General features: G+C 43.2%; 3 protein-coding genes and 1 long non-coding RNA gene across 4 annotated transcripts; 3 read left to right on the forward strand and 1 right to left on the reverse strand.

Moving 5' to 3' along the window:
- Positions 1–12832: 12832 nt before the first annotated feature.
- ZC3H12B (zinc finger CCCH-type containing 12B) lies at positions 12833–32365 on the forward strand. The gene is given in 6 exon segments (XM_067548301.1): positions 12833–13575; positions 26337–26476; positions 27324–27355; positions 27357–27559; positions 27643–27749; positions 29057–32365. Coding segments are annotated over 6 exon segments (2517 nt in total). The 5' UTR covers positions 12833–12964; the 3' UTR covers positions 30481–32365.
- Positions 32366–38565: 6200 nt separating this feature from the next.
- Positions 38566–99247, reverse strand: LAS1L (LAS1 like ribosome biogenesis factor). The gene is made up of 13 exons (XM_067548302.1): positions 98918–99247; positions 98031–98156; positions 97754–97823; positions 95889–95970; positions 93634–93828; positions 91343–91389; positions 84755–84864; positions 71524–71609; positions 70255–70470; positions 69313–69451; positions 68270–68655; positions 64920–65064; positions 38566–38933 (listed from the first exon to the last, which is right to left on the reverse strand). The coding sequence occupies exons 1-13, from the start codon at positions 99109–99111 to the stop codon at positions 38843–38845; spliced, it is 1887 nt and encodes a 628-aa protein (XP_067404403.1). The 5' UTR covers positions 99112–99247; the 3' UTR covers positions 38566–38842.
- Positions 99248–99391: 144 nt separating this feature from the next.
- Positions 99392–105135, forward strand: LOC137153936 (uncharacterized). Its single transcript, XR_010919960.1, has 3 exons — positions 99392–99474; positions 101807–101927; positions 104341–105135. It is a non-coding gene; the product is annotated as an uncharacterized lncRNA (long non-coding RNA).
- Positions 105136–114652: 9517 nt separating this feature from the next.
- On the forward strand, positions 114653–126917 carry LOC137153937 (voltage-gated potassium channel KCNC1-like). Its single transcript, XM_067549726.1, has 4 exons — positions 114653–114743; positions 119313–119360; positions 121409–121960; positions 123996–126917. The coding sequence occupies exons 3-4, from the start codon at positions 121469–121471 to the stop codon at positions 124797–124799; spliced, it is 1296 nt and encodes a 431-aa protein (XP_067405827.1). The 5' UTR covers positions 114653–114743; positions 119313–119360; positions 121409–121468; the 3' UTR covers positions 124800–126917.
- Positions 126918–144179: the final 17262 nt, after the last annotated feature.

Raw genomic sequence — 144179 nt, forward strand, 5'->3', positions numbered from 1 at the left:
AGTATTTGTAAGTACCCCTTTAGCCCAGGTAACTCCCATCTCTGGCTGGGAGAAGCAGTCTATCCTGCTTGCAGGACACATGTTGTCTCTGTCTTCCTTTGTATCGGTGAGCGGCCCACCTCCTTCCTGAGCCCTGCATATTAAGGTTTAGGATTCCCTTTGAACATAGGTTGAGAGCTAGTCTACACTTGAAATGCTACAGTGGCACAGCTGCAGCGTTGCAGCTGTTGTGCTGTAGCACTTCAGTGCAAATAGTCGCTACAGCAACAGGAGGGTTCTCCCATTGCCAGAGTTAATCAACCTCCCCGAGAGACAGTAGCTAGCTCAAAGGAAGAATTCTTCTGTCAACCTAGTGCTGTCTACAATGGGGGGTAGGCTGGCCTAATTACATCACTCAGAGATGTGGATTTTTCCCATCACTGAGCAATGTAGCTGAGTTGACTTAACTTTTCAGTGTAGATCTGGGAAGAGTAAAACCATCCTTAACATGAATGGAGACAGGTAGGGGTTATTCCCCAATAAACAGCTTCCCTATTGTTTCTTCGGGACTCTTATTCTGTGTCATTGTTTTGCCTTCCCTACTTGGTTTCTTTAACCCGTTTAATTATTCAGGCAGGAGAATATCTTACAGGAAATCTAAAAGAGAAGATTATATTTATAAATAATACTACACATAACACTCTCATTTTGCCCATCTATGTTATTTATTCTTTTGTTCCTACTGTTAAGATTAAACAATGCATTGTTTAAAGAAAGCTGTTTTGGGTCACTGTAATCCATTGGTCATAAGTTCTCAAAGGGAAAAATTGCAGGTACCCTAACCCAGTTGGTCCTGCTGGGGTAGTATGGTGCTGTAGACCAGGACTCTCTATAAGAGTGGGAGAATCATGTGATTCCATCTTAGGGAGGAACGGCATGAGACCTGAGACCTAAGTGATTGTTCTCAAAGATGCCAGAGATGGAGCTAGCCTTGTAACCTTGACAATTTTTCTTAACATTTTCCCTTCTCTGTGTTACTATGGTGCATATTGGTGTTGGTGTAGTTTTGAATTATGGAATTAATTTTTCCTTGAAAATTCCTTAAAAACCTAAGAATATTAAAGTTACACTAACTAGTTGTGCATGTGCCCATTCCATTGATGGTGTATATGCACCTCATATGATAAAGATGGGAGTCTTTTTGGCTCTCAGTATCCATAGAGCCAGATGTCCTCTTGCTTCTCTGTGAGGGTGAGGTACACCTGCCACTATTCGGTTCCTTTCACTGCCTCATGACTTAGAGACAGAGCCCAACAGTCCAAGAGACTGCCAACCTTCTTGATCGCCTTCCTTAAATAGTTCTACACTTAGTGTATAGCAATAATTTGTAGTAGCTTTAGTAGTTAGTAGTTCAGTTGCCTGTTGCAACCTTTAGATCTTATTTGCTATAGCATTATTTGGTTCACCTAGGTTTAAACACTGCCCCTCAAGCAAGGGAGCTCTCCCAGTTTTGGAATGGACACTCAACGTGCCTCTGTTGTTTGGAAGAATTGCATATTCCCAGTAAATGTGCGATTTGCAAGTCCTTCAGTGTCTGAGCTAGGAAGAACAGAGAGGCCCCCCCTTCAGGTATTCCTATTGACCAAGTCAGTGAGACCTGCTTTTGAACCAGGCTCTCTACACCCCCTCTGTATAGGCACCTTCTGAGCCAGAGTGTAAACATGGACTCTTTACCTTCAAGAATTCCAGCTCGAATCACAACCATGATGATGGTTTCATTCTCAGCCAGAATCCAGTCAGACAGGTTGCCCACGAGGGTTTTCACTAAGAGGAAAACCTCCCCCAGGCACCGAATGTTGTCTTACACTTCATGGCCCAGAATGGTTCCCACTGAAGCTCAGTCATGAGCTGGTTCCAACCACTAAAATCTGGCATCTCAGGAAAGACTATGACCCTGGTGCCATCTACCTCCATGGCTGAATTTCTGTTTCTGTAATTATATTCTATCCTACTTTAATTTCTGATGTATGATAGTTTGAATTAGATAAATTATTCTGCACTTCTTTTCCTAAAATTTTTTTGCGTTTCTGGTGCTGGAAAGCCCATCCTGGATTCTCCCACAAAGGTAGTTGCAGTTCAGTGGAGAGGGAAGTGATGTCAATGAAGTCCCATGTGGTCTGATACCTCTGATTGAAAGACCTTACATAAATGTAGTTTAACAGTAATAGTGGTGTTCAGATACAGGCTCTCTCCAACTGCTCCATAATATTAAAAAAAAAAAAAAAAAAAAAAAAAAAAAGAATTCCTTGTTCAGTTAAATCTTTGTCAGCTTCATTTGTAAAGTGGTTTCTTACTTCTAAGACTAATAAAATTTAAAAATAGAATAAATTGATCATCTATAATTTAGCAAATACGGTGGATGCCATTTCAATCCTGTTAAAGACAACTTTCTATTATTAGCAGCATTTTCCAGAGAACTGATCCTGCCCCATTGTCTTTAATGTTAATGGGATTTAGATATTAACAACTGTCATGCTGCTTTTTGACACCCAGAGCACTTTGTAGAAAGCCCTAGCCACAGGCAGGTTTGTGGGTCTCCAGCCAGGGAAGAACAGCACTGGGAGGTGCCAAACCTGGGTCGCTGGTGCCAGAGCAGGGCACAGCCCAGAGAGCACAGGGAGATGTCTTGCAAACATTACAATCTCCAGTTCACCTAACAAATTCTCATTTCAAAATTTGCTAGCCCTTGCATTGCAGAGAGCCTTTCACATTTAATGGTGTCATTTTTTGTTTTTATATATAATGCTAAAAGTGTGCTAGGCATCTGGCAGACCTATAGAAAGACAAGGCCTGTGTCAAAAAGGGCTTTCAATCTAAGTACACAAAAAGAGCTGAAGAATGGAGATGTAGTCTATGAATTACAGGTGAAATCCTGACACACCCCTACCCAAAGTCAGTGGCAAAACTCCTATTGACTTCAGTGGAGCCAGGATTCCTCCTAACATGGTAGAGGTAGTGATTAGCATGTATTTTGTTTGGGTCACTATTTTTTTGTGTGAAATTAAAAAATATCTTTGTTTATTTCTATCCTTCTTTCTTGTTTTTTCCTACCTGCCCCAGTAACCTGACCTTACTCCACTGCTCCTATTCCATGTTAAGATGTCCTTTTTCCACCTCCCTTCCTCCTGACCATAGCATGATCTATGACTGAGTCTGACCACCCTTTCAGTTGGATTGATGCAAGTGAACTCTTGTGTCCACAGGGACTCTCAGTGAAGTCACAGCCATATATAGCCTGTATAAAATCAGAGCTTTAGGTTTCAAGTTCTTCAGTGCAAGGACTGTGTCCATTTTACATTCTAAAGTGTCTAACACACTTAGTTGCTGTGCAAATCATACACATAAGGGGCATCATCGACTTAAAAAAATGGTTTCAGATATCATATCTCTCCCTAAATCCCCTTGTCAATTTCTCTGGTTTTACAATCACATCTTTGTTGTTTAAAAACAGATTTTTGCTCTGTAAAAGATCCACATATAAAACAAAGGAAACTGATTTACTAGTGAGGGAAATGTTAAAAGAATGTGACATGAGTGGGCACAAAATGTGGGTGCTCTGCATTTACAAGAAGCAAACCCTAAAAGAGAGAGGCGTTGGGTAGCTCAGATTGAGATTAAATGAGATTTGACTAAGGAAATGAAGGAAAAAAAAAAAAGGTGTGTGCCTGCATTAGTTCTTTATGCTTGGTAAAATGTACTTGCCGACTTTCGGTGAATAAGCGGAAAACCAATTTTCCATTTAAAAAATAAGATTTTATTATTTTATACATACACACACACACACACACACACATATTATATATATTATATGTTTATTTTACATCATTATAGCTAATGCTACTCAGCACATCCATTATTGCACTTCTAATTTTAGTGGCTGTTACCTTTCATTCTGTGGAAGAATTCTTTTATCACATTTTTACGATGAAAAGCTAGTTTCTGTACTTTTTAGCTTCAAAATAAAAAGGAAGTTAACAGTGTCAAACACTATTTTGATTCTAATTATGTTGAATGTGCAATGATAATTTTTCAAAAAAGATTCTGATACTTGTTTTTAGCCAACAGACTTCGAATCAGTCACTGTATATCAGGGGAATAATCCTCATATTGCTCTCTGATGAGTTAGAACAAAGAAGCTACATAAGAGCCATTTTGGTCTCGAGGGGGGCAGGAATCTGCTTTTTAAAAAAAAGAGTTTCCGAATGCAAATGTATATGATAGATGCTCTTCTAGATAAATAATTCACTTACTTGTTGGAGTTCTTATATATTCCCTTAATAATTTTTTCTTTGTTTTTAATCTCTGCTCCCACTTTACAGGCATGGAAGATACATGATAGGGAGTGAAGAAAGGAACATGAAAGAAATGTAAATTTCCTCTGAGTGGTATTAATGTTCCTGACAAAAGCCCAACCTACTCAGGTCTCTTGTATGATTTTTCAGCTTCTCCTCTAAGGCCAAGTCTATCTATATCAGTATAGCTACATGCTCAAAGGTGTGGATACACACCCCTGAGCAACGTAGCTATACCAGCCTGATAGGGTATACACAGGATATGTTGATGGGAGAATTCTGTCCTACAACTCTTGATTGAGACTGTGAGGAGAGAGTAGATTCCAGAAACTCTTTACCTTTCTGCACCTCTCCTTAGTGGCTATGGGATTCTTTGTTCTTTGGGGACATCTCCATAAAATTATCCATGCAACAATAATCTTAACAAAAACAAGATTTATTAAAAACAGAGAAAATTAAATTAAAAAAGAAATGGCTCGTGTAACATATCTAGGTCAATACTTTTAATAAACTAAACTACATAAGGCATTTTCAGTTTAGCTGCAGAGAAAAAAAGAAAAAATATAGCGCAGATTTTTGGAAAGAAATCGTCTCTCTGAACAATGTGCTCAGCCTGTCAGATTCTCTTGTTGATCAGATAGCAGCAATCCTTTGTGGTCAGAGAACTCTCTATTGAGCCCCCTGATCCAGGCCACTTTCACCACTTTCCAAATTAGTTTTGTCCAGTTAGCTTACACATACATTAAGATTTGGACTCATTATTTTCTCTAGGACATGAATTGTTGGGGATTCAAAGTTCCTTTAAAGATTATTTTAATAGCCATCTTTCAAAGGCTTAACCTAGTTTAGATATCACTTCCCCCAAGACCACCTCGTCTGGTTGGTTCTAATTACAGTCAAACTTCTTGTTAAAACTTCCTAAGCAATTTTTTTCCCCAAGAAACATGAGCTATAGGTAAGGTCCCCAGACCATGTGTCAAAATATTGCAATGTACTTTCTTGTTTCAAGAATTTTTAATGAGTTATGAGCACGAAACAAAGAGACAAGACAGTTGTCTCGTAGGGTCCTTGTGCATTTCTGTAGTGATCTCTGCCTATCTGCTAGTTTACCATGTAGTGATTTTAACAGGTACTGGCTTGTCAGCTTGATTGGTTATTGTGGTGTATTGAAAACTTAAAATTACAAGCTATCACTTTAAGTTTTAAGGGGTTTCCTGATCCTTCTTGGAGGCTAGGGGGCCCTGTAGGGAAGCATGTGATCTAGGTCTTCAGCACTCAGTCTGCAAAAGAGCCAATCTGGAGCAAGATGGGTTGAGTTTTATCTCTCTGCCTTAGGTTGCAGCCTGCTATGCCTCTCTCTATTTGGTTGTTGTGTGTTAGATTTCTGTATTCTAAGAAATAAAGTGGTGTTACGTTGTAACCATTCAGGAAGAATATTTGTTTATTTCTAATTCTTTGAGTATACCATCAATATAACAATTTTATATGATGGTAAAGCCTTGCAGAAGGGGACTCAGGAAATATCTATGTGGTGGGGTAATTAACTCTATGGGGATATGATTTCTAAAGTGCACTAACATGTTGTGCACATGCTGTTTCATGATCGTGTACATGTGCCTCATATGGTAAAGACAGGAGTCTTTTCAGCCATCATTATCCATAGGGCATGCATGTTCTTGTGCTTCTCTGTGAAGACATACAAGGGTGAGGTGCGCCTGCCTCTATTCATTCCTCTCACTGCCTCATTGCTTAGAGACAGAGCCCAACAGTCCAAGAGACTGCCAGCTTTCTTGATAGCCGTACTAAATAGTTTTACAGTTAGAGTATAATAATAGTTTTAGTAGCTTTATTAGCAGTTCAGTTGCCTATGGTAACCTTTAGTTCTTAGATCTTATTTGCTATAGCATTATCCAGTTTACTTAGGTTTAAACACTGCCCCTTTTGCAAAGGAGTTCTCCCAGCTTTGGATGGACACTCAAGAGTGCCTCTGTTTTCTGGGAGAATTGCATATTCCCAGTAAACGTGCAATTTGCAAGTCCTTCAGTTTCTGAGCTAGGAAGGATAGGGCGGCCCGACTTCAGGTCTTCCTAATGATCAAGTCAGTGAGACCTGTTTCTGAACTGGGCTTTCTAGACCCCCCCCATACAGGTAGTTTCTGAGCCAGCATGTAAACGTGGGCTATGCTTTCAGGAGCTCCAACATGAATCACAGCCATGATGACAGTTTCATTCTCAGTCAGACTGCAGGGAGCTAGAAGCCCCAGGGACAGGTTGCCCATGAGGACTTTCCCTAAGACAAAAACCTCCCCCAGGCATCAAACATTGTCTGAAAATTCACAGCCTAGAATGGTTCCCACTGAAGCTCAGTCTTGAGCTGGTTCAACCATACGGCACTGAAATCTGGCACCTCAGGAAAGACAACAGCACTAACCCTAATATCTCAATGGCTTTGGTACCAGATACAAGCTGCTCAGGACACTGCACTGTCACTGTGGCGGAGAGCAGAATACCACTTCAAAAAAAAAAAAAACTGGTTCCAGCAGAGCCAACCACACTGCCTTGTATGGCACTGTTTAAGTATTTGGCATCTGTGGACTTGTAATCCCCCCTACTGTCAACTTCAGCATTACAGTTGGCACCAACTCCATCTGGCACTATCAACCTCTAACGCTCTGAAGGCCACAGCACCCATGAATTGGAGCTATGCGTTCTGCTCAGATTCATCTTTGGAATTGGGGAATGAAGAAATTCCATTCCAGCAACATACTTACGTACCCAGACTGTCACCTCAGCCCTTGATGTCTTACAGAAGATCCAGATACAATTCAAGGGAAAGACATTGAGACCCACAGAATCCAGCCTCTTGGTTTTCTACAGCCTGTTGACCAATGCCTTATTGGGGAACCTGTTTAGCTCACAGAAACCTCAGCCCAGGGAGCATCCCCACCACCAAAGACTACTTCCTCCACAGCATCATGTGGCCAGGTACTCCAGCAGTCCCTCTCAGTTCTGACATGACCGTAGGCACAAGAGGTGGTAACAGAAGAGTAGATATGGAAGGTGATCTGTTAGCACCAATAACCGTTTCTTCCTTGTCCCCTGATGAGGCTGTAATGCCACCCATGGCCCCACAAATGGATGACTATAAAGGCTTTCAGGATTTATTAAGAATGATGGCTCAGACTCTCCAAATCCCTGTTGAGGGAGTGGAAGAATAGATACATAAATTAGTTGACATACTTCACACCTCTGCAAGAGGGAAGATAGCCCTTCTGGTTTATGAAGCCATCATGGATCAAGACAGAACCTTGTGGACCACATCTGCCCTGGCACCACCTGCATTGTTCAGGGCAGATAAATACTATGCGCCTCCTAGGCGGGTGGAATTCTCTTAAACATAACCTATCCTGTCATCCGTGGTGAGAAGAAAACAGCAAGACAAGTGAGATTCACACCAAAGGAGAAAGAGCCGAGGAAAATAAAATTATTTGGCTGGAAAAGTGTATTCCTCTGTGAGCCTACAGTTCCATGTAACTATGCTATATTGGTCAGATATGACTTTCACATACATGAGAAAGTATTGGCCTTTGCAGACAACCTTCGCAACATTTGTGAGGACTTTATGTCACTGGTTAATGAGGGCCAACTCAGGCAGAATGAGTCTTCAAGTGGTGTTGGATGTGGCTGATACGGCTTCCAGGTCAATGGCAACAGCTTTTGTCATGCATTGGGTATTGTGGCTTCAGGAATTAGGTTTTTTCCAGAGAAGTCCAAAACATGGTGGAGGATTTGCCTTTTGAAGGAGCTGAATTGTTCAGCTCTAAAACTGATGAAGCCGTCCACTTTGAAGGACTCACAACTCACTTTACACACCAACTCCTAAAAGGAAGCAAGTGAAACAGCAGTATCCCTCACAGAAACTGATATAGCTGCTTTTCTATCACCAGAGATCTTTGAACTATCCAGGATGAACAGTGTTTCCACAAGGAGATAGCTCACTGCTTCACCACAAACCTCCCAATCTTCCCAGCCCCAAACGCTCAATTTGATGGAACAGTCAAGAAATGTGTTGTACCTCCATCGACTCTAAAAATTGTCAACTTCACTTAGGAAAATCAGCTAGTTCACTTCAGGCACACACAGTTCCTTGCCACCAACAACCAATGGGTCATGATAATCATGAGATGATAGGTGTACAATCAAATTCCACTATGTGTATTATTTCAGACACACTTAAATCTACTCCTTTACCATAGCTTACCAGTTCTCTGCAATATTGCTCCGCCCAGTGTTCGCAGAGAGGAAAGCATAGCAAAGTTCATGATGAAACTGCGTGATACGCCCCATCTACAGTTAATTAAAGACTTATTTAATCCACCATATAGTTGTCTGCCCTCACAGGGCCCATTGTGGATAAGTTTACTAGGTGAGGGATTTATGGTACAGGATACGTGGCAAGCTTCATGGTCTGAAGAAAAAGTGACAAATAATTATCTTGTCTTGGACCCTGCTCAACGTCAACCTGGGTTTGATTTACTGTGAAGGCAGTGGAGCCTTCTGAACCGGTTTTGTACTGGACATGGAATTCATGCTGCAGTGGAATTTCTGTGGTTTTCTAGAGATAGTCCACTATGCCGACATGGGCAGCCACAAACCATGACACACACCATTGAGAACTGTAAAATGACAACTTCCTGGAGGACTTTGAATCTTGAACATCATTGATAAGAATGCTGTGGCTTGTCTTGATCAGATTGCATATGCCAAATATAATATGTAAATGGGCCATAGGTACAATTGCACATTGCTATTCCATCCAGTTTTCTGTAATGCCTGCTCCCCCCCTTCCCTGTCCTTTCTCAGGTATTTTTCTTATGAGGATCTACATCAAGAGGTCCTCATGCTCCTCTCTCTCTTGGAGTGATCGAGAAGGTCCCTGAACTTTACAGGGGGAAGGGTTTCTACAGCAAATATTTCCTAATCCTGAAGAAAACAGGAGGCTGGTATCACAGCCTAAATCTGTGGAACTTCAACACCTCATCATTTGCAAATTAAAATTCCAGATGTCCTCCTGGTCATTGATAACCCTGATTCCAGAATCAGGAGACTAGTTTGCATATCTTTCCCTTCAAGATGAAAACTTCCATGTCTTTATCATTCTGCCCCACAGGAAATACCTAAGATTTACGGTGGGGCAGGACCTTTACCAATATTGGGTGCTATTCTTTGGAGCCTCTGTGGCACTGATTCACCAAATGAGAGAATCCCCTCGTCAGGCCTCCCAGGCCGTCTGCATCATGCTTGACTTTTTTTAGGACGTTAGGCCTGAAAAGCAACAAACAAATCTACTGTAACCCAGTTCAGATGATCAAATTCATTGATGTGATCCTGGACTCCTCCACACTCCAAGGCTTACCTCACTCAGATTCATGAATATGTCAGCTTTTGATACATAATCTAGAAAGAAACCTAAAACACCAACATGAGGCCATACCTCGCCATGCTAGGCCCATGGCTTCCTGAACATTTGTGATACTGCATGCCAGACTTTACCTCTGATGCTTGCAAGCTTGGTTGAAGCTGGTCTGTATACCGTCCAAACATCATCTGGACATGCTCCTCACCATCCCACTATTGGTCCTATCTGAAATGGTGGAAGGAAATGTCAAATGCCTGCAGACGGGGCCCCTTTCAGAGCCTGTATGCCTTTCCAAAATGATAGTAATGGATGCATCCCTACAGGGATAGGGAGCTCACATGGACAAACTAATGGTAAAGGGTCTATGATCCCCAAGAGAGAGGAGAACGTACATCAGTCTCCTAGAACTCAGAGCTGCACGGAAGACACACAGGTCCTTTCTACATCTGATATCAGGACAATCGATCCAAATCATGACTAACAACACGACCACAATGTTTTACATCAACAAAGGTTGGACCAGGTCTTTCCCACTCTGCCAGGAGGCAGTCAGACTCTGGAATTAGTGCATCAACCATCAAATATACCTAACAGTAATACACTTATCTGGATTGCAGAATGCACTAGTGGACAATCTCAGTAGACACTTTCTCTCAAACCATGAGAAGGAAATCAAGGATAGGATACTACAGACATCTTTGCAGCCTGTGGGAATTCCATGATAGACCTCTTTGCCACTCAACAAAACCAGTATCTGAGATTCTGCTCAAAGTCTGGGATCCTTAGTAGATGTTTTCTTATTACATCCACTTTTCTTATTACCATGGTCTGGTCTGACGTATGCCAACCTCTTGACCTCATGAATTCCCAGAGTGCTTTGCAAATTCAAACAAAACTTGGCCAGGTTAATCCTTATAGTTCCAGCATGACCCAGGCTATTCTGGTTCACAAATCTATTGAATCTCTCAGTATTTTAGTCTAGGACCTTACCTCTGCTTCCAGACATACTGTCTCAGAACCAGGGACAGATTCTACACCTGAACTTAGTATCAGTGCACCTCACTGCATGGAGGCTGGATGCATTTCATCAGCAGAGCAGGGCTGCTCCTCTCCAATTATGGAAATTTTGATAAGCAGTAGAAAGGACAAGACAAACTTACCCATCAGAATGGACAAGATTCTCTCATTAGTGCCAGTGGAAATCATTGATTCCACATCACCTTTCAATCCCACAGATTCTCGATTTACTCAAACTCAAGATGAAGAATCAGTCTCTTACCTTGGTCATGGTGCATCTAGTGGTGATCTCAGCTCACCTCCTGCCAGTTGAGGATCACCCAACAGTGGTAAGGTTCTTGTAAGTCCTAAGTAAAGTACTCGTGCCTATCAAAGAACCAGCTTCCCTATGGGACTTGAATCTAGAACTCCTGGGACTCATCTTCAAGTCCCTGGCCACCTCTTCTCTGTTACCTATCAATGAAAATGGCATTTTAATAGTGATAACTTCATCCAGAAGAGTAGGAGAGATACAAGTGCTTATGGCTGACCCTCCATATACAGTATTCTACCCAGGTAAGGTATTGATGAGGATGCATCCTAAATTCCTTCCTAAAGTAGTCACAGCCTTCCATCTGAATCAGCCAATATACTTACTAGGATTCTTTCAAAAACCTCATGCATCCAAATCTGAAGCAATTTTGCATACATTAAATGTGAGGAGAGTCTGCTACCTGAATTGAACGAAACTGTATAGACCATTACGAAATTTTTGTCTTCACTGAGGAAAGGATGAAAGGCTCTGCAGGTTCAGTCCAGAGACTGTGTAATGGGATTTCTAATTGTATTAAAACGTGATGAGGTGGCCAAGTATGACTCATCAGCTACAATCAGGACCACGCCACCAACATTAGCAGCATCATTGAGAAACTTAATATCTGACATTTGTAAGGCTGCTGCTTGTGTGTCAATCCACATGTTCACTCAATATTATACCCTAACAGAAGCCTCTAGATCCAATACTACATTTCAATCATTATTTTGTTAACTGCTCCAAGCTCCTACCTCCTAAATATGATCACTGCTTGGGAGTCACCATTAGTGGAATAGGCATATGGACAATCACTCAAAGGAGAAAGAAAAGTTACTTACCACGTACCGTAATTGGAGTTTGAGATGTATTGTCCATATGTACATTCCACAATCTGCCCTTTAATCCCCTCTACCTCAGAGGCCTCTTATAATGGATTCTGCCTTGACAACAAAACAAATGGTGGCAGAGAAGCATGAGGATTGAAGAGCACCCGCATGCACTACAAGTACTGCTGCCCAGAAAGAGTCCCATCCCTACTACAAGGCACATGTGTATCATCTGTGGAATTCGCATACGCACAACACAGCTCGAAGAACTCCACTTATTGTACATGGTAAGTAACTTTCCCTTCGCTAATGTGCTTTAATGTGGTGCTGTTTGAAAAACAGTATTATGTTAAAGTGCACAAGAGAACTTCTAGTTTGCAGTAGAATAGTGCACTTTAGAAATCAGATTCCCATAGTTGTACATTACTCCATCGTGTAGACAAGCCCTAAGTAACAATTTATGTTCTACAGAACCCTACCTTAGTTATATCTGAGCTAGCCACTGTGCAGGATGGAAAGAACTTATTAGTAGAAATAATGGATAACCATTTTCTGTGCTTAAGAATGCTCAATGATTTTGACATACCATGTTGTTCATTCCCCAAAGCCCTTGTGGCAGGCAATAAACTGACAGCATGTTTATTTCAACTGTGAATTTATTGTGTTGGAAGTGTAGTAGTATTGCCATTGTTAAGGGTTTTTTTATACATACAATTACAGGAGGTAGGGGAATTCAATTTATTGTAATTAAAGAGAAAACAAAATTACAGACTTCATTCTCGTCAATTTAAATGGAAATTTGAATGGCTGGGGATCTCTATTGCCTTGTAAACAAAAATACTGTAAGTCAAATCTTTTTGCAGAATTTGACAAAAGCTAATTGTGTGTGTTTGTGTGTTTTGTTTATTTAGGATTATATATTGACTTTGTATACACTACAACATATCAAGCAAGACAGATGAACTCCTCCAGCCTTGTGTAAACTTTCAATTAACCTACAAGATGTAATTGAGTATGAATCCCATGCAGCTTTGGAAGTGAAAGAGAAGTTTGAGATCTCTGGCTGGAAGCTGAACGTGATGACGGCCTGGTCTATGGTGGATAAGTTGAAAATGGAGAAGAGGCATTCCAAAGAAGAGAGGAATGTGGAGCAGGATGCTGGGGACTACAGTGCCGAATCTGAGGAATGGACAAGCTCAGAAAGTGAGCCCGAACAACCATGCTTCAGGAACAGCAGTAGCAATACTCAGTGGAGGGAAAAGGAGATTTCTACTAAACCACATAGGCAACTCTGTCGCTCTCCTTGCCTGGATCGTCCAAGTTTCTCACAGAGCAGTATCCTTCAGGATTTGAAGCTGGAAGAGAGTAAAATAAACTTGGACAAAGAGTACCAGGCTAAAATGGATTTTGCTTTAAAGCTTGGGTATGCTGGAGATCAGATCCAGGCAGTGCTGAACAAGCTGGGAGCAGATGCTCTCATCAATGATATTTTGGCAGAACTTGTGAGACTTGGCAACAAGGGTGAGTCAGAGGGACAAGGTAGTGTCGGCAGTAGTACTGGTACTCTGGTGCCCAGGGGTCCTTGCCCAAAGGAAATGGCCAGCCCTGAACTGTCACTTGAAGATGAAGTGGTGGATAATACTGACAACTTGAGACCAATTGTCATTGATGGAAGTAACGTGGCTATGAGGTAGGCCTCCGTGTCAGCATTTTTTAAATAATGCACCAGTATGCTTATATATAAATATTCTATTTGAATGACAAAATCATGTTATGTCATATAGTATGTTCCCACTAATACTATATGCTACTGTTTAACTTCTGTTTTCTTTAGCCCGTTTTTCCAAATCTGTTGATACTTCTCTTTTTGCAATCCCCACTCCAAAAATCAACTCCCTCAACATCATTCTTTTTTGCAGCCCTCTGCTCCCATAAATCTATTAGTCAATAAATAAGAGTTTAGTTATACTGCATCAAAGCTTCTGTTTTTAAGTTTTTGAAAGATTTTACCAGTCTTGCTCTCATAGACTTTAAGGTCAGAAGGGACCATTATGATAATCTAGTCTGACCTTCTGCACAATGCAGGCCACAGAACCTCACCCACCCACTCCTGTAATAGACCCCTAACCTATGACTGAGTTACTGAAGTCCTCAAATAATGGTTTCAAGATTTCAAGGTACAGAGAATCCACCAGCAAGTGACCCGTGCCCCATGCTGCAGAGGAAGGCGAAAAAACCCCAGGGTCTCTGCCAATCTGCCCTGGGGGGAAATTCCTTCCCGACCCCAAATATGGCGATCAGCTAAACCCTGAGCATGTGGGCAAGACTCACCAGCCAGATACCCAGAAAGAATTATCTGTAGTAACTCAGAACCCACCCCATTTAACACCATTACAGACCATTGGGCATATTTACTGCTAGTAGTCAAAGATCAGTTAATTGCCATATTGCGCTGTGCCATCATACCATCCCGTCCATAAACTTATCAAGCTCAGTCTTGAAGCCAACTAGGTTTGTTGCCCCCACTGCTCCCCTTGGAAGGCTATTCCAGAACTTCACTCCTCTGATGATTAGAAACCATCTAATTTCAAGTCTAAACTTACTGGTGGCCAGTTTATATCCATTTGTTCTTGTGTCCACATTGGTGCGGATCTTAAATAATTCCTCTCCCTCCTTGGTATTTATCTCTCTGATGTATTTATAGAGAGCAATCATATCTCCCCTCAGCCTTCTTTTGTTTAAGCTAAACAAGCCAAGCTCTTTGAGTCTCCTCTCATAAGGCAGGTTTTCCATTCCTCGGATCATCCTAGTAGCCCTTCTCTGCACCTGTTCCAGTTTGAATTCATCTTAAACATGGGAGACCAGAACTGCACACAGTATTCCAGGTGAGGCCTCACCAACGCCTTGTATAATGGTACTAACACCTCCCTATCTCTACTGGAAATACCTCGCCTGATGCATCCTAGGACCGCACTAGCTTTTTTCATGGCCACATCACACTGGCAGTTCAGTCATCCTGTGATCAGCCAGTACACCCAGGTCCTTCTCCTCCTCTCTCACTTCCAACTGATGCGTCCCCAGTTTATAGCAAAAAAATTTGTTATTAGTCCCTAAATGCATGACCTTGCACTTTCCACTATTACATTTCATCTTATTTCTATTACTCCAGTTTACAAGGTCATCCAGATCTTCTTGTATGATATCCCAATCCTTCTCTATTAGTAATACCTCCCAACTTTGTGTCATCCGCAAACTTTATTAACACACTCCCACTTTTTGTGCCAAGGTCAGTAATAAAAAGGCTAAATAAGATTGGTCCCACGATCAATCCTTGAGGAACTCCACTAGTAACCTCCCTCCAGCCTGACAGTTCACCTTTCAGAATGACCTGTTGTAGTCTCCCCTTTAACCAGTTTCTTATCCACCTTTCAATATTCATATTAATTCCCATCTTTTCCAATTTAACTAATAATTCCCCATGTGGAACCATATTAAATACCTTACTGAAATCTAGATAAATTAGATTTTCTGCATTCCTTTTGTCTAGGAAATCCATTATCTTCTCAAAGGAGATCAGGTTGGTCTGGCATGATCTACCTTTTGTAAAACCATGTATTTTGTCCCAGTTCCGTTAACCTCTATGTCCTTAACTACTTTCTCTTTCAAAACTTTTTCCAAGACCTTGCATACTACTGAGGTCAAACTAACAGGCCCGTAATTATCCGGATCACTTTTTTTCCCCTTTCTTAAAAATAGGAACTATGTTAGCATTCACCAGTCATACGGTACAACCCCTGAGTTTACAGATTCATTAAAAATCTTTGCTAATGGGCTTGCAATTTCATGTGCCAGTTCATTTAATATTGTTGGATGGAGATTATCTGGGTCCCCTGATTTAGTCCCATTAAGCTGTTCGAGTTTGACTTCTACCTTGGATGTGGTAATTTCTACCTCCATATCCTCATTCCCTTTAGTCATCCTGCCATTATCCCTAAGCTTTTCCTTAGTCTCGTTAAAAACTGAGGCAAAGTATTTGGTCAGATATTGGGCCATGCCTAGACTATCTTTAACCTCCACCCCATCCTCAATGCTTAGCAGTCCCACTTCGTTTTCCTCCTATTTATAAGGCTATAGAATCTTTAACTATTGGTTTTAATTCCCTTTGCAAGGTCCAGCTCTAGTTGGCTTTTGGCCTTTCTCACTTTATCCCTACATGTTCTGACCTCCAAGAGGTAGATTTCCCATCTTCCACTCCTTGTAGGCTTTCTGCTGTCTCTTAATCACCTGTCTGAGATGCTTGATCATCTAGATTGGTCTACAACTCTTGTCTATTAATTCTTTTCCCTTCTTGGGATGCAGGCTTCAGTTCCTGCAACTTTGACAAAGTAATTCCAACCTCCTCTGCCTTTAGACTGCCTTTAGTCCAGTTCACTTCCCTAACTTATTCCTTAATTTTTTCAAGTTTGCCTTTTTGAAATCAAAGACTCTAGTCACAATTTATTTTTGTGTATCCTTCTATTTAGTTTGAACTGAATTAACTCATGGTCACTCAAACCAAGGTTGTCCCCTACAACCAGTTCTTCTATGAGGTCCTCACTACTCACCAATACCAAATCTAAAATAGCATCTCCTCTTGTTGGTTCAGCAACTATTTGGTGAAGGAACCTGTCAGTGTCATGTCCAGGAAAAACTGGGTCCAACTATTATTAGTAGCACTTGTTCTAAAATATCTGATGGCAGTTTGGACATCTGAGTGGTGGGTCAGTTGTTTTAAAAGAAGCTTGATAGTTAAGACAGATAGTCTCAGCTAAGGGTGCACTTTCTCAATATACAGTGCTTACCACTGAGAAAGGATCAGTCTATCTTTGATCTTGTTAAACTTGAAACAGAAGGAAATTCCCTAGCCAAACTGATGTGGTTCATTGATGTCAAGATTTCTACAGGCAGTGCTTATCCAACAAGCATTCTTTATTATTGCCTTCTCAATTTTCTTTTAAGGAACTCTCAACCTGAATTTTTTGAACTAATTTAAAAAAATTCAATTGTTTTGATAAAATGCATTTAAAATCTTATGCTTTGAAATATATAAGTTCCTTTGGAAGTTTTTTTTATAAAGGCTTTTCTTCCCTGTTGCTGTTTGAGTGGGTATTTTGGATGGGCTTAATAACAACTAAACAAACAATTCTCTACTCAACTATTCCTCCCCCTCCCCCGTGTTATAGGGCCTGGGGAAGAGCATGCATATGAGCTTTCTGCTGCTCTGTTCATAACTGATATCATCATGACCATTAACAAAACAATGGAATTAACTATACATAAAGTAACCTGAAAAAAACTATATATTTTCTTTAATCACTTTCACTTAAAGTAATCCTGGGTGTCACTTTTAACAATAGTGGGTATAAGCCCTTGTCTGCGTACTGGGGTACAAACATGCTTTATACTGATATTTCTATACTGAATGGGGAATATGCTGTACTGTTATAAGGCACTTTTATATCAGTGTAACTATGTCCAGATTAGGGGTTGTACCAGTATAACTGTTTTGAATAAAAAATCACACCCCTAACTGAAATAATTATAATAATACAAAACATGTATGGACCAGTTCAGATAATATTATTTTCAAATTGATGGTATCCTTTTAATCATCATGTGGCAAGAAGTAAAATTGTAAATATATTTCTACTTCGAGTAATTGCTCATATCCATTCCAATATAGGTGAGTGCACGCCACCGTGCACTGGTTCCCGGAACTTTTTTCCCCGTAGCAGACCCCATAGGGTCAGCTTAGGCGCCCCCCTGAAGTACCTCGCCCATGCCACAGTATATGGGGCACCGCCGACCCTGCGGGCCCTCAGTTCCTTCTTTCCACCCGTGATGGTTACTGGAACGTCTTGCCTCTTGCCTTCTAGCAAGCAGCAATCCCCTTACAAACTGTTTCTTGTTGTTAATAGTTGAGTACTTAGTGTTAAGTGTTTGTTAAGTGTAGATAGTTTAGTTAGAATAGAAAACCACCCTTAGGGGCTTAGAGTTGGCCATGCCCGGCTCTCCAGGTTTTAAAGCCTGTGCCGCTTGCGGCAAACCCTTGCCTGTAAGCGACCCCCACAATTGCTGCCTTAAATGCCTGGGGGAGCAGCATCGTCAGGATAAATGTAAAATATGCAAAACCTTCAAGCCGCAGACTCAAAAAGAAAGCCCTCAGCCGAATATCTCTGTCTTGATGGAGGCGGCGCTCCGCCCGCACTCTGAACCGGTGCATTCTCCCGTGGCACTGAGCGTCTCCTCGGTGCGGAGCGTTCCACCGGCACCGGAGCCGACACGTCGCCAGTCGCTGGTGCCCAAGAAAAGGAAGGGCCAGGGTACTGAGCACCGGGACTCCCCCACACCGCCTGCGCAGCCGGGGTCGATCCAGGAGATGCCCTAGCTACGGTCCGTTGAATCTACTCCGGTGCTGGCATCTCCGTGCGGGGAGCCTCCCCCGACTCCTGGGGGTGGGGGAGTGCCCCTGCAAGGACCGTCAACGCCAGAGGCGTTCCACATGGCACGCACCTTAATGGCCGAGGGCGCAGGGACCGGTTTCCCGAGGTAAACCCGCACTGGGTACCTCAGGTGGGTGGTCGAGACCCGCGTCAGGGGCGAAGTCTCCCCCCAGACGGCCAGAGAGGGTAGAGCGTGCTGGCTCCCCTCATAGCTCTGACTACGAGTCGTCGAGCTCCTCCTCACCGTGGCACCGAGGAAGATCCATGTCACTGGAGGCATCGCGTTCGAGGCAGCGCCGATCCAGGTCTGCCTCATGCAGTGTGCGCAGCTCCTGCTCCCGCACCCCGGCACCGAGCCCCTTGCCTCCATGGCACCAGTCCTGATCCTCAGTGCGGAGTCTGGCGTGGATCCCGGTGCCGAAGGACCAGGCACCGACACTTCAGGCCACCTCGTCACATCGCCGATCGCGGTCCTCGGAGTCGGGCTCAGCATCGAGGCGGCATGAGTGGCACCGCTCCAGATCCCTGAAGGGAAAGCGGTGCCGGAAGTCCTCGGCCCAGAGATGGAGAGCTTCCTCCAGTTCGTCGAGCCGCACATCTGCCCACCGGCACTGTTTGCAACGGCATCGACACTCAACCTCGTCTTGGTCGTCGCAGGGCAGGTTCCCGGCGATGACGAGCAGGAGCCGCAGGCACCGTCGGCACCGCTCCAGTGGCTCGGGGTCCCGCAAGGGCAAGTTTCGCCTTGAAGTACCGCAGCTGACACCGATGCTGGCACCTGAGTGGCCGCAGGGGCCGTGGCAGTGGCCATACTGGGAACCATGGGGGGTGCAGATGGGACAGGACACTGTATCTGTTCCATCTTCAGTGACGCAGCCGGTACCCTTCCCCAACTAGCCAACCGGCTAAGGGCCATTCCTCGGAGGAGAAATCGGACCCTGAGGAGGGACCCTCCATGAGGCCCCCTTCCACAATATTCCTCCTCTTCACCTGATGAGGCGGCCGCCAGGGATCACAGGGCACCCCTCCGACTTCAGGGCCCATCAAGAGCTCCTTAAGAGGGTGGCCAGCAACTTGAATATCGAGCTTAAGGAGCTCTCAGAGGAGGAGGACCCCCTCTTTGGGGTAGCTGGGTCAGCAGGACCATTGAGAGTGGCCCTGCCAGTACATGAGAGAGTCCTCAAACTGGCCAAGGCTCTCTGGCAAACCCATGCCTCAGTTGCCCCCACCTCGAAAGGCGCCGAGAAGAAATACTATGTACCAACAGAGGGGTTTGAATTCTTGTACACCCACCGGGACCCTGGTGGTTGATGTGGCCAACCAAAGGGATAGGCAAGGTGTCTTGGGCACCACGCCTAAGAACAAAGATAATAAAAAACTAGACTTGTTTGGCCATAAGATATATCCCACCAGGGCTCTACAACTGCGGATAGTGAACCACCAGGTGCTCCTAGGTTGTTACAACTTAAACCTATGGAACTCGATGAGGAGGTTTGCAGAGGGGTTGTCACAGGACCAGGCGGCAGACTTTGCCACGGTCTTGGAAGAGGGCGCCGCGGTGGCAGGGGCGGCCTTGCAGACTACCAGCGATGCTGCAGTCACTGCCAGCAGAGTCATGACCTCGGTGATAGCCATGCAGCAGTGTTTGTGGCTGCAGTCTTCTGGGCTGTCCCAGAAGGTGCAGCAAGCCATCCAGGACCTGCCTTTTGATGGGGCAGGCCTTTTCTACGACAAAACAGATGAGAAGCTGCACGCCCTAAAAGACTCAAGGGCTATGCTCTGGTTGTTGGATCTCTACACCCCCCCAGGCCTTGAGGCGTCAGTCTCAGTCGCAGCCCCAACGCCAGGCCCAACCGCCCTCTAGGCCACCGCCCAGACCCTCTCAGCCCTGTAGAGGCCGAGACAGAAATAGGGGGTACGGGCACCGCGATTGCTCGGGATCATCCGTGGCCTCCCAGTAGGGGTCCTCTAAGGGGCCCAACACAAAGAGACAATTTTGATGGTGCACCCGAGGGTGGCACCAATACCCTTCTCTTGGATCCACAATTTCTGTTTGCGGAAAGGCTCAGACCCTACTACGCCGAGTGGCAGAATATTACATCAGACCGCTGGGTCCTTGGCGTAGTTCTCAGGGGATATGCCCTTCAGTTTACGGCTTCCCCCCCAACTCCCCCTTCCCACCCCGTCCCTCTTCAGGGACCCCTCTTACGAGCAACTCCTTTTGCAGGAGATGAATTCCCTCCTCCTCCTCGGGGCTGTGGAAACAGTCCCCCCACAGGAAATAGGGAGGGGATTCTACTCCAGGTATTTCCTCATCCCCAAAGCAAAAGGGGGCCTGAGATCCATATTAGATCTCCGCTGACTGAACAAGTTTATCAGGCGTCTCAGGTTTCGCATGGTTTCCCTAGCCTCCATTATCCCTGGTCTGGATCCAGGAGATTGGTATGCCACCCTCGATCTAAATTATGCATACTTCCGCATTTCCATCCTGCCCAACCACAGGCACTTCCTCAGGTTTATGGTAGCTGGCTGCCATTCCCAATTCTCAGCCCTGCCCTTTGGCGTCTCATCCGCCCCCAGGGTCTTTACGAAGTGCATGGCAGTGGTGGCGGCCCATATGCGCTGCAGAGGAGTGCAGATCTTCCCCTACCTGGATGACTGGCTGACCTGGGGCAGGTCCAGGGCGCATGTTCGGAACAGCCTAGCCCTCACCTGCGTGACATGCACCAGACTGGGGCTGCTCATAAACGAGCAGAAGTCCACTCTCACCCCGGTGCAGTGCATAGATTTCATCGGGGCCACCCTGGATGCTATCCAGGCCAGAGCCTTCTTCCCACAGCCTCGGTTCCAGGCGATGGCCGCAATAATCGCCCAACTACACAGGTGCCCCACGACGACAGCCAGGCACTGCCTGCAGGTGTTGGGGCACATGGCGGCCTGTACGTATGTGGTGAGGCTGGCTCGCCTCAAACTCAGGCCTCTCCAGGCGTGGTTAGCCTCGGTGTATGCACCAGCCAGGCACTCCTTGAACAGGGTGGTCATGGTTCCCCCACAGGTCCTGACCTCCCTGAACTGGTGGAGGACTCCCATGGAAGTGCTAAGAGGGGTTCCTTTCCGGGATCTGGCCCCATCGGTCACCTAATTACGGACGCTTCGGATCTGGGGTGGGAGGCCCACATCAGCACCGACCTGAGCACCCAGGGGCTCTGGTCGGAGGAGGAAAAGAGCCTCCACATCAACATCCGGGAGCTCAGGGCAGTCTGGCTGGCCTGCAAAGTGTTCCTCAGATTCCTGAGGGGCAAAATGGTACAGGTCCTCACAGACAATACAGTGGCCATGTTCTATATGAACAGGCAGGGGGGAGTGCACTCCTCGGCCCTTTACCAGGAGACCATTCAACTTTGGGACTTTGCGGTGAGGCACGACTTCCATATATCTGCCTCTCACCTCCCTGGGGTCAGGAACGACGAGGCAGACCGCCTCAGCAGGTCCTTTCTACCCCGACACGACTGGTCACTGCACCCGGTGGTGATAACCTTTATCTTCCGCAAGTGGGGTGTTCCCCAACTGGACCTGTTTGCGTCGTCCTGGAACAGGAAGTGCCTGAGATTCTGCTCGCTCCGGGGTCGCGAGCCGGGCTCAATCTCCAACGTATTCCTCATAGACTGGACGGGGACCCTCATGTATGCATTCCCCCGCATTCTGCTCCTGCCCAAGGTCCTCTTGAAAATCAAGAGGGACAGAGCGGACGTGATACTGATCGCCCCAGCCTGGCCGAGACAGCATTGGTTCAGCATGCTGCTGGACTTGTCGGTCGCCCTGCCTGTGACGCTCCCGAGGCATTATGACCTGCTCTCCCTGGACCAGGGTCGCCTGCTGCACCTGGACCTGGACTCCCTCCACCTGACGGCCTGGAGACTCTGTGGTTGACGGAGGGAGAGAGAGCCTGCTCGGCACAGGTCCAACAGATTCTGCTGGGCAGCAGAAAACCTTCCACTCAGGTCGTGTACCAGACCAAGTGGAAACGGTTTACCTGTTAGGTGGAGTCCCGCGGCATCCCACCGAGCTGCTCGCCTATTCAGGCGATCCTGGAGTATCTGCTCCACCTGAAGCATCAGGGTTTAGCGCTGGCCTTCCTGAAGGTGCACCTGGCAGCCATCTCGGCCTTCCACCAGCCGATGGAAGGGAGGTCATATTTTCCCACTCTCTGTCAGTCAAAGGGGTGAAGAGGCTATACCCGCAGGTCTGTGACCTGGTGCCTCCCTGGGATTTGAACCTGGTCCTCGCCAGACTAATGGGACCCCCCTTCGAGCCCATGGCTACATGCCTGTTGCTCGTCCTCTCGTGGAAGGTAGCATTCCTGGTGGCCATTACGTCAGGTAGGAGGGTCTCCGAGATAAGAGCGTTAACCTCGGAGTCCCCCTACACCGTCTTTTATAAAGACAAGGTGTGGTTGCGACCCCACCCGGCCTTCCTGCCTAAGGTGGTCTCCCAGTTCCATTATAACCAGGATATCTTCCTCCCCATGTTTTTTCCAAAACTGCACGGGTCGGAGGAGGAGTGGAGATGGCACTCGCTGGACGTGAGATGAGCCCTGGCCTACTGCAAGAGAACACGGCCATTCCGGAAGACATCGCAGCTGTTCGTGGCAGTGGCGGACTGGATGAAGGGCTCACCTGTCTCCACCTAGCGCATCTCCGCCTGGATCACCGCCTGCATCAGGTGCTGCTACGAGCAGGCGAAGAAGCCGCTTCCAGGAGCTGTTTCAGCGCACTCAACCAGAACCCAGGCCTCGTTGGCAGCCTTTCTTGAACGAGTGCTCCTGCAGGACATCTGCAAAGCAGCTACCTGGTCGTCGGTTAACACCTTTACGTCCCACTACGCCATCATGCAGCAGGCGAGAGAGGATGTGGGATTCGGCAGGGCCATACTGATGAGAGCAGCTCACTGTTGACTCCTACCAACCTCCAAGGTATGGCTATTTAATCACCTATATTGGAATGGATATGAGCAATCACTTGAAGTAGAAAACATGGTTACTTACCAGTAACTGTTGTTCTTCGAGATGTGTTGCTCATATCCATTCCACACCCACCCTCTGTCCCCGCTGTTGGAGTCGGCAGAAAGAAGGCACTGAGGGCCCGCCGAGTTGGCGGTGCCCCATATACCATGGCATGTGTGCGGTACTCCAGGGGGCGCCTAAGCCGACCCTACGGGGTCTGCTAAGGGGAAAAAAGTTCTGGGAACCAGTGCACGGTGGCGTGCACTCACCTATATTGGAATGGAGATGAGCAACACATCTCGAAGAACAACAGTTACTGGTAAGTAACCCTGTTTTTATGCTTGTTTCTTGGAAAAAATAGCTAAACTGCCAAATAAATTACATATTCAGGGCCATATTCTGTCCTGGTAAAAGTGGTAGCAACTTCCCAGTTTAAATACTACAATAAACAGAGCTGAACTTGGTCCTTAGACTCCCTGTGCTGGTCCCTATGCAGCAAGCGCTTTAAGAGTAGATTTTTATTTTGGGGTGAACACTTGGGATTAACGTTCAAATGTTTAGTTTTGGTCTGGTATTTTCTCCAAATTTTAGAACTATCAAAGGTATCCAGTCAAATATAGTGAGGCTTGCCCAGAAATAGGACCATACAATTTTCAGTCATTGACTGTTTTTGACATTCTCCACTAATGGGTTTTTATCAGAGGTATATGCATGGGCTCTAATATTTCACTTGATATTTTTTCACAGGCCTTCATATTGATTACATATGGATTATTGTTATTAAAGTGGATGTTTTTGGATTATGTTGATCAGCCATTGTTTTAATTATGATATTGGTATTAGTAAAACAGACCACATGCCAACATCTGTTTCTCTATATTACATTTGAACATGAAAGAGGGTGTCTTGATGAGCTTTTTATAATTCATGGCATTGCCTTTGTTTTTCAGTAAAGCTATAGTTTTAACGAAGGTTAAAATTCGGAAAGGCAGTTCATAAACAGTTTTTTCTTTATTCCTTCCCCCAAAACCAGTTTCATAAAACTTTAATACAGTATATTGTATAAAGTCAGTGAGATATCTGACAACATACCTATGCATAAGAGGGAAAAAAAACCCCAACAAAAAACAAGAAAATGACAAATCTGTTAGGAACATTTTGTTTTCAAGACATTCATTGGTGTGTTTCCAGCTGTAGTCTGAAATCTTCATAGGGCTGTGTACTGGGCCCCTGATGTGCAAAGGTGGGTACATGTTTATGTATATCAAGTAGAGGCTGGGCAAAGGCCCAAATGTCAATTGATCCATCCTTCAATATTTTTGTTGAACAAAACACCACAACTTTTGTAAATCAGTACACCAGGAAGTAGAAATTGGAATGTGAAAATAGAAGCTGTGCCATTAATAGCAAATTTTAGCTGTGCAGCTCTGTAATGAAATACTCATTTCCTAATATAAAAAGTGCAGTGTCCAACTGTGTAATGTTAATTGTCAGTATTGGCCAATGAGAGAACCAGATCAGTATTCCTAAGATTTAGTTGCCAGAATTTCAGGAACTGGCAAAATTAGAAGTAGTTCACAATTGCTTGATTGCTGCAAGTGCATAATAACTCAACTAAATTCTAAAAACTGCATTAATTTCAATGGATGGTTTATCTTTCGGAGTCTGTAGCTACATGTATGTGCCTTAAACAATCAGTCGGCTGTCGGTTTGGAAGGTGCAAGCTTAATGGGAAAATCTGAAATGAGGAATGTTTAGGCTTACAGCTCTGATTTGTAAAAAAGCCAGATGTGGTTTGTAAGTATATGGCAATTGGTGACTCACCCTCCAAGTTAATTTATCAAATATATTCAAAATTTTTAATTTTGCTCAGAATTTTGTAGTACCCTGTACACCAGTTCAGCACTAAAGACTGATTTTAAGCAATCAGCCAGAAAAGTACTTGCAGACTTTTAAAGTTCATTCTTTTCTCCTCAGTGAGTGTAGTAGTTGTGTGGGTGTCCAGGCATTACCACTTAGAATCTTTTTTACAAGCATATATCACATTTTCACTCTAACCACGTAATTTATAAGAAATCTTTAGTTGTACATCTGTGAAATGTACATCCACAATAGGTAAAAAAAGTTCATCTCAAAATACCTTTTTAAATGCAAATATAAAATAGACAATACATCAAAATAAGCCTTTTCCAAAATCCAGGCTCTGGTCTGGGTTCTCATATGCAAGCAAAATACCAGTGACTGAGCTGTAATAGATTTGTATAGTTCTTAATTACTTTTCTATCCCATTCTGGCCTCTCTCATCCATAAAGCACATTCAAAAAGTATGCAGTTAAGATATTATCTACAACCAACTAATCAGAATTGTTATGTATAAAATCCAAATAAATTTCTAATATCCCTAATACGATACACACACACACACACTGTAAAATTAGGTGGTCACTGGTGAGAACTGTATCTACTGATCAAGCAAAATACTAAGGCACTGATTCAGGATAGCATTAAGGATGTTTTAAAGTTAATTTTCACTGACTTCCACGGGATTTCATTTGCAGAGCTGACTAGGGATGTTTCCTGAATTGGGCCTGAAAGGACTATGACATCACTTAAAGATTTAGGACCTGTTCCTGCAGTTCACTGCCTATTGCTATAATGTAGCCGGTGCATCCATGTATGCAATGAATTGCACAATCAGGGCCTTAAATGATTTTCAGCAAACTCTTTAGAAGTCCATATTTCTCTAAAATTAACTTGCCATTTTCAAAAGTGAATCAAGTTTGTTCATTTCCAAAACCAACCATTTTTGTCAAACTCTTGCTATTGGTGAAATCTCCTATTTGTTCTTTTTTTGTATAGATATTTATAAAATGACTATACCATGGCAGTAAGCATCATTAGCTTTATTGTGATTTGCTAACTCGTTTTGATCCTATTTTAAACAAACATTTTGCCAATATTTTTAAGCCATGGGAATAAAGAAGAATTTTCCTGTCGAGGAATTCAGCTTGCTGTTGAGTGGTTTCTGGAGAAAGGACACAAAGATATCACTGTATTTGTACCTGCATGGAGAAAAGAGCAGTCTCGACCTGATGCACCAATTACAGGTAACATTTCAAAAAGATTTATTTTCATTCCATGGTAAAATTGTATTACAAGATTGTAGCATTTACTGTAGCAAAAAAAAATGGTTATTTGGTTAAAAAGTATTATCTTAAGCATGGATCAAATAATTTGAGGCAATGTTGATTCAGTAAAATGGTATTTTAATCTTTCATCCCAAAAGATACTCAGAACAGTTTCACAAACTACACCTGTCACTACTGAACTAATTGACTTTTGGCTGGAGGATGTCAATCAGAAGGCCCAGCACTTAAATTGAAACAGGAGGGAGGTTTTTACTAATTTAAATTCATAAGTACCTGCAAGTAGGAATAATACATGTTTATTTAGTACTGATGGAACACATTTCTTTACTCCCAATGGCAAGGATTTTAGGAATATACGGACAGATTCTTGGCTAGACTCTATCTGCTTTATAGTGGCCCAGTAGCCAGAATTCCTCTGACCGAGGGGGAATTATTGGATGGTGATGTAGAGCAAGCACAGACTCTGGCCCATAGTATTTGCACATATTTATGGAACCAGGAACAGTAGGTCGATTGTACAGTGCTAGTAGAATGGAAATGGATGTGAAGCCTGAATATTTGTAAAGTGTTTTGAAATTCTTGGAGGAAAAGCACCATCTAAGTCTAGGTGCTTACATACCCCCCCATCATCATAGCATCTGAGCATATTGAGTGCAAAGTATTATTATTATTATTATTCAGGAACTCCTGAACTCCCTTTTCCAATATAAAGTTAAAAAAAAGACCAAAACACACTTTTTAATGAAAACTCAGAGTGGCTTGTTTCTTAATGCCATTATTTAAACCATCTAAACTTACCTTGCAGATCAAGAAATTTTACGTAAATTGGAAAAAGAAAAAAATTCTTGTCTTCACCCCATCTCGGAGAGTTCAGGGAAGAAGGGTAGTCTGCTATGATGACCGGTTCATAGTAAAACTGGCTTTTGACTCAGATGGCATCATTGTGTCAAATGACAATTATCGGGACCTTCAGAATGAAAAGCCAGAGTGGAAGAAATTCATAGAGGAACGCCTGCTAATGTATTCTTTTGTGAATGACAAGTATGTTCTTTCTTCAAATTGTGGAATTTACAGTTAAAGTTCACAGTGGAAAGTAAAATTCACATTTCATCTTTTTTTTTCAGATTTATGCCTCCTGATGATCCTTTAGGACGCCATGGTCCAAGCCTTGAAAATTTCCTAAGAAAAAGACCTGTTATTCCTGAACATAAAAAACAACCATGCCCTTATGGTAGGTTCACAACAGTCAGATTGAGTTCTGTGTACAAGAGACTGAGTAAAGCATTAATACCTTGTAATTAGACTTTCCTTTTTAAAACCAAAACCTGGTTTGCTTTACTTGCTAGCATCCAAATTGGACACTAGCTTCTATTCAAGTATGTACTTTTTTTTATTTTTTATTTTTTTTAAAAGAAACATATAGCAGAACATTAGGGATAGGCAAATAGTTCAAAAGGTGAAGAAATTTAGTTTTTCAACTGTGAAGCCGTGGGTCCAAATTCCTGGTGGATATTTGTCCACATTAAAGAGCTATCATACCATTTTGTATAGTTTTACTCAAAGAAGAAGGTCCTGTACTGCATAAGTTCTGTGATAGAGATTTTCTTTTGTCTTGTACAGCAAGGAGCAGGTTATCAGTGCTCAACAAATAAGTAATAACACGAAGGAGACCACTGCAGTTCACAACTGAACTGTGCCTAGGAGACTTGCTCAGTAATCTCTCTCTCCCCTTCCCATCAATGTAAATACCCTACTACACTGACATAACTCCACCTTCACGAGGGGCATAGGGCTTATGTTGATGTAGTATGGAGCAGTGAAATGGACAAGAAAGCCTGGAGCCAGTGGTGAGCTCTAACTAGCGCCCAGCTGCCCCCCATCCCCACTCCAGCCGGGCTGCTTCCTGTGCTCCCTGCTGCATCCCACTCCCAGGTGCACTGCTGCTCGATCTCCCTGCAGCTGGATCCCCGCTCAGGGAGACAAGAAGCCCAGGGGACAGCTGGGCTTCCAGCAGGGAGCTGCATGGAACTGAGCCCTGGCTCTCAGCCCCCCACACTGCTCCTCTTCAGTCTGTGGAAGCGCTGCTAGTGAGGACGCACATCACTGACAGAAGGAGGGTAATGTGGACAGCTGCCACTGCAGTAATAACTGTGGTGGGTGTAATTCAACCTAACATAGGTCGACTTAAGTTTGTAGGGTAGACATGCCTTCAGAGAGACAAGGTGGGTGAAGTAATATCTTTTGTTGGACCAACTTCTATTGGTGAGAGAGAGAGAAGCTTTGGAGCCATACAGAGTTCTTTTTCAGATTTGGGAAAGTTACTCCCAGCCTCACAGCAAAGTGCAAGGTGGAACAGATTGTTTAACATAAATAGTTAGCACATATTGTAAGGGACCATTCAAAGTAGAGTGGCCTACTAATACCCCTGCAGGCGTCAGACAAAAAGAGAGGGTTATTGGGTTGTTTAGCTCATTGTAATACAGCTTTCTGTGCTATTGATTGTTTTTGACATGTTTAATTTGGAGACTTCTTTTGCAGGCAAAAAATGCACCTACGGACACAAATGTAAATATTACCACCCAGAACGGGCAAACCAGCCTCAGAGGTCAGTAGCAGATGAGCTTCGAATAAGTGCTAAATTGTCTGCTGTGAAAACTATGAGTGAGGGAGCATTGGCCAAATGTGGCACAGGATCATCCATTTCCAAAGGAGAAATCAATGCTGAAGTGAAACGCATTGCTCCCAAACGCCAGTCAGATCCAAGCATTAGATCAGTTGCTGTGGAACCTGATGAACGGCTATCAGTAGCTCGGAAGTCAGAAGCCAACTCCGTCCCTTCTCTTGTTTCTGCATTAAGTGTACCAACAATCCCTCCTTCAAAAAGCCATGCTGTTGGTGCATTAAATACTCGTTCTGCAAGCAGCCCTGTACCAGGTTCATCGCAATTTACTCATCAAAAATCTTCACTAGAACACATGGCCAGTGTGCAGTATCCTCCCATACTGGTCACCAATAGCCATGGCACTTCTGTTAGCTATACTGACCAGTATCCCAAATATGAATCTTTAGGAGATCATGGCTACTATTCCATGCTCAGTGATTTCTCCAATTTGAGCATAAGCAGTATGCGTAATACAGATTATTATGGGGCTGATACAGACCAGGGGATGTACTCTAGAAATACAAGCCCCTGTCCTGACAATCGCTTAAGCCATACCAGTAATGATTCTTACTCCTCTTACAATGATTTGTATCTGGGTGTAGCAGATGCCAGAGCAGAAGACAATGTAAAGATCCACAGACTTTCATCCCAAAATCGTCTTCAGCCTTTTTCCCATGGTTACCATGAAGCCTTAACTAGAGTTCAGAGTTATGGAACTGAAGAGCCTAAACAACTCCCTCGCAAACAGTCTGTTTCCCATTTAGCACTGCATGTCCAGCATCCAGTTATTGGAGCACGGTCCAGTTGTCCTGGAGACTACCCTGTGCCTCAGAACGTTCATCCATCAGCCACTGCCCAGCCAAGCCGTGCCTTGGTCATGACAAGAATGGACAGTATTTCTGACTCACGTCTTTATGAAAGTAACCCTATGCGGCAGAGAAGGCCACCCCTCTGTCGAGAGCAGCATGCTAGTTGGGATCCATTACCATGTGCTGCTGATACTTATGCTTACCACTCCTACCCACTGAGCAACAATCTCATGCAACCATGTTATGAACCTGTAATGGTAAGAAGCATGCCTGAAAAGATGGAGCAACTGTGGAGGAATCCTTGGATTGGGGTATGTGGAGAACCCCAGGAACAGCATATCATCCCAGAACATCAGTATCAGACATACAAGAATCTTTGCAATATTTTCCCTGCTGGTATTGTCCTCTCGGTAATGGAGAAAAATCCCCATATGACAGATGCACAACAGCTGGCAGCTATGATTGTTGCTAAATTGAGAACAGGGCGTTAAAATATTAGAGCCTCTTTCTGAACACTTGACGACAAATACTATTGAGGGAATAAATGGGCAAGATCTGAAGGAAAAATTAAAAATAAGGGAAATGGGCAAATCTGTTGTAAATATTTTCTAATTCTGTGGTATACAATTCTGTACACTATTGCAATCATTAAGTGTGAGGCACTATATAAAAGTAGAGTAATGTAAATACAATGAATATTTTACGATTTCAAAAATAGGGAATTTTAAAGGTATTTTACAGGAAGTGCATACCTTTTTGCATGGATATATTATTTAACTAAGAACTACAAGTTTACATTTTTAGAGTCTAAAGCTGTTCATTCAAAACTATTAGCAATTCTATTGCATGTATCAATGTATAGTTTCAATTTGATTATAAATATAATTGGCTTTTCAAAATATGCTCTATACATTCCCAAATTGTAAGACTTTGGCTTTGTCATTTGACACTGCATTCCTCTGTGTCGATTTAAAAAAAAAAAAAAAAAGTGATGACTTGCCAACAATTAAAATAATCCTCAATTTGTAAAATAAACCTGATCTATTCACTTTTAAATGTCAACATAATTGGTATTTCTTAGCTTTTTAAATCTATCCACCCACGGCTTGCTCCTATAAGGTGTTAAGCACTTTGGCCCCAATTCACCACATGCCTAAATGCTTTGCTGGATTGGAGCGCAAATGTTCAGCATCTTGCAGGATTAAGTCCCAATTCACTGTTAAAAGTAGGATAAACTGTAGCCTCCCTCTTCAGAAGTACTGATGAGTGCCAAATGTACAACAGTACATTACGGTCAAATGCAGACTGTCATTTTACTTATGAACTGTTCATTACTCAGCCTCAAGTATAGGGGGAAGTAGTGGATGTTAATTTGTGAACATCCAATATAGTAGAAACTGCCGCCCTTTTGTGGCTAGGCTAACATTTGAAGGGTTAGAATAATACTCCAACAGGTGAATGGAAGATGTTTGAAAGGGGAGAGGGGCTGGTTCTGGAAAGGGATGCTACAGCTTTGGCTAGCTGCAACCTGGCCTGCTTTGCACTTCAGATTGACCCAAAGGTGTGCATTTTCCTCCTGAAGGATTTTAAAGCTCTTATTTTGACAGATAAGAAAAAAAAATTGTGTGGCATTGTTTGCGCAACTAGTATTTTGCTCAGGGGTGGGAACCATTGTAGCTAAATGCCTCCAGAAGAGGCGTTTATTGTTTTTTTTAAGCTGCACTTAATGGACGCCCTTTTTGAATCAATGTATATTTCAACATTTTGAACCATTACTAACTCGATATGTCTCGAGCTAGGACTTGTTGACTTCTACTGTAGTTTTTTTCATGAAAGTTGAGAAGGCCTGGTTTATGGCCTTTTGTTTCTTCATGAGAAGGTGTGACACTGCCTAAATGTTTCTTACTGTGAAACACACAGAACGTGAGGCTGCAGTCAGGGTTGTTTCTGGTGTTTTGATAATGGCTTGCATGCTGCTTTCTGGTTCTGTTTGTCTGAGGACCAAAGATTACTACATGACTAATTCCACTGGCTAGTGTAGAACCTGCATTGATTCTAAGTATCATGTGGGCTATTTATCATGTGCAAAATGTGAAAAAGTTACAGATGCAATTAAAGTAACTGTATTAGTATGTTGGATGTTCACATCATTTCACACGATAAATATTCTAGTGTCCACACAGGTACCTCTCACACTACTTACATATTTTGTCATGGCCACATCATTATGTTTTCAAAATGAATTAACTTGAAGATTGTTTTCTTCATACCCAGAGTGTTAAAAATGAATTAGTTTTAATTAGTTGCAGATCATTGCTGTTAATAAAAATAAACTAATCTTCAAAAAGTTAGCATATATCTATAGAAAAATATTTTTACTCTTGACCAACTTTCAAAGCATATCTTAACTAGCATTTTATATTTTTTAATTTCCAACTACTTCATGTTCTCTTCTCTTTTATGGTAAAAGCAGCTGAGAGTATTGCCTCAAATAACCAGAAATGACCTTTTGTTTGTTGATACAAATTGTATCTCTTTTTCTTGATTGTATAAAAAAAATGTACAAAAACCATCTCTAGATTAACTTCAATATTGCATTTTCACCATGTTGTGACACTGTGTGTCACAGGGAAGTAGCCCATGGGTAATTATGAATCTTTTTATTTAAAATGGGCACTTGTAGTTTATAGACAAACAAGGACAACTTTTCAAATTATAGTGTGCACAGATGGTCTGTATGCTTAAAAGCATTATATTACATAAGTTATCTTTAGTCTGTTTATTAAACAAATACATTCTTGCAATGAAATTTTATGTAAAAATTGTCAGTGTTAATGAATCATCTGCACGTGTTTATGAATAGAACTGTAACAATATAACTACCGTAGACCCTGCTTTGTTCTTGTTATGATTTAGGTTTACAATTAAATTTTGTGTACTTGCATTTTCCATCTTGCATGGAATTAAATATGTGTATGTAGAAAAATGTTTTCTTTCTCCCCAACTATATAAACTCTCAAAAGAGGGTTTGGTAGAGATGTCTCTCAGCAAATTTTATCTGTAATACTGAACAGAGGTTACTGCATAAGGTTTTGAATGATAATGTATCTTGTAGGATTGTCTAGTCATTTTAACTTTCACTGACTTTAACCTGTTAGTAAATTCAATCTTCAGGGCCTTGTATTTATTAGGAAGGAGTGAGAGCAGACTCCGACTATAAATCCAGCATACCCTTGCTCTAAAGCACTTCTTTGAAGGCATTTTTTTCTAAGATGAGCCAAGAATGTTTACATTGTGTACAAATATGGAAAAAATGATGAAGTCCTGTAGAAATGGTCTGCAGAATTTTTGCTTGTAGCTTATTCCGCCTCTTAAAAGTAGTAATTTATTAACATGGTTTAGCGTCTCTTGATCAGCTAAGTTAACTTAGAGCATTCAACAATCCACGTATGTTTTAAGATATCTAAATACCAATTCAAAACACAGATGTTTGTTAACTTTCAGCACTTAAGCTTAGATTTCTTCAAACACAGAAGAGTTGCTCTCAAGAAACATATGATCATTAGTGTCTTATTGTAAATATGAGTTTGTATATATGCTCTTTTTGAGAGCACAATATTTAAACACACTTTTAAATTTGTGTAATAGAACAATTCCAGAATATAAATTTTGAAAAAGAAAAACTCCAAAGACTACCATAGTCCTAGATGAAGAACAGCAAAATACAAAATCAGGTGAAAGGCTGGTCTATTGAAGTCAGTAGGGCCAGGTTTTCACCCTAGGGTTCCCTAGCTTGTTGATCTTTGTGTTCCTCAGCTATTTTACTTTTATGTAGTTTGTCACTGAAGATTACATTCAGTTTATTAGGCAACTGAGTAATGATTCGGAATAAAAAAATCTATTTCTGGAGTGTTACCTGAAGCTACTTAATATTTTTGTAAATATCATATGGTATTTAGAATTGTATTAGCTTGTGTATATAGATTATTTGACTACAATTAGTCCTGTTGTTGTACTATTGAGCTACAGTAGTTTGCTTTATCCATTTGTAGAATTAAACTTTACTGTTTAATTGTTGTAAAATTTTATAAAATCTCTTTGGGTTTTTTGGTTGACCCAAATATAACGTAAGTCTCAATGACAAAGAGTGAAAATGGACGTTAAACCAGTACATGGTCTTCGTAAATAAGTGTGCAATGCTCTACCTGATGCTGCATGTAATGCATTCACTAGCATGGGTGTGTTTTTAGTTTTTTGTAAAGTTTGATTAATTTAACTGTTTTTAAAATGCAAAGAATGTGTATGGTTGATAAGAACAAACTATAAATCAGACTAACTAAAGAATTTACAATAAATCACCAAAGTATTTTATTTTAAAAGTTTTAAAAGCCAGTTTGCCTCTGAAAATGTGAATCTTTGCCTTTTGGAGTGATTTTTAATGATTAAAAAAAATCAGAGTGCTCAAGGTATGAATGAAGAAATTTTCCCCTATTAGCCACTTCTAACTATTTTACTATAGCAAAACATTTGGAAAATGGCATGTATATGTTTGTTTCCCTATCACCACCTAAGAAAACTCCATTGGGGCATATTGTGAGCCCACTCTTATTCCACAGCAGCATTTGAGAACAGCACTATTCAAAAGAAGCACAGCAATTTCCGTGAGATGCTGCTTTGAAGAATTCTTAAGTATTAATCTGTTTTGAACTACTAACTGATTACCTGAAGGAGAAGTACTGCAGTGTGTTTGTCTTATTGTTCAGACCATTAGATGTTTCACCATTATACATTTGGAGCTTTCAACAGTAAAACGTTGAGATGACAGCATTTCTCATGCATGGGGCTTCTTGTTACTGAAAGATCGCTGTGTGAGAGACAGTATGTATGTTTTATATGTAAAAACTCCAACACAATATTTCAAGCTAAAGTGCACTATCACATAGAAATCACAGTGTGCTTTCCCTGTTATGCTATTTGGTTAGCCTCTGAGGAAGAAGCATAATTTGTCTCTTTGGCCTGTTGTATTTAGAACACATGTGGTGGTTTTTAGGGCGCCTAGTGCACAAGGAAGCGCCATAAAACTTCTGTCTGAATGTATTTAAAGTTTGTAGTGGTACTGAGGAAAATATGGAAGACTTCGTTGGTTGATTGTAAAATATTACCTGTTCTTTCCCCCCAGTATTGTCTAACAGGTTTGCACAGCTGTTAAATATGATCAGAACACTTAATGTTATGGATTATATATGGATTTACTTATTGAATAAATTTATGAAAGTCCTGTACTACCTGTTTCTAGTTCATTATTTTGTAAGTTTCTTTCGGTAACTTGGAGTATGAAAAGCACTGTAAACTGTAATGCTAAAATTTAGGATTATGAAATTAAACCTGAGCCTTTTTATTTATTGACATTTGCCCACATCCTGCATGCACCTGAGTAACAAGTTATCCCATTTAGCTCAAAGGACTATTCATGTGCGTAAAAGTTGCTCAAGTACCTAAGGGTGTGTCTACACTGCCAGCTCCTTGGGAGTTGATGCAGTGGGATCGATTGAGTAGGCCTCTATGACCCCGGAAGTACTTTCAGGTCGACACTATTAATCCACCTCCCCAAAAGGAGTACTGCTGTGTTGACTGGAGGCCGTCTCCCATTGACGCAGTGCAGTGAAGACACCATAGCAGGGCAACGTAAGTAAGTCGATGGGAGATACGCATAATGTAGCTTGCATATCTCCCATCAACCGCCGGTGGCAGTCTAGACCAAGCCTAAGTGCATGCAGGATCAGGGCCAAAGTGAAGGATTCTCTGTTTCAAGGTAAAACACATTATAGAGGAATCTGAAATCACTATTTCTCAGTGTGTAAAAAGTCAATTGTTCAAGAGAAACTGAACTCAGTATGATGGATGGTAAACAAAAGAGGAAACTTTTTTTTTTTTAAAGTAATGCTTTCTGAGTTCTTATAGTGTAATGACCTTTTTAAAAGAAACTTCAGTTTATCTTTAAGAGAAATCCTGCCATCTATTCAAATATACAAGTGAACCAAATAGTTTTGTCTAGCTTTTTAAATAATATTCTCCCTTCAGATGTAACGTAAGCTACAGAAACAGATCTTTTAGTATTAGTTTATGTTGCCTATTCTTTTTAATTAAAAAATAAATGGTACTCACTGATAACATGAACCAGAGTTCTTGTGGGTAGAGGCTTACCTGATGATAGAATTTTTTTTTAAAAGAAACAGCAGTCAAATAAGTGGAAACACTAGACCTTACTTAAGACTTTAAAATTGGCATAGCAGAACCTAGACCAACGAGGGTGAGAAATTATGAAAGAAACCGATGCTAATTTTGAAAAGAAAATTCATGTTTTATACAATGCTGATTCTGCAAAGATTGATTTGTAGACTGACTTATTTAATGTGGGTATTTAAGTAGTACATCATCAATACCTTACACCTTCCCTTTTACAAATTCTTAGGAATTTTTTTAATTATTTTCCAGGTCAATCTGTAAATAGAAACCTAAATTAACATGCCCCAGATTTGAAATGTATTGTGCTGCCTTCCTAAAATGGTCTCATGCCCCATTAGTCTGTCTAAAATGGTATAATAAAGACATTTCAGGGTGTGTTCATAAATGCAGATACCACAGTAAGTCCGTCAGTACACAAAACATTCTGCCAGTACAGTTTGTGTCCAGCTGATCTGTACTCAAAGCCAAAGCTATCTTAGCAGCTTTACTAATTAGTTCTATTAATAATATACTAATATTAGTTGCTGGATTCAAATTCTGACATGGGGAGCCAGGGAGAATTAATTCAGATGTACTGCCTGACACACTAATCTTCGTTAGGGATTAAAGATTTAAGGCTCCCCTCCACTTATGCAGGTGGAGAAATGCAGATATCAGAAAGTGGGTTGGCCAAAGGGAGTAACAGTTCCATAGCATGCTTCCTCCTCCCCGTTTCCCTTCCCCCCCCCCCCCCCCCCAAGAATCCAGAATTCACACTGCATTCCTGGAATCAATATTTATCCCTGTGGCAATTTATCAGGTACCTCCCCTCACCTACTCATGCCTATCTATAACTTCACTTTGGTCATGGTCTTTCAGATAGTTTTCAATGCACATTAATGATCCTATCTCAGGAAATCTTATGGGGGATGGGAAACAATTCAAATGCTTTAGGAAAACAAATATCTAACTTATTCCCTTCACCCACTCCATTTGTGCTTCTAGTAAAAAAAGCAACCAGGTTTGCTTGGCAAGATTTAAATTCACAGTGCTTGGTGCACATTTCTACTAAAATAACAGAACATCTAGATGATAAAGGAATCAAAAGTTAGATGTATAGGACAGTATTTGCCAAGATCACACTTCCTTTCTAAATTGCTACATTTGCTTTGATAAAAACTCCAGAACTACCAGATACAATAATTGGTGGCCTATTTTCTTGTTATCTGTCTTCTGAGCTGGCTGGTTTGTATATGTTCAGAATTTTCAAGTACTCCTTTAATTGCTTTCAGTCACTTTCTACAAGGTCTTCCAAATTTAAGAAAGTTAAGAAGTTTGGACAAGTTATCACTAGCATATCCTTCTGTATTAATGGACTTACTTAGGCACATATTTTTAAAGGTATTTAGGTTTTTGGTTTTGCAACGATGAATGGCTCAATGCCTTTAAAAATATGGGCCTTGCTGTTTTTTATCTTACACTTTAAGCGTCTTTGTTACCTTTAACCCCAATTTGGCCAAGAATTTCAAATTGATTAATTATTTTGGGTGCTCAAATGAAGACACATACTGGGAACTGATTTCCAGAAAGTCTGAGCACTTGCCCATTGAAAGTCAGATCTGTCCAGCTGGTAGTCAAAGTCAGTTATTTTTTTAAAAATTGGCCTTTCTGTGCCTTACTTTTTCTCTGCAATCTACTCCTGACTCTTGCTTGACTTCCTTCCCTGTTTTTCCATTTGCAGTAGTTTGTTTAAAACTCAGGAAGTCATGTCAGCTGCTACTTGTGCCTTGTATTCTTTTCCAGAAAAAATTCTAGTCTTTTGCACCTTGACTATGGTGTGTGCTACAATTTCCCACCATTCTACCACAGTGATGGATTTTAATAATTCCCTTTACATACTAGGACCTCAATCCTGGAATTGAATCTGATGTCTAATAAGCAGAAACTTTAATTAAAGTAAAGTAATTGATCAAAGCCCTCAACACAGCTGTAAGTGACAGGTTCCTTTGGATTTGTTTCAGAATCTTATCCCAAAACATTAACTGAGGCCAAAGGACTGGAATTTTTATGCAAACTGACTTTCCTTTTAAACAAAGTAGTGTGTAAGTCTACCATGTAAGCAAAATCGGATCTAACAGGTACAACTGCTTCAGGATTAGCCTTTTACATTTAAGCACTTTTTAAAATTAAGACCCTATCTTTCCTGACAAGAGAAATCCAGACAGGAACATGACTAAATCATGAGAGGAACCACATTTGCTTCACTGAAAGAGCGAACTCAATAGTGATCTACTGGAAATTAAGTATCTTTTTCAAGAACTGAACACAAAAGAGAAGCCAAGATCCAGGAAGAGGGTTCACTTTTAACTGGGAGATATTTTATTAAATACAAAAAATTTAAGAAACAGTGAAGAATTCCAATGTATGTTAGCACTAAAACTATATTTCACGTAGCTCAGTTAAAAAGAGCTAAAAAATAACTTTTGCAGTTAATAGCCTAGCATTACTAGACACATGACCTCAAGCACAAATCAAGTTATAAAATAGTCATATACACATATTTCCCCCAGACATTTTAACATCACCAGCATATTCCTGTGTGCCACTTATCTTGTCTAAACTGGCTGCCTAGAAGAGCTGAAGGCCACTTTTTATTCTATGGAGGTCACTCTGGGTCCACAATAATCCTTCCATCACAGCGCCATTCAATTCAGGAGAGCTGCAGAGAAGGGGGAAAAAGAACAATTAAAAAACCTCAGTGATTTAAGAGCTCATTTGAAGAAAAATCACTTTGAAAAGCATTAATTTTGCCAGTGAGAGCAGGAAAAAAAGAGCTTGTGATGTGTGCCTCTTGGCACCACACTCTTGGCTCATTTTTAACTTGAGCTGCAGTGGCTGGAATATCCCCTGCCAATACTCAGGATCAGCTATGAAACTGCCTTTCCCTCAGTCCAAGTTAATACCACAGCTGCTAATGTGAAAGAAGGAAATAGGTGCAGAATTACCTGTGCAATACTATTTCAGCTGAACTACTCTTTGGAATCTGGAGCACTGATTTATCAGGCAATATGCTAATGCAGCAAGCAGTCAGCTTGAGACCTGCCTGTGCCAGGAGATATAGGGTGTGCACAAGAGGAGCAGGCACAAGTCTAACTAATAGCCTTGCTGTATCAGCCATTTCCTTGTTGAGGTTGTGACCACCCTGCTCTCAGCAAGAAGGGGTCGAGATCTTGAATAACGTCATGAACTTCCATCTGCTGCTGACCCACTATAATGGAAAGGGTGGTTTTGAAATAAAGGTGCAGCCCTGGGAGTCAAGACGGAGATGTAAATGACATTCCCGGCTCAGCCACTGACTCCGAATGCTTAGATCATAGGGGAACCTATTGTGCTTGCAGTCCTTGTCTGTAGGTGGAGCTCCCAGGCACTACCGCCATACAAATAGCTTACAGCAACAAGAATATACTTTTGTGTAAGGAATTTATTGTTCTGGGCAATGTCCAGTGTGCTGCTAGGCCACTTCCAAGCATACAAGGTGGCTCACTCCCTCGCAACAGGTATACAGAACTCTTTCTAATGCACAAATTATCTTCTATAAGTCCATTTTAACAGTTTCCTAATTCCAGGGAGAACGATTGGGGAACACAGGTAAGACACACTATTCCCATAAATACTGCAGGACAGAAGTGTGGTTGAAATGTGTCAAGACACTACCATGTTGTTAGATCTTCTAACAGTAAGTTTTACAGCTTTTCCTCATTTTCTTGGAGTTGAGAAGATGTGAACCACAGTTAAATTTAATAGTAAAGTGTCTAAGGGATTCACCTGAAACCTGGAGTCTGGGGCTATGGAAGGCAGAGGGAAAATACATGCTGTCATTTTCAAGTTTTTCTTCTCTTCATGCTCAAAGAGGGATCAAATTTCAGCTACAACCCAGTGTCCTCCAGAGTAAGTGTATATTCTCTGCTTACACACTATTTGATGTAACCCGTGCTAGATACACACTGCAGTGTCTCTTACCTACTGACATATCACTCAACAGCACTGAAATCCAATGCTCAAGACTATTAAAAATGAATCCTATTTCTGAAATGTCAAAACTACCATTTGACACGATCTCCAAGGCTGTGACACACCAGCAGCAATGCCCCACCACCCACAAAGAGAGCCCTTCTGGCTACCTTATTGCCAGCACAGCTATTTCCACGGCTCTCAGGCAAGTCTGGAGAAAGGAGTGGTGAGTCACAGAGTGGTGGGAGAACCAAAGGCTCTGCCTGCCTATATGCAAATAGCAGTTTCTGCCTGAGGAAATGGGAAGTGATTCAAGACTCAGCAGCGCCATTCCCAATCCACCAGTAGCCAGTGACATCCACTGAGTTGGAAGGCAGGTACAATTGCTCTTTTAGGGCCCCCAGTATTTCCTAACTTATCCCTTCTCCACCAAGCTTTTACCAGATGGTGTGTCCAAGTTCAATCTGTCCTCCACTGCCTGAGATTTTGGAGTTAATGGCCAGTAGCGAACCTATTTTTGCAAGTAAAAAAAAAAGGTGGCTACACATCACAGTATAGACCAATGATTCATCATACACCTTTTACAAGACTATGGAGATGGGTGCAGAAAGAGGACTCTCATGAAAGACTGAGGGTTACTTTCAATAGAAAACAATTCCCAACACGCCCATCTGCATGGCTACTTTTGCCCTGGTTTATCTATTTTTTTAAGAAGAGAGGAAAGGCTTAAACAAGACATTGTTTCCTAAGAGCACAAAGGAGTTTACCTGCAGAGGGAGATTTTCCTATTCAAATCCTGGTAATAGAAAATGAAGTTAAAAAAATAAAATACCTGTGTGTATGGAGGGCAAAGGTTTGCTACCCACAGTAGGCTTACATCCTGAACATGGCACTGTTGCCTGAGAAGTCACAACAACAGGCAAAAGTGTTTGAGTGTGTCAGTCATGCTAGTCTTGAATGGTTTAATGAAGGCATTTTAGGCTGTGCTAATACATACATAGAGGTGCATGCAGAGTGGTACAGAATGTTGTAACAATGCTACCAATGCAGTTATCTGGGATTGTAGCCATCCAAATGAAAGATTTTCAACGTAACAATCTAGACAATGAGTGCTATTGCAAAGGATTCATATAAAACTGATTACACGTGCTACTCAGCAGAGTATCTGAGTATGTTTCACATGGCCTGCGTTAATAAGAAATTAGTTCCCATGTACAGAAAGTTCATATTCCAAGGCCATCAGCACCATAACTAAGCTACCCTTTTTTTTTTTTTTTTTTTTTTTAATAAAATAAAAGGAAACTGGGACTTCAGAGAGCAGCCCAGCAAGCATTTGAACACAAATGTTTAAAACCCAGCTAGCCATAAACTGGAAGACCCACTAAAGAGCACAATCCTGCATTGGAAATGAGAGGAACTCATGGTAAGATTTTCAAAAGTGCCTAAGTGTCTTAGGAACCTACGTCAGTTTTGTAAATAGTACTTTGGGGTAAAACTTTAAAGCACTTCAGTCCCACACCAAAGTCAAAGTGATTTTTGAAAATGGGACTTGGGTGCTTTTAAAAGTTTTACTATTAGTGACTCAATACCGATAGCTCTTTCCACTTGATCATCAGCAAACAGGTGTTTGGCTAGAATAGGAATACTTCTGTTTATTTCAGGAAGCTCTGAGCAGCAACGAATCTAGAAACACTCTCATTCAGCCTTTAAATGCCCTTCAACTTGTCCCTTTCAGACCACAATGCAAAAAGTCTTAGCAAAAAAAGCCACTCGGATGGATCCCAGCTGTATCACACATAAGGAGAGTTCAGTGACCAAGGCAGATTAATTAATTTGCTTTCCTGGTAATGGAAAACTCCCATTATGCAGCATGGTGACAGACTTGGCTCACCTCTCCTCCCCCATGACACATACGCCTCCTGACTAAGAACTTAATTGACATTCTGTCATCCCCAGTACAATGAGAAATTCTGGGACCCGACACAGATACTCAACTCAAATATGTATGGCAGGATGTTTGCCCAGAGCAATTTTGTAACAGCGGATTAACTGCCATTCATAAAGTATGAAACCGGGCCAAGCGCTGAGCAGCTCATTGCTACTTGGCATTCAAGGAGAAAACTCCATCTAACATGATAAATACTGTTCTACAGCTAGTTGATTCTCACAGGCCTTTTCCTGATATTATATTTGCACAGACAACCACATATATGCTACTGGGGTAAAACCTCAAGATTTATTTAACTGTTTATCAGGATTCAACTCTTCCGGAGCAATCTCACTTCTCTAACATGCAGGTGTTTTGTTTCTGAAACAACAAGTCTGTCTACTATGTCTGATGGAAGACTCTATGGATGACTGGAGAACTATTGCAAATGGCTCCACAAGAGACTAATCTGAGCAACTAAGAGGGCAAGTGTGTTTGTTAGTCAGACTGAATTAAAATAGGTGATGATTTACACACACACACACAAAAAAAAGCCAAGAGTTTTAACCAACACCAGAAACCTCATGGAAGAAAAAGCTCTGTGGAACATTCAATACTTCCATCCCTTGAACTGTGGGCAAAATCACTGAATTTTTTACTTTGCCTGGCATAGTAAGGCACTTGTTTCTATCGTGTCTTTGTGGAATATATACTGTCCTGAGCCAGCCTTGCAGGCATCACATGTGTAGTCTGGCAAACAAACATTGCTGACATATAGCCTGGCAGCTGGAGGCAGGTCCTGGCCAACCTCTGTGGGCTGGTTTATGTTATAGCGATCAGGTTGACTAGATTGGCAAATCTGAGTGGGCAGAGAGGCTGTTGCTTCCAGTGAATTGAGGTAGGACCTGATGAACTCCAGTCTTTGAACAGGTGTGAACATTGATTTTTGTTAGTTTATCTGTAGACCCAGCTGAGTGAAGACAGCTATTGGTTTTTGGGTAGCTTCTAGGGCCTCTTCTCAAGTCGAGGCTTTGAGCAAGCAATCATCCAGAGAGGGGAACATTATGACCCCTTGTCTGAAGAGCTGAGCCGACTTTCAAGAATATCCATGGAGCCGTCGACAAGCTGAAATGGAGTACTTGATATTGGTGATGACCTGTCCCCATAGACCGCAGCCCTGCCCAGCTTCTCGGTGCTGCATGCTTGAGCAAGTACCAAGGCAGAGATGGTAAGTTTCCCTTTTGTGCCCCTGTCTGAGCCTGCCCACATAGGGTCTTTGGATTGCACAGTACTCGGGGTACCAGATGGTCCCACTGCCTCAGAGGTAGTCAGTCTCGGTGTGGTCAGTACCAATGGGGCTGACAGGTTGGGGAGCATCTCTTTTTTGGCAGGCTCCCAAGAAGGGAGGTCAGAGCCCATTTTTTTTTTGCCACCTTTTTGCCTCTCCTTCCTCTGAGAGGGTGATAGGGAATTTCTGTCAGACGCGACTGCTGCCCAGGCGGGATCTGTGATCCCAGATCAGAAGCTGGACGCAGAGACTTCTCCATCATGAGGAGTTTTAACTGGACATCCCTCACTTTCCTGGCACGGGCATTAAGATTATAGCCGTGGGAGCCCTTTTGCAGGATGTGTGTCTCAGAGACAGCGGATACACTGCAAGTGTCCATCCGAAACCGGGATTGATGACTGGCAAGTGAGGCAATGTTTAAAATCCAGAGACCTTAGAATAGGGTTTCTCCCGTAAGGGAAGCTAGCTACACTATATTAAAGAGTATAATAATAAGTGATACTTCATCTCCTAAGAAAGGGAAGGACTTTTTTTTTTTTTTTTTTTTAAATAAATGGGGAAGTGAAAGGGTAGTTAAACTATTAACTAATTAAACTGGGTTCTAAATCTACTACTCTAAAACTAATACTTACCTTTAGTCTAAGCTTGGAGGTGCTGCCAAATGCTCCATCTCAAGCCCAGGGCACTAGAGAAGGAACTGAGGGGGGTTTGGTCGCACAGTACTGTGTAACCGCCAGCGATAGTGTGAGAGGGCTACCGCGTATCTGTGACCCAACCAGGCACTGCTACTGAAATTCTCTGATCGCAGGCGCAGGGACGCAGATTCACCTGAAGCAGAGCACCCAAAGGGACAATCACCTTGAAGAACCTCAGTTACTACACAGGGTGAGTAATCTCTTTTTTGTTCCCCCAAGTGGCACAGATCCAGTGCCGCCCATTTGCAGCTTTAGGAAGTGAGCAGAATTTCTGGGGACAAAAAAGTGCAGCTCTGAGCTCCTAAGTTTCGTCAGAGACTGACTGGGAACTATTTGCCAAGGAGCATGGAGGCCATCCAAGCCAGCCAGAACTCAGGTATGCATGAAATGATTGACAGATGGGCATAACTATGCACTCTCCAATAACTGAAACACAAATGCAAGAGGGTTCAAAAACCTTCAAACAGCCCACGGTTGCCTTCCCAGCAGGTGTTAGTACTGCTCTTCCTATTGCAGGAGTGACCCCCTCCCAAGAGCAGTATGCGCTGTATTGTGCCACCAAATGCATACCTGACCTTACAGCTGTGGTTCAGGATGTGTTTGTTACACGATTTCCCCCTTTACCTTTCTCCAATTAAACTTTTAAATCCCAGCTTCACAGCTCAACAGCAGTTTGAGATGATGAATAGCAAACACAGGCCAAACAGGATTTCCTGAAGTGCAAAAGGAAAGGTACCGCTGGCCTTGGTTCTCAGGAAGGAATGCAGCACAGTATCTCTGTAGCAGACAGACACTTCCTGTAAGTGTCTTAGGGCTTTTCCACTGTCACAACAATACGATGGTTTACCTTTAACTGTGTGACAGGTGTTACCCCTGGGTCAAAGCCTGGCAGAGCAGGTCTCAGCACAGGGAATGTATTGGAGATAAAGGGATAAACAACAGACACTACAGCAAAGTACGTAGTTAGAAACACCACTATGCAGCAGTTGCTCCAGGATGGGGAGTGGGGGATGAGAGGTTTCCTAATACACAGAACACGGGACCGGAGGTAAGGAATTCCTAAATTCTAATCTCAATTCTGAACCAGACTACGCTCTGATGCTCCCTTTTCCCCCTTTGTAAAATGGGGAGAATGCCTACTCCATCAGGGGAACTGTGAAAATTAGTTCACAGGTGTTTAGACAATGCTAGCAAAGTGCAGATTGCTACAATTAATAGACAAGGATACCCCGTTCCTGCTCCCTGCTCTTGCCTCTATGAGCTATCATTTGTCATGAGTGCCTTTCTCTAAATTCCCTTCCAAACATTTCCTTGTGTTATGGGAGGAAGTGATCTGAACAGTATTAAGACTCTGCACTTCACCTACACAAGGAATGGACCAACACAGTGGAGGGGAGAAGCATTTGTTGTCATCAGCCTGGAGGCCGCTTTTTCATTCTCTACATATGTATTTTCTAGTAACATGAGCATCCTAAACTAGCCTAGTAGTTCAGACTAGAGCCAGTCAGAAGTGAAGCAGAAAAACAAGGTTACTTACCAGTAACTGATGTTCTTCGAGATGTGTTGCTCATATCCATTCCACTATAGGTGTGTGCACGCCTCCGTGCACGGCCACTGGAACTTTTTCCCCCTTAGCAGATCCTGTAGGGCTGGCTCTGGTGCCCCCTGGAATCCCGTGGACATGTCGCGGTATGTGAGGCACTGCCAGCCCTACGCCCCCTCAGTCCCTTCTTTCCTCCAACTCCAGCGGCAGGGATAGGGGGTGGGTTGTGGAATGGACATGAGCAACACATCTTGAAGAACATCAGTTACTGGTAAGTAACCTTGTTTTCTTCTTCGAGTGATTGCTCATGTCCATTCCACTATAGGTGATTAACAAGCAACATCTTTGGAGATGGGCTGGAGTTAGGGGTGAACTGCCTGCAGCACCGCTCTGCTGAAGCCTGCGTCTTCCTGCGCCCGTTGGACAGAGGCGTGGTGGGACGTGAAGGTACGTACCGCCGGCCTGGCAGCTGCTCTGCAGATGCCCTGCCCTGGCACTTCTGCTAGGAAGGCTGTAGACAGAGCTTGAGCTCTGTTGAGTGAGCTGTGGTGGCACCCGGAAGTGGTGTCTTCACCTGCTCGTAGCCGACTCAATACGGGAAGTTATTCACAAGGAAAATGCGCCGGGCGGAGACCGGTGAACCTTTCATTCGGTCGGCTGCTGCGACGAAGAGCTGCATCGCTCTCCGGAACGGCCTCATACACCTGATGTAGAAGCCAGGACCTCTCTCACATTTAACGAGTGCCGCCTTCTCTTCTCCTCCGAACCCTGTGGTTTGGGGAAAACATAGGGAGAATATATGTTGGTCACAATGAAACTGGAAAACCATCGTAGACCGGAAGGTCCGGTGCGGCCTCAGCTGCAGGCAGAGCTTCAGCAAAGCAGCTCACTGAGTCCCCCAAGGGCTCTCCTTCTACTTGCTGGTAGTGCTATCAAATAAAAAATTTTCTCCAAACAAGTCTGGCTTACAATCACGCTTGTTCTCTGGAGTAGAGACCAGCTGCCCTGCCTCTCCCTGTGGTTGGCGGAAACCATCACCAGGGACCCGGGGCAGGGTGGTGAACAAGTATTCAAACCCCTTGGCTGGGGTGTAATACCTTTCTTGGCTCATTTAGGTATCGGCTAAGAAGGAGGGGGTTTGCCACAAGGCCCTCACTATCTTGAGTACCCCTTTGTAGACCGGGAGGGCTACCCACACTATGGGGCCCACCGCTAGCACATTGAAGAGACTGTCTGACGCCCCTTTAGCTCCTTCGCCTCCAGTCCCAAGGCGGAGGCCACCTCATGAGCAGTTCCCAGTGTGCCCTAGAATCAACCAGGGCCCAGGAGCGTGCTTCATCCGGCAGGGAGAAGTGAGGGGGAGATTGGAGGGCTCTCTGCAGGCCACAGCACCTCTTCCCATCGACAGGCAGTCCCCACAGGAGTCCCTGCCTGTGGGGCCGAGTCATCGTCCAAGGGCGAATGGTGGCCCTTTCCCTGTACCCGAGGCACTGACTGCATCCCCGAGGGCATGACAGACTGTGGTCCTGTCCCCCCACCCCGGGAAAACCCAATAGGCCTCCATACTGCCATTGGGGGTGACCATTGCCTCTGAGGCCATCTGGGGCTACCTGCACCTGGGGTTCTGGCACCTTTCGTTGATGGTGGCTCCTCCAGTGACTACTTGTCCAAACGGCCACCGAGGCGCCATCAAAAGGCCATGGTGGGGCTGCCCCAAAGGTTTGCACTGTGCAGTATCGAGCCCGGGGGGACGGGAGGGGGAAGGCGGTGCCCCAATCCGCAGGTGCTCTGTCGCTTCGGAGAGCATCCCCTTGACGTTGATGACCTTGACTACCAGTTCAACGTGGGTGCCGCAGCCGGAGCAGGTGCCCAGACAACGCTCTGGCGAGCTGGGCTGATCAGAGCACCATCTCAGTACTGAGGACTTTGCGCTCTGCATGCATCTGGGCGCCGAGCCAAACTCCGGTGACCAGGTTCTGTGCGGCCTTGGTGCAGGGTGAATCCTCGGTGCTGAGTCTGTCTCCGGCAACCAGGTTTGGCACCGCCCGGCGAACTCCTCGGTACCGAGACTGTCTCCAGTGACCGGGATCAGCGCCACGTCATCGCAGGCGAACTCTTCACTGACGGAGATCGGGAATGGTGGGATGGACCTCACGCGGTGCTGGAGGGTTGAGACCAGTGTCGGGTGGGCGACTTTGCTCTCCGCCTTGATGCAGGTCGGTCCAGCGACCATGACCTGGGATAACTTCTAGGGGAGCATCTGCTCTACCCTAGGAAACCGGTCTGCAGATCTTCCTCCCCGTACTGGGGATCTCCTGAGCCATTCAGGGGGTCCCAATGCAGGCTTCCCCCATAACACCAGCCCCTTTCTCTCGTGGAGGCATGGGCGGTGGTGGCGTATGCAAGACCAACAAGGCTCTTGCCGCACGACGGCCTCTGAAGTTGACAGTGCCGGTAGGTGCCGAGGGGCTCCCCCACTCCCAAGAGTCGGGGAAGGCTCTCTGGCCGGAGACACTGGCTCAGGCAACGGGTCTCCATGATCCGACCTTGGTACGGATCGGTGCTCCACCCCGCCTGCTTCGATGGTGTGGGGGAGTATCCGCGCTCCGAGCACTGATCCCGTCTCTTCATGGTGCCAAGTCGGATCAGTGCCGACGGTGCCCTCTGCACTGACAGCACGGTGGGTACCGCAGCGGAGCGGGTTGGTTCGGAGCCGGTCGGAGGCTCCATGAGCCAGGCTTTCAGATGGATTTTCTGGAGGTCTGAAAGCCTTGCAGATCCATTCTTCTCCTTACGAAGGGCTTTCCCACCGCGCTTCAGGCAGTGGGGGTCACTCAGCGGGAAAGCCTTCCCGCTGGAAGCACATGGCTTGAAGCCATGAGACCGGAGCATACCCACTCCCGATAAAGTCTTAGCTAGACTATCTCAAAGTCTCTAACTACCAGTAACAACACTTATTAATCTAACTAATTAACACAAAAGATCATGCTTAAAGTTGAGAACACAGGGAATTAAGCTCTTGCACAGGCAGTTCCAGTAACCGTCACAGGCGGAAGGAAGGAACTGAGGGGGCATAGGGCCGGCAGTGCCTCATATACTGCGGCATGTGCGCGGGGCTCCAAGGGGCGCCGGAGCTGGCCTTCGGCATTTGCTAAGGGGAAAAAGGTTCCGGTAGCACACACCTATAGTGGAATGGACACGAGCACACACTCAAAGAAAGAAGAAGAAGAAGAAGAAATGTACTAGGAGAAAAACAAAACCACCTCCTTGGCTGAATACAGAGGATGCTTTCTGTAACTACTCTGAGAACCTAAGGCTCCCTGAAAGCCGTTACCAGGGAGAAAAGAAAGCAGAAGAGATTCCTCAGTATATAAACAGACTTGGCAGCATACAGTCAGGCCTGCCAATTTGTTTTAGAGGTTGCAAAATGAGCATTGAGATTGGAACATTGCACTCCAAAAGAAAGCTTCTTATCCTGGATTTTGACAAGCATGGCTGCCATTGACCTGAGGTTCTCATTATGACTAACTCATATCAAAGCACCATGTTCTGTCCTCCAACTTGGGAACTGGAACTTATTGATTGGTGCTATTCTAGGTGAAGTATTAGAAGATCAAACTGATGGACCAAAGGAGTCAATTGGATCTGATCTGCCAACAGAAACAACAAATCCCTGGTGTTTACATGCAGTTTTAGACATCAATATGAGTGCCCCATATTTCAAAATGAGAGCGTTCACCAACATAAGAGGGGAACAATCCCAAAATTTGCTGTTTTGAAGGGCATCTTTCACATGAGTTCTATCAGTCAAACTAGAGGAAATTTAAAGGCTGTTCTCTCGAGAACCAGAATTTGAGCTTTAGAGTGGGCATCTGGTTATCTTCACATTTCAAACTACAGAAACCATCAATTTTTTTTTTTTTTTTAAAGAAGCTCATTATTTCTGTAACTTAAAAAATCCAAATTAATTTAAGAACATTTAAATTGTCATGTTGAATCAGACCAACAGCCCATCTAGTCCAGTATCTTGTTGCTGATAGGAGCCAAGGTACTTCAGAAGAAGATGTAAAATCCACCACAATGGACAATTTGCAATAAAATACCTTTGGATGAAATTTCTTCCTAACCCCAGGCACTGCGTGATTGGTTTATGCCCTGAAGCATACGAGCTTTCTAAGTAGCATCATTTTGCAGGATATCTTTACTGTTGCACGAAAACATCTAATTTTTTGCGAATCCTACTAGATTCTTAGGTTCAGCATCATCTTGTGGCAACAAGTTCTACAAGCTGCACACTGGTTAAACACAGACGTTTCCTTTAACCAATTTTACATTTATTACACTTCAATTTCCTTTGGTGTTCTTTTTATATAAGAAACAGGAGGCTCCCAACTGACATTCTCTACGCCATTTGCTAATGTATCTACCTCTATCTCATGGCCCCTTTCATAAAATAAGCAATTGCTTCTAACCTTTGCACTCTCTCTTCATAGGGAAGGCCTTCCATGATTTCTAATCATTTCCAGTTCCCTTTTCTGGGCTTTTTCTGTAATATCTATTGTGAGATAGTTTCCAGAACTAACCCCAGTATTTCAGGCAACAATGTACCTTTGATTTCATAAAGGCATCTATCCTATTTTTAGTATTATTCTTCATCCCTTACAAAATACAGACTCAAATCTTTTTTACTTTTTAAAAATAGTGGCTTCCACAGAGCTGTCCACAATAAATCCATCTTTTTCCTGCATAGTTAGTTAGTTGAGAGCCCGTCAATGTCTACGAGTAGTTTGACTTCTTTCCTCAGTTGCATCTCTCTGCATTTGTGTATAGTGAATTTACCATCTTGTTGCCCAATTACCTGGCTTTCCTCACAATCCTCTAAACTTTTCTAACATTGAATTTGCAGGTGAAACAATTTTGCCACCTCTCTGTTCACCTGAGATTATAAACGTATACCAGGCCTAGTACGGATACTTGAGCAACCCCAATATTAACCTACCTCTATTTTGAAAATTTAGCATAAATCCCTAATTTGTGTTCTGTCTCCCAACCAGTTTGTAATCCATACAGTAGATCCTTCTTATAGTGAAGCGATTTTTCCTCCAACAGAGAAGACTTGTTCTATGTGTATTATTCTTTACTGGGATGCACAGAAGCAATCTGAGACCTCCAACCTACAGCAGGTATCGCAGCTAATCCTAGCATTTAACCACAAGTGAACATCGCTAATAGAAAGGGTTCCTGCCCTGAGGGCCTCACTCTAACAGCACGTCTGACTCAGGGCACAAAGAAAACAAAATGAAGATTACAAGGGAAAAGGACGGTCCCAATCTTCTAGGGCAACTAAATGTGTTTATCAGACTAAGATCTTGGTCACAGCCAGCACTGTGTCTCCCACTGGGCTGCGTCCACCCTACCCCACCAAGGAGTCAACATTATCTCACAATCTGGAGACTTATGGTCGGAGTAGCCCACAGTGGACAAGGCAGAACACACGTGAATGAGAGGTGGAAGTTGCCATGCACCAGAAAATGGTTCGTCACTCAAGGAGGCACAGTTAAAAGCACTGGTTCCAGCACCTACTCCAGTGGCTCTGTATGTGTACTTATGGCACTCAACTGAGCTGTGAGCCACTGCCCATGTTCTTGTCATGAGCAGGTGAAGTCCTCTCCAACAGGAGAGCCACACTTAGACATACCTCAAGATCGGGTTTAAGAGCCCAGTTCCTGGAAGTGTATTGTTTTAGCTTTTCCCCCTTGGCAAAGTGCCATGCTGCATACAAAAAGTCCCTTATTCAATCTGTAATAATAGTACATAAAGTGTATGTCATGTGTTACTTCAGGCTCAGTGGAGTGGGTGTAAAGGACCACATTCTGGTCCTAACTCAACCTTTCCAGGGCTTGGGGCTGATGAGCTGAAGCCAGCCTCAGTCAGCCTGCTATTCCTAATCTGACCTCACCCAGGGGACAAACCCTAGAAGCCAGATACAAGCAGCAACGTGGGTAGCTCTGCAGTGTGACCTTTCTGGCAGCCATGGTCACCCATACTCTGCGCTAATTCAGAAGGAGAAGAAGTAGATGTCAAAAACTCACTTTCTGTCTCTTTACATCACAGCTGTGCTGGAGCTCAGGATAGAAAGAGCTGAACTAGGATGCACACCTGTGTAAATGGTGTAGGGGAATTAGTATTTTCATCAGGTTGCTTAAACATTAAAGTATCTTTTGTGTCCAAAGATGGCCCACAGTCTGCCATGCTGACTTCATAGGGCCTATGGAATTAACTATCCAGATAGCAACAGACTGCCTAATATGGTACAATACATGAAAACAAGCTAAACTCTCCTGTCCTGTTGATCTGACCTCATCATCCTCCCCTTAGGATTCACGGGTTCCTCCTTGCATGGCATGTCAAGTTTAAAGTTCTTGTCCTCGCTCTTCAAGGCCCTATCACAACTTTGCCCTGATCTACATCTCACTCCTCATCTCATCTTTCCCCATCCCTTCACCTTCATCAACAATGCCATCCCGACACCCAGTTTGTCATCTTTTCCCACTCCTGTCTGTGTCCTACATACAATATGAAGAAATACCCTCCCATCATTCAAATTCACATCTTCTCATTTAAATCCTTTCTAAAGACTCACTTCTTTTGCAATGCCTACCAGGAGCTCATATAAAAATTCCAACCTCATCCATCCTCTGGGTTTACCAGGGGGTCCAGACTTCTGTGTCTATCTTATTAACTATAAGTTTCAGGGTGGGACTGTCTTATGTATCTTGTACAGGGTAAAGCACATAGACAATGCCTACTCACAAAACTATTTAACTCTTTGAATCTTTTACACTGTCCTAAAATTGCCTACAAATATAGAGAATGTAAAAGCCAAAAAGATATCATTATGAATAATGATATGACACTAAGAAAAAACTAAGGCTTTTTGGAAGCATCTCCCGATAGCAACATCTATCTATTAGATTGTGGCTGTCTCACAAGGGCAATCGGAAACCTCTTCCCTACTGCCATTTTAAAATGTGACAAAGAATTCTTATTCAAGAATGTCTCCCAGCAACTCACAATTTTTACAAGCAATACCTCAGATACTCGTGGTAATTTCAACATCAAGTATTGTTCCACTGCTAATTGTTTTCATTATATTTTAAATAAAACATCCTATAAACTAAATTGCAGAAGACTTTGGAGAAAAATATTGAAGAGAACAAGCTGCACTGAGTGCAGGATGGACTTCATGTGGTCTAGTAGGCCTTTTCAATCTTGGATTTCTAGGATACAGATATACTAGTGTAGCATTGCTGTGCACTGTTACACTGCTGCCAAGTTCCACCCCAGAGGTGGCTGCACTTCAGCAGTGGGCAAAGTCATCTCCGTGGATAAAACAGTTTGCTAATTGCGTAGGTACCACTGTGATAAGAGGCACTCAAGAATTGTAAGGAACAGATTCATAGATTATAAAACTGGAAAGGACTACAGTGATCATCTAGATTACACAAAGCAGGCAGCAACAGCTGCATGTCTTCTGCAGTGCAGTGTTATGTGAGGGCTAGTTTCTACTGTGTTGTAATTGCAAGGAGCTGCAGCTGAAGTCAGCTGTTAGGTGATTTCTTCAGGAAGGCAGCTGCATCCTATACGTCACTTGCCCTCTTCCTCTTTCGCTTACAAGAGATGCTGGGGAATGCAGACCTGAAGATAAAAGTGGTAAATAACCCTCACTCCCAACCACAAGACATTAAAGAAAAAAGCCTGAGTCACAGAGAAACAGCATTTTCAAAGGTATCATTAGTTGTATGTAATTGGTTTTACTTATGGTTGCTTCTATGAACACCACCAGTAAAAGCAACCCGCAAGTATTACCACAAAAGTTTCCCCAGCCCACTGGGATCTTATCTCAAGAAGCAGTTACGCTCTCCTCTGGGTTGGCTGTAGTCTTTCATACCATAAGAAAGACTGACCGGCATCCCTCTTCCCCACTCCACTCTTAACAAAATACTCACCCACACCAACAACTCTGCCACAAATTCACACTTAGTACCGAACTGAGACCTCTATTCTGCTATCACCTATTACATTCACTTCTTCCACACCCTTGCAACAACAAATTACTGAGCACTGACAATAATTATACATCAAGAAACCAAAAAAACTCAAACATCCCTCCCAGAAACTTACAAAACGAGTACCTCCCCCACAGCTCTCTAGATAGATGTAGATAAACAAGAAGCCATTTGTCATTGGTTATTCTATGATTGGGAGGAGAATCATTATGGGGATTTCAGTGGGAATGATGCATGCTCCTAGGGAACATTTTGCTGCAGGCAGGAAGTTAGCAGGGAGTTTGAAAGTACAGAGAAAAAAGCTAAAATTGGTCAGATCCCCATGCTATTGTTTGTGACACCCTGGAGAATTCCGTGGGCTTTCACTCAGGCATTTTTAAAAGTCTGTATAACTTTGTGGTGGAAGTGAGGGCACCACATGCATATATATGTGCACGTTATGGCTCACTGCAGTGATAGACAATGGAACGACACAATCTAAAGGTCACTATATAAAGAATCTGCCAGCACAGTAAGCATCCCTGTAAAGCTAGTTTAGGTTTCATCCTCCAGGCTCAAGCAAATGTACATATCCACTTTTCAGCAAGTTTTCCTACCAACAATAAAACCTTATTCCAATCTGGTTATCGGTCACTTATTCTCCAGTGAAGGTAAGGGCTGTGGATGAGTGTGCAGTGAAGATATTGGGGGGGGGGGCGGGGCGGCGGCGGCGGGAGGAGTTACAATACTAGCTTAAGAACTCAGCTGAAATTTTAAGGCTTCTACCAAGTTAGTCAATGTTCTATTGTTACAAAACTATGCTAAACAGTAAATATTCTAGTTATCTTAAAGTAGAAAGTTAATGTGTCCTTAGTTTTAGCAAAACTTTCTTATGAGTAATTCTCCAACAAACTAATTTCTGTTCTGTTCTCTGTTGTGGCGACAGCATGTGATTGCTGTTTGGCATGCTGATGAATCAACCTACCATTTGACTATGGACATTCCTATCCTACAGGAATGATTTTTTTAAATCTCTGCCTTGTTTTATGTGTTTAGCAAAGTTCACCCCTCATTTCAGTCTATGGAAAACACAGCAGACTGTCAGAGATCATCTGTGGACAGACAGAATAGAGCATTTCTTCTAATTTTGTTGTATGGGGTGAAGTCACATAACTCCTAAAGTAGGGAAGCATAGCAAATGACTTATGAAGGCCTTTCTGTTCAAAGATACAGACAAATATATCCTGTTATGGCTCATGTCCATTCCACATTAGATGTGCACACACTGCGTGTACTGTCACCAGAAATTTTCCCTCAGCAGGACCTGTTGGGTCAGCTCTAGCGCCTCTTGGTGCCACCTGCTCATGCGCTGGTATAAGGGTCCTGGCCATCCCTGCACCCTCTCAGTTCCTTCTTGCCAGCTAACTCCGACAGAGGGGCAGGAGGGTGGGTCATGGAATGGACATGAGCAACACATCTCGAAGAACAACAGTTATGAAAAGGTTAGTAACTGTTTGTATCCCTTTGAATGCTTGCTCATGTCCAGTCCACGTTAGGTGACTTACAAGCAGTGTCTGCAGAGATGACTCAGAGTTCATGAACATGCGGATTGCAACACTGCTCTTCCGAACTTGGCATCATCTCTGGCCTGCTGGCTGATGGTGGGAGGAGAAGGTACATACCAATGAACGCGGTCTGTTGCTCTGCAGATGTCTTGGATCGGGACCTGGGTCAGAAATGCATCTGAAGAAGCCTGAGTTCTTGTTGAATGGGTGGTCAAGATGGCAGGAGGTTGGATGCCTGACTGCTCACAGCACATACGAATACAGGAGGTGATCCAGGATGAAATCCTCTGGGGTGAAATAGGTAGGCCTTTCATCCTATCTGCTACTGCCTCAAAGAGCTCTGTGGATTTACAAAACGGCTTGGTCTTCTCAGTGTAGAAGTGCATCTAACATCCAGCGAGTGGAGACACTGTTCCTTTGCATTCCTGTACAGTTTTGGAAAGAAAACTACCAGGAAAATAGCCTGTTTACTATCAATTTGCAAGACCAACTTTGGAAGGAACGCTGGGAGGGGGTGCAATTGAACCCTTTTCCTTAAAGAACACTGTATACAGGGGTTCTGATGTAAGGAGCCTAATTTCTGAGACCCTCCTGGCCGAGGTAATCGCTACCAAGAAGGCAACCTTCCAGGAGAGATACAACACAGGGCATGATGCCAGTGGCTCAAAGGGAGGGCCCGTGAGTCTTGACAGGACCAGGTTTAGGTCCCACTGTAGAATCGGTTTGTGAATTTGAGGGTGAAGTCTCTCTAATCCCTTGAGGAAGCAGATGGACATTTCATGAGAGAAGACCGGTTTACCATCCGCCAGAAGGTGGAAGACTGAGATTGCTGCTAGATGCACCTTGATTGATGAAAAAGCCAGACCATGATGTTTCAGATGGAGCAGATATTCCAGGACAGACTGGAGGGATTACCAAGTCTGAAAGAGACCCCACTGGGAAGACCACATAGAGAAACGTTTCCACTTAGCTAGGTAAGTCGTGTTAGTAGAAGGTTTCCTACTACCTAGCAAGAGCTGAACGACTTGCTCTCAACAGGCTAGTTCCGCTGTGTTCAGCCATGGAGCTTCCACGCTGTCAGATGGAGGGTCCTGAGGTTCGGGTAGAGTAAACGGCCGTGATCTTATGAGCTCAGATCTGGGTGGGGCGGAAGCAGCAGCTGGGAGCTATTGACAGGTCCAGCAGTGCGCTGAACCAGTGATGTTGCAGCCATGCAGGGGCTAGAAGGATAACCCTTGCTTTGTCTTGCTTGACTTTCAGAAAGACCTTGTGTATCAGAGGAATGGGAGGAAATGCATAGAACAGGCACTCTGTCCATGGAAGTAGGAAGGCATCTGAGAGAGCGCCTAGGCTGCAACCGTGTAGCCAGCAAAACTGCTGACATTTCCTGTTCCGCCGGCTCATGAATAGGTGATGGATCTGATCACCTCTGGGTGAAGGGACCACTCACGACGAGAAGAGAAAGACCTGCTGAGATGATCTGCCAGAGCGTTCTGGGCTCTTGCAAGGTAAGAAGCTTCACGGTGGATGGAATGTTTTACACCGAAGTCCCACAGGCAAATGGCCTCCTGGCACAACTTAGATGAGCACGCTCCTCTCAGTCTGTTGATGTAAAACATGGCTGCCGCGTTGTCCATGAGAACTCGCACAACTTTGGCCGTGATCTGGGGAAGGAACACTTGGCAGGCTAGGTGGCCTGCTCTGAGTTCTCTGATATTTATGTGCAGGGAGAGCTCTTCCTGGGACCACAGGCTCTGGTCCTGAGGCGCTCGAGCTGAGCTCCCCAACCTAGATCAGATGCATCCGAAATTAGGGATACTGCTGGTTGGGGCATGACAAAGGGTGCCCACACCCACTGATCAGGGATCCCTCCACCAATTGAGGGAGGCGAGGACCGGGGCAGGGACCGTAAACATTGAGTCCAAGTGGTGACAGTTCAGTGAGTTCACTGAGGCCAGCCAAGGCCGAAAGGGCCTGAGGCAAGCCTTACATGCCATACCACGTAAGTGCATGCAGCCATGTGGCCCAAAAGTTTCAGGCAAAATCGGGCTGTCGTGAATGGGTGCACCTTGACCTTGGATATCAGAGCCGACAGTCTGGAACCGAGACTCTGGGAGGAAGGCTCTGGCCTAGGTTGAGTTGAGCATCATCCTGACAAACTCTATTCTCTGGACAGGAACAAGAGTCGACTTTTGCTTGTTTGTCAACTAGCCTAGGGCACGGAAGGTGGCTTGTACCCAGGTTGATGTTGTCTTTCACTTAAGCCTCTGAACAGCCCTCTAATCTATGAGAGCAGGGCCCCTTATACAGGCACATAAGCACGCAGCTAAAGCCAGCCCAACAGGTACCACTGAGGGTGGAATGGATATGAGCTAGCACTCAAAGATGACCATCACATTCCAAAGGTCACTTTATAAAGAAAAATAGTTTGCCTATGAGGTTGGAAATCCATTTCAGTACCAAATTACCAACATAAAACTTTTCTCTTTACTGTTTTTAAAAGTACAATGGCTCTAAAGAGGCAAGTGGCTTTTTACCCATTTACCTGGAAGGGTCATTAGGGACCAACTGCAAGGCTGATTTTTTAAAATATTCCCTTAACAGCCCATGAAACAACTGCAAAGTCAGTTAAAAGGAAGAGACTTTTAAAACATGAGATGTCACATTCTATAAAATTTATGCAGTATGGGGGAAACTCTCCCAAAGGATTTGCCTGGGATTTCTTCATGTTGCTACTGCTTTTTACAGTCACAGCTTTGACTTGCTTGTCAGTTTCATTTAAGAAATATTTTTGAAGGTCCTTAGTTTTGGCTTAAAAATAAAGTTCTTTGCAATTATTTGGTGCCTGTCAACCAAGACTCTCAAAGCACTTTACACATATTAAGCCTCGCTGCACGAGCTGCAATTTCCATATAAGAATATAAGAGTGTGTTGCATTAAAAAGTTGCATCAACAAGTAAAGCAGAAGAGGAAAAAAAAATCACTTTAGAAATTCTCCAGTTTTTGCCAGGAAACTCCGGCAGGTTTTACCCTGAAAATTTTTATAGCTCCTGTTAAGTTATTACATGCGCAAAAATCCATTTGATGAACATGGCCTAGTCCAACTCTCTGATTTTTACAACAGATGACTTTCCATCAACTTCCGTGAGAGAGTTGCTAGCAGTAGTGTACTCTTCACCTGCTATTTCCTTTCATTGTACAATTACAATAGTATGAACTACCTCACAGTATTTATTACAGCAAATGAATTTCACATAAGCAGCTAAAGAAATGCAGAAGAGTGACCAGGTGCAGCAATGCTAAGAGAATACAATACTCAAAATAGCAGGTGAGTAAGAACCATGTGCTTCCAGGTGTCATACACTGTGTCTAAAGTCATTTCTGCTTTCTACTTGTAAGGAACAGTTCACAACTCTAAATGCAAAAGGTGGTTTTTTTCCTTTTCAATCTATGTGGTGGTGTATGTACCCCACACTGGTGATGGAAGAGTTAATGTGGGCTTTAAAGACCAATTAATTCATCTGGCTGCATCTAGAAGTGGGTCAGCCCTAATTAAAGATGAAGCCCAGCTGGGTAATGGCTATAAAGAGGAAGTCTGGCACAGAAAGGTGCAGCAGGGAGAGAGGCAAGAACTTTGTGGCCATGCTCTTGATAGCAGAGAGACCCATGGTGAACAGGAAGGCTCCTGCAAGGCAATGGGGAAGGAAAATAGCTAAACACAGGACTGAAGAAAGCCCCTGTAGCTGACCCTGACACCAGAGTGGGAAACCAGCCCTCTGGGGAGAAGTTCTGGGTGGTGTTTCTTATTACAAAGCACCCAGGAAGGAGCTGGAAGAAAGGCTATGGTAGGAAGGAGTCCAGGAATATAGCAGCAATGTGTTTAGCAGAGCTTAGCTGCTCATGCTGGGATCCCTGGACTGGAGGGTGGAACTGTGTTTCCCTACCAGCCACTAAGAAGGTGGTGTCAAGTCCCTGAGATGAGCATAAGGACAATTCAGAGCCTTGAGAGGAGGAGTGATGACCGCTGGGCCCAGAGTCAGAGGCTGGAGACCTGATGCAAAGTTTTGGAAATTCTTGTTGGACTTTGTTACACTGGAAGGAAGGGAACTAAGTGTGACCTGGCAGAAGGACTGAATCTTGAGAAGAAATGGACCACTGCAAGGCTGGAGTGACAATCAGCAGGGCCGCTAGAGATGAGCTGTGACGTCACACCCAGCCATGAGAGGGTGCACCAATGGTGAGTCCCACCCTTCCACAATCACACAAATTGTAAACTGCCTGTAGGATGCCTACAGTTCAGATGTCGCAGGCAATGTTGGATAACTTGGTAAAATTCCAGTACAATGATTTATTTATAAGCAAGGCTTGAAAAATGCAGCTGATATTGGCAAGTAGGAAACATGCTGTGGGGAGTAGGTGAGAGCTGGCAGGAGCAGAGTGAAAGTGACAGAATGTGGTTAACTCCACTGCTGCGCAGAAAGCAGCTGGGACAACAACCCAGTGGTTCTCAACCTATTTACCACTGTGAGCTGCAGATGCAGCTCTCCATGTGTTCTGCGGGCCGCAGCCACACACTATATGTACTACCTGTGTGGCCCTGAGGATATCACATGGGCCGCAGTTGTGTGTCAACTGGGCCAGGGGGTGAGAACCACTGCAGTCATCAGGTGCCTCTCAGCTGCACGGAGTGGCTCCCCCAGCAGGACTAAAAGCATGGTCTTGGTGCATGGAGGCACTTGTGGTGCTGAATATTTGTTCTTCTCTTCCTCCCCAAAAAATGGCAGAGAGAATCACTGCCTCTTGTGCTTCCTTTCAGCAAAATGAGCAAATCTCTGATTGTGTTCTCTGTCCCTTAATGATGTGTGTTGTAGAGGGGTGGGAGTGAATAGGGAAGGGAAAGGAGGGCTAAAGCAACTGGGGGAGGGGAAAGAGTAAGAGCATGAAGGGTGGGGAGAGATCCCCTTTCTTGTTTCCAGCAACTTTGAAGGGAAGGGTGGGAAGCTGTAGCAACCTTCTTCGGGGGAGAGGGCATAGGAGGAAAGCAGAGATGCCCCCTGCCCTTTTACAGTAGCTGGGAGTGGACAGGAATGGTGAAAACTAGACTGAAACTTCCTGTTCATCTAGCAGACAAGAGGAACTCTAAATGTATCAGACAACCAGAAGCAAAGGACAACAAGACAGACGGAGAGCCCCATAGCAATGTCTCATGCCTGTTCTCCCTCATATATTTGCCAGGTGTCAGGGAAATATACTGGGTTATTCCCTTCTTCTGCAAGTCTTTTATATCAGCCTACACCTCGTAGATTTTAGTCCACTGGCTGTCAGGTGTTTGCTAAGTGTTTCAAACCCCATTTATAAATGTATACTAAATTATCGGCTCCTGGATAAGAAATTCTTGTCAAGTTATTAAATAAGATGCACCAGATCAAAGTTCTAAGTAATCAGCTTTCAATATGAAGGCCTATTAAGGACGATTCCCATTGACTTTGCAGGAAAGGCCCTCTTTGATCTCAAATGCATCATGATCAAGCCCCTAAGATCACCAACACTAGTGAATTTTGCTAACAAAGGAAATCAGTGTGTGCAACTGTGGCAGAGAGATTGTACATTTACATCAAGCTACAGGCAAACTTTAATACAATTCAAATATTTTAACTTCTTAATTAATCTAGTCTAAGGAGTTTCTATCCATGGGAATCCCTTCACATACAGAGCAGCAAATGGCAGCATCCCAGAAAGTGAGATTCTACGGTACCTTTTATTCCCTACACTTTGGAAAAACTGTATCATCACCAATTCTGGAAAATAGGCTGGAACTACAGTATGTCCATTATGCCTATCAGGGTTGAGTCAAAGGGCATATTTTGCAGCTGGCATCTAGAGTAATAAGTCCCAATCAAGCCTGACTAATAAATCACACCATTCTTTCATGCATTTTATTGCAGCCTCCATGAGCAGGACTCAATGACTCCATATATACTGTAAAGCAAAACCAAGCACTTGTCTACATCAGGGATTCTCAGCCTTTTTCTTTCTGAAGCTCCCTGCAACATGCTATAAAAACTCCACAGCCCACCGGTGCCACAACAACTGTTTTTCTGCATATAAAACCCAAGGATGGCATTAGGGGTTAGCAAGCAGGGCAACTGCCTGAGGTCCCACGAAACTAAAATGCTCCAGCAGCAGGCTCCAGCTTTAGCTTTCTGCCCTGGACCCCCGTGACTCTAATGCCTGCTCCGCTCATGGTCCCCTAGGGGGCTGCAGACCCCCAGTTGACAACTGCTGTTCTACATGGCCCTACAGTTTGGAATGGAGTGGGGGGGGGGGGAGGGGAGGTGAACTTCAGCATGCACCAAAGTGCTATGCTGAAACTCCCCCCTGTGGATGCTGCAGGCAAGAACTAAAAAGTACTTCGTTCATGTTAACATAGTCCTCTTCAAACACAACTATGTTAATGTGAACCAGGTACCTTTTAGTTCATGCCTGCAGCATCTATCCAGGGGAGTTACAAAGCAGTGCTTTGGCACACACTGAAATTCACACCCCTCTAGTCCAAACCGTGGGGCTGTGTAGAAAAGTCTTATTAAGAACAAGCAACCAATCTCCTATCAGAGCATTTGTTCTCAAAGCGACCAAACAAAAGTTCTACCACAGCTCCTAATTCTGATCTCTAATCTCACTGATCTAAATATTAGTTTTATAGCTGGATGTTGTATTCTTCAGGGTAAAGGCTCTATAACCAGCACTATCAATTTGGGGATCTAAAGATTTAATTTAAAAAGATCTCTAAATTCCAAGATTTGCCCTGTGATTGCATTCCCTACATGAAACATGTTGGGATGGTTAGAGTTCATGGCTTGGGTGACTTGGGAAACAAGAAGCATGGTACAGGCGGGAGTGGTTAGATGGTATGGAAGACTTCACTTTAAATTACCAAAGACATCAATGTCAAATTTCACCCTGACCAATCAAGTAGCAACACAGTCCATGGGGCTGACTAAGAAAAATGTACTGTTGTGGCTCCACTCAGCTGACCATCTGTGCTTACTGTAACTGAGACAAGGTGGGCGAAATAATATCTTGTATCAGACCAACTTCTGTTGGTGAGAGAGACAAACTTTTGAATTTACGCAGAATTATTCTTCAGGTTTCCGCGACTGAGGCAGACTGATTTGATAATGGGATAGACTGAGGAGTTTCAGTGGGAGAATCAGGCTCTCACTCTCAAAGGGCTAACCTGATGCAACTCTCAGCATCATCCAGAGTCAGCTCAGAAAGGTCACCTAACTCTACAGGAACATCTAATGAACATGTATCATTCCATGTTGTACTAGCAAGCTCATCCATAGCAACTATAATTGCCACAGCTGCTTCTGTTACAGTAACTAGGCAAAATTCCTTGAATTGCACACAGGAAACCAGTCCCCCACAATCCACTTGGTCTCTTTACGGAAGGCTTCTTTCTGTCTGAGGTAAGAAGAAATTGTTTGTATGTTTTATAACCTGAAAGACACCCAGCAATGGTACTAGATCTTGTTCATTCTGTGGACCGATGATGTGCAAGAGACTCTGACCCACTGGCTCTCCCAACACCCCAACTGGGAAATACATGGATCTCATGTTTCCTTCTCCAGCGAAGTAGGATGGGCTTTACAGACCAGTTTGAGAACCATGGGTCTAGAGGTTTTTAGTATGGTAGCTATAGCAAATGCATGGGGCAGGAATGCAGAGACTGCCATTTACTTATACTTTACTTATCTGCTTTCTAAGAAGTAACAGTTTCTATGCCCCCACACTGCCATGTAAGACTAACTTGGCTGTGGTACTTGCCCTTTTAATCCAGTCGCTCTGCCTTGGAAAGGCTGTTTCACTGTCATATCAATTTAAACAATCTTAAAATGGAAGTGCTAACTCCACATTAACCAGAGCACCTTCGCTCCCTAGAAGAGAAGATTCAGATAAAACTTCCTCCAACACGACTATCATCTCCAGCACACCCCGTAATTCTTCACTGAGGCTGGACACAACCCATAGGTAGCTTCTTTAAAGTCAGTGGTGCTATTTCAGTTTATACCAGATGAGACTCTAATCCTTGATCTCTAACACAGCTGCAACAGGTTTGAAAATTCAACTCTTAACATTCATTTCAGTCTGTATATTCAGACAATAGCTTCCCCAATAGGATACAGCAAAAACCTATCACTGATTTGTTTTAAGAAGGGCAGAGGAGGGGGGTCAGATATGGGATTGCCGGGAGTTGGTTGCCTTAGTAGGATAATTATTGAAACTGTGACTATCTGTCATGTGCATCTCTCCACAGACATAACTGCATTTAACTGTCTGACAAAACACACACTCTGACAGGAAAAAAGCAGCTGCTTTTATAATGGTAGCAATTACCAAAAAAAACCCAAACCTCTCTTGAAATTATCCTTGGTGGGAGAAGACAGAGGACAAAGATTAGTATAGGATAAGATTCCTCCATTCAGAGATGACTGCCACTGCTTTCTACAAAGGCTTAGTGAGACGCTGGATGAGGTTCAGGGGGTCTGCACATTACTGCCATCCAAAGATAACTTTCGTCCCATTGTACATTCCTGATTTTCTGAAAGTTTACAGAACCATACACAAGGTCTCAAAGGGGAACAAAGCGTGGTGAGAACAGTCATCAGGGATGCTTGACTCACCTCTGGTTAACCAGAGACTGAAAAACAGGGATTGTACTAAATTGATGATTAACTCATTTAGTAAATGTTTTGTTAACAGTAAATCAAGTACTGTTTGCTCAGTCCAATTTCCAGGCATATTCATCTCTATGGTTATGTTAAAGAAGCACCGTTTTATATTACAACATATATTCTTGCTATTATCCATTTCTTGTAGCCCCAATAAAACTAATTTCCCTTTCAGTCCCTTCCACCAGAGTACCTCAAAGTACTTTACAATCACTTGTGCATTAAACCTCAACATCTATTTCGTACAAGGTAGGCTAATATGGGAAAAACTGATGTACAAAGAGGTTAAATGACCTCCCTAAGGTCATACAAGGAGTCCATGTGAGAGCCAGGAACACAACCCAGATCTCCTGGCTTCCAATCAGTGCTTTAGCTACAAGACCATGCTTCTTCCCACATCATCCTGACCACACCACATCATAGAGTTGCTGTTCAGACTACTTGGATTTTTAAATTAACTTGAGGGTATCTGAGTAGGAGGGAGTGACAGTGGGTGCTGCGAGAGCATATTTTACTCATCAGCACCACTGAATGAATTTGACAATGGTTAAAATGAATACCATTTGGACTACATTATATCTTGTTGTTTTATCTTGTCAAGGTAAAGGTGTCTCTGTCCCCTGCCTCTTTCCTGTGAGATTCAGACAAACACTTTGCTCAAAAATCTGACCTTTTTTTTTTTTTTTAAAGTAACCTCTCCAGCTTCTTCCTTTCTTCATTACAGTAGAACGTAATGAAATACAAATGGGGGGGAATTACACATTCCTCAAACTGCTATAGTCATTAAGAGGAACTGCTGTCTCAGACTCCTCTTGTGGTGGCGCAGGGCTGGGCATAAATAACACATACTTAATAGCACAGTAGCAGAAATCCCCATCCACATCACTACTCACTTTATATTGGGGGAGTTCCTTCCATCTCTCATCACTGGCTGATCGAGCATGGACATCATGGAATAACTATCCACCAAGAGGCTATCAGGGTCATCTGTTTGACCTGGAAGTTTCCCAAGAGGGAAGTTTTTCCACTGCACTCCATCTGGGTGGGGAAACAACAGTAATGATACAAACAAGAAGTCTGTGCTTCCTAAATCAACTTCAGAAAAAAAAGTGGGCCGTTAGTGCATTTCAAATCTCATGCAAGAATTATGTGCATACATTTGGGGATAACATCTCCAAATTTTGATTCTGACTTCTTCAAAGGAAGGTCAGGGTCTCATGTGAAACAATGAGGAGCAATCTAGCACCAAAATGCCAAAGATTCCCCACAGTCAGCTTATCCAAACATTTTGGGTTATTCTGAGTTATTAAATATCACCAATTCCAAGGCCAGAAGGGACCACTCTTGTCATCCTGTATAAGACAGGCCGTAGAACTTCCCCAAAATAATTCCTAGTGCAGATCTTTTAGAAAAATATCTACTCTGCCAGTTGCTAGTGGTTGAGAATTCACCACAACCCTTGGAAAATTGTTCTAATAGTTAATTACCCCACCGTTAATTTATACCTAATTTCCAGCCTGAGTTTGTCTTGCTTCATTTTCTAGCCATTGGATCATGTTATACATTTCTCTGCTAGACTAAAGATCCCATTGTCATAAATATTTGTTCCCCATGTAGTAGGTATCTATAGACTCTGATCAAGTCATCCTTTAGCATTTTCTTTATTAAAAGTTTGAGTGCCTTGAGTTTATCACAAAAAGTTACATTTTCTAATCTTTTAATCATTCTCCCATGAACTCTCCAATTTATCCTCATCTTTCTTAACGGTGGACACCACAACTGGACACCCCATATTAAAAGTGGTTGCAGCAGTGCCAAATGCACAAATAAAATAACCTCTCTACTCCTACTTGAGATTTCCATTTAAGGACCTGAGGACCACATTAGCCTTTTCAGCCTCAGCATGACACTGGGAGCTCACGTTCAGCTGATCTACTTCTGTGTCATGTTCTAGAGCAATTTCTTCGATTTAAATTTAACTTTTTTTTAAATTGACTTGAATGGCTTCGTTAGTTTCCAAGTGCCATGTGTGTTAGTTAAATATTACACATTGGGAAAGCACTTGTTTTGGTTCCTAAAAAAATCCAAGAACTAGTATATGGAAAGAGCCAACTTGTACACATGTAAGACATTCCCCCAATTTAAGAAGCAGAAAACTGCATGTTTGCCACCAGCAGCTTGGTCCTTTGGTTTCCATCCACAGTAACCTCTTTGCCAGTATTCCCAGAAGCAAAGACAGGAGCAGAAGACAGGAACAAAGTAGGAGTTGGAACAAAATCATTTGAGACAAGGGAGATTCGAAATGGGATTTTTCAAAAAAAAGGATGGGAGTTTGACACCTCTCTCTCATTGAACTTAGGCCTCTTTAAAAATCCCAGCCTAAAAGTGTTAAGAAAATACAGCAGTGATTGAAAACAGGAACTTCCTCTACAGAATAGAAAGGCAGCAAGATAAATGCTAGGGGAATCCTGAATAACCTGTAAAGAACCTCGTGTGCATGACTGTTGGGAGGAGGAGATGTATAAAAGAGGGAACACAGCAATATCTTGGAAAGTACACAGTCTCTTATCAACTGGTAGGTTCTTACAACAATGATGGGCACAGTTGCATCTTCCCCACCACCTCCTGATCCTTTATTCAGTTTCTGACAGCCTACAGGCTGCACACTCTCAAGGGGACTGTCTACCACCTTGGACAGCAGTAGTGAGGCTGTTTGTACATCATATTCAAAGTTCTGCAGATAATGCCAAATCCAAAAGTGATCTCCTAAGTTTCAAGAGCCAAGTTAAAGATATGTGCGTTACGTATCGTTTGGAAACCAAGGCTTCTCAAACTTGCTTGCTTTCCTGATAAAGGGATGGCTGCCACTCTGGAGAGGGGAGAATAGGAACGTGATCAATCTAAAAAAAATATAAATGGTATTTCATGTTCCAAGTAACAATGTTTGCTCAAAGGACAATGGGGGTGGGGAGGAGAGGCAGGAAGAAAGGTAAAATAGAGCAACCCTCACTGTCTCAAGCCACTGGAAGCAGAACCAATGTAACAGAACCAGGCTGGCAGAGCCATGTATACAAACCAACCACAGCAAAGAAAAGATTCTCTATTCCAGCCAGCCATAAAATAGGAACAGAATGTTTGCAACCCCTGCTTACCATGGAAAAGTTGCTCATTTCACTTTTACCTTATTCTCCCACTCATCTGAACATTCAGCTCTAGTGAAGTAACAGCCATTTGATTAAGGGTAGTTGCTTAGACCAACCAAAAATAATGTACTTAGGAAAAGTATCTGAGTGAGGGCACAAAGGTGAATTGCCTTTTGCATTGTTGCCCATATCTTTTTCCATGAAGCAACATGCCTGGAATGCCTTCCCTGACCTGACTCACTAGTTCTCCCCACTCCCCCCCCTCCCTTGTTTCTCCCCCACACCACCTAAATCTTCAACAAATCACACTTCTTCCTGTAAAGCTTTAAATCCTCCCAGCTCCTCAAAAATAAAAAAACCTTGTTCAATAGTAGTGGGAAGTGGTCTTGGAACTAACAATGTGCTTGCTAAACTGCCCTAAACATATTAATTTAATCTCCTGAGTGTTATAAAACGTTGGTCTAATTCTAGTTATTGGGTTTAGGGTGCGGGTCCCGGATAGTGTTGATGGCCAGTGATATACAGGTCAGACTAGATGAGATTGCAGTTCCCCTTCTGGCCTTAAAACTCTGACCCTATTCACTCCCTGAACTCCTGGTCTCATTCCATCCCTTTGCATGCTGGCTGAGTATATTGCAAGCTTCCTGCAGCATAGCTCTTTTCTGGAAGGCACTTTGCACATCACTGGAAATACATAAAGAACATTTTTAATGAGCTCTTGGTCTGATAAGGGGAGACTTTCAGCATGTATTACCAAAGTCCATGAAATGTTCATATTTTCTTTGCTGCTCACCACTAGCCCACAACCTTCTTCACCAACCGGATACATTGGAATTTTAACCATGGAGGGTGAAACTGGATAGGTGAAAGTTAATGAAGCATTAACTGTGTACCTGTAAAAAGTAACCAGTGTGATGGAGGCTAACGGAGGGGAGAGGATACCAGTGGCAGGCTGAGAAAAGCAGTTTACAGGGATTTGAAGTAAGCTTCTGTCTTAATCAGGTTGTATAGTTGGAAGAGTCTCTGTGCATTTCAGTTTAGATTTGTTGGTGCCGAAGAGAGACCAAAGCCCCAGAGTAAGTCTTAAAGATCACTTTTACCTGCACTGATCTGCCAGATGGATCCATGCAGCGCTGCCCTTTTCTCAGCAATAACCATGTTATCGGCATGAAGAAGTTCCTCCAAAGGCATTGGCTCAGCTTCCATCTCTTCCTTCTCAGCTTCCTCCTCCCCCTTGTCTTCATCATCATCAACACCACCCAGTAAAGTTTCTCGCCCTTCCACCCTCGGGCCTTGCCCTTTGGCCTGACTATCCTGTCTGGCCTTCCACTGTAAGCTCTCGATGGTGTAAATTGGCTGACCACTACTGTCTGAAGAAGAGCCTGGACTGGAGAGAGAGCCTCCTTCTTGGGTGTAGAGGGAGGAGAGGTAGAGAAGGTTCTCCTGAGCATCTGGAAGCAAGGGAGGCTCCATATCTGACAGGATCCTAGAAAGAGAAGGAGGGAACCAAAGCATCACAAGCAAAAAGAGACTTCAGAATAGAGGTTTATGGAATTCAGCAGTCTCTTAAACATGGGCTCTTCTAAACCAGCCCTCCCTCGCCATCAGGATGGTGCACTGGACAGAGCAACAAAGGTGGTAATACTCCCAAGCTGAGTGAGGTCCTATGTACTCTCAACCTCTTTGTTTTCTTAAATATTCTGATGTTTTTTCTTAATTTCCCCTCTAACCATGTTCATGAAAAAACACAGGTTACAACCCTTATTCATTCTCACCACATGGTCTGCATCAACTAGCCGCTTTAATCTGTCGTCATGATTCTTTGCCCATATTGCTCTTCTGATACCTCAAATATGGATTTTTTTAGTCAACAATTTCTAGTTTCTCTCCTCCACTTAATTTGTTTTTCAAAGAGAGACTTGAAAAGTTCTGCTGCTTTCTCCTTTGTAGCATCAGTTGCAAGAAAAGTAGGAACAATATGGGTTTAATATACACCAAAGGGTTTCCACCAGCGTGATGATTGCTCAGTTGGGGCTAGGATTCCTTCACTGACCTTACTTCATATGCAACCTCATCAGAGCCATTGCAAAGATCTGCCTTCTGTGCCCTCTTTTCTTTTTCAAAGGGATGGGGCCACACTTACAGCTGCAAGAGGTGTGGGGTGGCCCAGCAGGGAGCTTCCAAGCATTCATCAATGAGCTTTATCCACTGCAAGGAAACTCTATGGAGAAACAGCTTCCTTTTATTCATCCGACTCTGAGAAGGGTGTCCCACCTTCCTCCCTTTAAAAAGATGAAAAAAGAGTGGACTTGCAACAAGTAGAAAACATTCTTATAATCAATCCTTTACATTTCTATAGCATCTTTAACCCTTAAGAGCCAGAGTTAATGTGCTTCACAGGCCATCAGTCCAACAAGCTGTGGAATGTAGCTGCCTCTGGAGTGAACCACAACATATAATGATTTGGCAGTTTCAGCAACTCTAAAACATTCAGGACAGAAAGTGGAAGATAACTCACTCAAGAGCAACACATGTATAAGTGGGAAGAACAAAATGAGAACATCCATGGTGGGGTTCAAACTGGTCAGGACACCAAAAGTAACCCCAGCGGATTGCAAATGTAGCACTGTATGACCTAGTGGACTGAGCACAACACAGGAAGCCAGGGATTTCTAAGAACCGCTCATTATGAGAAGTCCAACTAGCATCTGTAATAAAACCTAAACCAGAGGTTTGTGTTAAGTGGAAAACTACGCTTTAGCAGTGCAGTGCTGCTCAATACCATGCTGGGGCATTGGTTCTTTACAGGGAAGATTACCACTTGTCAAATCTCGATAAAACCCATAAGATTTGGAAATCATTTTTCCATATATTACAATAAACTGAAGGGCACTCAGAAACTGCAAGTTAAAAAGCATGAAAACTAAGATCTTCAAAGTTACAGTAAATTAGTGTGACCAGTACAGTTTGGATCCTGCACTTCTGACTTGAAAGAAGTATCTGCTTCCCCTTCCTTGCATTTGAACAGGAAAGGATTTTAAAGCCACATTTATATAGAACCTAAAGGAATTAGAGACTCACTCACTGGCTTTAGCTTTGGTGTTGGCAGTCAGAATCTCAGCGATCCAGTTGATCAGGTAGTGAGACCTGAGTTCTGAAGATTCAGAACAGTGCTTCAGGTCAGAAAACATTTTCTCTAGCAGGGTCTGTGTAAAGTTTCGGGAATGGAGACCCTTTAGCAGAGGCTGCCAGAAGTAGTAAAACGTCCGAGGGATTTTGAAATCCAGCAACTCTATATTTTCTGTGTTTAAAAAAAAAACCACTACAATTAAATGATAAAGTAGTTTGAACATAACATCTGATGGAGTGCTAGCTCCAAAGTGAGTAGTATATACTGTATTCAGTGGCCCTACATTACTCCTGGCATCCCACTCTGAATCAGAGTTATAGTCAGCAAAGAAATAGGACAAATAATGAATGGCTAATTAGGTAATTAATACAATCTTTCAATGAAAGCAGAAAATATGAAGCTTGATCTAATGCTGTAAGCCACAGGAAAACCAACCTCTGTTTTACTAATGCTTTGCCATTGTAAGCTCAACTCCCACATAATTAAAAGCTATTCTGCCTAAAAGGATACTATAAAAAGGAGGAGGATAGGGTAAGGCTTCATAGTATAGAGCAGCTCTAAAGAGCTCTACATCTGTAATATAATTATGAAGATAGCCCCCTGGGAACCTGTTAGGTAGGGAATTTTTAGGTGGCCCAAAGGAGTTAGTCACCCAATTTCCAGTGAAAATAATAGGGTTTGGGTGCTCAACACCCTTTTGATTGGCATTTTAAAGGGGCCAATGTTCATGTCTATCAATGGTGTGTCTCAACCTGTGAGCAGCAATACGGAAGCAAGTCACAGCTAGAAGTGGTTACACATTTTTTGACCAGTTCTAACTTTGTAGAAATGGAAATTCCTGTGGTTTCCCTGAAACCCATAGGTTTGGAGGATACAGCAAGAGAGAGGCATACAGTCACAGAATCAGACTTAGAAGGAAGCCTCTGCTTGCAGCCACTTAACTGCAGCATTGACATGGAAGGTCTACCTTCATGCCTGTAGTGGTGGGTACAGAAGCAGCAAGTAGATGTGAAAATAAAAAGGCAGCCAAAAAAAATGGGGTAGGATTTACAAAACCGTGTAGTAGACAGAGAGGGCGGGAGAGTAGGCCCTGGTGTAAGTGACAGTATGTTTCAAGACAAAACTAAACTAATGCAAACTTAGGCTCAGTATGATGAAAATCTAACTCACTGTTTTACCCCGCAATGTTCATTTAAGGGATTTCACAAAGTCTGAGACACTAACCTTCAGACTTGATATTTAAAGTCTCCAGGTGTTGCACGGTTGGGATGAGTGTGCCATCATATAGCAGAGCTTCAACCACCTCCTCCCTAAAACAATCAGAAATCCCCATTAGTGCCACTCGTGCCTTGCATTTCCAAAGCATCTCTTGTCCTGACCCCAAAATACTTCACACACTATATACATGGAATTTATTTCCTCTGCTGCTGAAATGTGGTGGAATGTGGCAGCTGCTTAATAAGTAGGCTTGGCAGGATTTGACTTTAATTGATAAAGGTCGTTACATATCGATTTCACAAAAATTGATGAAAAAAAAGTCAATCAATACACAGCACAAATGTAGCCTCCCTCCTCCCCCCCGGAACCAGCAGGGATTGGGTGTCACCAGCCCTGCTGCTGTGCAGGGAGCCCTGTACAACCCTCCCATCACAGACTTGCTTTCTTGCTCACCAGTTGGGAATGTTGGGGAGAGGGTTTCTGCTCTGCCCTGTCAGGACCCGCTCACTCATTCTCATGACAGTGGAGCTGCAGAGGGCTCCCAGAATGGCTGCAGAGCCACTGACGTACGATCCCTGCAGACACAAGGTGCGAAGGGGAGGCTGCAGTCTTGGCGGAACAGAGCAGAGATCCCCAGCCAGGACTGAGGAGTATGAGCCCTCAGCAGGAGCCATTCAGTAGCGGGGTGGCTGGGGGCTCAGCCAGGCCGCTGACGCCCTGCAGAAACTTAAAGTACATATTTTAAAAATTGACTAAAAATAAAAATTGATTTTTTTTTCCCCATCACAATTAAAAAATAAATAAAAATTGAGTTCTGCCAAGACTATTAATAGGGCCCCAAAACACTATACCACCTTCACTGTGGGAGTGAGACACCAACTGGAACTGAAGGTGAAATACAATTCTCCAAACCAGAATGTGGCCAGGACGCTAAGGTTAACACTTGTACTCTGTTAGGGGGGAAAAATCCCTAGGCATTGAAATTTCAAAAGTAGTGCAGGGGATTTAGCACTATGTCTTTCATTAAAACAATTCTTTTCTATAATCAGGGTGGATTGATTTAAATCAAGGTGATTTAAATCCCCAAGAGAAAATCACTGATTTAAATCAAGTTTTCCACTGATTCTTCTTAACATATTTCTTAAACAATGGTGCAAATCTGATTACTAAAACATGTTAATTTACAACTCAATACAGTACTTTACAACATCTAGGAGGGTATACTTTGTGTAATTTTTTAGATAACCTGATTTTTATTAATTTAGGAAATAGTACATAATATTCATTACCTGTGTCAAGCTGCAGTTGCTGCAGCAGTACATTAGGAATGGTAAGAACTAAATCATACACACACAACACATTTTATTAAACTAAATCTTAAATATTACATAAATGTTTCACATTCGCAATTGCAGCAGTCTCTTGAGTTGCCAGCTGGCGGCTGTTCTTAAATTTTTAATTTTCAAATTTTATTAATTTTAACAGACAAGTCATCACAACACTGAACGTACGCAGTCCTTAAAACTTCTACAACTAGTTCTCATCTTCCCCACTCCCACTGTCATTTTTATTCATAGACAAACAGAAATACGAGTTTTCCTGCTTTTTCAACTCCCAGTCGATTTCTTAGCTTTGAGTGAATAATACCAAATGACTAAAATGTTCTCTCTCTGCCTGCAGAGGAAGCTACTGCTGTGAAAAGTTGGCTTAGCAACTGAAGGAACTCTGTTTCAAGGTGCCTGGCTAATGATTTCCACCAATTCAGGGGAGGGACTTTATTCAAAACATCAGTAAACATGTACTATTTAAATGGTTCCGTCCAGGCCTGAATTTTATTATGACTGGCATAACTGAGGAGTGATTTTGAGATGTTTGTCCATGCCATGGCAGCATCATCTTTTGAAGTTAGGCATCTACCTTTATATCTGGGGTTGAGAATGTTCGCAAGAAAATGAGGTGGAGTTAGTGCTTGATCCATTCGCTTCTTTATTGCCTGCAGTTTAATTTTCTGGTGAGGTACTACTTTCTTCAAGGTCTCTTGAAGTGCCTTCCAAATTTCAACAGCATCAGCAATGCAGCAACAATTTTTCTGAAGTTTGTTTAAGGCTATGGATATAGGCTTCAGTATACGAAGCATATCCTCTACTTTCCTCTTTAATGCATATTAGATACTTTGGATGAGATACTTCCATCTATTTTATCACAGTTTTCTTCAAAGTTTTATGAGGTAGGCCAGTTCTTAATAAATTGTTCATATCAATCAACCACAGAATTCCATCAAACATCTTGAGGGAGAATTACTTTGGATCCTCCTGCTGCCAGAAGCAAAATAGTTGTTACAGAAGTATTTTGCGACTTCAACAACATTTTCTTTTATTCCTGGAGAAGACGTACTTAAGTCTTTGGCTAAAAGATGCACTAAATGGGCACTGCAACCATGTTACTAAGGAGCATCCTTCCATTTTTTCTTCTAAATATCTTCTCATCTTTGCAATGTTTGCAGCATTGTCTGTGACTAAACTGCGCACGTGACAGTTGAATTTTTGTTCACAGTTTATTACAGCTTGCACTGCCACTTTTTAAATATTCTGTTGTGTGAGCATTTCCTGATGTATCTATTGTTTCTGAAAGATATACAACCCCCTCGTCTGCTGTCACACAGGCACATACTACTGGATCATTGTGTATATTGCTCCACCCATCAAGGCTTAAACTGGCAAATTTCCCCTCAGCATTTCTTGCTCACTGTTCAAGTTCCTTCTCATACACTATATCAAGCAACCTTCCACCAATGTCTGCTCTACCAGGTGGAGTGTAGCCTGGTCATAAGGACTCAACCATGTCAATGAAGTGTTTGGTAACCATGCGGAAAGGAGAATTTGTGGCATAAATGAACCAAGGAATCTCCTCATCTATAGTGTCTTTTTGATATTTGCTGGTCCTTACTACAAAACCATCCATGGTGGTGGTTTTACTGGATGATTGAAATCTTTTGCTTGTTACTGATACTTTGTTGTCTGAAATACATTTAGATGCAGCATTGCTGCTAAAAGTACTAATGGATGACTCTGAAGTTGTTGCAGATAGACAGTCACAAAGTACCTTATGCTTAAATGGAATCCTGAAACAAAATTCAAAAATGATTTTGAATAGTCGTTCTTCTCACTCTATTATTCAGTTAATCATCTACATTTTTTTTCAGCAAAGATGCAGATCCAATTCCAGATTACCAAAAAAGCTAAGAATGCACTTAGAGTGCACTTAATTTTGGAGTAAGCCCCATAGAACTCACTGGCACGTCTGTTTTTCTGAGAAGACAAGTATAGGATGGGCTTCCCTTGGGAAAGCTGAGTTATGCTGAAATAAAATAGGGAATAGACTTATGGCATCACCATTATGGTCTGTGGCCATGATATTCCAAAATAAGGGGCATGTATTATGCAATATAAAATAAGAAAGTGACACCCAGTGGCAACTGCAATTCTAGATTTCTCTTACTGCAGATTTCTGTGCCATATACTTGGGTGATAGCTAATCCTTATGGCTTGTTTAATTAGTTAACTAAGTTTAGAATCTAAGTTAAACTTTTTTTTCTAGCAACATCTAACATAGCGAACAGCTTTGGAATTTACTTGTTAAATCACACTTATACCAAAAGGCATAGAGTCTTTAAGAACGATGCATTACAAAGTGAATTATTTAAGTTACTAACCAGTTGATCCACATTGTTCTTCAGACATATCCACATCTTCATCCACATCATTTTCTCCTAATCAGCTGTTTTCATTATGATGTTTCATTCTTGCAACTAAGCCCTGCATCTCCTTATTGCACTGCTTACACTTGACACATTTTCCTTTTTTACCCAGGGAAGGAATTTCTTCAAAATATTCCCAGATAGGGTCTCTCTTATGCCCAGAAGCCATGACATTTTTTCTGTGGCAAAAGTGTGGGGGAATATAGGCAGTTGTGTGTGAATAACGTCTTCCCTTTTTCTTTCCAGTCCACTCTGCTGTTCCTTTCTACTCTGCCTCCATCCTTTGTCTCTCTGTCTTTGACAGTGTCTTAACTAACTCCTCTGCCTTACTTGGCCCAGTTCCACCACCACATAAGCCCAGAACAACAATCCTATCCAGCCTGTGTCTTTCTTTGCACATGTGACTTTAGTCTACTGAGAAACAGAAAATGAAAGCCCAGAATTTTCAAGAGGCAAGAGCTGCTAGTTAGGCTGGACAGACTAGAGCCATTCATTCATTTTTATGAGACCGTAAGTGTAGGTGTAGCATGTTTGTGATGAGATTTAATTGTAACTGTTTTTTAAACGAGAGAGAAATTTAGTATTTTGATTTTTTTAATCAAAATCTGATTTAAATTTTAAATTCCAATTTTTTTTTTAAAAACATTGATGTTTATCCACCCTGTCTATAATGCATGGTAGAGGTCTAACAACCAGGATCCAGAAGGACCACAAGCAGTTGGGCCTGTGGTATTGAGTCTCATCTGAAAGATGACATCTTTGAACCTCTGGCAGAACAGCATCTCCTATCACAATATTAAAGACACTAGGTCAAATGTCAAAAGAAGGGCACCCCCTAGTTAATTACCAATGCCATTTTCTTCAGTAGCTGGGATGTACTTTGGAGGCCTCCCATCCAACCAGCAGCCATGGTTAGCATAGGAGATCAAGATGGTGTGCAATTGTTAGTACAAAGCTTGGTGTAATTGAAGAGGGAGGCAGAGGAAACTCATTTAGCCTCTGGTTCAGAGAGGCTGAGCTGCAGCTTGGCAGTGAGAAGCAGCAGTGGGTCCAGCTATAAATTCCTATGGCTATCCACTATTTGAATAAGGGCTTCTGCCAAGTCCGGCATTTGGTAACACACAAAGGACAGCATTAAAAATACAGCACTGATATCAAACCAGCCATTTTCAAATGCATAATACGCTAGTGAGAGGAACCTCACCCAAATACTCTGATTCTCGCTCTCATCCATGGCCCATAGTATCTAAACTCCAGCAAATGCATTTGGCTGCACTCTTCAGAACAGATGAGATAGCAATTTAAGCTTGGGCATCACCAGCATGCTGAAAATACTTCAGTGTATGCCTCCTCACTGCCTCTCCTCATACATGCACTGAATAAGAGGGGTGATAGAGTAGATTCTTGCAGTATCCAACACAAGCATCCTTGAAACAGAATACAGCAATTGCCAGTTTCCATATTCTAGCCTCCAGGAAATTAGCACATTTTCTAAGAATTAACTATGAAAACGTAGGTTTCGAAATGAAGGCAAAAATTCTTCCCCAGTTCTTTAATTTAAACATCTTCAAAAATTCACCGGAAACTGTTGAGATGCCCCTCTTCCTGGGAGCAAGGCATGGCCGTTCTTTAAGAACTAGTCTCTCTCCAGAGGCTACCTGGAGGTGCAATCTCTGTAGTACCTGTGGCACTAGTTAGACTTCCCTGGACTAACAGAGTATTTCTAGCACTGCCAGAAACCTGCACAACATAGAGCAGTTCCAGTTGGCTCCTTGAAGCCTGGGTTAAGCAAGAGTGTACTTTATTATGGTAACGGTATGTGTGTCATAAAGCACTCCTCCTGTTCTCATTGCTGCTTTGGCATCCAAATATCACTCTCTTCTCTCTCTCATTGGTGTCAAAAGGCAATTGGCAGATCCATGGCAGAACTACAAACTGGGTGACAGACGCTGTAAGGGACAGGGTGTTTTATTTCTATCCTGAATGCTTCGGTGGCTTATTTGGCCATTCACTTGCAGTTTACAGACAACTCCAATTAAGGGAGGTAGGTTTGCACTCAGAAGAGGAGAGATCCATTGGCATTACCCAATAGGAACCTATGCTACGCTACAGCATTGATGTTGCTATATAAAGATCAATGGAAACAAGAGTGTGACAGGGTCTTATTTTCATTTTTAATATCGTAATGTACTACTGCTAATAAGAAAGGCAAAAGACACAGGAAGGATTCTTTTATGAGAGATGCTTTTAATCACTCCAGACTCTCAAAGATAGCCTGTAGGAGGAAGAGAAATGTCACTCCAGTCAGAGCATCATTTCCAGCAGCTGGAAATAGGTACAGCCTCCCCTTAACTATAAATATAACAGCCCATACTGTTCTTTATAAATTGGTAGCTCTGGACTTTGTAATAAAGATAGAATGAGAAGAAATGTGGTCTAATGGACCAAGCGTGGGACTGGAAATCAGATGATCCAGAATCCCAATTCCGGCTCTGCCCCTCTGGCATATCACATGGCCTCCATCAAGCAACTTCACATCTCTGTCCTCAGTTTCCTATCCCTAAAAGGGGTAGTTCTTGATCATGTCTGCTACAAGTCACAGCAAAGAGATTCCAGCAGCATTTGTTCCTCCAGTGGTTCATTTCCCAGCTAGCTCACCTACTTAAAGCAAGCCAGTGCAATGCATTCGCACAGAGCATTTCTGAGAACATGACTGTATCTGTACTCATAGTGGCCCGTCCCATTACTCCACTCAGTTCCACAGGAAAGATGGGTGAAAAGCAGTACGCTTCTGTTTTACAGGCCAACATGCATACAACTTATGATTTTCAATGGTTACTAGTGACGTTTTGATGCCTCAGTTTGTAGATGTGCTGCTTGAGACACATTCAAGGGGTCTGATTTTTCAGTTGATAGGTGCTCAGCAGATTACTTTTACAGCACATGTATAGTTGTGCCTCATGGCTCCACATACATAAATGAACACAATATCTATCTTTACAGCCATTTACATTCTGCTCTATTTGGTTTGTTCCAAATATTGTTTCCAGAAGTTCTGTCTTGCCCATACAGTGTAAGGGACAAAGCCTACATTCACACACAAACATCTGTAGATACCAGGGCAGGAAATAATAAATTGCCCCAGAATCTATTGCCTAGAGGGCCAGAGTCCATTATGATGGGCATCAAGCATTTTTGGCTGGCACTTGCTGACAGAAGTAAAAAGCCAATTTCATGTTGTAGGATTGTGTTGTTGCGCACTAGCAGTTCCCTTTTCTTGAGCCTCTCCCTGTAGGTTCCAGGCATGGGAGTGGACCTGGACAGGGTCCCAGAGGGCATGGCTGCATGAAATAGCCCAGACTTCAGTCAATTGCTGGTCACCCTTTCTACAGTGGACTCCAAGATGGAAAGCAGGAGGTTGTTTAAAGGCTCTCAAGAAGGAGTGGAGGGGGCGCATCAGGGAGAAGAGCTAGACAGACACCAATGGCTTTTGGTGTGAGCATGAGGCTTGCCATACTGTGCATGCTTTAACATACATCCCTTTTTCAAAGAATTTAGATGAGAAAGATGCCTCCATGCAGTGGCAGCTCTATCTCTCAGTAAAGTGAGTACAGTCCTCTATCCCAGGGAATTTAGTGTGTCAGCACGCTTGCTTACTAACCACACTCCACTGGGTGAGGTTTTTCAGACGATAAAGATCCACTGCCCACCCCAACATTTTTATGATAAAATTAAAAAAACAAAACAAAACAAAAAAAAAAGACATCCTAAATTTTTGTTTGCAATTAGTTGTTTTGTGCCCAGCATGGGTTCTCTGTGAGAGCAGAGTACCATCCAGAGATGAGACAAGATGAGCGCCACTGCAGCTGCTCTGGGGCCTGCACAGGACTGGGCAGTAGAGGATTGAGAAGGGGTAGGGTTGGCGCTCTGAATCTGACACTGAAAGATAGGCACAAGCACCGTGGTGGGAGGATTAACCAAGCCCAGTACAGGTGAAGTGCCTGTAATTCCCATTGACCCTGGCACTAAACAGCGAGTGGTGAGTAGAATTATGGGGAAATGTTACCAGCACACCCATTGTTTCAGGTAGTTTGTTACAAAAAACATTACAAAAATGTAACAAAACCCCCGTAACGAGCCACATGGTGCACTAGTACAGCCCTATGTAAATCACCATTTCAAAGAGGGCCAGGGAAGCATGAAAGTGCCCCCAAATCCTGATCTTAATTTCAAGTTTTTGGGGTTTTTTGGGGGCGGGGGGGTGTTGACTAAATTTACTTGTAAAATTCATTGTGTGCAAACTCTGAAATTCAATGCTTTGTCATTTACACTGGTGATTTAAAAATAAAACAGTTACAATTTACAGAGAACCCCCTGCAAGATATGATCAGGTTTCAGGGCCCAGCATGCCCTTCTTCAGCTATAGCATGGACTGGTTCAGGAAGGAAGCTCTGCTCTACACTTTGTCTTCTCTGCTTTCTATCTGTACTGACCAAAGCAAACGAGCAGCAATGCACAGACCAAGACTCACTCTCTCTCACAACTCAACTCCTCCTTCCCCTATAGCAGTGTTTCTCAATTAAATTTGGCCACGGAACCCTTTTGAACTCCATAAATAATTGCGGAACCCCCCAAACTCTTAGCAGTCTTCAAATGTCGAAATAAGCAAAGGTCAGCATTTCTCACTTAAGTTACACTTACACTGGATACCCTCCGCCGGAAAATCTGAGACATCTTCCCTTTTTCGGCGGCGCAGAGAACAGCTGCTCGCGGAACCCTAACAGAGTTACCAATTGAGAACACCAATTGAGAAACACTGCCCTATAGGGAAGAATAAAGTCAATTCATCTGGCTAATTTCTTGCTTATTCTGGCCTCTGAGGTGGAGTGAGGAAGAGAAAGGAATGGCTCTGCTCATCTTGTGCTTCATGGGAAGAGAATCGAGTGGCAGACTCACCCACATTCTCCCATGCCTGGGCTGTGCTCTCTTCCTCTATAAGGAAGAAGAACCTGCCACCTCTCCCCCAGACTGGGAACAAGGATATAACACCGGGAGTCCTCCCAGTGCCCTAGGCAATAGGCTCCACTCTAGCCGTTAGCCTGCTCTTCATGGATGCTGACCCCAGAGTATGCAAGTACATAGGTGCCAATGTAGGAATGTGGGGAATGGAGGCTGGGTCTCCCCTGATGCCTCTCTCTAGGTAGCTGGAGCAGGTATAGCGCGCACAGTTAATACTGTGTCAGCTGAAAGGCAACATGACTATGGGGAACTTAGGGAAAAAGTTGTAGGACGGCAGGGCCAATGTTTGCTAGGAGGTCCATCCAGGAGTTGTCCTGTCCCTGTGCCCAAGCATGAACAAAAGGGATTTGGACAGAAGTCTAGAATTGTGCAACCAGCATTTACAGGAAATAAATTTCCTTATTTTCAAAGGGTTGGAGGAAAATATCAGAAAATGAAAACAAGTCTAAGGCAGTTTATTACAATTCCAAAATCTCTCTCCAGCATCACCACAGCTACACGCCCCAGTTCTGCTAGTTTTACACGTGGAGCATTGTTATTTTGCAATCTCATCTTCCAGAGGCGGCTGCCATGAGCTGGAGTTTCCCTGCCTAACAGCTCAGACAAAGCAGGGCAGCCAGTTTCATGGCATCACAAGTGACCCCAGTGGTCACATTATCCCATGAAAGTACCTCAGAGAACTGGAACACAAGCCACAAGCTGTAATCCTTGTTACAATCGCAGACTCTCACTTCCCCCTTCTTTCTTCCTGCTCTCACTGTTTGAAGACTTAGTAAACATTACATAATGCAACAATAAAGACAGCCAAGTAATGGCATCTGATTACATTTGATTAATAAAGCTATGAGGGACACATTATGCAAGCATGTATTTTTAAGGGAGTGAAGGGGCATGACAGTTTAAACTGAAGGTACTTCCCCCACCTTATTAAAACTTCTTTAGGTCATAGGCTATGCTCAAGCCACATTGTCAGTCATCTAGTCACTGCACCACATCACTGCTCTGAAACTCCAAGGGAAACTTTCAGAAGTGAAATTTCAACAGTGAAAGGAGGAAGTGAAACCTAGGCTGGATGGCTTTTATAGCTAATTACCTGGCCACAAGGTTTTCTCTCACCATAATCTTATCCTGTATAGGTGACTGACAAGAAACTCCTAGATCCATGATTTCCATATGTGGATCTATTATTAGTGTTTGATTTATCACACATACACTCACACTAATTCTTCACTGCTTTTGCAGCCTACCATGTCACATACACCCATGTAAAGAGGGTTTAACACAAACATTCTGATCTGGTAGCATTTGTGCAGAGGTAAATAATGCCCTGACCTGCAAGGCAGGGGAGAGCCAGAGACAAGCACTTAAAAACACACTTAGAAAAATCTAGTTCTTCTGAAACTAGTTAGTGTCCAAATGAATCCTTTAGCGCTTGTCTCAGGTGTTGGGTTAACAATGACTAAGGACCTCAGTTTTCCGTTGTGAACTGCACTGACTAGGGACTTCATGAGCAGAACAATGCACTCCTGTCATTGTTCTTCCCTCCAACTACCCCTCCCACACACACACAGGTCTCTGCTAACATGCTTCTGTTCTCTAGATGGTCACCCTCTCGGAATGAAACAGGAGTTCAGACTCCATAGTCCATTCAATCCTCAACCAGAGACTGTCAGGAGGGCAACCAGTTAGTGCCAGCTGTGATGTGGACAATTGACCACTTGCCTGCTTCATTTCACACAGGCCAGACAGCCATCAGCTATAAGTCATGGCTTAATCAGTTCTTCGGGCCAGACTGGTACCAATGACCTGGAGTAGAAAGGCTTTATATCCCTTTCCTGATCACTTGAGCCATCCAGGTCGCCACAAACCAAGAAAACTGACTATCAGAAGTTAAAACAGTTAAATATATTAACATCAGGAGCTGGAAAAAGAAATCTGCTTTTTAGTTTTGTGGTGATTTCTACAGATGTGTCTTGTGAAGTAGCAGAGATGATATTCCATCTTCTAGTCTCACTCACACTCTGCCTGTTCTCTAAAGCATTGCTAGATGCTTACTGTATATCCCCAGGAGCTACAGTATGATGAGTTGGTGTCACTACACCTATCTGCCAATGTAACCAAGAGCAACACAAAAACTTTCACTTGAATGCAAGTTAACTCCAAGAGGACTCCCTTTCCTGCTTTCTTGCTCTACAGCACCCCCTCCTGGTGCGCCCAGACCTGTGTATAGTAGCTAATTTAAGCGAAAGAGCTTGCTCATAAAATCTCACCCCCCTCAGCCACAGTTTATTTTGCCCAGTGCTAGCAAAGAGGAAAGCACTGATGAGATGCTGAATTCAGCCAGAAACCACATGAGAATTCTTCTAAAGCGCCCACGTTAAATATTCACAGCAAGATACAGCACGATGTGCTTTAAAAAGAGAGTTTGCAACATAAATAATTTAGGGAAAACATTAGTGCAGCTCTGCTATGCCACTGGTAGAGAACCAATGCTGCAGCGCTCTGAGCACTCAGGTCTGCAACCCTAAGGCCATCAATTCCTTAGCATTTCATCAGTTCCAAACATTTTTAATTGGGCTGACACAAATCCACCTCTCCCATAGCATATAATGATATTTGGGGTATAAATAGGACAGCAGCCTCTGAAAAGCCATTCAGCAGCATAAACAGCTTCAAATTGTCAAGTGAAGTATTTTGGAAAAGACTAATTAAACACCAGACAATGTTCTGGGAGCATTTGGAAATGCACTTTAAGTGCTGAACGTACCCGGTATACTCATACAGCAGAGAGAGAAAAGTAGGGAACAGAGAAAAAGCTGAGAGAGTCATCTGATGGCACACCAAAACTGGAGCAGCACTTCAAACAAGTTGCTAACTTTCGATTTTAGGGTTTGTGGGGGACAACCACAAGGTTTTCACAAAGAGAAACAGCCATTAAGGAATACTGCAAGATGTTTTACAGTATCATCTTGCTCTTAATTGAACAAATAAACTGAGCCTATGTAACAGTCCTAATGTGAAGAGAAGCTACACAATGTAGGATTCTCCAGACAAATGACACTCTCTTCAGTCGGTGCAATGATTATTCTCTCCTCTATATTTGCTTCCCAAAAAGTCCTACCACAAAACCTTGGACAGATACATTCAAATGGACAAGAGCACAGACAAGGTAGCATTAGGAAATATTTGCAATATATGATCAGACCTACTTGCAAAGCTGGTCTGCTTCAATTCTGTCATAACTAGAAACATACTAAATTCACTTTCTTTTTCTAATGTGAATGCATCACCACCTATTTGAATCTCTCCAGTAGATTCCAGTTCACATCAGATTCAAGCATCTTGTTCTCACCATCAAAACCTTTCACCACTCTGCCCCCTAGTGTGTTTCCCCTTGCCCCAATGATGCCAGCCTCAAGTACCCATTTGTCAGCTTCTCACATTCACATCTTTGTGCTTTCTTCCTTGCTGCCCCCTACACCTGAACTGAAGGGCATACACCATCCAATGCTCTTTCAAATCTTTTAGGATCCTCCTGCAACTGATACCTAAAAGAAAATCAACCAATTTATGATGTCCAGGTTGAGGGGTGCAGTGACATTCTTTATATTTCTAATTATAAAAAAATTGCAGCTAAATTTCTATCCTATATTATATATTTGATGGCATCTCTCCTTCAGCCCTGTATATGTCACGTGTCTCAGACTGCCAGATTCTTGGAGCAGGGACTAGGTCTTCATACGATTGTACAATGTCTAATAAAATGAGGCTCCATCCCAATTGAGTCCTCTAGGATCTACTGTTATATAAATATTTAATGATGTAGAACAAAGCCAATATTGCCTCACCAGGGGTCTTGCAAAAGTTAGACCATGTTCAACTCATAAGGCGGTTGTGAAACTGAATTAATAGGTGCTCTGTGATCCTCAGATGGAAGTAAAATGTGCACAAGGAACCACTGCTCTATTTTCTTTCAATTTCTTCATCTCTACTCCCATTTTGTCTACTGACTGTATGAAGCATTACACATCAGTGCTTTACAGAACTGGGTATAGCCTACTTCTGAGTTAGAGCATATTGCCAAGAGGTAAAATGCGCAAAACAATCCCATAGGTCAAAAGGACCTTTACAGTGCTGTCAATTGTCCCCACCCACCAACAAGCAAATAGCTGCAGTGGTTAGAGCAACATAGCGAAAGGAAGTAGAAAGAGTGGTCACATTTCCCAGAAGCGCCAGAAGGAACATAGACGGGGACAGCTGCACACACATGCCACTGACAAGGGAAACATTCTTTAGCAGAAATCAAGAACTAAAACCACGGATGAGTTACAATCAGCAACCTATGGCTTTGTCTGTGACTAACAAAGTACACAGTTAAATGGTGAAAGGGGACAGCCCTACAGCTGTACAGTGTTAGGGTTCCTGCCTGGCGTAAGCAGCTTCTCTCCAGATAAACTGTACCTGCTCTCTTGCAGCAAGTCTTTAATCTGAGCCAAAATCCACTCCACCTCTGAGGAAGAATTACACCATGCATTGCGGGCCTTGCGTAAGGACTGAAGCTGCTGAAGAACCTGCATAAGAGAGAAAACAGCATCAGTAAATAAATATATTTTGTTGCCTGGCAGTCACTGTGAACAGGAAGCACCACTATAAAGAGCAGATGGATGATCCAGGCATTTCATCCATAACCCTGAGAGTGGCTCTCAGAGTTGCCCTCTCAACAGCATTATATAAAACACTAATTCAGAAGCGTTCTGAGATTCAGGACAGGCCTATACTGGAGAGAGAGCATGAGCAAGGATTCAGAGCCAGGAAATTAGATACCGGGACTCCCTGGTTCTATTCTCTGCTCTCCAGCAAGTCCATCTCTGTTACCAAGTCCCAACCTGTAAAATAGATAATGCCTACTTGGGTCAGGATTTTGCCATACACTATCTTCAAGGGCATCAGTGGAGTGGACCTTCCATTTACAGTTGGGAACTCACAAGCATAATGCCAGTGGAGGCTGCATTGGATTTAACATCCCTGGAAGTGTAAGTTTCCCAATGTCTTGGTAATATGCTCTCACAATTTATGCACATGGGAGATGGTATAGAGCCTTTATAGCAGAGGGCCATCTGCACTGGATTTCACTCCCTTCTGTGGTGCACCAGTCTTTGTGGGGAGTAGTGGCTTAATATGCCTTCTGGTTTGAAGTATCTGTGTCAAGGGGTAGATAGCATTAATTTACTGAGCACTGACATGGTGGGGTTGATTCTGTATGGAACAGAGACATCGCCATGCACTGCCAAGCTTACAGTGTAAATCAGACTCAAATGACACATACATGATACAGGTAGGACAACCCTTCACATTCTCAGTGATTTAAAAAACAAAACAAAACACCATTTCAGCACTTGGTGTGCATCACCATTGGGCCTCCCTGAGGAATTCTGTTCTGAGGAGGCTGATGAAAACAGAAAGTTAAGGAGTTCCAAACATAGGAATAGGCACAGAAGTTGTGTGGATGATAAGACTGAAAGAACACCGGTAAGGCTCTGGAAGAGCCTAGAGAACCATGAATTCTTGTGCCTGTCTGAAGTTAAGTTTGTGTTTAATTTGTTTAGCATAGTCACAATGATGAGGTGCAACAGATATTTTAGGTAACAAAAATCAAGTTTGAGATGTGACCCGAATATCACGAATCATTAAAATATCTTCAAGCTGGTTATACACAATCATGTGCAAGCATCCTGTTAGAATATTTACTAAAGAAACTCACCTAGGCTTGTTCTACACTTCAATGTTTTACTAGTATAATCAGTTCAGTGATTTTAAGCTCTACCAGCATAGTTAAAGCAACAACCTTCCTACTGTGGATAAAATTATACTGGTATAAAGATGTCTTGTACCAGTATAATTTACTGAATAGGAAGAGCTATACTGGTATAAAGGCACCTGTACATCAACATAATTGTATCCAGAGTAGGGAGGTTGTACTGCTTTAACTATACTAGTAAAATTAAAATAGATTATACTATGTTCAGACAAGCCCTTTGTAAAACTAGTTAATTTCCAAAAAATTTTAACATTTCAAATAAAAGTGTCTTGATTCTAGAGATCCATTCCTGTTTTTACATTTATAGACATACTGTTCCCATTTGTGAACCTTAAAGAGCAAGCAGTTGCCATTTTAAAGTCTCTAAAATGCAAAATCAGATTGTATATTTTATAACAGCAGCTAGTTCAAAAATATCTCCAGTTCACCAATTCAGTGATGTAAGAACCATTTGTATCCAGTGCAATACTGAAAATCAGAACCAATCTCAGGTACAATTAAGATTGCTTCATAAATCAGCCAAATTAGTTCATACCATCACCGAACTGTTGGTACGCAGCAATGGAAATCTTGCAGGGATATTAATAAAAATCTCACTCTTCTGTTACCTGTGTGTTATTTCCACAGAGTTTAACAAAGTGAAAACAGTTTATTTTTTGCCATTAATCACTTCTGTTGTTCATTTTATATATTCCCTCCACCATGAAAACTCTTACCAAACGTATCACATATGATTGCAAAGAAGTTTACCTTACAAAGTTCTAGAACAGCATATTGTAGAGTCACTTATATCATACCAATGTTAAAGGTGTCAGATCTGTTCATCAAAAGCCTTTAGGCCTGTATTAAACTTAGTTTTAACTATTGTTATTATACAAGATTATTTTTTTTAAATTAGCAACATATTAAATCTCAAAATATAAAATACAAACGTTTTGAAGTTTAAATTTATCTGGCTTCAGGGCCAACAAAACACCAGGTAAAATGAAGTTTGTGAGCTAATCAGGTGTTGGGATGGGCTGGGGATTAAAAACAGAGATTGGGACTCAGGACTCCTGGATTTTAATCCCAGTTTTGCCTCTAATTCTCTGTGGGGTTCCAAAGAAGTCATTTAGCCTCTCTGGAGCAGTTTCCCTAGCACCTTTAAAATGAGGATAATTGCTTATTGCACTGTAAAGTCTCCATGTTTGTAAAGTCCTTCAACACTACTTAATTCAATGTCAATATACATGCAAATTATTATTATCCTCTATAAACTAAGTCTGTGAAACAGTTTGTTGACAATTTCAACACTATACGCCACATGTAATTGCTTCTATGAAAGTCTGCTCATTCTAGCTGGAACTTGCTTAGTCAAATTCCAGTCATTCGGAGCTTCTTGGGTTTGCAGTGATGAAGTCATGCCTCACTAAATGTGATTTTGATTGCCAAGGATTATCCTCTTGAATATTCTGGAATCTCTGAGCACTAGGGAGAGAGCAGAGGAGGGAAAAACAAGAAAGGAGGGGCCGAGGAATTTTATTCCATGATGAATCAATAGTTTAAAAACAAAACTAAAAAAAAAAAAAAAAAAAGCTACTCAGACGTATTTTCCTCCTACATAGAGCAACTCTTGTCACCTTCTCTTCATCTTTCTCACTCTCTCCCCCTGCACTGCCAGTTGCCATCAGGACACTATAAATAACCTTGGACCGACTATTTTAAAAAAAACCCACAAAACAAAAGAACCCTGAGTTATCGGAACAGTCAATTCCTGCTTTGCTCCAGAAGAGGGTGGGAGTGTCTGGAATTCTCAAAAAGTGACTTGTAAGGCCTGTTTATTACCTGTCCCATTATTACACTGTATCGTACTTAATAACTGGTTAAACTAGGCCATGTTTTTAAAAACCGTTTATTTGTAATGAGAAAGGGTAGGGGACAAAAGGGATTTTAGGATCCCAGTACTGAAGAACTGCATTTCTAGATGTGATTTATTTGTTCCAGAATGGAGCCAATACAGGAAACTATTCCCCACATCTGACCCTCCTCCACACTCCCTTTTGGTAAGAAGTATATAAATAATCCCAGCAGATGTTTTGCAATGATTTTGCAGTAAACCAACATACATGCTGAGAACTGCAGAGTTACATCTATGAACATATAATTCTGCTCATATATGAACTTAACAATCTAATAAATAAAAAATGAACAGGGTACAAAGGAAGCATTCAGTTAGGAGTTTTACAGAGATCCTGTCTATGGATCTTTAACACTGTTTGGTGGGCATAATTCTCAAAATTGCTATAGTCAATATATTAAAAATGGGAGGAAATTTTCCAGAGTTTATTCCACTGAAGATTTATTTTTCCAGCACTCATCTACATTCCCTGGCCTTTCCCATAGCTAATAAGCATACACTGGAAAGTACTCCTTACTTAAAAGTCATCCATTAAAAAAGCCAGTTTACAGGATAGCATGAGTGGAGGGTATGGTGTTAGAAGCAGAGTACATACTAAAGGGTTTGTTTGGTTAGCTGATAACTATCCTGAGTTATCAAGATACATACGTCCAAAGCTGACTGCGAAGAGTTCCAAAGGGATCTCACAAAACTTGGTGACTGGGCAACAAAATGGATGAAATTCAATATTGATAAATGCAAAGTAACGCACACTGGAAAACAATCCCAATTATACATATACAATGATGGGGTCTAAATTAGCTGTTACCATTCAAGAAAGATCTTGGAGGCATTATGGATAGTTCTCTGAAAACATCCATCCAATGTGCAGCAGCAGTCAAAAAAGCTAAAAGAATTTTAGGAATCGTTAGGAAGGATAGATAAGACAGAAAATATTGATCGCCTCTTTATAAACCCATGGTACACCCATATCTTGAATACTAAATGCAGATCTGGTCACCCCATCTCAAAAAAAGATATATTGGAATTGGAAAAGGTAAAGAAAAGGGCAACTAAAATTATTAGGAGTATAGAAAAGCTTTTATATGAGGAGAGATTAATAAGACGGGGACTTTTCAGCTTGAAAAAGAGACAACTGGGGGGGGGGGGGGGAGATATGATAGAGATCTATAAAAATCATGACCGGTGTGGAGAAAGTAAACATGGAAGTGTTATTTACTCCTTCTCAGAACACAAAAACCAGAGTTCATCAAATGAAATCAATAGGCAGCAGGTTTAAAATGAACACACAGTCAACCTGTGGAACTCCTTGCCAGAGGATGTTGTGAAGGCCAAGACAGTAACAGGAGTCCAAAAAAAAAAAAAAACTAGGTAAGTTCATGGAGGATAGGTCCATCAATGGCTATTAGCCAGGACAGGCAGGGACTGCTGTTTACTAGAGGCTGGGAATGGCTGACAGGATGGATCACTTGATGATTACCTGTTCTATTCATTCCCTCTGAAGCACCTGGCATTGACCACTGTCGAAAGACAGGATACTGGGCTAGATGGACCACTAGTCTGACCTAGTATGACCATTCTTATGATATCGATAGCAGAGCACTTACATATGGTCATCTAAACATGCCATTCTGATTAAATAAAGTTGCTTTTCTTTTGCAGTTGACCCAGAATTAAGAGAGGAAAGGGGGGATTTTTAAATGCACAAATGGGAATCAGGTGCCCAAGATCTATTATCTTTCAACAGGAATTGGATGTCTTTATTGCCCTTTGTGCCTCTAAATTCTCACCCCAGAGCTGGGGCATTGCCAGCAGACAATTGTCTAGCCAATAAAATATTATACACACACACACACGTCAATTCAATTTGAAATCTAGTCAATGAGTTAAAAAGTAATTCCAGGTCATTCACCCAGCCCCTTCCCTTCCGCTGCCAGTTTCTATAGCTTTATAATCACAATTTCCTACTCATTTTGTAACTTTTGCCTCTCCCCTATCATTGTTGTAACGAGCGAGGGGAAAAACACTGACTGTGTCTAATCACTTTCACGGTTTTCCTCTTTAAACTACTGTGAAACAAACAGAATAAACTAGGAAAATATTTTCCTATCTAATCTTTCAGTTCAAACTATAAGAAGTCTTACTTTGTAATAGCAGTAACATTTTTCCAGACAGAAATGTTGATTACATACACAATTATGGAATGCAGTTTCCCCAAGGATTTTAGGGATTGGGATGTGTCATGTTTTTTCTTTGAGGCATATGTTGAGATATCTGGATGTTTATTCCAAATACATTGTAAAGCTGCCCATTGTGGTTCTCATCTATGATTAAGTTAGTGGTCTGTGGGTTGGAGGTGGAGGAGAAGGAGAACTGGAGATATTACCTTAAGGAAGTGGGAATGAGGAGTTTTCAACAGGCTTGATCCAAAACCCAAATAAAGCCAATGGAAAGACTCCCACTGGCTTCAGTCCCTATCTGAAGATACCCTGGTGACAGGCACCGTAGAAGATCTCAACATGCTTTAAATATTTTTACATGTTGTTGTTTTAAAGAAAAGCAAGTTGAGACTTGCTGAATTATCTGCCCCAAGTCACAAACAAGGCAGTGGTAGAATTTCTATAGGAAAATCCAGGCCTTCTGACTTCCAGCACCACTATCCCTATCACCCGAGCCCTGACACAAACACAGCAGGCTGGCTGATGAAAAGCTGGACTGAAGACCGTAGACTATTTTAAAACGACTGATATCAGTCAGCTCCTAAAGGCTTTGGGTCCAATAATTAAAAGCACATTGTTAAGCACCCTGCAGGAACAGAAAGGCACAGGATTTGCAGAGACAAGTGGGGCTATCACATATAAACACAAACATCCATGCTATAATCCATGCCATCTTGTCAGAAGCCACAAGAAGCCCACATTTCTTCCTCTCTGTAGCGAATGTTGCCTGCTTTGCTTTGATGAATCACACAAGACACTTGGTACCAGGAAAGAAAAGAGCATTGCAGGGCTCCATAACAGAGCACTTCTCTCTTCTTCAACAATGCTCATAGCCCCATCTACAGGCCATTGGATGAACTGCTACACCACTGACAACACACTGTTCCTTCACGCTTAAGTAAGAGTTGGCATTTCAGAAACTGGCCAAAAATAAAATAAAATTATGTGTGAAATGAAACTTTTAGTGTAATAAACTAGTCAGTCTTGAACCCAAGTCAGGCGTTGCAAGGCATGTCAGTTTCTCAGTCTTTGAACAAGTTTTGTGATAAAAGCACAGAAGCTGTCAAATAGCAGGGAAAGAACAGCGCTTGGAGACTTAATCGAATTGCACTTACCCCAAACTGCTGATTTTTGTAGGACACCAGCACATCTCTGACTTTCTCTAGAAATAAGTACAATTACACAGGGTTTAAACAATGAACAATGAGGAGCTAATATAACAGCCATTTCACACAGAGAAATTGAACTTTTCTATCTTTAAGGTACTAGTGAGCTATCCTCTCGAACTACTCTCCTTCGGCAAGCCCTTTACATATTGCTCAATGCTTACTCAAGGCATAAGGCAGTGAAATGCAGAGATGATATAAATCCATACCTGGCAATTCTTTGATTATACTAGATTAGCAGTTCTCAGTCTCCTCAATTCAAGACAGAAACTGCCAAACTGGATCAAACCAGTCCACCTAGTCCACTATTTTGTTTCCAACAGTGATCATTTCCAGTTGCTAAAGAAGAAGGTACAAGAAACCCAATAGTAGACCGTTATGAAATAACCTGCCCACAGAAGACATTTCTTCCTACACCTGACAATTAGTGGTAGTTGACTTATGCCCTGAACTGTGAAAGTTTCTGTCCCTTATCATTTTGTTTTAAATCCTATGTAATGCTACTGTGGATGTTTACTATTCAAATAAACATCCAATCCTTGTTGTAATCCTACTGAACTCTTGGCCTCGAGGATATATTGTGGCAACAAGTTCCACAGGCAAATTCTGCTGAGAGAACTGCTTCTACCTTTTCAGCTACTATTCACTAAACACTTCCCATAACTATAACTCTGTTTAATTACATAAAACGGCTACTGAGCCAGATCTCTTCTGAGAAGGCAGAACAATTGCTTCAACAGGAGGAGGACAAGGAGCAGGCAAAACAGCATGAGTCTGCAGATGAGCAGGAAAATACAGAAGAGAGATAGGGGCTATAGCTGAAATTGACTAAAAATTTCTTTTTCAGAGAAGTTACTTGGCCAGCTGGGAGGCTCAGCGTAAATGCTTAAGACAAGGGCATATTAGACTGGAAAAAAGAAACAGAATGACGGACAACAGAGGTACATCTCATCTGCGGGTGTCCTCTGTTTGAAGGCGTCTCCCGCTACTAAGAGGCACCTGATCAGCACTTCCTAGATTGATCACATATAATTGGGGTCTAATTATTTTGTTTTTAAATAAAGTGGACTCCTAATTTGCACCCAGTTTTTGAGCGGCAATTGACATCACTTAGAAGATTATCTGATCATGCCCACTCATAATAGAAAGACACTGCAGAACTCTCTGGACTAAAAAAGTGATCTAGGTCTCTTTTCAGGAGTGCAGTGGGGAGAATAGCATTAGAGTGGACTTTGTGATTAACCGTTTGATCAAACCAGGTTTCAACCCTAAATTATTCCAACGTAATGCATATTACCCTTATGGTTCTGGGGTTTTCACTGCCAAAAATGGTGTTTATGTTGAAATCAAGGCAGTTGGTATGAAAAAAGTCAGATCCCTCATGAACCTGCAAAACCCCAAGAGCAATTCTACCACCTGTGCTAAGGGAGTGTAACAGGGTGGCCTGCCCCTTTAAGGTCCAGGACTAACCTGCCATTTACTTAGCCCCTCCCACACCTGAGCTGGGCGTAGGACTTAAAAGAAGGAAGCCCAGCAGTTAGAGGCTGACTGTAGAGGAGAGTGAAGCCACACCAGTGGAGCTAACTCCTGTTGGGCCCCTGGAACAAGTAGCCAGGCTTCAGGGAGGCAGTCCTCAGGCTGGTGTTCCACAGAGAAATGGGGCGTTGAAGAGAAACTTAAGAGGGACAAAAAGCTTAAGCTTTTTTGGGAGGAGCGGTTCAATATTAGCATTTAAGTGTGTTTGTAGCTCTGGATTTTTACTGAGGAACCCAAAGAGAAGCCCTGAAACTTGCTATTCTGTGAAAGAAGAGTACAATTCTGTTTAGTTCTGTTTGATTTGGAAGGACTCTGTGCTGGCCCCAGGCGGAGCTGGGCGAAAGGACTTTGAAGAGGCCATCTGGGAGAAGCCAGCTTGGAGCCTGACCTCTTACAGCTGGACTTAAGTACCCCAGAAGGGCACTGAACTTTTAAGTAATCTGGCTGGAGGATCAGGTCATAGGCCATTGCAAGATCAATGAGGTAACTAAAGGGAAGGCCCAGCAACCTCACCACAAGGTGCTGCCAGCTGGTGAGTCATTTCTGCACATGTGGGGCTTGCTCTGGTGGTGGAAGCACGTAACAGGGAGCATATCCAACAAGTGGCAGTGGTAGCAGTGCTTGTGTGTTCTTTAACCTGCAACTACTAGAGGAAGACACTGATCTAACTCAGATACCACTGTCACTGTTTCCCAGACACCTACCATGAAACTCCTTGTGTTTCTGATAGCCCTGCGGTTGTGGGTCCTGAGCCTCCTCTGTGTCACTGTCCATCTCGGTCTCTGTTGTTGCTGCTGTCTCTACCTCCTCATCCTGCTCTTCACATTCTCCAGCCAGATTATTGCTCAGCTGACGACTCCAGTATGTCCGCCGTAGCCACTCCAGCACCACATCACAACCTGAAGGCAAACACAGCAAACACACACATTTGTTCCCTCTCTTTATCAGAGAGAAATTCCCCATTTATTAGAATACACTATTATTATTATTATTATTATTAGACACTTGCTTAATCCACAATAGTGACTAAGATCTTTTGAGAGTTACTGGATTCAGAGATGAAATAAAACAAACCCTCTCGATAATGTGAACTCTGCTAAGAAAGGATGACTGGACATCCAAGACACAGACAGAGGTTGTGTATCAGCAGTCACCTTGTTAGATTTCAAGCAGGGAAACTTTCAGTCCCAGATGTGGAAGTTTTGCAAATTGATCAGGTTCTTATACTGTGCACGTCACTATGGTATTCAAGCACCTAATGTTTGTTACCTGCCTGAAGACTACAAACATAATTGCCTGACAAGAACTTTTTTCTACTCAGTCTCACTGCACTAACCACTTAAAATAATTCAGTATCCACTCCAAATTAAACCAGTGGTGCTCAACCTTTCTGGGCTCAAGACACATTTGTAAATGTTTATGGCCTGTTGCAACCCAGTAAATAGTCCAGGGGTAGAGAGTGTGGGGTAGTTTTGGTCAGATCCTGACCCACAGAAGCGTGGAGCTGCCCAGCACTTACCCCACAACGTTGGCTCCTGTGTTGTGGGACTAGCTGGGCTTGGCTCTCCGTTCTGTGCATTGCAATCTTGGGGGTTGCAGTGCCACTCAGGTCGGGCCTCGCCCCGCTGACTGGAGCAAATTTGTGAGTGGAGTTGTGACACAGCTTATGGGGTTGCAGTTCCACTCACTCAAATTTGGCCTACCCAGACTCCTATCATCATAATAGCTGGGCCAAACTGGAAGGGTACTGGGACCTCAGAGGTTGCAGTGCCTGCAGCGGGTAGGTGAGCCCATCCAGCCCTGTGGGACAGGAGTTGCCATGCAACCCTTTGAAACATTCTGGTGACCCAATTTTGGGTCCCAACCCATAGATTGAGAAACCCTGGATTAAACAACCTGTCTTCTAGCAAAGTCCCTTTCTATCTAGCACCTCAGTACTTAAACACAGGGTTACTTACCAGTAACTGTTGTTCTTCGAGATGTGTTGCTCATATCCATTCCACCTATACTGGAATAGATATGAGCAATCACTCGAAGAGAGAACCAAAGTTTGCAAACTTGGAGACATATTTACACATCTTAAATTCAGGCCACTCATACAGAGGTGCTGAAAATCTAACTTAAGTGAGAACAGTAATGGGTGCTGCCAATTCTCAGCACCTCTGAAATCAGAGCTCTTAATCTAAATCCCTTTGTGGATTTGTCTGAAATCTATTAACTTCTGCTTTAGAAGAGGAATCCCAGCACCCTTGCCCCACTCAGCTCCCAGAGCAAGGGTATGGCAGACAGAAGGGGTGCAGAAGCACTTACAACATGATACCCAGTTTTCAGTCACCATAAAACGGTGCCATCTCTATTTGTCATTCCTTCCCATATAACCACTGGATCCTTAGTCATTCCTTCCCTTCCATCTTTCAGTTGGCTTGTGGGGTTTTCCAGGTGCATTTTCCTATTTCCTGTTTGGTTCTTCTTATCCTGACTTTTAGATCCCCCTTTCTCTTTCCCTCCAAACCTTCCTCTTTTTGGAGAAGAGCCTGCCTCCTCAGTCTCTTCACCTCTTCCCTTCTGTGATCCTTTAACCCATGCCACTCTGCTGCCTCCACCCTAAGGCCTAATTTCCCCTTTACCAGGATAACCCTCTGGAGCACCCTATTCTCCAAATTCTCCTCCCACCCAGGGCCACTGCCCCCCTCCAGTCACAGACATGCTGTCACATTCATCTGGCAAGGCCCTCTTTGCCCAGCTCCCCTAGGGCTGCTGCCACTTCAGTCTCTGCACCCCCCTCTCCTGAGTGTGTGGAGCTGCTCTCTGCTACCATGGAGATAGTAAACCCATGTCCAACAGCACCACCTGGTAGTATCCTGAGAATAGCAGCAGCAGAAATACAAAACCAACAGCTCCCAAAAGCTGCCAGACACATACAGGGTCCTTAGGCAGGGTGTACATACATGGCTCTCACCTTTTCGGCAGGCAACTAGCTGAGGCAGTTTCCCATGAGTCAAATCATGGCGAAGGTTCACAATCCAAATTGGGATGTTCATCTTAGGAAGAACCACAAAATTACTACACAAGGCATTGCATTTAATCACAGCCAGACATGCAGGCAAACAGCCACCCAGACACACAGATGAGAGAGTTCAGAAGAGAGTAAAGACTCCTTACAGCCTGGGACATTCTCCTCTGAAATCTGACTGCCTAGCACAGCCTTCCTGCATCTGTCTCATCAACTTTTCAGTTTATTACAAGCCTCAGCTGAGGCCACCTTCTCCCATAACTTGACCTTATTCCTCTCCCTCTGCTATTTTTCTTCTGACTTTAAAGGGATATCAACTTGAAGTCTAGTCAGAGTTAGCAGTAACTTCAGGTCAGACACCAGTCTCAAGTACCAGTTTGTTTTTATACTCATTTACAAATGGATTTTGTACATCTTTTTCCTGTCCGCCAACACTGTTAGAGACCAGGGGAAGGTCACTGACAGAGAAGAAAATAGTAAAACTGACTATGCACACAATGCTGTGAAATGCACAAAATATACAGCAAACAATTCTCCCCTCCATCTTTGTATTCTCAGGATCTCATGTTACATGCAACAATGGTAGGTAACACTTTTCAGACAGAAGTGAGATTTACCCCAAGGTCCCTATAATTGAATAACAATTCTTTTGGGCCACAATTTGTATTAAAGACTTCACAATGTATTCATCTCTGGCTTTCCCTTAAGAATAAGCCCTGACTTATTGTGCAGGGAGTTGAGTATTTTGATGCTTGTTTGGGTAATAGAGAGATTTTATTCTGTCTTTTGAAAATTAAAGTGGCAAAGACCCATGAAAGTTAAAGATGGAACAGACTTATCAACTTGTCGTCCCAGCCCAGTGCACAAGGCAGGATGATGCCTACACAATGTAGTCTTGAACACTATTTCTGGTCAGTTCTGACACTTTCATCCCTTCCCCTAGAAAGTGTTCAACAGTAGGAAAGACATCACTACCACATGAGTTCTCTTGCTGTTCAGTCCAAATTTCTTTTCCTTAGCTTGATCCATTACTATAGCTCCATCCTGAGATTTTGCATTCATGGGGAGGGCGAAGAACATCTACTTCTCTTCTTTGAAGCTATCCACTTCAAAAGGACACAGAATTCTGCCACACCAATGTTGCACAGGGGATTACTGGTGTATTAGCTTCGCCCTCTTGAGAGCGAGATTTCAACACTGGGCTTCAATTGCAAAGAATTTTATACTAGCCCCTATCTAGTCACAGCTCAATATCCAAGACATGCAAATGTCTATTTGCAGAGTGGGTGGAGAAGATGTTACATATGTTGCAGGGTCTTCATGGGACTGGGTTCTCCTTGCACTCCCAAACAATGTTCATGAAAACAGTTCCATTTACCAATCCGAATCTAATTTAAATTCATACAAAACCAAGGTTTTAGACGTAAACTATCTTGAGCTAAGGCAATATTTCTTAGTTGCCAAGAAGCACTTTTAAAGACCATGTAGAAAACCTTGCTTTACATTTATTTTAATTGTTTTGCATTTGTACTTTAGTTCTCCTAAAGAAAAGTAGACTTTCATTGGTTGGTAACCATCAAAATGTTTATTTACAACTATATATAATCTTTACTCTAAATCTGGCGCATTTTTTAATTTACTAACCAGGAGGATCCATCCTTCCTTCAGATACTAAATCTTTTTAGCTGGCAATAGCCAGGCAACAAGTAGCCAAACATTTAACAGAGAAACTTCACTGACAACTAGACACCAACATGTATGTTGTCTACAAGCATATGGAAACCAACAGGAAACTCTTATTGAAAAATTACCTCTTTAGCTAGTCGTCTCAGGGGAATGTTGACAATTTTCTGCTTCCGCTCTGTGATTAGATTCACAAACCTATGCGTAGATTACAAAAAAAAAAAAAAGAGTATTGCAAAGACTAAAAACAGCTAACAGAAAACCTGACACTTAGGGGGAGAGTGAGCCTCCACACTCAGCTGGATTATTGCTGTCAGGAAACTACAAAATGGAGCTGATGAAGCGAATAATGCATTCCTCTAGAATTGGTCCTTTTCCACCAGTGCAAACACCTTTTAGTCTTACCTCACGAGAGCCAGACCATATGAAAGGACCAGTTCATGTGATTGCATGTTGCCAGACACATCCAGGATTTTACAGCGAATCAGATCTGCAGTACAATCCACAGCTAATGGCATTCTGTGTCCATACCTAGAGATAGGGAAAACGTGAGAAACATTCTTATCTTTCCCATTAAAAAAAGAAAATTGCAAGAAAGTAGTTGCCTTGAAGTTTTCCTTTTGGAAACCTGGGTTCATATCTTAATCCATGTAAGTTTTACTTCACTGCACAAAACCACTGAATTTTCCAGCCTCCTTAGCAGTCTCGCTTATGAGTAGAATAAGATACCTTGCAAGTGTTGGACAGAAATGCATCGACCCTGAGGGGCTGGACAAGGAGAGGCTTACCTGTCACAACCATGTTGCTGTGGGCCAAAACTGATGTCGGCAGTTGTCTGTAAACTGGCTAGTGGGATTAGCGTGGGTTAGAAGTGAGGTGCACTGCAAGAGTTTCAGGGGGATCCTCTGACACCCAGCAGCGAGTGCTAACGTGCACCAGCGGAGCTGGCACATGTGGGAACCGGACTGAGGATTCTGTGGCTGAGGATTAAAGTGCAGGGACAGCACGGGAAAGGTGCCGGGACTGGAGGGGGCCTGCAGCTCAGAACCAAGCTGCCCTATCGGAGCTGAAGGGGGCAGAGCAGGGGGCACGGACCAGGCAGAGCTGAGGGGCAGAGCTGCAGAAGACGCAAGGGCAGGGGTGAGGCAGGAGTGGGTAGCGCGGGAGGAAAAGCGAGACTGGGGCAGAAACTGCAGCGCGCCCGCAGCCAGGGCTGGCAAAGCTGGACGGCCGGGGGGGGAGGGGAAGGGGACTGCAGCCCGGCCCTACCTGGCCCCCCGGGGCCCTCTCACCTGCTCCGCCAGGCCGACACCCTGTCCAGCGCGTCCCGCTGCAGCCGGCAGTCCCCGCAGTACAAGCCCACCATCACCTGGTCCCACTCGGCCTTGCTCCTCCAGGCCACCACGCTCCGCCGCGGCGGGCGCTTCCCGCGGGCCAGCCCTGCCGCCCGCCTGCCCGGCTCGGCGCGAGCCCCACTCCCCGACATGCCGCCCTGCGCACCCGTGTCCCCGGCCCCGCCACCCCGCCGGCCCCTGCTCCCTCCCTGCCTGGGGCTCCGGCCCAATCAGAGCCGTGAACGTCCGCCTTCTTCCGTTGGCTCCCCAGCGAGCACGTGTGAGGGGGCGTGGCCAGGACTCAAGAAGAGAGGGAGGGAGGCAGCGGCGGCAGATGGCTGCGCGTGCGCAGTTTGTAGTTGCATAATTGCCGCCACGTGCCTTGTGTCTCCTGTGACTCGCAGCGCTTGGCGGGCACCGCAGCCAGCCAGACAGCCAGCCAGCCGCGCAAGCAACTCGATCCTAGGCCGTGACCCTCACCGGCTCCCGTCCTGACTCCAGCGGCCGCCGGTGAGGTAACAATGACTCTGACTTCACGTTTCTTCCGCCAGGCCAGGCCAGGCCGGGCGGGGCGGACACGCCGCGCGCAGCATCCACTTGTGCTGCTGCTGGGGCAGTGAGCGCGGCAGGGGCGTAGGCGCTCCCCCGCTCCACGCGCTCTCCGGAGCCTTCGCCCGACCGCGTGTTGTCCGCACCTCCGCTCCCCGGAGTTGTTTCCAGCCGCCCCAACCGGCCTCTTTCCCTCCCAGTCGATCCTGTTCCTGCTACATCCCGGCAGAGAGGCCATTTGGGGGGAGGACCCGCCAGATGCATCCTATTCGCTCTGCTCAGGGGCCAATTTCTCCATTCCAGCCTGTGCATTCTCCACTGCTCCCCCAGCACAGGGGCACTGTTTACAAGCCGGCAGCCACACACAACACCGGCAGGATTCTTTCCAAAACAAAGTATCCTTTATTGATGTAACTAAATTGTAAATTAGATTACAGTGTCATCTAAACTAAATATTAATGATCTAAAACGTAAATGAGACACAACTGCCTGATTGCAAGTGAAAAGAGCATCTAAACTAAAAGGACAATTTGAATAATTCCAAGCACTGCCTTCCGCCACAGCTGGCCAGTGTATGACCCACTGTGGACAGCAGTTCTTATACTTTACATTTTACATAAGGAAATTACAATAGACACACGTGTTTCAAGCATACACATTAATACTACAATAACTATTATACTTAACTAAAAACTAGCAGGCTTTCTTTATCTGCTGGTTATTAATGTCTGTTGCTGATGCTGTTGCAGCAGTTGTCAGCTTCAGTCAATTGCTGATTTGGAATTCTTTCTTTCTCTCCAGCAGCTCTTCTTGCTCCTTTCCAGCAGCTCTTGCTGTCTCCTGACTGACTTCTGCCTGCTGATCATCTGCCTTTCATGCTGGCCTGTCAAAACTTCTTATACTGTCTAAATATTTTAATGTCTACTGAGCATGCTCACTACTAGCTACCTCCTCCTTAGCTACCACAAGCAGCCCCAAATCAGCCCAAGCTTGAGCGGTTTGACCTCTTCTCATCCTTATACTGCACATGCTTATTGTCCAGCATTTTCTCATTCTACATGTTTACTTGCATTGTTTTGCCTCAGAACCATGATTATCTCATCTGATTTACTGCCCATTCTGCAGCCTACTTCATGGTCCTACCTCATTTTACACTTAAGCTCTGGTCACGTGACTTACAATGTTCAGTGGTAAGTGACACGCAGCTTTCAGTGGTGAAATGACCTGCTTATTCCAGAGGGAAGCTAGAGACACAAAATGGAAGTTAAGAATACAAGATGGAATTTGGAATCTCTTTGGTATCAATGCTACCCATGTGGACAGACTGTCTATGTCCCAAAGTGACTCCAGGTCAGAGATCAAGCACAATGTGAACACAATACTATCACAAGCAAGCTTCCCCATCACATAGAGGACATTCAATAAGGAAAAGCCTCATCCTGGTATCCCTCTAGCAGCTTTGCCATCACATCTGCTGAATGGTGCTTCCAGAGTGACACCAGCACATCACTTCAGTCTGGAATAGGTCCTCCTTTTCCTATGGCAGCAGAGAAACATTCATTCCACATTAGACTGTTCAAAGTGAGAGGTGTGGCTATCCCCACCAGAGAGGCCACTTCTATTGTGCCCTGCCCCCTAAATAAAGAAAAGGAACAACACCAATGCCTCTCTGAGATCCTGGTGGCCTTTCTTTGCAGATGTGATAGGAGTAGGGAGGGAGACCTGGAACCTAACATGTCATTTCAAAATGGAATCACCCAGTTTGCAGGTGATGAGTCATGACAGCGTGATTGTACCTTTGCAATATTGGGAATCGGATTCTTAGCTGGTATAAATCAATGTGTGTCCTTAAAGTCAATAGAACTCTGTCAGTTTATAACAGCTGAGGAACTTGCAATAAGAATGAGTCTGGATCTTCACTCAGAAGCCCCAGAGCCTTTTTGCTACTTGAAAACTTTTCCGTGCTGCCTCTACACTTAATACCAAAACACATTAACAATGGTCCTGTTGCTCATTTTTTAGCCCTGGCTCATTTTGGAGTGTGAGAAGGCACTCACTGCCCTACAAGAGTGGCACTTCTCATTTCTCAAGCAACTGAAAGCATGTGGGCTCACAACATACCAAGGAAACACACGACCTAGTATGTCTCATCACAATAGCATCCATTAAAGGAAAAGTTTAGAGCGCTATTTCCATAAATTAAGACTATTTAATTATTGAGCTTGGTGTGGTCTTTTTCAAATGTCTGTATATATTTAATGTGGTTTGCTCTTATTGTACTCTTTGTCATATCTTCAGAAGTCAGGTTAAGGAACTTGTTGGCCAGGCTATGGTTGATATGGCAAGCAGAGGTCATCGCTTTCTGTAGCACTTGATACGGAATCTGTGTTTTGGGGATATCTGCAGAAAGATTAGGCAAGTATGGATCTTAAGGGAATTGACATTTCAAATAATACAAGCTAAATAAACCCTCAAAGAACTATTATAAGTGGGATTCACCCAAACTCAGTCATCTGGATTGGTTACAGAGACAGTAGGGAAGGGCTGGAATGAGTTACCCTACTATGCAGACTACGGAAATCCATGAAGTTTAAGTGGCTGTAGATTTTTTACTACACTGAACCATGCAGCAACTTGCATCTGCTTGGCTGTAGGTTTATTGCTGCCCTAGGCAATCCAATCAATATTCAACTTTACCAACCCACAATCACTGATGCATGCACATCTTTATGGAATGTTTTGCTGCCCTTAATATTAGTCTGCCCAATGTGGCCAGTTATACTGCCTGTATGGAACCCCATCCTGGCCTCAGCCTTCTGATGCATCTACCCAAAAAAAGCCAGAAAACTATCACTCCTTTTGGAAGGGTAACAGAAGTTTTCTATGTGAGGGCAGCCTTGAAGATAATCACAGATAGCTTCCAGTGCTCCTCTCTGCTTAGTCTTTGTCATTAGAGATAATTGTTGGCAGCATCTAGCACCAGGGAGAAGTCATCCCCAAGATACTGGAGTTTCCAGTAACAAACTTTTGACTCTAATAAAGAAAAAAGAGAGTAACTTCTGCTGTAGCTCATGGTGGTGTTACCCCCAAATTTGACACAAGACACCCCTACAATGGCCTAATTATATTACTAGACCAATCATTAGTCTTGCCTGTATTGGTTGGTAACAGGAGGTGGCCTGCCCTTGGGGAATTACAAGATTTTTACCAGGGGTTTCTCTTTAATCATTGGAAAACTCCCCAGAACTGACTGAGTTTACCCTTGGTAGGACACGGATACAGGCAGCAATTCCTTTGAAAACAAAGTATTCTTTATTTATTTGTCAATTTTTAACACAAATGGATTCTAAAATCAACATGCAACACAATAACACATAGCATAAGTCCTATAACATAACATATAACACAATGCAGTGCAACATAAATCATATAGACAATGTACTGTAGCATAAATCATAACGATACAATGTGATACTCATTGCATAACATCACACAATATAAAACAAATCCCTTTAGTACACAATAATAGAATAACTAATATTGCAACACTATACAATATAGGTAGCAATCTTGAATAGCAGCATTCCACATGTGGTGATATAGGTAGTTGGTCTATATTCAAACAGGCTCAGTCATCCAGCTTTGTTATGTCACTCATACTAATTCATTCTTTACATTAAAATAATCATGCTTACTTCTTAAGATCTCTTCTATTCCTCCAACTCATCTTAGGGTTCTTCTGCTCTGTCTCTTCAGTGATTTCAGCTCTTTGCAAAATATCAGTTTCTTCTGATGATTTCAGCCCTTTTACCTCTATCTTGTTCTCTTCCTCTTTTGCCTCTTGCTCTCTGCTTGCTTTGCTCCACCCCTTTTACCTGCTCTATCATACTCACATACACTGACTAAAGCCTGGCATCTCTCTGTCATATATATATAGATTTTGAACTTTTCTGATTGGCTGCTCTTTCAATCCTAGTTATTAGCATACCTGTTCTGCCAATCAGCTTTAAGCTGTTCTAATTGGTTACTTTTAGAGACCAATCACAGCTTCTTCACTCATGCCAGTTCTGTTTGAGAACTTGCACTTTTACTTGACTGATCCCTCCCTTCAGGTATTTAAAGTGACCTTTATTTCACCCAAGTCTATCTGTTCACTGTTAGTCAGATCATTCTAAGGCCACCATTTTGATTTTCTTAGGTAAAATATTTGCAACAGCTATCTTGGATTTTTAGCCACAGTCACTCAAAACTATCTTTATTTACTTTAAAAACCATTTTTAAATTAACATAATCACACATTTGTTCACCTTATCACTGTGGTTCACAGTCGCCACTTTAATTATGCTAATTAGAACATGTTAAAATCACAGTCTTTCTTCCTGCTTCATCTCTGTGACAGAGAGCTGTTCTTGGTGCTGAATTCCTTACATGGAACAGAGCAGCTTAAAAACCTCTTGTATCAGTGGGGCAGGCAGTATGTATGTGGGACACAAAACAACAGAAATAATGGCTACTGCTTCCCACCCCAGAGTGCCAGACACCCAGTAGAGTATGGCCAGACATTGCCAGCTCTTCCCATCTCAGGGATGGATCTCTTCCACCCTGTCCCAGAGTATCAGGCATTCAATTGATTACAGATTTTGAGGTGCCCATCATTGTCCTTTGAGAATGCACTCATTTTTAAAACATGTAGAATGACTTGTGTGAGTTTTTCTCATGTGTCCCTTGCTAACTGTGTAGTTCGTATCAATTTATAATCTCTGGGTTGTCCTTCAGCTTCACCTGCTCTGACAGCATGGTTCTCAGCTGTTTTCATCTTCTTTTTCAGGGAGAAGCACTTCCACCTTAGAAAGGAAACTGTTCTCTCACCATCAGCATTTGCCTTAGAGTTTCCGGATTTCCTACAGACACAGAGTCTTTTCATGCATAATGAGATCTTCCATGAGAATTTGCTTCTCTTGGGTTTCTCTAGGAAGGCCTGCTCTTGATGGCTGAGGTCAGAGCTTGTCTTGTTTGCTGCAGCTTGGACGAGCACTTCATGAACCCGAATCTCTCTGTGCTCCCTAGCAGGGAGTCATTGAAAAAAGGAACTCACCTGTAATAAAAATAAGGAGCAAATGTATTTTTTTGGCATTCTTTAAAATAAGGGAATTAGTTTGCACAGGACTGACATGATCCAAAATAGTGGTGTTTTGAAACTTTCTGCTTTGCAAACCATCTTCTCCTTTAATACCCAGGGCTGGTTCATACAATCCAGCCAAAGCTGAAGACATCTGGGACAATGGGTCAAAAAGGAACTATTTTGGGGAAGTTGTAGGGCCTGTGTTATGCAGTAAATGATCATAGTTGTCCTCCCTGGGCTTAAACCATTTGAATCCATTAATTTATGAAACTAGAGTTGGCTTTAACTGCTAGTCTGAAGATTGCTGCTCCTGTAGAATAGAAGATGCTTTGTCTGAGGTTTCCTTGGGGAGAAGCACCAGGATCTCTGTTCCCCCTTTGTCATAGCCTTGGACGGAATACATCACAGGTACTCTTGCTGTATAATAAGAAACCTCCATAGACCATATCTGTAATTCCTTCAGTCCTAAACATGCACGATCTCTGGATACATTTCCTATTCTGATTCTCACAACATGGATCTAAATCCTCTGCCAATGGACAGAAATGGAAACAACAAAGGTCAATATCTATTTTCGTTGGTTTTTACCTGGGCCTACTTATGAAGGTACTTTAGCATTAAACCCCAATTTTTTGTGCACAGAAAGTTGGGAATCTGGCAACAGATAGGACCAAACTGAAAAACCAATAAACCTCTATTCCCATAGAACCCAGTAAGAGGAACAAAAGATTATTCTCTAGAACAGCAGTTCTCAAACTTCAGTGCACTGGGACCTCCTTCTGGCATGGTGTGGCATTGCTACCCTTCTGCGCTGCTGCTGGCAGTGCTCCCTTCAGAGCTGGGTACCTGGTAAGCCATGCACATGTAGTCTGCATGGTTACCACAGTACACAAGCTTGGAAAGCAGCTCTAAGCCCCATGCCTGAGGCCCTGGATACATTGTTTCGCTCTCAGCACCTGAGTAAAAATATTTTAAATCTTTATATCTCTACTCAAAACAAGTGAGCTAAGCTTAGGAATGTGTGTGAGAGGGAGATAGTATGCTAATGAGTGAGTCACACCAAAAGAGTGAGACTTGACATGTCTGAAGTACTTCTTGGCCAGTCCCCCTGCCCTGCTGTGGGGCCTCAGAACCCAGCTGGCAGGGATGACAGGGCCAGACCCTGGCTCCCTGCCCTGGGAAGAGGCAGAGTCCCACAGGGAGGCACTGTGTCCTAGGCCTGCACCAGCCACCCTACCACCATGACAGGGAGCACAACATTGAACTACACCTCGAGGCTGCAGGTAGCCTCTCAGCACCCCACAAATACCCCTTCTTGCACGCCCCCTTCAGCTCCCTCAACTACTCCCTCCTACAGACACACACCCCTCCCAGTACACATATCCCTCCAACACCCCCACAAACACTCCTCCTAGTACACAAAGCCCATCAGCACCCTGCCCCGGTTGCAGGAAGCTGCTGCAGGCTGTGGGCCCGGCATTGCTGGCAGAGTGGGGGACAGAGCTGGTCCAGCTCCCAACTGCCGCTGGACTGGTGTTGGGGGTGGGGCAGCCTTCCCTCACTTCCGCTCCCCTCCTAAGGGTCCCCCACTCCCAACACCTGCCTGGGGCTGCCCTTGTGAGGTGCAGGGGAGCAGCAGCACGAGGGGCTGGAGAGGGAAGCAGCTGCGCAAAGTGCCCAGCGTGGAGCTGGACTGACTGTCTCCTGCTTCGCCAGCAGGGCCGGGTTCACCACCAGCAGCAGCCTTCCCCCACCTCCGCTCCCCTCCTAAGGGTCCCCCACCCCCAACAAATGCCCGTGGCTGCCTGTATGAGGCGTGGGGGTCCCCACCACTGCTCAGCTCTGCTTTCAGCCCGGCAGAGCGGAGAACAGAGCAGATCCAGCTCCACACTCTACACTTTGTGCAGCTGCTTCCGTCTCCAGGCATGTTCCCCATGCTGCTGCCACTGCTCCCCATGCTCCCCATGTTGCTGCCTGCTGCTGCTCTGCAGGCTCCCGGACGTTGTTGCATCATTCAAGTCCAGACACCTACTACGTGGTGTCGTATTTATGTATAAGCATCACCGCCCTCACACATTTGTGTTAAGTTTGCTACTGTGGTTTTGATAAAATGGATCGTAGGCTCATTTGAGCAAAAGAGAATTAAAAAAAACACCTGAAGAGACAAACAGGGATGGCAATGAAAGTGCTTCAACTTCTGATGAAGTCCCAGTAGATGATAGTAAAATGCAGGCCACTTCAGTGAAGCAGAAATGTACGGCCCTGGCGCAGAAAGTTAAATGGAGAAAACATCAAGACAAATATATTCAGTATGACTTCACCTACTTGCTTACTGAAGGTGAGCAGTACCCACAGTGTGTCTTATGATCAGAAGTGCTAGCGCAAGATAGCATGAAACCAGTAAAGCTAAAGAGGAATTTGCTCTCTAAACATGCTACACATGCTGACAAGCCAGTTGAGTTTTTTCAGCAAAAAGAACAAGAACTGAAAGGTCAACGGGATGTAATGAGCAGACAAACAAGAATACCTACAAAAGCACTTTGAGCATCCTACACAGTTTCATACCTAATAGTTAAATCTAAAAAGTCACACACAATCGGGGAAACGCTAGTTCTTCCTCTGCAGTAGCAATGTGTCATATTATGCATGGAGATAAATTTGCAACTCTGCTTGAAGCTGTTCCTTTGTCCAATGACACTGTTGCAAGATGCATTGAAGATATTTCTATATATATAAAGGTTCAGCTTATCGAACATGTTAAACAGAGCCCCAAATTCACCTTGCAAATTGACAAATCTACAGATATATCTGATTCAGCCCAGCTACTCATGTTTGTAAGATATTGCTATGAGGGCAAACTACATGAGGATTTATTATTTTGCATCTCACTGCCAGGAAAGACAACAGGACAAGAAATATTTTGCAATATTGACAGCTCAATGCTCAAAGAAGGCTTGAAGTGGGAATGTTGTGTTGGTGTATGCACAGATGGAGCTGGCGCTATGATGGAGAAAAAGACTGGATTAAAAGCAAAGGTTTTGGAAGTGGCACCACATGTTCTTTTCATGCATTGTGTCATACACAGGGAAGCTCTGGCTTCTAAGAAGCTTGAACCAGAACTTAATTATGTTCTGCAAACAGCAGTAAAAATTGTAAACTTTGTGAAGTCTCGACCCAAAAATTCAAGATTGTTTGTAATGTTATGCAAGGAAAATGGGTTCCGAACATGAATCGCTGCTCTTACACAGAAGTGCGGTGGCTGTCATGAGGGAAATTCCTAATGCATTTGTTTGAGCTGAGAGATGAGCTGCATTTATTTCTTCTTGGTGCTGGGTCATCATATGCAGAACACTTCACTGATTCTAAGTGGCTATCAAACTTAGTATACTTGGCAGATATTTTTAAAAAACTAAATGTGCTGAACGTCTCACTTCAGGGTCCCAACACCAACATTCTGTCATTAAGTGACAAGATCAATGTCTTTTTAAAGAAACTTGACCGCTGGAGGAAACGGCTGGAAAGCGGCAACATTGATATGTTTCCATTGTTGGACAAATTTTTACAGGAAAACAAATTTGAATTTGAACTTGTGAAAACAATAATCGGCGATCATCTCACAAACCTCACACCCGCTTTAAGAAATACTTTGAAGATTTAACTCTTGATGAGTATGATTGGATTTGTCAACCCTTTGCAACTACCATAACCAGCAATCTGTCACCTGAGGCTGATGAAGCCCTTCTGGACTTGTCAAGTGACCGATCACGGAAAAGAGTATTTGCTTCGGCCCCGCTAAGTGAGTTCTGGCTGTCAGTCACTGCAGAGAATCCTGCATTATCAGAAGTTGCAATGAACGTTTTAATACCTTTTGTGTCAACCTACTTGTGCGAAACAGCCTTTTCTGCTCTGGTTTACATTAAGAAAAAATACCGATCTACTCTTCAAATAGAAGGGGATCTGTGGATTGCCATCTCAGGAATACAGCCAAGAATGGAGATTCTCTGCTGCAAAAAACAAGCGCACACCTCGCACTAATCAGGTAAGCAGCATGGGACTTTAATTATTATTTTGTTAGAATGCTTATTGTTTTCAATTTTGTGTGAGATGTCAGCTGTTACTGATATATATGTAGGCCTTGTTTTTTTTCTGAAAGTGGGGGAGGTTCGGGGGAATGAGGACGCCATTGTTACACAAAAGTCCACAGGGATGGAGGCTCCATTTTAAAAGTTTGAAAACCGCTGCTCTGGTATTTCCTGGGGCATCCTTGAGACCCATACCTGATGAGAACAGATTGGCTCAGGTGGGTTGTTTTGAGGGAGCTCTTGGTAAAACCAGGAAAGGACACTAGGTGAACTACTTGGGGGGAACCTAAATTCTGTTTTCTGGGGCAACGGGGAGGGGTAAGGGGGTCAATTGACTTCAAATGCTTGAGTGATGATGCACATTTGGAGTGGAAAGATGCTGCACAGCTCCCTGGGCCAAATAGGGAATATTGGATTATTTTCAGGAGCACAGAACAGAGAGTGCCATTAACATAGAAGTTGGGATTAATTCTAAATTTGTATTCAGAGGTTGAAACCTGGTGTTGAGGTTCAACCCTAAATCAATCAGTGTAATAAATAATGCCCATATTCATAGGTTCCAAGGCCAGAAGAGATGATTGTGATCCTCTGGAATGAATTCCTATATAACGCAGGCCATAGAATATCCCCAAAATAATTCCTTTGAACTTTTATTTAAACATCCTATCTTGATTTATAAATTGCCACTGATGGAGAATCTACCACAATCCTGGGTAAATATTTCCAATGGTTAATTACCCTCACTGTTAAAAATGTGCACTTATTTCCAGTGTGAATTTGTCTAGCATCAGCTTCCACCTATGGGATCTTGTTATATCTTTAACTGCTAAACTGAAGAGCCCTTTATCAAATATTTATTCCTATGTAGTAGGAGCTTAATATTTCTGCCTTTTCTGCATTATTACTGACTTTATGTTTGAACATGATGATAATGTGGCTGACTTATCCTATGGTGGCTCAAGGGAGAGGTCAAGAGGGAGTTATGCAAGACTGGGGTAGAGAGCCTGACCTCTTAGCAAAGCAGAGTGGGGTGGATTAGGTAGGGATTTGGGAGGGACCAGCAAGACACTAATGTTGGGTGAGGAGTTTGGTCACTAGGATTTTCTGGAAGGAGCCCAGGGAGCAGAACAAAGAGGCTCTGTGTGCATTAGACAGCAGGGGAGAGATTGGCCATCAGGTCCCCACTCTCACATACATATGTACATGTCAGGCATGGTTCTTTTTATGGTATTGCTTCTGGAGTGGGCCTCGCAGCCTCTCACCACCACCTGTCTGACATCCTAATGGTGCTGAAGGAATTTACCAGCAACACAACCCTACAGGGGAATTAATTTATATAAATCAGTAAGCTAAAATGGTGTGAACTGAAATGGGGTATATGCAGTGAAAATACTGGCCAGGTACAACAAAGGGAGATACTTCTGGGGTATGGCCACACTTTCCCACTTCTGTTATTAGAAAAATAACAACATCTTTTGTTGAGAGATTGAATGAATTTAGCTTAATCTAACTAATAGCCCCTGGAAGCTGGAGGAGACAGCTAGTTCTAGTGCTGTCTGGTGCTAGAGAAACTCCACTCCACAAAGCTCACCAGCATTGTATCACACAATAAACATTACAACATTGAAATAAACTTTACTGATCAAACATGCACTGAGAATGGGACACTGGTTCCTCACAATTACTGATTTAATAAATGAATCCTTTCACTAGTGTCTCATACACTACGGACATAAAGTAGAACCTCAGAACTACGAGCACCTCAGGAAAGGAGACTCTTTGTAACTCTGAAATGTGCATAACTCTGAACAAAGTGTTAAGGTTTTTGTTCAAAAATTTACAAATGAACATTGACATACTACAGCTTTAAAACTTTCCTGTGCGGAAGAAAAATGCTGCTTTTAACCACCTGAATTTAAATGAAACAAGCACAGAAACAGTTTCCTTACCTTGTCAAATCTTTTTTATAAACTTTCCCTTTATTTTTTTAGTTTACATTTAACACGGTACTTTATTGTATTTGGGCTTTTTAATTTGTTTTGTTTCTGCTACTGCCTGACTGCGTACTTCTGGTTCCAAATGAGGCGTGTGGTTGACCAATCAATTCGTAACTCTGGTGTTCGTGACTCTGAGGTTCTACTACAGTATTATCTACTGAGGTCCCTAGTAGACTTCATTTATACACCACCTTCATATGGGGCTTGCAACATGATTTATACCCCTCACTAATTAAGCTCCACCACACTCCAGTGAGGTAGGAATTATCCCCGTTTTACAATTGGGGACACTGAAGCACAGAGAGGCTCATTGACCTGCCCAAGCTGCACAGTAGGTCAGTGGCCTGGTTAGCAATAGAACCCAGGAGAATTTCCTATCCAGTGCTCCTGGAATCAATGCTGTCTGTTGGAGAGTCTATCTGTGTTCCCTCCAGGTTTTTTTGCTGGGAATTCTCGACATGAAGAACCCTTATTCCTCCTTTAGGAAGGTATTCTCTATTGAGAAAGGAATCAGGGTTCAGTTTCCCTACATTTATTTAAACTTTGCCTTTTATCATTCACCAAAAGTGTGAGTAGGTGACATTCCTGCCCTTCTCCAAATATAGTCAACACATGGCGCTTAAGTGCAGACTCACTCCCTTTCTTGGCTTGGGCTTTATTGGAAACTCTAATAAGGTGATAATTATGTTAATTTATTAAGCTTCCTCCCCAATCCTGCCTTTTCCTAGGGTTTCCTGCAGGACCTCCATGTCTCTGCCCCTACTTCTCTATTAACAGCAAGTCACGCCCAACTCTAATATCCTACTGGAGTTAACAAACTGCTTCTACCAAAAGGGGCATGTCTACACTTCAGTTAAAAACCCATGGCTGGCCACTGCCAGCTGACTTGGGCTCATAGGGTTTGGTAGAAGGGGTGTTTGATTTTGATGTAGACATTTTGGCTCAGGCTAGAGGTCTAGAACCTGCAAGGTGGAAGGGGCAAGGTGGGAGGGTCCCAGGCAAATATCTCTACTTCAGTTAAACAGCATGCTCATGTCTAACTGCAAGGTAGACATACCCGACAAGTCAGCAGCTCTATGTATGCAAGGTTCTGCTAACAGGGTGGGTTAACAGAAGAACCAGCCAACATTCCTGAGCTGGTCAGCACACCAGTCCAAGACAGACAACCAAAACCAGTCATCCCAAGCCAATCTATCTCTATATAGGGAGAAAACAGCAATGTCAACATCCCCAGTGAAAAAGCCATCCTTCAGTTTTCTGGCTTTCTTTCAGGTAGGAGACATTGTGGGAGATATCTTCAGCTGGCGAAACAATGTCCGTGATCACAGAGCCAGAATAGCAGCTCTGAGGGTTGTAGTCTTGCTGAGTCTTTCTGACTTGCAACCACATCCAAGAAGTGGTATTTACCTGTCTGGCACATTTGCTCCCATTAGACAGATAGAGAGATGCTTGGTTATCACCTCAGCCCTTTAGGTTTTCTAAAAGTTATTTCTCCACCCAATTCTATTGACATGTGAAAGCCAGAAAGAAGAAGTCTGTCAGTCTCTCAAAGATGGAATGTGGACAGATCTGTCCATTCTTACTAAGAGAAGATAGTCAGGGCCAGCCACTGAGGAATCAACCCCCTTTTCTTCACTCCTTGGGACACAGAAGTGCCAGTCATCTTGATAATTCCAACATTATCCTGATTTCTATGGGGTGACCCCATTTCCCATCAGCTACAGTAGAGGGGCATAAAATGACTCTGGGGCTCACTTAACATCACTGGGTCATGGCTTTTGCTTAGAGAGTCAGAGAAGTTAGAGATGGAAAAGTCCTACCAGGGTTCATCTACTCAATTCCTGGAGTCAGGGCCTCACTTATTCCTTGGCTGAGAAGTTGGCTGCAAAACGCACCCATCATTATGGAACTGTGCAGAAGAGTATTAGTTTAAAAGGTAAATCTCTAGCCCCTATAGATGTGAAAAAAAATCACCCACATGTGACCCAAGTGTAAATGCAGTACAGTCTACCTGAGTCTGCAGACAGCCTGAAAGAATAGATCTGAGAAGTGTGAGTGCCTCTTTTCATCTCAGTAAATTGTTAACTCTGGATCCTGCGGATCACTTTAGCAGAGACATCCAGATGATGATGTGTTTGTTGTACACTCCATACAACTGAATGCTGTGAGGCCCAACAGTGACCTAGCTAGATGGCAAACCTCTGACTCCGTAGAAGTTTAGAGAATGGAGAAAATTATTGGAGGCCTATAGAGGCTTCTCTATGAAGAAAGCCTGAAGAGATTGGGATTATTTAATTTACAGAGGAAGGGTGTGATATTAAAAATACCTAAATGGATTACGTATCCCATTTACTCCTGTTGAGTTTCAATGGGAATTAGGTGCCTATTTCACTTATGCACTTTTGGAAGTCCCACCTGAGATGATGTGATAGAGGTATGCAAAATATGAACAGTGTGGGGAATTTAAACTGAGCACTTCTATTTACTCTAAGGGGCTATTCAGTGACACTTAAAGGCAACAAATTCAAAACAGTTAAAAAGGAAATACTTTTACAAAGCACTGAGCTGTGGGAAGTGGCAGATTTGGACTTTACAGTGAACTTTGTGTCTTGTTATTTATCTCCTTCAGATGGTGAACATAATTTATGGGATTTCTTTTATACCGATATAGAGTGGCCATCCTGGAAATCATCATCTCCCTACTGAGGAAGGTTCATTATGTGATGGACTTGAGTCTGTCAGAGATTCACAGGGCCAGAAAGGAATCCAGCAACACGAAGGGATCCATTTCTGTGAGCTTCCTCTAGTAATTATTAATGCAACAGCTCCTTTGCCCTCATCTGGCATTGCTTCTTGCCCCTGTTGTAGCCCGGCTCCTGCATCCCCTCTGCAATGTCTGCATAGATATCTTAATTCCTATGATTATTCTACAGGTGGCTTTGCACTGCCTCTTCTCTCCAGAGGCAGTTGAGATCCAGGACTTCCTTCCTGGTCTATGCAGCAGCATGAGATTTAGCTGGAGCTCTATCTTTCTGCAGAGCCATACCTATCTGCTCACAGAGGGGGGCTAGTAGGTGTGCTCGCACAAAAGGGCTACCAGAAAAAGAGGAATTTCCAAAATATGCTGGGGATTTTGAAGATGGGGGTGGGCTTCTGGTCACTGTGCTTCCTGGCCAGTGGAGTTCAAACAGTGACTGGAACAGTCACTATTGACAGAACTGGGGCATATTGGGACTGTTGCTAATGGACTGTTTTTACCAAGATAGGTAACAATGTCCACTCTGGTATTTTTCCAGCAGAAGTATATTGGTTATAGACTTGTGTAATTTGAGTTTCACCAACAGACTCAATTTGGGGTGAGGATGCATGCAAACCTGTAGTGACAAAGGGCAACTTAAGCCGACAAAACCTTGTAGTGCAGACCAGGCATAAGAGATCAAGTGGAGGAAGAATATATTCCTGTTCTGCAGACCACACAGAGGTGTCCTTATCACTGTATTTCATGCATGTGCTGTAGTTAGACTAGGCTCATTTATATGTAATTTTTATCTTGAGCGCAATTTTGTACATAGCAGTAGTCTGTTTCCAAGTGTCTGTGGTTTAGTGGGTCACACCTGGAGTTAGAAACCAAGAAGTCCTGAGTTCTAATTATAACTCTAATGCTGACTTATCAGCTTTGGTTTCTTTTCCCATTTTACAAATGGGTGAAATTTAAATATATTGTAGAGTAAGAGGAACCCATATGGCCTCCAAAACCTACTTCCTCAAGTTTGATAGGGAAAAAATGATGGAGACTAGATGATTCTTGACACCTGGCAGTTATTCATGTCAGTTGGATTTTCATCACCAGTTAACAGTTTGATGTACCATTTCTCTCACATTGTGGAAATCATCCCTGTCTCATCTTGTCTTGCAGAGAGCAGTGGAAATTCACCCTCTTCCAGAGCATCAACTTTCTGCAGTGAATTCAGTTGAGATGAATGCTCCTCAGCATCATCTGGGGCTATGATTTGCCATGTATCTGGAAGTGCCTTGTAAGTGATTCTTGTATTGAATAGTGGTTTGAGGGTTGGTAGCATGAAGGGTACCATAGCTCAAACTCACTCTCAGGCTTCAGGGTGAAGGTAGTATAGTGTAGTCCCTTTTCTCCTTCATAGGACCTTTCTAATTCCATATGCTAAGAGCCATAGTGATTGCTCCATTTTCTGCCTCGGTTCTGCAGGTCTGGCTTGCTCAGTTGATCAGACATGAGTAGGAAACATATGCCTTCATGGTAGAACTTGTCTCTTTCCAATTAAATTGGCCTTGCAGGTTCACCCTGGAATGATATGGAAAGGCACAGGTTCACCGAGCAGCGTATTCTCTGACTCCTCCACCCATGGCCTTACCAAAAACACACACGACCTAAGAATTTCGCTGGCTAAGCTTCTAGATGGACTATTATGAGGCAGTATAGAGTGCATAATGTATTCAAACAAGGAAACAGTTTTGCCTCAGAATGCATCATCTTTACTGTTGCCATCTTTCAGTTTTCAAGTCATCTTAATACCCACCTTTGAAGAACAATTTGTTTACTGGTGCTTGACAGATGATATATGCACTTACGTGCATGTGTAACAGGATGGTCTGCCCCTTAAAGGGCCTGGGGACAGCCAGCCCTGTTTGAGTATCAGACTCAGCTGGGAAGGAATCAGGTGATCCCTATAAAGGACTAAGTGAGCTCAACTGAAGGGAGATGGGTTTCTGGAGTAGGCCCTGAGAAGCAAAGGCTGGAAGAGATGGGTGTATTCTCCTTTCAGCCCTGAGAGAGACAAGGGGAAAAGTATGATGTTTTGTTTTATGTTTCAAGACTAAAACTGTGCCCCGAGGGAAGATCCTGAAAGAGATCTGGGCATAGGGCTTAGTTTTTCCTGCGCCTTCAGTGTCCCTACCACTTATATTGAGGATGGATAAACCCCCGTATTCTTGAGATCTGACTCTGGAATGTGTGCCCCACAAAGGGTGTCACTTTTGGAAATGAAGACTTCAGCTGTTGTGTGGATGGTTCATATCCCAACCCCAGTAAATCCAGTCCTGCCTGTTGTCCTAGCAGTTACTTCACCTTCTGGCAGCAATGACTGAGGCCATCTCTCTTTTTTCTTCTCACTACAAAGCAGAGTTCACTGTTCTAAAGCACTTAGGATTTCTTATCCGTTCCTCAAGTGAATTAAGCACTGGTGAAAAGTAACAGTTTGAAAGCCTCTGCGACTCCAGTCTTTCTCTCTATGTATCCCAGTTGTGCAAGCTGCCTCTAGCAATGTGCCTCTTCCTTGGTGTGGAGGGACTGCTCCTAGGGGTGAGTAGGGAGTTCAGTCTCTGGCTGTTTTCTCCTTAGCTTCTCTACTAAGAACCAGTAAATCAGTTATTGCCAGTTGTGATTGTTGTTTTTGTGATGCAAACAACTGTTGCCTAAGAACTGGATAGACACCCCCAATTCATTTCCAACAGGCAAATGACCAGCTACAAAATAGTGATAACTTTCGGGGTTAACATTCTTTCCTGTACTGAAGGCAAGAGGGGAAATCAGGGGGCCTGTGATCTCTCCCTCATCCCAAGAAGACCTGGTGTGCATTACAGCATCTTAAGAGGGATGTTCTAACTTAGGCCAGCAGGTTATGGAACCAGAATAGTGCAAAGTGGCCAGCCTGATAGGAGAAAATATTTTCTCTCAGTTGCTACTGACGTGGGATAGAGTGGAACTGGTGAACTGTTTTGTATCCCCATTGGCTCTGTTTCCTGCCAGCCTTTCAGGACCCAGCATATTTTATACTTGTTTAGTATTCTTAGGCATCTTTGGTATTTAATAAACTGCTAATCATCTTCACCAGCAACTCGTAAATCTTTCTTTCAAGAACCTTTATGGGAGTTTATTCTATCTTTTTCAGATTATAAATCACAAACTGATTCTTATTTTATTTTATTTGCCCATTTATAGCAGTGTAAATGTAGAGTAACTCCAATAAGTACATTAAGCCACACCAGAAATAGAGTGGTGTGACGGAGAGCATAGCTTGGCCTTTCCTGTATAGCTGAGTGAGAGCAGATGAGAAAAACATCCTAAAACTTTTGTTAAATACACAAAAACTGTTTGTAATTTTCTCTCCTATTTAATAAAGAGAAATGCTATAAAGAATCTGATATTGGAAAACAGGAAACAATAGCTCAGATCTTGTTAGCAGCTGGATCTAGTCACCACCCCTGTCTTTATTTCAACTACTAGGGGATCTGAATCAGTTTTGTTACAATATTATCTTTGAAAACACAGCAAAGTTTATTACAGTGATAACTATCCCAAAAACTGCCTGGCCCTGGGCCTTAATAAATCTAGGTCAAAATGAAACGAGATTCATTACCCAAAGAAAAGTGAAATGAAGGAAGAGATTTGAAGGTCACTGCCAAGCTCCTGCAGAGCTTCACGCAGGGAAAGCAGATTCTCGGAAAATACCAGGCAGAGAGAAAACTTGGAAAAGGGCCCTGTTCTCTGGAACCGGATTTGCACTTTTCATCTGCCTTTAACAATGATCAGATGACACAGGCTGTTGTTTTACTGCTATCAAAAGGTCTTATTTAGAGTCCAGTAATAGCTTGTGTCATTTTGTTTCTTGTTATTTCAATGGCTTTTCACATCTGGAACATACCGTGGGGCTTCAGTAACGAAAATGAGTGTAAAAGTTTGAATGTGCTCATGCAAAAGCGTACTGTAGGAGGTGCTGTAACGCCTGTGAACTTAGTTTCATATTTGATGGAAGAAATTAAGTGAGACCTTAGAATAGAAGGGAAAAATTGAGCAGCTGACACCAAATCATAACACCTCACAGGAACTGGAGAAGGACCTGCGGGCTGTAGAGGAGCTGATACCCATATTTACACGGGGGCCAGAGGAAGGACTGGGTAACTAAAAGGTTTCCATATTACGAAAGGCTCTAGAGTCACAGTAGGTGAGCACTTGGGCACAGGTTGATTACAGACACTCAACAGGAATTTATCAAGGAGGAGTCATGTGACTGTGAGGGGAACAGAAGTGAAGCAGTGTCTATGATTCACTTGGGGCCACTTACTCCCTGGCACCTGGAGAAGAGGGAAACGTATTTACTGACCTGACCGTTGTGTTTGGCAGAGCTGCACTAACTGCATGAGTGTGGGGGGATGGGCAAAGATGATTTAGTGCTTCCACGACCCTGGGACCAACAGCTTTAAGTTAAAACAACCCTTAGCAGCCCCAAAGGGGCCATTCTGGCAGCCGGAGACCAGCAACACTTTGCTATAGTCTTTTCCACCAGCCCTGTCCCTGCATTGGATGCTGACAAAGGCATGGCACAGGGCTGTCTGTGATGGCTGTGCACCACCCTGGGAATTCTCAGTTGCCTGGTTAGTGCCACTTTACAGCACCTTCATCTGCAGGAGTGGTGCATATCGGGGGACCAGAAACTAGCCCAATCAATCAGCCTGCAAGGACCAACTGCAAATACCTCTTTTCAGACAGAAGAAAGGAGGATTGCAGAGCCCTATGGAGCATAACTAAGTATAGTGGGTTAAAATGAAGCAAACCAATGTTAGGTGAAATATCTGGTAGAGCTTCCTATGATGAGGTGCTTGTGTAATTTAAAACTAGACTGGAGTCCTAGAGTACATCTACACTACAATAAAACACCTGCGGCTGGCCTGTGTCAGCTGGCTTGTGCTTGCAGTGTAGATGTTCAGGCTCAACTGGAGCTCATGTTCTGGGACTCCATGGGGGTCTACATTGCAATTTTCTAGCCCCACAACCTGAGACCTGTGAACCCAAGTCAGCTGTCACAGACCAGCTGTGCGTGTTTTATTGCAATATAGACATACCATTAGGAAATAGTCCTGCTCAGGCTGGAGTGAGAAAGGTGACCTGAAAAGTCTTTTTTGTCTCTAATTCTTTTGAATAGTATTACTAATAGCCTCAGAGAGGAAATCTGGAAACAGACTTTGAGGAGTAATTAAAAGACCATTTCAAATACACTGGCTTAAATAGTGAATTTTCTTTTAACAGGCTCAGCAGTTAGATTCCTAAATTCTTCCGAATATGATCAGGAACAAAAACAAGTTAAAAATTTGCAGGTGCAAAAGTTTATTTCCTCTGTAGCTAGGAATGAATGGAAAGCCTTTTAAATAAAAGTAGGGTGGCAGCTCTTTTTTTTACTTTAATTTTTGTAAGGAACAGTCAGGAAAGGAACAAATTCTCCCTGCATTTCTGTTGTTCAACATTCTAATTTTAAATTGGGCCCAGGAAGTTTGAGCGCTACATATTTGCAAAATACCACTGCCCTTTGAGGCTGTAAGAAGCACAGCGGGTGGCAGAGGGACAGAATAATGTGGTCAGGAGAACATCTGGCTTAGCAGTTGTTGACATGTTTGAGTGTTATTCCTTGGAGGATGAAAAGTGATTGCTGATAGGACAAACTTGGAGGGGATTAAGGGGGGTTCAACATCTTCTCTATTTGATTGGTTGATTCTGTTTTCTAGCATCCATGAGCTTAAGCTTGGAGCCCAGCCACTGAACATCCTGTTTTTACTGAACTTGTTTCTTTCTCTAGGCTTCTTCTCCGCTCCTCTGGTCACAAAGCTACTGCGATAACACCAAGGTAAGGATCTGAAATGCAGTTTCATAACTGATTTCTCACTTGGGATTTGTACTGTGAAGTGAATGGTAACTAGCATCCTAAGCAGATGAATAAGAATTTAGCAAAGGCATTTAAAAACAGCTTTTTACACAGCTACTTGCTTGTAAAAGGAAGGTGAATGCTTTTGCAAAGTTACAGTAACAGGTTTTCTAAACTCTGGGAAGGTTAGTCTAACTTGCTGATGGTCACTCATATCCTCTGTTCAGAATTTGGGTTTATGTGCTGTAAGCACAAAGCAGAGTGTGGGCCCAATGTACTATGTACTGTGTTCTATGTACTGGGTGGGCCCAATCTTGTTCTCACTGAAATCAATAGGAGTTTTGCTGTTGACTTCACTGGAAGTTGGATCAGGCACTCCGTGCGTGCACCTCTGTTGAGGGCCATTATTGTGGCAGCCAAACAACAATTAATTTGTGCTTCTACTGGATTTATGAGCCAGCCCGAGCCGTCTTTTACTGAGCCTTCTGATGAAAGGGAACTGTATGGGGAGCCTGGTAACACACTGTGATAGTGCCCAAGCCCTTCATTTCTGGACTGTAGGTTCAAATCTGGATTACCAGCGGAGCTCCCATTCCTTGGTACCACATGAGGGAGCTGGTGCTTCTCTGCCCAAGTGCTTTCCACAAAGAAGAAGTAGGTGACAACTGGAGGCACTGCAGGAGCGGTCCTCCTCCCATATTGTGGTATAAAATACAGACAGGAATGAATCACGCAGGTGTAGGCATGGGAGTGGGAAGGAAAGAGATCTAGAACAGCTGGCAGTGATATAGATCAGAACTGAGAGATATATCCCGGTACTGCTATAGAAGGGGATGTAGTATGTCAGAAGTGACCAAGGTATCTCTGTGTGCATAATAGCCATGGTCCTTTAAAAAATGCCCCTGTTCCCTGCCTTTGCCACATGTTTTATAGTGCAGGAGACTGAAGATGACCCCTGAAATTTCTCTTGTAATGACATTTATACAGCTCTGAGTAACAGCTTTCACACATTTGGGCTCCACATACTTTAAAAGCTTTGGAGAATGGAGTTGATGCTGGGTTATCAGTAACTGTACATAAATCATGCTGCTCAGTGAGCGGTCCAGGGCAGCGGGGTCTCTGGGATTGCTATGGAGGCATTACATTCAGCCTCAGGAGAAGGGAGTGCCTCATGTTGCTCATGAACCTCTCCCAGATGACCCAGGATTCATGTTGATAGACTCCAGGAGGAAGCAGCATCCTGCAGCTGGGAAGATGCTTAAATTCAACATGAGTCCAGAGGGAAGGAATAAAGGGGAAAAATGAAACCTTGGAAAATATTTGCCTCCCTTTCCCAGACAGCATGGTCCAGTTCACAGCACTGCAGTCACATCATCTCACATGTGACTCTCCAAGTCATCAGGGCAATGTGGAGAGAGGAGAAAATCTCCCACACCCAGCAGGATAGGTGAAGTTTAAAACACCAAAAGCTCTGGGATGAAGACCGTGGTCGGGAGTTCTGCTCCTCTGGGACACGGGAAGTTAATACACAAAGGGTATTTCTCATCCATATGAGAGAGAATACTTTTCTGAATTCCCTCAGGAACTAAGGACCATCACAAACCTCACCATCCTGTGCTTCAAGTGCAAGGTGCTTTTCTTTGACCTTGCTTTCTCTAACATAAATACATATCAACATGTATATTAAAAAATTAAATTAAAATGAAAGAAACTCCACTGTACTCCCTTCCCCCCTAGGGAGAAGATGAGAGAACAAACAACACGTGACCAATGTTAGTCACATCGCTTAATGCACTATTGGAAGGCGTTCAGATGAATGATGAGCGCAGCAGAAGAGCTCATACTGAATAGAATAGGTCAGTGGTGGGAGAGGTCGGGAACTTTCTCTAGGAAATTCCAGTGCTCAGGGAAATTACAAAATGAGCTTTAGCAGAGTGGTGTGATATGCCATGGAAAATTGTCCTTCAGATCTGCAGCCTTGAGGGTTTTGTTTTTTTAATTTGCATTCTTACCCTTTCTCCCTCTTGTAGGCTTACTAGAGATTAACAGAAACCAATTGGAACGTGAACCCACCATTTGATACCTGAAGGATGGACGGCTCAAAAGAGAAGATCATCCTGAATGTTGGAGGAATCAGACATGAGACGTACTGCAGCACCCTCCGGACCTTCCCAGGGACCAAGCTGTGCAGCCTCACTGAGCCCCATGCTAGCACAATGTACCATTATGATCCTAACACAAAAGAATTCTTCTTTGATAGGAGTGCTCAGCTCTTTGGCTATGTGTTGAGCTATTACAGGACCAAACACCTCCATTGTCCTGCAGACATCTGCAGGTCAGTCTTAGAAGAAGAGCTGGCTTTCTGGGAGATAAGTGATGCACAGCTGGCACCCTGCTGTTGGCTGAAGCTGACCAACAAAGACAGCCAGTCAGAGGAATTTAATGTTTGGGATGAGAATGAAGATGCTGATGACCAGTGCCTCATAGTCCAGGTGGAAAGAAGGGATTTCAGCTGGAGGGCCAGGTGGCAGCCAAAGATCTGGTCTGTCTTTGAAAAGCCCTTTTCCTCTTTAAGTGCCAAGGTAATGCTCCCAGTGGAGATCCAGACAGGTTCTTCAGCATGAGCCTGCATCTGTTGGGGTTACTGGAATTCAAACCTCAGTGGAAAAATCTTAGGAACTTGCAGCTCTAGTGCATAGGTTCAGAGTTCTGCTTACAACCACAGTACTTGAATAATTAAATAAAACATCCCAGAATAACAATCCAATTCACCAATACTGTGAGTTCAGTGAGTTCACCAATAGTGTGGAGTTCAGCTTGTTCTGATTTTGGGTGGGTCATACTATTAGTTACACAGAAGAATTTGGACAACCCCTGGTATTCCTGGGCAATTTGTGAATCCTAGAGGTTTCATGAGTTTTAGCACTAATGATTATTCATCTGAAAATTCATACTAGAAATGAGTTATTTATGATGCTATGAGTTATTTTTATATTATAAAATGTTATTAATCCCACCTGGGAACTGAAATCAGACCATGTGACTTAAGTGACATTCCCCCCACCACTCCCCATTCAGCATGATTAATAAATAATTGCAGTGATCATTTCACAAACAATCTATAGGCTCTAAATTATTCCTCCAAAGCATTTGGTAAATATTTTGAAAATCAGGATCAGTTCATTAAAGGTTCTCTAACCAGAAACAGGATAAATGTGTAATTAAATGAATATAGGGTCTGATTCTGCCCTCACTCAAGTTTTACTGCTGACTTCACTGACTTCATTAAAATTACTCCTGATTTACCCTACTGTAAATCTGTTATTTGTAAAGGAGAGTTTTACTGCCTTTAGACCTACTATCTACCAGTTATTAAACAATACAAGATATGTAATTTGGAAGCCTATGAGTCAGTTAAGAGTCTGTTCACTCAAGCAGCTCAAATTCAATCATTCTTCTTTACCTGTGCTCTCTACCAGCTCACCTGCATTTCCAAACCTCAGAATGGAGGCTAAACTATTTAATGGTTGAGCTAATGCTAAACACTTATGCCAGGGCCTTAATAGCACCTACTGATTTCTGCTTGTGCTATCGGGAAAAAATAGTGTCAACTCTCAGCTCACTTTAATTTCTTTTACTAAAATGCCATTATGTCTCCCTGTTAGTGCTATGCCATTGCTATGGCTCTTGGCCGTGTCCTCCTGCTCTGCATGCTAGGGCTGTGTATTTACTTCTGTGCTGTGTACAGTTAAGTAGTTATTTAGTGCATTTCATTAATTCCTCTCCTCTCATTCTCACACTCCCTGCCCTTTCTTCCCCTCTCCTTATCCCTATTCCCTACACAAAGTCCGCTCCAGTCACCTCCAGTGCCTCTCCTGCCTCTGTCACACAAGAACAGACACCTGGGGCAACAACTGCAGGTTTGGAGAAGGCAGCAGACATTTTCCAGTCTGGCTAGAGAAGGGGTTCTTAAACTGGGGGTCGAAACCCCTCAAGGGATCATGAGGTTATTATGGGGGGGATTGTGAGCTGTCAGCCCCTGCACATGCCAGGTCTGTGGTTGTCAGCCCTATGCATGGCTGATAGCCAGAGCCCTTCAGAGCTGGGTGGCCGGAGAGCAGCTGCTGCTGGCCAGCTGCTCTGAAGGCAATGCCTCCCCCAGCAGCAGTGGAGAACTAAGGGTGACATGAGGGAGAGTGACATGGCATGGTGGGTCATCACTTTTTGGGGTGATAGGTTATCACAGCCTGAAATATTTTCAAAGGGGGTCTCAGCAAAAAAAGTTTAAGAACCCTTGGTCTAGAGCAGCTGAATCACTTGAGCCAACGCTTGGTGCTAAGGTGATTTCAGTGAATCTGTCCCTGTTGTTCCACCTGTCAGATGTCTCCCCTTCCTTACAAGCCCAGATGCAATTAGTTCACATTATTTTCCTCAACCCAGATCCCTCTCTTGGCCTTAGTCAGGTAAGGATGGAAGAGAAAAAGAAACCTTCAATGTGTGAATCAATTCCTAGAAGGAAATTGGGTAAACATCAGTATAGGAGAAGGTAGTGTTTGATGCTGAAAGATACCCTCACACTGACCTGATGCTACATCTGACCTTTCTGTCCCTCTGCAGTGCCTGACTATTGTTTCCTTGCTGTTCATCATCGGAATCATCATCATATTCTGTGAGGAGACTAAAGCACAGTATGAGTACGTTGCTGCTAACTTCACTATTTTTGGCCATTCCGATGTGATCCACAGCATCCATGACCCTTATTATCACCAGGCCCCTTACCTGCTCCACCTGGAGCTGGTCTGTGTTCTCTGGTTCACTTTTGAGTTTTCTATGCGATTCTTTTTCTGCCCAGACAAAAAGAAATTCCTCAGGAACCCTCTGAATGTGGCCGATTTCCTCTCCCTCTTCCCAGTTTACATTGAGCTCTTCACAGCAGAGCAGATTCAGAAAATGCCGAGCCTAGCACTTTGGCTGGGTTTTGTCCGTGTGATCTACCTCCTGAAACTCCTGAAGATATTCAAGCTAATAGAGACCCCTATGATCATGAGAGTCCTGTCCTGCACACTCAAGTCCATCATCCGAGAGATCTGCTTCCTGCTGATGATCCTGGCCTTTGAAACCCTCTTCTTTGGTTCTCTCTTCTTCTATGGAGAGTTGCTGGGTGCTCATCCTTCTTACCATGGGGATTTGCACTTCACAGACATTATCATGTGCTTCTGGTGGGCTCTGATCACACTGACCACTGTGGGCTATGGAGACATCATCCCTCTCACCACTTTTGGCCAGGTGATGGCAGGCTTTGCTGCCGTATTTGGCATGTTAACTATTATCGTTCCAATCCCCATTTTCTTGGTCAAGTTTAAAGGTTATTATGGCACTGCCATAATCACACACAAGCTGAAAATGAGCAAAAAGCAATAATGCCATTCAGAGCATTGCTGCCCCAGGGCACTTCAAAATTAATTCCATTGTGATTTGTTTCCACGCCTTTGTGGGAAGAGCACATATGCCTATGAATGGTCCATGCTACATTCATTAAGACTGCCCTCTTGCCCCTATGGGTATATTTCACATCTATGTCAGGTATCCAGATCTGAGTTGTAGCTTTCCATTTTAATGTATAATGCTCTTTATGGCCTATCCCCCTATCAAACAGTTTTACCCTGACACTCAGCCTGATCCAATTAACACTGGAATCTCACCTATACCTTGTCAGAACAAGATGAGAAAATTCACTTTGGACAGTTTCATTGACAAACAAGAAGGTTTTTTTTTCCCCACCAGCAGGGAATAAACAATGCTGTTCGCTGTGCAAAGCTATGATGAGTAATTCCCAGAGAATGCAGGGATGAAGGGCTGCATTGAAATATAGACCAAGACCCCGCAACGTGCTGAATGTTCTCAACTCCAGTGATGCCAGTTCAAAGTGGGGCCTAACAAGGGAACGGATGGGGTGCATAGGCCTTGCCCCAGCCTTCTGCACACTCTCTGGACCTGACAATCAGCTGGTGTAAATCAGTGCAGCTCCACTGACTTCAAAGGAATTACGCTGCTTTACACTATCTGAGGATATGGGTCTGTGTGTCTCACAGGGACAATCACCATTTTCATAGGTGCCCTCTTTATGGAGAGCAATGTGTAGCTAAAATGTAAGGGTCAGATCTTGTCCCTAGCATCTGATCCCAGAGGGGGACTTCCATATGTGAGGTCTCACCTTCTTGCATGGAATGGGGAGGGTCAGCTATCTGCATGGCACTGTACCCTACTGAGAGGCTTTTACTGAATCCTGGTGTTGGGGAAGGGGTGAAGACTAGGTGGACAGTGAGACAGGCTGCATTAGACTGTGGCAGGCTGGGAGGAGTGGGGACATGTAGGGATGCACATAATCTTCCCATCAGTCCTGTTACCAGTGGTGGGGAACCAAGCCTTTTGCAGGTTGGCAGGGAGTCCATAGAGTTGGATGCTGATCTACAGCTCCTTCTCAGCAGGGTCAAACTCCCCCATGGAACAACACCCACCCCACATGAGTTTGACTGGGGGGAGCAATGTGGCCATAAGTAATTCTGCCCTGTCTTTTTATATTTTATTAAAGAAGCAAAGGATGCAGTATGCTTTGTCTGATTTGCCTGCACATAGAAGTCAGAATGAACTAGCGAACAGATCTAAAATCTGCAGTCCTTATAATCAATATTTTTAGTGTATTTTTTCCTTATAAAACTCACTTGGCCTGATTCTGATCTTCATGTACTCCACTACCAATCTAGAGTAAATGCTATGAAGTGAGGGAGATACACTAGTGGGGAAGGGGGAAAAAAGTGGGAAATCAGAATCAGGTCAAATAAGTTGGTGTGGCATTCAGTGTGGAATAAAGGAGCCCTCTAATGGCAAATTCCCTTGGACTGTAGCCATAGGCTGCATATCCTAGTGGAAAGAGTTTCTGTTTGAAATTGCAAAAGCAATGTGCCCCGATCTGGGGGAATGGGTTTTTATAAGAAATTCTCTATCCTTTAGTGTCCCCAGATGAAATCCTGGCCTCACTGAAATAAATGGAAAATTCCCACTGATTTCAGTGGAATAAGGATTTCACCTCTCATATTGAATGGATCAACAGCTGTTCAACATCTTATGACTTTTATGTAACCAAAAAAACTCTGCTTTTAATAAAAATATCTAAACATCACTCTTTTAAGAAACAAATTGATTAAGTATTAAATATAATTTTCATTACATTTTATCTGCCTGTAGCTATTGTTATAAACTAGAAAGATTAAACTTTAAACTTTATATGCCATCTATTCCTAATTTTTTTCCTTGTAATATCCAATACTGTATGTTTCTGTTCAGGTAAAGAAACAAGATCAGATGCTGTGGCTATTTCAGCAAAGATGGGCAAAGGTTATTTTGCTTAGTAAAAGAAAAATGTGTCTTTTATACTATTACATCTATGAATTTAAATGCCATTAAGACTGTACCTTTATTAATATTTCTATTAATGTTTGTCCATCAGTTGATTATATTGCAAAGGGCTTAAAGGCTGCTTTACTCTTATTAAATCTTCTATTTGCTTTTTTTGCATTAATGTAATTACAGAGGAATTAATTCTTTCGAAAGAAAAAGGGATATGCCTCAAAACATTTCACATATTTAAAAAAACACCAAGTGAGAAATAATAGCCCAAGCACACAAAATCTAAGATCAGATTCTCCCTTGCTTCCCCTTTCTGCTTGGCAAGGGGAAAGAAGAGTCACCAGGGCAATAGTACAGCTATCTGAACCTGTGTATGGGGTGTGTGTTAGAGCAGCCTTGATGTAATAGAGTGGGCTTCCACTTTAAGGGCCTAGGGCCAGTCAGCCCTTTTTGATTATCAGAAGCAGCTGGGACAACATCAGGTGAACCCTATAAAGGGCTGAGAAAGGGTAATTGGAGGGGTCTGCAGGAGGGAGATAAGTTCCTACAGTAGGCTCTGAAGCAGGGGGATTGAAGGGGGATAGTCTCTTCTCCTTTCAGCACTGAGAGAGATTGGGGGAAAACCTATGGGACCTGGAGTCTGTGGTGGGCAGAGGACCAGCATTGTTGTGATGTTTTGCTCATGTTTTAAGTTAAAGAACAAAACTGTGCTCTGAAGGAGGGATCTAAAAAGGCTGGGTGTAGTCAGGAGTCCTTCATGAGCTAGGGTGCCAGGCCAGCTACCTGCATGTGGGGATATTATGCCACTGGTATATAGCCGCTCTGGTACCTGATGGTAGATGTAAGCAGGGGTAATGGCCCTGCTATTGTGGGGAACTTTCCTGGCTTATACGCTACCTGGGTGGAATTGGCTAGCAAAAGGATCCGAGTCCTTGCTCCCACTTCCTTTAGGTAGAGGCTTGCCTGAGCTTGAGGCACTCTCCCATGTGGCAGAGTCCTCATATCCTGGACCAGGCTGGGCCCAGGATTCCTGGGAGGCTTACCCTCCAACCTTGTCATGGCCACTTAAGACAGTGATTAGGGTGTCCCCACTCAGGGTACTCTCTTTGCACTGTATGCCTCCCTGACCACTCATCATTACATATTGTTCAAAGCAAATAGTTTATCAAACTGTTTAATTTTGAGAAAGGTTAAAGGAAACAAATAACCTGTAGTGAAGTAGTGTGGCCTCCTGCCAAGGCTGACACTGAGGGGGCTGATGCATGCCACCTGGTGGGCAGGCTGGAAGTGCAAGGATGGAACAGGAAGAAGTATAAAAGCCAGGCCTTGCAGCTCAGTCAGGGGGGAGCTGCTGGGTGAGAAGGATGTCTCTTCCCCAGTGCTGGGAGTTGAGCCCGACCCCAGGCCTACTAAATGGCCACCATAGCTGTCTACTGACTGGAGCCTAGAGCAGTGTTTCCCAACTGCTCACTGTGCCATGGAATTTTTTGAAAAACTACATGAAGTGTTTGAAGTGGCTCATGAATATTCATGAGTTCATTTGGAGACTATATGATGGTGTGCCTCAAAATAATTAAAAGTATCAAGGTGTGCCACAGCACAGAAAAGGTTGGGAACCACTGGCCTAGAGTCTAGGACCCTGCCGCCAATGACTTGGAGGAGCTGCCAGACACTAGCAACGCTGAGGGCCTGCTTGGGACTACCTCTCACAATTTACCCCCAGGAGGTGGACCACAATTGGGAATACTGGTATGTGAGCACTGGGGTGGAGGAAATAGCCCGGGGATCGTCAACCTCAGTCTGGCCGTGCTCAAACCTGAGCACTGTTCAGTGAGTTTCGGCTGGAGCCCTCCTGATCCATTGGCTGGATGCCCTGCCACTGTTGGGACCCTGGGCTGGGATGTGGTAGAGTTGGGAGGGTCTGTGTTCCGCTCCCCACTCCTGTGCCCTGCCAGCCCTGGAGTGGCCGCCCCCTCGGCCTGTGAAGCCCCACAGGTTTAGAGACTCTTTGCCTGCCCTGCCCAGGCTGAGGTCTGTAGACTATTTATTTGCTCAGGCTCTAGACCAGTTGCTGCCCCGCCCTGCTGGAGGGCCTGGGCTCCTAGACCCCTGAAGGGCTGTGTAGCGAAGCGGTGTGGCCTCCCTCTGAGGCCGACATCCTGGGTCGACCCCAATGTATTACAAACCCCACCCTGTGGGCACAGGGAAGCCACAAACAGCAGGCTCTGGGACATGAGGAAAATTGTCTGTTCCTCACAGGTCCCAGGCCCTGCTTGTGTGGTGGTGAGAGCACAGGTCAGACACCTGCTCAGGCAATGGCCGTACAGCCCCAGGCTCTAGGTGGCAGGACCTTTCTCCCCATCATCGACCCTCCTGTTGGGGTCACAATCCCCCTCCAAATCCAGCCTGCAAGACCTCTAGTCTGGTGACATCTCACTTCCCAGGGTCCCCCCCTCACTTTCCCCGGCTGCGCTGCTTCTCTGGCCCCTCTGGTTCTGCCTGCTGCTGCTGCTCTGACTCCAGCTCAGTGCCGGCTGCTGCATGGCCTTGCTTTGACTCAGGCAGCTCCAGCTCTCGCTGAGGATGGGACCCAAGACTCCTGACTCCCTCATTGGTCTGCCTGCTCTGTCAATCAGGCTGACCTGGAGCACTGGCATCTCCCCCTTGACCCTGGGGACCGTCAGTCTCAGGATTTTGATTTCTCATGGGCCCTTCCCCTTTTTTTGGTACTGGGAGTCAGGAGAGGGCCAACCAAAAAGCCCCACTAAGTTTCAGTAAGGGCCCACAGTTCTCTTACACTCCCCAGCGTGAACAAATGGTGGAGGGCAGCAGACACAGCAGCTGGCTTCACAAGAGGATTTCTCTGTGGGCCATTTATAGGTGGAATCTGGGCACTTTGTGCCACTTGAGTTTAATGGGCCAGCATTTGGCCCTACACCCATTTTAGGAGTCCAACTTAAACCATCACTTACACCACTGTTTATTGTACACCACTGTTATACTTGGCACCTACTTTCTAAATGTCAAGGGTGATCTAGAATGCAGTTGTATTACTCCCTCATGACTAGAAAGATGCTTATCTCCCCATCCTCCAGCAACTTCACTGACTTATCAATCCACATCCTTCCTTGTTTGCGGTCTTTCTTTAGCTGCTCCACAGAGAACGGAATATTACCGACAGTTAAGTCTTTGTCCAGCAGGCGGTAGCCTCCTACTGCATATGAGACATCCCATTCTGCACAGTCAGCATGACTGGGAAATCAGACCCTAGGCACATACTTCCATTTAGACCCAAATTTATCTCAGTCCTGTGTGAATCTGGTGTCTGTTCCCTTTTGTCATTCAGTCATTTACAGCAGAACATAGTCTCAAAATGAAGTTTTATAGAAAGTGTTTACTATTATGTTAAAGCAATTGCATCTGCATTTTTGTTAAACTTCCTGTGTTACATAGAATGTGGAAGATTATTTGTCTCACAGCTGGGCTCAGCAAATTGAGACATAAGGATAGAAGAAGTGCAGACTCTAAGCCGGTTCAAATTAGTATAACTACACCAATTTATGGCAGCTGAGAATCAGGCCTGATGTTCACGGAAGGAGGTAGATATTCTAAGATTGGGTCAAAACCCTCACATGAAGTTGGCTTTAAGTTGGCTAAATCAGATCAGTATTGGTGGTCCAGTTACAAGAGTGGTACAGGGGTATGATCTCTCTCTGTCTATGGAGTGTTGTCAAGCTTTATTTAGATTTTAATTATTCATTAATTATTTCTCTAATGTAGACCCCAAACTTCTTGGGGAAAGAACCTCATTTCCTCAGATGTCTAAAATGCCATGCATACCAGCCATGTAGTATAAGCCAAATAATCACATTAATAATATAAAATGTAGAGACTCCAGTCCAGTGAATGACATAATCCACTCCAGAGAAAAATCATCCAGCCAAGTTACACGGTGCTGAAGGCAAAAATAATCAACTCAGCTAAATGTTGGAGATGCAGTAGTAGCTATGGGAGCTTTGTATAAAGAGTCATTGTATCAGTGGGAAATTCTGAGGGGAAATCTTCCTGTATATTAATAATATATGTTCTGGAAAACTTTAGGTCCACCCCAAGTTTAGTCACATGAGCAGGGGACATCTTAGGGCTACAGATAAGGGTTGTTTTTTTTAAAGCTCCTATTAGTGGTATTGGTGAGGTGGGGGGATGTAACTGTGCTGAAATGGAAGGACAGAAATTCTCCTGTAGGGAAGACCTGGGGACAAAGATGACTTTAAACTATCTCTGATTGACCCAATCCTGGGACTGCTCTTGCCCCAGGCTGGTCCTTGTTCAGGCTTTTCTTACTGCTCACAGCCTCAAGAAGCTGTTTTGCCAGCTAGGGCTCAGTGGTGTCCTGGCCATGACCCCTATGCTGGGTAGCAGGAAGGGAATGGCACAGCAGCCCCTACACCATCAGTAGAAGAAAAGATTGATGTGTGCTGGGGGAATCTCCGATTGCCTGTAACCTCCAGGTTTATGGCTGCTTTGTGCCAGGGTGCCATCACAGAATAACTGCAGTATGGCTGTGAATCTAGCCCTGAGTGCAGAATGCAAGGAGAACAGCTGCTTCCCCTGCAGGCTTTTACTAAAATGATGGTGTCATGTTTTATCATCTCAAATGTTGTCTCCTTTTGGCTAGCACTAGAGATGTGAACTACAAAACTCAAGAGTGTTTGAATGCAGGATTTGAGTTCACCTCCAGGAGAGAGGGGCAGCTATGAAATCCAACTGTGGGTCACGTTTGAATTCAGACCTGTCCTCACCAAAGCTGAGGAGGCAACATTTAAATTCAGGCTCATCTCTAGATGCCCCAAAGCACCATCACTATGGAGGCTATTGGAGTATCTGCGAGTCCTAATGTGGTAGTGACCTGGATCAGGGCAATAAATAAGGCTCATGTTTTATGGTGAAAGGGGAACTGCTTGGATGAGAGAACAGCTGGTGAGTAAACTCTGGTGCCCACCCCCTCTATGCAGCAAAGTGAGGCTTTCACAATGAACCCTCAGAATAGGAGTCAAAGGGGAAGGGAGTTTTCCCCCCATACAAGTCTGCACACATTGGGCTGAGTGCTGCACCATGGAAAACAATCCTTTTGTTTGTAGCTAGGGCAGGTGCACCCAACCTCACAGGGGAAGGAATGGTAAGTTCTTCCTGTAAAAGGAGAGGAGCTTCACCTTCTACTGTGGGATGGGGAAAGTGTCTGTAGCAAGCAAACTCATGACATCCTCTGTGGAAGACTCTGCTTCAGCACCTTATCTCCTGCCTGCACCAGGCATAGGGAGCCAGAAGAACTGGGTGATAGGCCCTTCAGGGTTTCCCAGCCCAACCCAGCCCCATCTTCTCTCGTTGTTTAAGCCACGTATTATATGTTTTAAAGAGAAGATCATTATAACTTCTGTGACAGTGTAATGACAGGTTGCAGAGAGTCCTGCCCACTGGATATTGCCAGGCAATTCCACTACCACTGAGTCTCAGGCAGCAGACCACTAGGGTTACAGAGCAACTATTTCCAGTTTAAACTTCATGCTTGGAATTGCTGCCTGGGATGAGGTTAACTCCAGATTCTTAGCCAAACAGTGGACATTATCCTAATCCTCCCCAGGCTGTACAAGAGTTGGGGGGAGTGTGAGATTGCGGGGTGGGGAGTTCCTCTTCTCCTGCTCTACAAAAGGCTTCTATTGTTGTGACCCTTTCTTCTGGCTGATGAAGAGAGGAGCTGGCTCCCAGAGAGGCCATCAATACAGCTGTGTTGGCCAGAGGGTGTTGACTCTGAGACAGCAGGGATGTGATAAATCTATTCCTTTTTTTATGTATTTATTTAAAAACAAGTATCAGGCTTTACATTTAACTAGGAGCAAAAACAAACTGGACTATTAAAAAGGGGTGAAAGTAGAGCTGAGCAAAGAACCGATTTTTTTTTTTTTTTCAGTCAGGGTCAAAACCAAAATATTTTTTTTAAAGTTTTGGTTTGCTTTGAACCAACACTGATTTTTATTGGTTTTTCTCGCTGTAATGAAAAGATCCCACCACCCCAAAAAAAGCATTTGGTGTTGAACTAAATGTTTTGTTCAAACTGAAATATTTTTTTCATTTTGTTTCAGTTTTGGGTATCTTTAACTTTTTTGTTTTTTTAAAAAAATCCAGCTTAATTTCAACATAAAATATCTTTTTTAAATAAAAAGTTGAAACATTTTATTTTGAAATATCAAAATTAACTGTTTTGACTTTTTTTTTAAATTCCGCTTTTATGGCAGAAACAATTTTTAGAATTCAAACTAAATTCACAAATTTTGATGCCCTCCCAAAATGCATTTTGTCAATTATCTATTTGCTGAAAAAAAATTGCCCCACTCTAGTTGTAAATCAATCACATTGCCAGAGAAGGCACGTTCTACCCTGCTGTGTTCCTCTTTCCATCACAGTGAGCTGACATGATGCTACACACAGTTTGTCTGGTTTGCGTTGACCACTGAACAGTATTCAGCATTGTCAATTAACACAATTGTTGGAAATCAGTAATGTGTTGTAGTGTAGATTAGGCTATTCCTCTTTGACCCACAAGGAGCCTGTGACACAATGCATAGCTCCTTCCTTTCATATTGCTGCCTGGAAGGTATTTCTAATAATAATAATTAGCACTTCCACTATATATCACTTTTAATCTTCAAAGTGCTTTACATACCACAAGCTAATTATTCCTCACAACACTCCTGTGGAGCAGGTAAATATTCTAAACTAGAGAGCAGGGATACTAAGGCCCCTATTTAACAAAGTATTTGTGTGTTTAATTTAAAGCATGATTTCAATGGGACTTAAGCACATGCATAAGTGCTCTGGCTCATGGTAACTTGCCCAAGAGCCAGGGTTAGAACTCAGGAAGGCCTATCCCAGTCCCATACATAGGCAACTATGCCCTACCTGTCTAGACTGAGTGTCCCCTGAGTCTACTCTTTTTTTCTTCCCCAAAGACAGTCTTCACTTTCTGCTACTTAGTATCAGTGTTTCTGCACCTGAGCAATATCTAGAATTTTCTGACTTACTGAACAAAACCTCCTATCTTCTCTGTGCCACAAGCAGTGGAGCTTTCAGCTGTGTTTCTCCCTCACTGAGTAACTTACTCACAGCTCCTACCTTATGCTCCATGTTCTTCCTCCTAGGAGCATTCTCAGTTAGTTTTGATTTAAAACCATCTGGCAACATTGCTAAATATCTAGAATTAAGATAGAGACAAAAAACCTAAGCCCTTTGCCTGCCATACTTCCCCTTCCTGTCTTGCTCATGTCTGAATCTTGCACAATGCAGATAGGAAGGGAATGGACAGGGAATGACGAGGGAAGGGTACAATGGCGTCACCATGCATCCTTGCTGTGCATCAAATGGGACCAGTGAGGTCACATATAAGCTCTTTTCCCCCCCACCTTTACTTCCATGAGCACCTGCTGTGTGTATATCCTGATTAATCTGTTCTAGTGGGCTGGAAAGGATTGTCTGTGGAAGTACATATAATCTTCATATGCTGTTACCAGCCAGGATCTTACCATATGGTTATCCAAAATGTTGTGATAGCAACTGCTAAATTATTTCCTTACACGCATGCATGCACGCACACACACACAGACACTACCCTCTTCCATTCACTGTTTTAATGTCCCAGTCTCACTTGTCCAGGCAGGTTGCTACAGGGAGAATTTGTTGGGAGACAGGGCTGGTGTGGAAAGCTGGCTGTCTAAATCAAAGCCTATTGGAACGAGCCTTTCCTATCAGTGTAGAGCCCAAGGCTGGCTTGATGACATGACTCGTCCAGATTGCCAAAATATGACAGTTCTGAATATCCTAGTTTCTCTGGGACAGTATACACAGAGTACTTCTGCATAGTGAAGCCTGTTAATGACGCCAAAGGGAGTGCTATTCTTCTGGCTAGCGTAGCAAGAGATCAGGCAATGCAGTGTGATTAACATGGGAGAACTCTTTTATGGGATGAGGTGCTACTGTCTGTTATGAGCTATGGTTAGCCAGTCATTAGCAAATATTTCACTGTGTGCATGTATATAATCCAGTGTGCTTCCCACACAGTAGTTAGAGAGTCCCAATTTCCATGCTAGCTCTTTTTCAGTGGGTTATAACTTCCTCAAAGAAATGTCAATTGGGCTGAAGATGATTCATGCCAGACAGAGAGAAACATTACATCAGGCCAAGATCACAAATGAACACTATTGAAGAAGCCATATGCTTATCTGGGAATTGTGGATTCCTTGTACACAGTGCCAAATTCAGTGTATAACATGAAACAAATCCATAACTGGGGAGGCATGAGTGCACATTAAACGATGTTTCCTTTGAAGTGCTTAAGTATACTTTAAAAAGAGACAAGATGTTTTTTTCCCAGTGCTTTCCAATGACCTTTAGGGTAGACACATGACTCCCCTCCCCAATTCCTGATCCGTGGCTAGAGGGGTTCAGCCTGGTGTGTCCCCACTTCAGGAAGCAGAAGGGGAAAATAAGGCATTTCTGTGGCAAGACTGGTAGCTAAGCATGAGTCAATAAAAGTTTATGGAATTGTCAGAAAGACCTCTACGCAATCCAGTGAGGTGCAGTTCAGATACCATTCTGACTGCAACTGCTGCCATTCCCAGTCTGGGAAAAAATACAGCTTGGCTTTAGCATCTGCTTTAAGCCATTCTGCATAAAGCCAGGTCTCTGACTGGCAGCCTTTGCAGAGATAGCTCTACCAGTTTACTATACCCACAAAGTACTCCTAGTATGGACACAGCTATACTGGCAAAAGCGCAGTTTTGCCAGTATAGCTTATTTTTGCCCCTCTGGGTGAAATAAACTGCATCTACACTAGGGCTTTTGCTGGGATGACTGTCTGTCAGAGATCACACCTCATCATGCCCTTGACCAACATAACTATGCTGGCAGAAGTCTATAACGTAAACCTGGCCTAAATCTATTTCATAGGCAGGATCCATAACTCAAAGGTAGATGGCAATAGAACGATAAGCATTGGCATTGTCCATTGTCCCTTTGCTCTGCCAGGAGTGCCAGCCTGAATGCCCATGTCCACTTGGACTATGGGTAGAGAAGGTTTTATTTATTTAGAATTTTCAGACGGTCTAGTGCCATTAAGACGAGCATTAAGTAACCTATGTAAATGACATACTCTCATTATTGTTACCCTGGTCCACCCATCCCTTTTCCCTGCTTTTGTTTGCAACACTCTCTTTCCTGTTGCATCTTGTTTCCAATTTCATCATTAACTCGTCAGGACAGGGCCTGTGTTTTCCTGTGCTTTTGTAAAGCACTCAACCAATCGAAGTTCAATCCTGCCTGGCTCCTCTAGGCACTAGTATAAAATAAAGAAGAAGAATCTTCTTCATCTTGGGATTTCAAACCATCTTTATCAACACTAATAGGGAGCCCTCTGATATTTCATTTAGAGTCACCTTAGGAGTTACCTGTAAGAAGAGTAAAAAATATTCAGACAACAGTGATTATATTTTTAAGCTGATGGTATTCCTTTATAATAGTGTACTATATAAATTGGGGACACAGGCGGGAGGGGTGCAAGTCAATGAAGCCACTTGGTACCAAGTCACAAAGTGAGCCAATGGCAGAGTCAGGAAAGAACCCAGCAGTTCTGACTCCCAGCCCTCTCCCCTAACCTCCTGGGTCATGCCACCTATAAACAAGCAGAAGGATATCTACCATCACATCTTATGATTGTTTAGAGCACCCTTCCTTGCTGACTTGTCTACCTCTCCTGGGAGGGCATAATGATACCCAGAAAAAGAGATCCTCACCCTGATTCACCGTTGCCTTGCATTTTGTGTATCCATTTACACAAATGCAAAGTAAGAACGAAATGCTGCCCAATAAGAATTGTAGATCTGTACATTCACTTTGCACAGGTGTGAATGAATTTCTGAGGTGCAGGGCAGTAGTGAATCATTCCCCACAACTTGTATGGATCTCCCTGTTCCCAGGATACTTCCACATAGATTAAATATTTCATGTGATATCGATCTGATACTGAGCTTCTAATCCTCTGAGGTAGGGAAATAGGATGGAGGACAGCTTGTGGTTTATGATGATGGTATTAGAGGCCTCAGTGACATGATATCCTTGCAGCTCTCTGGAGCCCAACCACCATTATTTTAATCTCTCTCCCTGTTATGTCATCTCTATATAGTGCCTAATTCTACTTTCAGACAGTCAGATGCAAGTCCCCTTGAAGGCCATCAGGAGATGCAGGAATCAATGCAGACTGTCTGCATAGACAATATTTATATACAGATTATGGGTAGTAATACTGGATACTTTAATGCTGATCCCCAGAGATCATCTTTGTTTCAAGCCTGACAAGATCAGTTCTATGGGGCAGAGACCAACTTTTTGTTCAATGTTTGTACAGCACCTAGCACAATGGGGTCCTGATCCATTATTAGGGCTCTTAGGTGCTACTGCAATAGAAATAATAATTATAAATAATTAATGTACAGTTCAGAGAGTGGATATGGTCATTCCATCTCTCAGAGAGAGTACAGGATTATGTACATGAATGATCATGCAACCTAGCTCTTACTCAGATCCAGGAGATAACTTTCCAACTGCAACAAATGGGGACCAATATTAATACGTTAAAAATTTTATAAGGTTTCAATAATGTCCACTACAGAAATGCAAATAAATAATCCAAATTGCATACAGCACCTCTCATACTGAACCCTTTTAATATACTGTATGTGTAAGGATTATTCACCCTCCACAAAACGTGAACAGCTCTAGGGCAGAGTCTTATAACTATTCTGCCCGAGCAACACAATGCGATAATTTCTGGAACCGGAAGTGAAGGGATGATGTATCCAAGTGAAACTACTAGAGGTATTTTAAGGAGACAGAATTAAATCACCCAAATGGAATTTGGCCAGCACACTATCACTAGCACCCATGAAGTGCAAAAGGATCTTTAATGATCACAAGGAGTTAGGAGCTTAGTTTTATATCTCATCTGAAAGATGGCACCTCTGGTGGCATAGTCCCCAAGAGCATCACACCTGGGTAGTGGCACAATGTGGCATCAGAGAGAACAGTGCAACCTACTGAATCACTGGTGCCAGTTCTTGCATCCTTGGAATCTTCCCAGGCAAGCTCTGACTCAGCTTCCCTTAAAAGACTGAAGGAAATCAGAGCCTAATGTGGTATACCTGCAGGCAACTCACTTTTTCTTCTCATGCCTTCATTAGCCTAGCTCGGTGGGAGGCTGAAGCTGAAAGAAGAACTGTATGGCCGTGGGCTTTTAAGGAGGATGGAGACCAGCCCTAGGCAACTTTCTTGGCTTCATCCTCCTCTTCACTTTCAAGGACTCACACCAAATGAATGTTTCCACAGAAAGAATCTAACACAGGATAGGACCTGGATTTTCACCTGGATTTAGGATTGTGAAATCTGTTTCTCTTCTTTCCCTGCTACCTACTCCCCCAGGCAACTGCACTGTAGTCTGTCTGACTTGCAAGCCTGCCAAAGGGGTAGCTTTTGAAGGTGGCTCATATCAATTACTTCCAGACTGGGCTTGCTCAGGGTGCCTCTGAGGACTTGTTAAGGCTCATAATAGCCTTTGAATCTGCAATGCTCAAACACTCCAGAGCTGCTTGAGCTACATCAGAGAAGGGCCTAGGCATGCCACATTAAGTACCAGGCTTAAGTGTAGCATTTCCAATTCTCTCCATCTGTTGCTTGTCTTCTTAGGTTGTGTGAGCTCTTCAGGAAACGGACTGCATCTCTCTATCTGTGTGAATGGTGCCTGGCACATTGTGAGTGCTACCACAATACAAAAAAAAACAAATTATGATAAATAGCAGTCTGAGGTCTTGGGTTGCTGTTGACTTTGTGTCATTGCTTTAGTCCTGGGGGATAAGGCTGTGATCCAAAATGTTTAACAGGCGGGTCAAGGGAGCCATGTTAAAGACGTAACACTCAAATGTCATAAAGATGTAAGAGCTACGCAACCAGTCTGTGAGTTCAGTGCTACATGACTGGGTATTAGGCGCTACCACAATATGACGATGATAGGAGTCAGTTAGGGCTATTTCATTCTATGCAGGTCCTTTTAATCCTTTCCTGGTGTCTGAGCCTCTCACTTTAATGCTGCTTTTCTCCTACCACACAGCTGAACATATGTTTCTAGTACCCTGATCCTGAATCATTGAACTTAATAAGAGTTTTGCCATTGATTTCAGTGGATGCAGTCAAGTCCTAGATATGCAGGAACTAGTCGTCTAGCCTACTATGGCATTCAGCCTGGAGGAATGAAAAGAGAACTACTTATCTAGCGATAGTCATCTTGCGTATTGTTAACTTTGGAAGGCACTCAGATACCACAATGATGGGTCTGGTGAAGAGCTGAATAGAACAGAATAGAATAACATGGCTCTCCCAAAATATTGCCAGTTTAGGTCAATCCCTCTTTGGATTCTTGTAAACTTAACTCTATAATAATCATAAAAATGATACCTATAGCCTTTCTTTCGGATTATTGCAAGGGCAATCTGTTTCCCTTTTGTGTCAATCCCATATTTCATTCACAGACTATTCTTGCATCTCTATAAACTGAAATGCCCACTGATTTTCTTAGCCCTTTTAAGGGCAGACTAAAACGATTTCAGATTTTGTCTTAAAAATGTTAGTTTTTATATTTCTGTAATGTTTATGTGATGGCATTTTTATAAAATGCTAAATAACATTTGAATTGATGGCCTTGTGATTAAAGCCCTGGACCAGAAGCCAAATGATTCAGGTTCTGTTCTTAGCTGTGTTATAGACTTGCTGTATGACCCTAGGCAAGTCAATCAAGCTCTATGCCTCAGTTTCCCCACATATAAAATACAGATAGTGATATCCACCTGTTGCATAGTGGTGAAGTGAGGTTACACTGCAATTAAAGTTTGCAAAGTGCTTTGCTGTCCTGTGATGGAGGATGCTATAGAAGTCAAAAATGTTATTAATACAATAATGTCTCCATCCCAAAACAAAGTTCAGTTCCCTTTTTAGTAGAAACAAAGCTGTGTAGAAGTTCTACCTTGGCCTGTTTGAAATGGTGGTCATGGAGAGTGCCAACTAGGGAGTGGACTGATTGCAGTGAAGCAATGATCCATCCCAGAAATTCTGTGGGAACTGGACTCAGTGGAGCAGATTTTAATCTCTGTTAACTTCACTGAATTTGCACCACTCTATTTAGGATTAACACCAATAAAAATGAGACAAGAATCCAGCCCAGTGGGTCCAATTCTTGCTTGGTTTACATATTTGGGCTGTGCAGAGCAGGGCCAGATTTAGGGGCAGGCGACGCAGGCAACTGCCTGGGGTGCAGGGCTTGGGGGGCACTGGGCTCGGGGTGCTGTTTTTGTTGTTAGGCAAGGATCCTTGCACTTAATCCAAGAGTTTTCTTCATGCTTTCTGGCTGCCATTTCCTCAATCTGGTTGTGTCAGATGCAACATCTTCTTCTTTAGATTCAGTATCTCTCTTTAGAGTACTGCAAAGGATATATGTCCCATTTTCAGCATCAACTATCAGTGGAAGATCCTCATGAATACTGTTACAAATCTGACTGTGAAGCCACTAAGTGACATGCTGGGAGAGTCGCATTGACAGCGTAAGACCAGTGAAGTACCAAGTGACTGATGGAACTGGCACAGTTGGGTAAAGCTGAGTCCAGAATCTGACATGAGGCGCAAAGCCTGGCAAATCAGATTGCTGAGTTCAAATTTCTGATCTCAGTTGTGGTTTGGCCCAATATTCTGTTCCAAATAAATGTTGTAAGCAGGGCATTATAAATACAGTCAATGGACATTGTGACCACTACTGCTTTGGTGAGAAGCTGCCTTGATTTAATTGTGGCCTACAGAGACAACAGATTTGAAGATGCTATCACGGCTGCCAAAGAAATGGCAGAAAACTGAGGAGCTGAGCCTGTCTTCAAGGAAATTTGTATTCATCGGAAGAAGAGACATTTTGCTTATGAGGGCAGAGATGAGGTGATAGGAGGCTTGAAAAAAAATTAAAGAGGGAGTTTTTTTGCTGACTCGTTGACACTGCTTGAGTGTCCATCAGAGAAAGTTTTGGACAAATGAAGCACCACAAAAAGACCTGGCACTTTTTGTAGGACCTTGGTAAGCTGTTGGCAGACAGGAATACACTCAAACAATTGTACGGACCTTCACCAGAGGCCGACACAAGGGAAATGTTCGGATGTCAATGATAAGACAACATCTATCACATTTTGCCACTTGGGAAACACTCTCCACTCCAAGTTCTCCAACTCATCCATGATGCAAAGCTGAAGGACACTTTTCCTCATGTGTGAGCTTTGAGGATTCTGCTCATGCTGCTTGTCACAGCCGCATGGGGTAAGCGCAGCTTTTTGAAGCTCACACTCACTAAAACATACCTTTGATCGATGACGGCCGACGAGAGATTGACACTGCTTGCTATTTTATTGCTTGAAAATGCCATTGGCCAGTCTTTGGATCTCTCTGATGCTGTGCTTCAGTTCGTGAGGGCAAAGGCGACCTTTTGAACTAAAGGACTAGGGTTAACATTCTAAGGCTGTCACCTACAGTAACACTATTTAATGCTGGTCCACCCAATATTGGTGCACTGTTCAATTTCTCAATGTTAGTAAATTTCAGTTATTCTTAAAATTTTAAAGTTTCTGTAAGTTTAGAGGAAATGAATTTTTTAAATTAGTTTCTAAATGGCATGAATAAATACAAATTTACAGATCCTAGCATGCAAATGTATCATCTTATATGACTCATAAATCATGCATGCAAATCGTGCATCAAAGTCATGAAATGGGCTACAAATGCAAAAAAAAATAAGGTATTAAAAAAGTTTAACAAATGGAGAGGCGAGGTGCCAAAGACACACCTTGCCTGGGGCGCTATTTGGTCTAGGGCTGGCCCTGGTGCAAAGTTTGGTCTTTAGCTTTTATTTCTTGATAAGTCCCCTTTTGATTTAATGCACAGAAAAAGAGCATTTAATTTGCAATCCTTGCTACATTCAGTGTGAGCATTCCTTTTCAGAATGATCAAATCCATTCCATATTTGCCCTTTTACTGAATCCCCTGCTCTTGATTCAGCTGCCTCTTTTTGTGAGGGATTCTGAATAAGACATTTTTGTCCAGCAGCCCCTTGGAAAGCTGGACATTGGGAGCAAGACATTGCCAAAATTTTTATGGAGCAGGGGGGTGGGCTGGCATATTTCAGTACCATCCCTTCAGCTCATCCTCCATCAAACAGCCATTCTCACATTTCAGCTTTGCTGTTGCAGCAGCCTGTGTTCCAGGCATCAATATTTCATGTGGCTAAATGGTTCCCCTTTAGGAAAAGTAAAAGCAGTTTTTCCTGTTTGTGATATCTCAGCATTGCCAAGATCACGAAAGTGTTGGAAATCCTGCATCTTCACTGCAGCCCAGGTTCACAGCAGAGCTCCACACTGCCTTATAGGGTCTGAAATCCCCTGGATTCATTGAAGGGGTGGGCCGAATGCTGCCTTTTCCTCCTTCTGGGTGATTCTGGGAGGCCCTGAAATGATGTCATGGTACATTTTAGGCTACAATAACAGGAAATCGTCAAGTGTTTACACTGGCAGATGGGGCTGTGATGTGATTTCCCCCTCCCCCTCCATTGCACTTCCTTGGTATATCTGTTTCCTCCGATTAAAATACTACACCGTGACAACACTGAAGGAGGAAAAAGGAAAGAGGGGAGGGAGATGGAAAGGCATAATTTAAGCGGATGGCTCCCCTGGTGTCATTTACACACTGTACACACACTGTAGTAGTGCAGCAGCCTCAATGCAAGAGGCATAAGCACATCCTGCTGAGAGAATAAAGGGCACAGATCTCTCCGAGCCACAGAAACAAAAAAAAGAAACCATCCCAACTAGTAGCCCTGGGGTAAATAAGTCATTTGGGAAACCTCCTCTACAACATTTGCCCTGACGCTCTGGTGGGGCCAGGCACCCACTTGTACGCTAAAAGAAGTTATAAGACAAGGAGAGAGATTGGTGCACTCATTTAAAAGTAAAATTCCAGCGGCAGGGCCAAAAGGTGGATACAAATCAGGGTGGCTGGGTGCTGTACTATGATATCACCAAAGTCAAGTTTTGGGCCAAGCTTCCAGATTAGGGTCAGGCTGGGTTTGGGGGATCAGGCTCCATTTAGATCAGGGTTCTCAACCTGCCCTTCCTATACTGTAACTGGTGGAGGGAATCCCAGCTAAATGGGAAGGAGGTTCTAAGGCCCAGGGGTTCCAGTGTGGAATAGGAATAGGATAAGAACTGCTTGATTAGATAGCTTTGAAATCTTGTGAGGTGTTCTGGTAGGTTTTTGGTCTCCAATGGCAGAAATCGTCTGAGATTAGTTGTTTTCATGGGCACAGGTGATCTCTCAAAGTCTTGGCTGCAATGGAACTAGGTCTGCAACTAGACCCCTTCCAGTTTGGCAATCTAAGCCACCAGGCAATACGTTTGGATTGGGGTTTTAGTAACCAAAGCATCCCAACTAAAATTTGAGGGGTTCAGATTCTGGCCAATTGCTAGCTTCAGGTAACTGTTATCTTGGGTCTGATTGTCTCTCCACTTACACCAGTGTGACTCCATTAACTTCAGTGAAGCTGCTCCTGATTTACATCAGGGTGAGTGAGGGGAGAATCAGGCCTTTTGACTCAAACGGATTTATTAAATTCATTCTGTACAAACTGTTGGTGTGGTTCAGTTTTCAAGTAATGATTGCTTTTACTTGTGTTGCGTAGTAAAGGATCAGTGCAAGTAGCTGTTAATTTGCCCCTTCTGTAAGTAAGTAAGTAATATTCAGTGCGAAATAATTGTTTTGGTTTTCTAGAGTGTAACAGCTGGAATGGGCCCTTAGCATGTGGAGGCCTCTCCCATGGGGCCTGAATCTAATCTCACTAGTGCTCATGTAATTCAGAAATAACTGCAATGCAGTGGGTGAAGTTACACTAGGGTTTGATCAGAATCAGGCCCCTGCAGAGCGGAATTCACAGAACCCGGGGAGCTGCTATCCATAACCTGGCAACTATCAGGCTCTGTTTTCATCTCTCCAACACAGACTAGCTCTTCTAACTGCCTACCCCATCATTAGGGGCTGTTGTCCAGATTCATCATGATGGAGTTATTCCATTGACTTCACTACAGTTACATCTGGGATAGATCTGGCCCTGCATGACTCCCTAGGAGGAAAATCGTGCTTATAAGTAATATAGCACATTTCCTATGAATGAACATGTCAGAAAAGCCACCAGGAAGTCCTGGTGCAAGATAATATCACACT

Source organism: Emydura macquarii, unplaced genomic scaffold (genome assembly GCF_026122565.2).
Source record: "Emydura macquarii macquarii isolate MOO-44397 ecotype Brisbane River unplaced genomic scaffold, CSIRO-AGI_Emac_v2 contig_1253, whole genome shotgun sequence".
In the NCBI taxonomy this organism is placed as follows: domain Eukaryota; kingdom Metazoa; phylum Chordata; order Testudines; family Chelidae; genus Emydura; species Emydura macquarii.

Excerpts from the sequence above, each read along its gene's own strand:
- LAS1L (XM_067548302.1), bottom strand. The coding sequence starts at position 99,111 with ATGTCGGGGAGTGGGGCTCGCGCCGAGCCGGGCAGGCGGGCGGCAGGG. Across the intron at positions 95,971-97,753 it reads TGAGACGACTAGCTAAAGAG|ATGAACATCCCAATTTGGAT; the intron begins GTAATTTTTCAA and ends GTTCTTCCTAAG. Across the intron at positions 69,452-70,254 it reads CAACACCAAAGCTAAAGCCA|GGAGGAAGGTGGGACACCCT; the intron begins GTGAGTGAGTCT and ends ATCTTTTTAAAG.
- LOC137153937 (XM_067549726.1), top strand. The coding sequence starts at position 121,469 with ATGGACGGCTCAAAAGAGAAGATCATCCTGAATGTTGGAGGAATCAGA. Across the intron at positions 121,961-123,995 it reads TTTCCTCTTTAAGTGCCAAG|TGCCTGACTATTGTTTCCTT; the intron begins GTAATGCTCCCA and ends GTCCCTCTGCAG.